Below are 101,847 nucleotides of genomic sequence, written 5' to 3'. Positions count from 1 at the left end.
GGCACTGGACGCAGGCTCGGCTCAGGTGTCCTGTCCCGCCACCGGCACTCATCCTGCAGCCTGACCCTCCTCGCTCCCTCCCTCCACTGCCCCTGGTGCCCTGGCCTGGGTCCCTGGGTGCCCGGGCCTGCCCCCCCCCCCCCGCAAAGTCCTCCCCAGGGCGCCACAGCCAGCAGCAGGCAGCCTGGGCAGCGAGGGGCAGCCGGGGTGGGGGAGGTCGCTGGCTTTCTGGTGTGGGCGCTAACGTGCGCCGTTGGTGAGCGGGGGGGCCGAGGGTGCACCAGCTTTCAGCCAGGCTGCCTCGGGCCCCAGGTGCCGTCCGAGGGCCCGAACTTTCCGAGCCGGCTGACTGGAAACGATCTAATCCAGCAATTTCCTTCTTCCCTGTCACATGTCATTTCGGCTCTGGTGTTCTGATGTGTGTCTCCGCAGCATTCTGCCGCCCACTGGACATGTGTGTGTGTGTGTGTGTGTGTGTGTGTGTGAAGGGGTGAGGACGGAGACGTGGGGGGGAGGGAGAACAGAGGGAGAGAGAGACACGCGCAGATACCACCGGCGCCTCCAGACCAAGACAGCTTCGTGCCCTCCGTGTCTCTGGCCCAAGGCCCAGCCCAGGTGGACCTCGGGCATCTCGGTGCCCACTGTACTCAGGCGGAAGTGGCTAGGCAGTGAGGGGTCCTGGGCACCTGTGGGTAGGACCTGTGGGATTCCAGGAGAAATGGTCACCTCTGAGTTCCAAGATAAACTTGTGTAACCATCCCCCAAAGGTCATCTGTAGAATGAGACCATAAAACCTGGGTAACGTGCCACCTGGGGTCACTGTGAGGACCCAGTGAGCTCCTGCAAGGAACCCCACGCTGGCATCTCCAGCCCCGCTGTCATTAGCCACCAGGGAGCACAGGGCCCCTTGGCCTCCCCAGATGGATCTGTCCAAATTCAATGTCCAAAACCAAACAAATGCGACATCTCCCCCTGAAGTCCATGCCTCATCCTGCCCATATGTGGCATCAACCCACCAGCCTCAATGCCCAGCTTGACCCACCAGGAACCCCTTGGGTATCTGAAAGACACCCCCTCTCCAAACAACATCTGTCACTACATCACGTTAAACACAGAGGACTGCTGAGGAGCCCGTCTTCACTGAAACACCGCCGTCAACGCAGTTAGAGCGATTCGGAGCCTGGTCCTTAGCTTTGTGCCTCTGCCCAAGACTCCACAGGAGGACCTAGTGATGGAGCGGCCGCTGTCCTCTCGAAGTCCAGAGGAGCCTGAACTGTTCCCAGTCACCTGCGGCTGCCACATGAGACGCAGAGACGCCACGGTTCTCTCACGGATCAGGTCCCACGCCTGTGGCTCGTGGCCTCCGTCAGAGTGGAAGGAACCACGAACTGACTGGGGGCTGGAGAAAACGAAGATGCGATTGTTTCCCGTCAAAGCTCGTAGGCCCCTGGACTCCATTCATGGACCCCAGTGGAGAGGCCCTCAGGGAGGAATTTTCCTGGAACACAAACTGGATCCCACCCTTCTGTCCCCATGGCTAGCACAGCCTGGAGCCTGCAGATGGGCACCAAGGGGGAGACAGGCTGGGGTGCGGACAAGCTCCAAGGGTGGGGTGCGGACAAGCTCCAAGGGTGGGGTGCAGACAAGCTCCAAGGGTGGAACCGAGCCCCGGGGCCTGGGAGGGCCCAGGGTCTCAGGACAGAGGCCCCTCCAGCCTCCTTGCAAGTGACCCTGAGGTGTGTGCGGCCCCCAGGGACGCAGACCTTCACAGCCTGAGCCTGGGAAGTCTCGCCTGCAAACCGGAGTCAAGTAAGAAGAGCTCATGCCAGCGCCGGTGCCCCCAGGACCCGGGGTGGACAGGGCGCATCAGCTGGGCCCAGCAGGACAGGCAGCTGTTGGCCTGGGCGCTCGGCTACCTCTGCAGGCCAAGTTCCTGCAGCATTTCGGGTCATGACAACAGGATGTCCTGCTAAGACCCAGAGTCATTGCCGTCAGAAAGGTGATTGCTCACCCTCCTGCAGCTCTTTGGGGTGTGGAGAGAAGGTAGGAGGGAGTGAAGGGAAAGAGGCATACCCGAGGCCCAAGACCTGGAGCAGGGACTGACTCAGCGGGGTGCATGTCGGGGAAACCCTCGGTCTGGCCCAGGGTCTGGGGGAGAACACCAAACGTCAGACACACCGCCCTGGCCCTTCCCGCTCCGTGTCACCAGCCTCCAGGATTTACGGCTATCGTTGCTTGCATTACCATCAATTGCTTTATTTGTCGAGGGTGTTTCTTTACTTTGTCTTTGTTTTTTTGTTTTTTCTTTTGACTCCGTGTGTGTGTGTGTGTGTGTGTGTGTGTGTGTGTGTGTACACAGGTGCACACACATGCATCTGTTTCTGCAAATGAGTTTGGAGGCTGGGAGGGCTTTTAGTGCCCTCTAGTGGCAAGAAGGGCTCTACTACTCTCTGCATGGGTGCAAATGGGTATGTGCATGTGTTCGCTGTGTGTGTGCCATGTGTTGGGGTATACATGTGTGTGCTTGGGTATGCGTGCACGCATGTGTTTGGGGTGGGTGTGCACTGAGTTCCTGTGTGCTCATGTGCACGCATGTATATGTGTTTGGGGTGGGTGTGCACACATGGGTCTGGGTATGTGCATGTTCATGCTGGAGTGTGGTGAGGCACACGTGGGCATGGGTGCTGGGCTCTCAGTCACACGTCACACACATGTACCTGGAGACCCCACCCATGACTTTGCTCCCCCACCCCCGGCCCAGTCGATAGCCTCGTTCCCTCTTGGCTGTGACTGCCATCTGCCCCCCAGTGCACCCCACCCAGTTCAGTTTCCCCAAACAAGCCCCTGGCAGCTTGGCAAGCCCAGCCCCCTCAGCCCCTTCCCCCAGGCCCACTGACCTGCCCTGTGGTCAGAGTAACAGGGAGGGTGACTAGACCTGTTCCCCTGACCCGGAGTCTGTGATCCTTGGTGGCATAAATCTCCCAGGATTAAGCTTCCCTGGCTCTTTAGAGACATGGCCCTGTCACCTCCAGGGCACAGAGGTCCTGCAGCAACTTGCCAGGCCATGGAGCTATCGATTTCCCTTCTGCAAAATACCACGGAGCCAAAGGGCAGGCTCTTCTCGGCTTCCTCCATCCCCCCAGTGACCTGGGCCCTCCAAGGCCTGGCACACCCAGGAGGTCCCCAGACCTTAAACATCATGTCGGTAAATTGTGCATCCTTCACGCTGGCCCAGGGCGGCCTGTGTGGAGGAGAAACCTCCCCAGGGTGATTACCGACGTCCTATGACAGGGTTGGAGCCTGGCTGCGCTCACCACTCTGTGAACGGGAACGGGTATGTCAGTGTTTCCAGCTGGGAAATGGGCATGGACCTGTATCAGACGCTGCCGGGGGAGATCTGAGCGTGCGTGGGAATCTCCACTGGGCACCTCATGTCCACGGCGGCCCGAGGCTTAGAAACCCAGAAACCCACCCAACTGAACCCTCCAACCACCCTGGGGGAAGGCGCTCTCCTCATCCCCGCCGCAGGAAGAGCAAAGGGGCTCAGGGAGGGGCGGAGCCTTTCCGAGGTTAGCACCCCTGCGGCTGGGATTTGCAAACAGGCCCTGCTCCCCGAAAGTGCGGACTCTGCAGCGCCCCGAGAGCACGAGTGACGTGCACGCCGCGGAGGGGGCACCCGTGCTGGGCAGGGTGAGAGGCTAGTTCGTACAGCAGTACGCAGCCGCATGTGTGGGCACCTGGGAGAAGGGAATGGGGCCTCCCAAAGAGCCCCAGGTTCATTAGCCACCCCCCCATCTCCGCACCTGGCCCTAGCACCTGGTGGAGCGTCCAGTTCCCGCTAGGGGGCAGCACAGGACGCTCCGTCCCTGAGCCTGCTCTGGGTGACACCTGAGCCAGGCGGTGTGGCCAGAGAGGGGCCCGGCGCAGAGAGGTAATGTATCTTGTCCAAAACTCCCCGAAGGCTGGCAGGACCTTGAAACTTTGGAGAGCAGATGCCACCCGGGGGTGCCCATCATCCTGTCCTGTAGGATTTGGCTGCGACCCCCTACCGCTCAGAAGGGACCCCACCCTGGGGCTCAGCCCACCTCTACCCCAGCACCCACCCCCACCGCGGGCTAGGACATAAATTAAAATTCAATTTCATTAAGCGGGCGGCAATCAATCCCAGGCCCTGGCTAACAATGCCAGGCGGGGCGCTCCCTCCAAGGCGGTAATTCACGCGCCTCCCCCGCTCCCCTTTGCAAACTGCTGGAGCTGCACTTTCCGCCCAAATTTATGGCCCTGGCAGCGTCTGGGCCTGAGTTACAGCAGCAGGCTTGATCGGGGACTACATTATTCTGCATCTAACCCTCCCACCCTGCCGGCCAGGGGCGGGCCGTGGTTCTCCGGAGCCGGCATTGTTCTCCTGGGCTGCCGCCACCCTCCCCAGGCAGAGGCCTGGGATCCTAGAACTCCGCCCACGTTGGCGCCAACACCCGGCTGGCCACTCGCCATGGAATCTCGTAAAGGAGGGCGTGGTGGAACCCCATTTCACAGGTCAGCAAACCGAGGCGCAGGCCTGCCAGCACCAGAGCTCCCCGCTTAGCCCCTGCACCAGCAAATCATCGGCCCCGGTGCCAGCCAGCTGTGGCCACGGGCGCCCCCAGCGGCATCGCCTGCACCAGCCCCCCGTCCGAACACAGCACACTGAACAGGCCACGGAACCAGGCCGTGGTGGGACCCAGGGAATTCTGGGCTCGTGAAGGAGCAAAGCACCTCCCTGTCCTGACAGGCACAGGTGTCCCAGACGCACTGACACGTGGAAGCAGCCGACAGGAACGCACGCACGATGCGTGGTGGGCGAGTGTGCACAGAAGGGGCTGGGGGAGAGACACCCTGAACACTGCCGGGGCTGCGGAGCTGGACGAAGGAGGGGTGCTCATGCCTCCCCTGTGTGGCGGATGTTGCTTCTGTAATGACAGAGACCAGAGCTCTTCTCAACACCCATATCCCCCCCGGAGCATCTGGAAGCTTCCACACCCCCACCTGGAGGCCAGAGGTTCACAGTGGCCCAAGCGAGGAGGGCCCCGCAGGCAGGCAGTGACCCCTCTGCAAGGACGGGGTGCTTAGCCAGGCTCGCTGACCTCTGACCTCCTCGGCCAGCCTCAGGGGTGGGACACACGGACTGGGGGCTACAGAGGAGGGTCGTGGGGACCGGCCAGAGCTGAGGGCGAGGCCGGGGATGGCTGCGACTTGTGCAAAGTGAGCCCTGAGCAGCCTGTCCCCGCCTCCTTTTGAAAGGCTGCCGTCCTGCCCACGGACTAGGCCTCCCCGCTGCCCACAGCCTCCAGGAAATGGGCTGGTGGTTCCTACCCCATAAGACACTCCCAGGGTCTGGAGCAAAGCATGTCCCCTGTGGGGTCAATAAAAGGCCATTCCCTGTCTGTTCCACATTCTTCTTTTCTGAGAACCAGTGTTTATCAAAGCCGCCTTGGCACCCCTGAGGGCAGTGATGTCCAGACAGGATTCCTGCCTCCAGGGACTCACAGGCTCCGAAGACGACAAGACCAAGTGCTTTGAGAGTGAGACAGAGACCCGGACGAGCCCGGGCCAGCCCAGGCAGCCTGCAGAGCTCAGGGGGAACCGGAGGCCCAGCCCTCCCTCTCCTTCATCGCCCCACCCAGTCCAGGGCCTCAGGGAGGAGGTCAGTCCGTCAGCTCCCTGCCCCCGTCTCCTCTCTGCAGCCCCAGGGAACTGTCTAGCTATGCAGACGTGGCCTGGTCCCTGTCCGCACAGACACCTCCAGGGCACCCCACTGCCCTCGGGACAGAGTCTGCCCCTCAGTCTGGTCTCCACTGTTCTGCGGTCTGATCTCTACTTTGGGCACCAACCTGATCAGCTCACCACCACCCCCACACACACAGCTGCGCACACACACATGTGCACACATAGGTGCACACACATGCACACACAGGTGCACTCCATCACACGCATACGCAAACCCACACTCACCCTCCAGCGGGGGAGGGGGGGACTGTTGCTGGCCCCTCCCTCCCTGTGCTCCTCCCCTCTGGCCAGTTCCCACTGCTTTAGGACTCAGCTGGGGCACCCCGCTCCTGCCGTCCACAGCTGGCTTACACCTCCCTGAGGGCTGGCTGCGCCGTGTGACCAGTGAGCGTACCCCTGTGAACTGACAGAGGGGACATGGGAGCTGTCCACCCAGTACCCAGACACACAGTCCCACAGCCAGTGACCTGGCAGGAAGCCTGTCTCCCTGTGATGAGATCTGAGGGTAGTTGTTACTGCAGCACAAATCCTCCCCCAAAAGTCCCCTGGTCACTGTCTCCTCCTCACAGCCCCTGACCTTCTTCCAGGGCACTCTCAGCAGCAGCATAACCCCCCACTACCTGGCGCCAGAGCTCAGGAAGGGGGGCTGTTGGAGTCTAGGCCCTACTGCAGGGCCAGCACAGAGTGGGGGGCACGCGTTAGATGGAGGGAGGCGAGGAGGGCGGCGAGGAGGGCATCCCCGCGGGTGGCACTGCCTGGCAGAACCGGCCCACGCAGGAGGTGCTGGGGACCAGGAGGGGCTGGCTGGCTGGTGGGGAGCAGCAAGGAAGATGGGGGTCCGTGGCAAACTCTTCCATGAGCACCGCCGAGCAGCCAGCCAGCGTGGCCCATGGCACCTGCCCTGTCACTGGGAAAACCCTGACACCTGGTCCCCAGTCTGGAGTTCAGGCCCCGTGAGCCATGCTGGCAGGGCAGGCTCGGCCACTCGGGGACAGCGGGAAGTCCCAGCCTCCCACACCAGAGCTGGCCCTTCCCAGGTGACCTCCTGGTCCTCGTGTCCATCAGCGGGCTGGGCGGACAACCCTGGTGGGGCTAGGGTGTTCTTTGCTCACTCACTTGGCTTCTTGGTGAGTTGAAATGTACTTTTTCTCATGTTTAATTAATTCCCTGCCGCCCTAATTGCGGTAAAGGCTGATTGATCCCCGCCCTTCATGCGCAGGGGACGGGCTGGTCCCTGGCGGCCGCGTGGACGGCAGCACGATCTCCAGGAGACGCAGGTCCCTCGCCGGCCAGCACTGTCCAGCCCCACCTCTCCTCTCTCATCGTCACGCCCTCTGCCCGTCGGCCACTCCTGTCTCCCTGGCCTAGACTCTGCCCGGCCACCGTCACTCCATGGACAAGCCAGGCCTGGGGAATGACTGAAGAGGGGGATCAGACAGGACCGCGTCCCTTCAGGAGACGCCAGCGTCGGGCGCAACCCGGGGCCAGGTGCCCCCCAATGCCCTATGTCTATGTCCCTAGCACATAACTGCTACTAAGGCCAAAAGAAGGGCAAAGGCAGGCTCCCACACGCATGTGAATGACCAGCTTTACCTGGAATTAGCCGAGACGACATCTAGCATTGGGCTGACAGAGAAAAACACGGCAGTCGCGGCCTGGTCATGGGGCCACGTCCTTCCCGGGAAGCTCCCGGAGCTCGGCGGTGTGGCTGAAGGCAGGAGTGTCTGGACCCCTGGGGCTCGAAGCGTGCACCCCAAGCTAAGACCCTGGCAGAGGGGACAGGGCCGTTCCCTGGGATTGTCAGGAGGCTGACATTGCTCTGCTGGGCCTGCTGGGCCTGCTGGCCGCAAGGGGGTGGCGTGTGGAGCGACTCACGCTGACAAACGGCCAACGCCGGAGGGCAGGGCTGCTGGCTGGGTGGGAGCGATGGCCACAGGCCTCCCAGCCTGGGCCCCAGCCTGTCCCATTCCTGTGTTGTCCGTAGCTGGGGAGGGGGAGCCCATGGTCACACCTGCCTGGTTCTGGAGGAGGAAACCCAGGCTCTGATGAGGACAAATAACAGCCTGGAGCACTCATTTGTGGCTCACGGACTAGATTTGCCACCTGCCTCCACCCCAAATTTAAGAGCCCCTCGGAGGGTTTTCTTGTGTGGCATGAGTGACACCTGGTGGTTACAGGAGGGAATTTCAAGTCATAGTATCTAGGAAGCCAAGGATACCCCCAGCAGGACCCCACCCCTCTCTGGGCAAAGGTGAGACCACCCACGGAGCTTAGCAGCGCTCCCACTTGGCAGGTGAGGTATGGCCACAGGGACCACCCCTCCCACTCAGTGTTTGCTCATTCCTTCCTTAATGCGTTCCCCCGAAAATGGATTAAACTCCACTGCATGCCGGGCGTTAAGGACAGAGATGAGCAGCATGGGCACATGCCAGGTTGCACGGAGCTTACACCGTGATAGGGAGGCGATAAGAAGCATGGAAGTAGTGAAATATGTTCATGGTGTGTTACATGCAATGAGGATTCAGGAATGGAGCCCAAATCTTTCACAGGGCCTTCAGGGAACCTCACATCAGCCTCATCTCCTAACACTCACCTTGGCACGAGCCCTGAACCCCAACTCATGGAGCACCCTGCAAGTCCTGATCTGCGGGTGCCGTCCAGGCCTCAGGGCCTTTGCACATGCTGTTCCCTCTAACTACAGTGCCCTTTCCACCTCATCCCCATGACAACTCCCACTTACCCTTTATAACAAAACTCAAGGGTCACCTCTTCCATGAAGCCTTCCTTGATATTCCAGAGGCAGAATCAGCCCCCCTCCCCGTTACGTATGTACCTTATATGGACTCTTACAGAAAATCAGATAGTGGAGTGGCTGAACACTGGACCTGGAGCTGGGGAGACCTGGCGTCCGACCCTGACTCTGCTACTTCCATTTGGGGACCACGGGCACAGTGTTTAACCTTCCCCGCCTCCGTCTCCTTGCCGGTGGGACACGGACGTGTAATGACACGCACTCCGAGTCGCAAGCCTGGACAGCTCTAAGGTCAGGAGGTGCTTAGCCCGCGGAAACGCTGGGTAAACATCAGCTGCGGAGGTTGCTGTCGCTGTGCCCAGAGGCCAGACAAGCGTTGTTGGTCGTCTGGCTTCGCCAGGAGACTGGGTGCCTTACTGTCTTGTCGTATGGAACAGGCCTTTTCCTGGAGCCCAGAATTGGCGTCTGGACTCCCAGCTGGAGGCAAAGGAGGGTCGGTGTCCCCAGCCTGCAGCAGAAGGGGTAGGACGTCTTCTCAGGGCTGAAGAAGTGGCCACCACTTCCCCACCGCTGCCCCATCCCACCACCTGCCACACAGCTGGAGGCCACCAAGGAGGCCAGTTGGGGGGTGGGGGGTAGAGAATGAAGTAAGAGACATTTGGTTTGGAGTTTCCCCTCTGCCCCCCCCCCCCCGGGAGAGGGAAGAAGGGGAAGGAGGCAGCTGCCACCACACACACACCCCCTTGGCTCTCAGGACAAGGTGAGGCTGCTCTGCAGGAGGGGACAAGACGCGCATGAAATTGGATTTGAGATGGAAGTTTTAGATTCAACCAAACCAGACTTTTTATTGCCCCAGAGTGCCCGAGGAAATGACAGAATCTGCCTGAGCCCCAGGGAAGGGAAGGGACAGGAAGCGGAGACTGGAAAGAGCCAGGCAGTGAGTCACCAGGGAAAACCCGATCCATTTCCTGTGCGCTCCGGAGAGGCCAGAGGTTCACAAACAGCCACGCTTGTCTCCTCGGCCGGCCCAGCAAGCTGCTACCCAGCCCCACGCAGAGCCGGCCCCGCCCCGTGCTCTCCCCTGTAGCCCCCCCCCCGCCAGTGCTCGCAGCAGACTCGGGGGGCCGGGCTCAGAAGCACCCCTCACTTGGTTCCATGTCCCATATTGCCATCTGAAATTCTTAACACCTTTTGAACAAGGGACTGGCATTTTTATTTTGTACTGGCCCCACAAATTATGTGTCTGTTCCGGGTGGCTCCTTGCTTTCCACGGGCACTCTCTGGGGTCCCTGACCCGGGGCCGGTGCCCCACCTTTGTCCTTCCCCTGTAGGCAGGCTCTGAGCCCTCCACCCAGGGTGTCCTTGGGCTCTGAGAGCCTCAGCCTGCACAGGCCACCAGGACAGGGCCCCGGAGAGCAGGGGGTCCACCGTCAGCCCAGGCCTGCACACTGTATGCGGCTGGGGGGGGGGGGCGGAGAGCGTAGGAACCTGCAGGAAGTTAGGCAGAGTTTCCAGAGGATGGGAAGGCAAGGGCACGGCTGGAGACAGACCCACAACAGGAATGAAGTCAGTTCAAGCCGAGCATTTCCCGTGTCCCACACACCGTGCTGAGTTCCTCACGGGCGTTAACCCGCCTGGTCCGCACAGGCGTGCCAGGCTCGGTCACTTCATCTGGACTTTACCGAACAGGAAACTGAGGCATAGAGCGATCAGTGGCAGAGCCCGGCGTGATCAGGACTCCTTGTGAAGCCTGGGGTTTCCCCATGCCTTGTCTCTAACCTTTTCCATGACTCCACAGGTGTCAGGAACACTTCCCAGATGTCAGGGCCTCACTGGGTCACTATACGTCTCGGCCCCTTTGTTACTGGGGCGATGTGATCTGTATCCGTTTGGAGGTTCTCCAGAGAAAGAGAAACGACAGCAGATTATACATCTATAATGTTATATATAATACCTGTTCTATATACGGTTATTGTGTAATAATTACATATGTATCAGGAGACATTATATTTACATATGTCAAGAGATTTATTTTAAGACATTGGCTGCGGGGTCGTGGAGTTGGCCAGTCAGAAGCCCGTGGGCATCCGGCAGCCTGGAGACCGAGGCCAGAGCTGGAGCTGCCGTCTCGAGGCAGAGTTTTTTCTTCTCGGGGAAACCTCAGTTTTTGTGGGTAAGGCCCTTCAACTGATTGGACGAGGCCCACCCACACCATGGAGGGTAATCTCCTTCAAGTCAAACGATTGCAAATATTAACCGCTTCTGCAGAACACCCGCAGTCACAGCAACTAAGTCACTGGGTCCTGGAGCCCTGTCAAACTGACAAAACCACCACCGCAAGCTGTGACCAACCAGCTGGGCTGGGCCGGCAGGTCGCGTCCAGGTCGGGCACCTCGTTGTCAGTGCAGAACCTTCCAGGGCCTTTTCTTCCTCTGCTCAGTGGCCCGCAGTGTTCACGACGGGGGCTGCGGGCTCGGCCTGGGTCCTGGCGTGAGGTGACAAGAGAGGACTCTGCCAAACAACCCTGATGGACTTGAGGCGGGAGCCAGGCACGGCTTGGTCCAGGCGCATTCTGTGAAGCGGAACTAAGTCTGAAGAAACGAGGTCCCTCTGCTTCGCGTGCATGTGTGCGACCCTGCCGACTGGCGTGCTGCTCCGTGAGCATCCCCAAGGCACCCTAGACCCTCGCCTGTGCCCCATGGGGAAGGCTGGGAAAGGCTCCCGGTGTCGCAACCAGGATGAGATGATAACACACCGCCCTGTGATGTGTGAGCCTTGATCAGAGCCTGAGATGGAAGTCACCCACTGCCCAGCCTGCTGACGTGGTTCTCAGAACTGCTGACGTTAGTTAGTTCCCATAAACGTTCTCCTTCTGGAGCTTGAGATGGGAGTTTTGGGGACAAATAAGTAGAACCTAGGTTCAAATATGGAAGTGCCTCAGCACATGATCCGGGGTCCCACGACCAACTCTTCCTTAAAAACATGCTGACGTCGGGTGAAGTGGTTAGCCAGCAAGACAACTGCCATCTCTTTCAAACCATGCCTGGCAGCACCCAGAGACTCCCCTTGTCACTGCTAAGAGAAGTGACAAAGCTTATCCTAAAGAGAGAGCCCTCTGCAGTGCTCTGAAGGTCCCTGGGGACCATGCCTGCCATCCATCCATCCACCCACCCACTCATGCACCCATTTACTCACCCACCCACCCATCACTCATTTAACCTCCTACCCACTCTCTCCATCCATCCATCCATCCACCCACCCACCTAACCATGCACCCATTTATCCACCCACCCACTCTCCCATCCATCCACCCATCCATCCACCCACCCATCTACCCATCCATCCATTTATCCACCCACCCATCCATCCACCCACCCACCCACCCATCTACCCATCCATCCATCCACCCATCTACCCATCTATCCATCCACCCATCTACCCATCTATTCATTCATCTATCCATCCATCCCCCTCCCCACCTATCCAATCACCCATCCATCCATCCTTTTGTCTTTCTTCAGTCCCCCTTTCCCTTCCTTCTCCCTCCCTCCTCCCTTTCACGCATCTCCCCAGCAAACAGTGATTGAGTTCCCACTGTGCACAGGCACAGGGACTCCAGCCCTACTTAGGCAGACACAGCCCAGCCTCATGGATGTAGTTGGGACGGCAGATAGTCAGCACAGAATCACACAAAGAACTTAAATGTGATCAATGCTGGGAAAGAGAAGGAAGAAAAGCTTTCCTGAGAATGTGTCCTTTGGGCCTGGCTCTAAGGTGAGGGCCTGGCAGAGAGCTGGGGGCGGGCAGTGTCTGGGCTGAGGGGACAGCAGGGGCCAGGCCTAGGCAAGCCCAACCTTTCCCGGGATGTGAAATGGGACCCGGGCTGCCCAGCTCTTCCGAGTAGGTGGGGAGGCAGGAGGAGGAAGGAATGGCGACCCCATTCTCAGTTCATGCGGAGGGGCTGCGCCGGGAGAGCCACGCGACATGTCGAAGGGACACAGGTGCCCAGTGAGGGGGAAAGACCGGGATTCACGTTCTGGTTTTGCCACGTCGGTATGATTTTGGATGAGGGACTTCACACTGCTCAGTGCCAGCTTTGTTGTGCATAATATGAAGACAATAGTAGTAATAACAATAGTAACAATGAACACTTATTGAGATCTTACTCTGGACCATTCTTAGGATTTTACACGTTATCTCCCTGGATTTTTAGTGATTTCGAGCTTGTTGTGGTATTAGAGCACCATCATTTCCCTCTTTACAGATGAGGGGAGGAGGCACCAGGACGCGAAGCCACTTGCTCAAGGTCACACAGCGGTGGAGGACGGGACCAGGACGCGCAGGCAGGCAGATGGGCCGCAGAGCCCTGCCCTCGGGGGTCAGACCACGTGGCCTCATGGAGACTGCATGGTCAGGGCAAACCAGAACCCAGGCAGTAAGGAACAACCAGACCCTACTGCGCTGCAGTAACAAACAAGTTCGGCAAGCTGGGCTGCTTACGTGGAGGGTATATTTTTCATTTCTGTGACTTTGGACTTTTCAGAAGAGAGATTTATGTTATAGTATCGAATGTAATTGCAACGTGGTCAACACATGTGGGCTGCATGATATCAATCCTTTAAAATGTGTGGACCCTTGCTTTATGGCCTATTATGTGGTCACAGTTTAAAAAATGTCCCTGGGATTCGAGCAGAATGTGTATTCTCTGATCACGGGGTTCGCCGTTGAGCGGATATTCGGTAGCTCAAACTTGTTCACTGTCGCACGGGAAGAAATGTGTGCAACCCCACAGCCTCACCCCACTCGTGAGGGTGGGTTCTTCAGTTCCTCCTTGAGGCTCGTCAGTTTCTCTGCCTCAAGTACGTATTTGAGGCTCTGTAATGAGCAGCTTGCAAGCTTAGGCTTGTGTACCTCCCAGTGAGTTCAACCTTCCGTTGTACGCAGGGCTCTCTCTCCATCACGAGAGCTGTAGTCTTAAAACCTACTGTCTCCTACGCACAGACATGCCAGACCTCCTTTGGTTGCTATTTGCCTGGTAAGTCTTCCTCCATTCTGTCTTTTACTTTGATCTCTTCTGGGTCAGTAGTATGTCCTTTCTAAGCATGTATCGGAACCTTGTTTTTATTTTATCCAGTTTGGCAGTCTTTAGCTTTTAACCATTTTAGTCTATTTACATTTAACTTGGTGGACCATAGCTTTGGGTTTATTTCCACCTTCTCATTTTGCTCAAGTTGTCTTGTTTTTAGTCTTAGGTTTCTGCTTGCTTGCTTTCTTCCTTTCTTCTTTCTTTCCCTCCCTCCCTTCCTTCCTTCCTTCCTTCCTTCCTTCCTTCCTTCCTTCCTTCCTTCCTTCCTTCCTCCCTTCCTCCCTTCCTTCCTCCCTTCCTCCCTTCCTTCCTCCCTTCCTTCCTTCCTTCCTTCCGCATTCTTTGCACTGATTGGTTTTGCTCTCTTGCTGCCCCTCTGCTTGCGTGGAGTTCACGCACTCTATGTCTCTTCTTTCATGTCTACCCCAAGAATTTTAACATGACTATGTAACTCGACAAAGTTTAACATGAATCAGAATATTTATTCTCCTCTCAAACAATTCAAAGATCTTAGAACACTGGAACTACGGTCGCCCGTCCTGACACACCCCTCCCTGTGTCCCGTATCCTAATTCTGTATTTCTTCACTCCGCAAGTTAAAACTGTGGTCGTTCAATACAGTCAGTGATGAGAGTCACCTGGATGTTCACCAAGTGTCCACTGTCCAGTGTGGATGGCAGGCCTTCCTTGGAGACAGTTGTCCTTTGTCCTGAAGCACGCCGGGTAGATCACTGAGGACCGCAGCCTGGCGTTTTAACAACAGAAATCTATTTTCTCGCACAACCGGAGGCTAGAAGTCGAAGATCAAGATGTTGGCAGGGTCGGTGTCTACTGCGGCCCCTCTCTGACGCTTACAGATGGCCATCCTCTCCATGGCCTCACATGGTCTACCTTCTGTCCGCATCTGTGTTCAAATTTCACTTTCCTATAAGGACACCAGTCATATGGGATCAAAGCCCACCCCGGCAACCTCACGGTAGCTCAATCCCTTCTTTGGAGCCCTGTCTCCAAATGCAGTAACATTCTGAGGTAACGGGGGGTCAGGGCTCCAACCTATGAATTTGGGGAGGGGACACAATTCAGCCCGTAGCACACGGTATCTAAAATAATCTCTCTCACCCTGGCCAGTTTGGCTCAGCGGTTAGAGCGTCGGCCTGTGGTCCGGAGAGACCCGGGTTCGGTTCCCGCTAAGGGCACGTACTTCGGTTGCGGTTTGTCCCCGGCCCTGGTTGGTCGTGCGGGTGGCAGCCACTCGATGTGTCCCTTCACGTCGATGTTTCTCTCTCTCTCTCCTTCTCTTTCTCTCTCTCCCTCCCACTCTATCTGTACAAAAAATGGAGAAATATCCTCGGGTGAGGATAAAAAAATAAATAAATAAAATAATCTCTCTCATCTGTTTGAAATGTCCTCATCTCCATTTTCTTGAAAGAGCTCTCCCAATGTTCTTAAGATGCGTTTTCCCGTCTGGCTTCCACTTTTGTCACTGAGATATCAGCTCTGAGGGTATGTGGTTCCTCTGAGGGTTACGTGAGGTAGCATGTGCAATGTGCTTGGCGTGGGGCCCTGCACTCGGTAACTATTATGTAAAGAGCTATTATTATTTTCTTTCTCTCTGGCTGCTTCTAAGACCTTCTATTTGTCTTTGATGCCCTCAGTCTCGCTGTGGTGTATCTTGGTCTGGATTTCCTTCCATTTCTCCAGCTAACATTCTGTGTCATTTGTTCATTTAAAATTCTCACCCATCATCCCGTCAAATGTCACCTCTTCCTCATTCCGTGTCCCCTTCTAGAGCTCTGGTTACAAATATGTTAGAGATTCTCCTCTATCTTTCCTGTCTCTTATCTCTATCTTTGTACTGGTTTCTGGGTCATTTTTTTTTTTTTCTCCAGACCTGTATTCGCTTCATCTGTGTCTGAATCTGCCACTTATATCTATTAAGTTCCTATTTCAACTGTTGTAGTTTTTATTCTTAGACGTATTCTTTGGTTCTTCTTCATCTCTGCTCAAAGTGTTTTCTGAATCACCTTGACTTCTTTTAACTGCATGGCAAGCTAACTCTGGCCCATTGCTGAATCCCACAATCCTCTCCTTACTTGTTCAACATTCCTATTTTTTTTTTCATCCTTGTGAAGGATGACAAAGGACTAGATAATGTGTTGACTCATGAAGGACACAAATTCATGTCTTCTCAGCAATTGACAAATGCCACACCACAGGCCTTCAAGATCCTCAGGGAGTTTAGATCTCTGAGTTAAAACACTGAATACCATGGCTCTCTCAGTTCTCAGGCAGAAACTAGGGATTTGGTCATCTGACTAGCCTGGTGACTTGAGGGTCTGGCTCCCTATCTGAAGTGTAAATTTCTTGGTTAAAAGGTTGCATTTTATCTGTCTTCAGATTTCTCTCCAGAAGTCCTCAGTGCCTGGCATTTTCATGACTTTGCAAAAAAAAAAATGATCTGTAGAACTGCATGAGATCACATTCACTGATATTTTCTAGAGCACCTACCCCTCTGCAATTAGAGGCAAAATGAAAGAAGGGTTCTAGTCAGCCCTTGCGTGGGACCTCGGGTCAGTCATTTGGGGCTGGCCTTTATTTTATCCACCTGTACATGATTAGAAGGAGGGTTTGGACAGGATGATCCTTAACACCTGTTAAATTAATTCAACAAGGCGATCACGAGACTGAGGTGGCCTATGCAAGAAAACCAGAATCTAAGGGTGGAAGGGCCTCAAGGTTACAAAATCAAGATACTAAGGACAATCCATCACAAACAACCAACTAGTTTCCAAGCTACAGCCAATCAAATCATTTCCTTTTTCTGCTTCCTTGCTTTCTCTCTGAAGTCTCTGCCCTGGCTACTGTCCTGGGGGCAGTGCTCTGTTCAGTTTGGCACTGCCCAACTGGAATCAATTTTTGCTCAGACTCTTTTTTTTTTTTTTTTTGGTACTGCTCCTAGCGGAAACCGAACCCAGGACTCTCCGGTCCACAGGCCAACACTCCAACCGCTGAGCCAAACCGGCCAGGGCTCAGACTCCTAAAATTATTAATATGCCTCAGTTTATCTTTTAACAGACCATGGTCCCCAAATCCGGCCAATCACCTGGAGATTAAGAGATACCCGAGTTTCTCAGGAGCTTCTGACTCCCACTAAGACTCTGTAGTAAGATCAGCCAACTCTTAGCAGGAAGGTACTTGGGTCCAGGCACCATGCTCAGGGTTTACAAGTCCGTGTTCTCAGTTTATAGCTTCACAGCCATGGGAGGTAGTTGCTACCATCGTTTCCATTTTACAGATGAGGAAAATGAAGCTAAAAACGGGTATGGGGGAGGGGAGTCTGGTTAAGAGGTTATTTGACTAGTCATCTAGTAAGGGGTGGAATACAGATTCCGGCTCAGACTCAGCAGCTCCAGACCGGCTCTGAATCACTGCTCCAGAGGGCTTGGGGCCGGGGCGGGTGGGGGGCTCTGGTGATTTCCGATGATTAGCCAGCTTTCACGAAAGCAGCCCAGAGGCCCATGCCGCTCTCAATGGGTGCATTTGTCTGAAATGTATGGCCCATCCCCCTCCGGTGTTTCTGAAAGGAAAATGGTAGAAACAGCGGTCTCTCCACACACACGACGAGCAGCTGGACCTCGCATGGGCATTCCCCAGCTTTCAGGCAACACGGAGCAGGCAGCGAGGATCCAGGTCTCACAGGTTGATCCAGTCTGGGAACCCAGGGCGACTTTCTGTACACCTGGCACTCCTGGTCCCGCCCCGTATCGCGAAACCCCCCAATCGTAGGCTCGTTCTCTTGTGATCGACGTGATCGCAGAGCAATTACAATTGGTCATGGCGGACGGCCGCTCCGCCTCCCCGGTGACCCCGCCTCCCTTTCATTCTGAAAGAAAGAGCCTCGGCACGGACGTCCAAGGAGAAGCGCCCCCACCCCGAAGATCCCGCCTCTTTCGGCCGCGACCCCGTCCCAAAAGCCGGAGGGATGCCCGCCTTTCGGCGTGGCACGGGCCAATCGGAGGGCGCGTTCGCCCGTATGGGCAGCAGCCCGCCCAATCCCCGGGCGCCGGGCCGCGTCGCCTCGCCCCTCCGCCGGGGCCGAGCGGCGGGCGAGAGCGGGCCTCCGGGCGGCGGCGGCGGCGGCGGCGGCGGACGCGGCCTGAGGGAGCGGCCGGCTGCCGCGCGGGGCTCGCCTCGCCCGCGGCGGGGTCCATGGCCTGAGCGGCCATGTCCGGCGTGGTGCGGACCCTCAGCCGCTGCCTGCTGCCGGCCGAGGCCGGCGGGGCCCGCGAGCGCCGGGCGGGCGGCGGCGGGGCCCGCGACGCGGAGCGCGAGGCGCGGCGGCGCAGCCGGGACATCGACGCGGGGCTGGCCCGCGAGCGGCGCGCCGTGCGGCGCCTGGTCAAGATCCTGCTGCTGGGCGCGGGCGAGAGCGGCAAGTCCACCTTCCTCAAGCAGATGCGCATCATCCACGGCCGCGAGTTCGACCAGAAGGCGCTGCTCGAGTTCCGCGACACCATCTTCGACAACATCCTCAAGGTGCGTGCGGCCGCCCACCTGCGCCCGGTGCGCCCAGGTGCGCGCAGGTGCGGCCCCGGCCCGCCCGGGGGGGCGCAGCCGCCGGGCCGCGAGCCGCAGCTCTGGGGGCGCGCCCCGTCCGCCCGCCGGCCGGCGGCCTTCGCGCCTGCCCTCCCCGGGGACTCGGGGCGGTGGGGGCGGGGTGTGCGCGGTGGGAAGGGCGCCCCGGCCCCCGCGCCTTCGCGTCCCCGCCGGGGCGCCGGCCCGGCCCTGCCCTCCGCGAGTCCAGCGGTCCCCGGAGAGGAAGCCGGCCGCGGCCTCTCCTCCCAAACCGCTGCCCGGGAGACGTCAGCTCGTCCGGCGTGGGGGACAGGGGAGCGGGCTGCGCGCGCCCGCCCCGCCCCGCCTTCACCAGGACTCACCTGCCCCCCGACCCCGCGGTCTGGGCGCAAACCCCGGACCCGGAGGGTGACGTAGGGGAGTCTTCGAGTAAATGCGCCGGGAGACGCGGCCTCGGCTGTGAACGTCCCCGCAGCCCCCTGACCAGGCCTGGAAACGTGGTGCTGGGTGTCCTCGGGTCCCCGCCGGGGCCGAGCCCTCTGCGGCGCAGCGTTGCTTTGTTTGCGGGTGTCGGGGTTCGACGTCAGCCCTGGCGGGGCAGTAGCGGTGTCTCGAGGGCTGTGCGATTTCCAGGGTCTCCTTCTGTCTCTTGCTCCGTTTTTATTCTTTACGGTGTATGGGGGGGGGGGGACCCTGTAGAGTCGCCAAAGTCTGGGTGCTCGTTTCTCTCTGAGCCTGTGCTAAAGGACCCCACAGAACCTGGAGAAAACCGATGAGGAGAGGAAAGTGGTTTCCCAAACCTAGCTATGGCCAATTCCCTTCTTCTTTTTTTTTTTTTAAAGTTTCTTATCTGCCCTTTCCCAGGCCTCGTTTGTGGTTCCAGATGACAGGTATGGGGAAAGCTGTCTCGAGGCCGAGGGAGAGGGCAGCGCGTCCTACCAGGGAGCTGCCTGGAGACTGCCTGGTGCAGTGCCCCAGGGCTTTCAATTTAGCGAAGGGCGGTAGATCCCTTCTGGCACGTTTTCCTTCTTGGCCCAAGAGGAAGCCTCCAGCCTGGGAGATGAGGTGGCTCCTCGCTGGGACCTGGATGCTGGGACCCTGGGCTCTCAACTTCCAGGCCTGCGTCGGGAATCTCGCACCAGCATTCCCACGTTATGTGTCTGTGATTAAAACATTTCATCGGGACAGAAATAGCTCTTTTCGGATCAGGACAGGAAGAGAATAACTTGAATGATACCCGCCCACCCCCCACCCCCTTCCTTTTCACCTCTTTCAAAAGCCCATGAGTCAGAGCTCCGGGCCCAGCACTTCAACTTTAAAGGCTAGGTGCCCAGGGTGATTCAGGGGATCGGCTGTGTGTTTAAAATTCCCCTCATTTTCTGGGGTAAAGTGCATTTGATTGTGTTTCTGAGCCAGGTTTTATTTTTGCTGCTTTTCTGAACTCCAAAGCAGGCAGGTATAAGCATAAAGATTTGGCTGACTGTCTCCTAGTTTCTTTAAACTCAAGAGGCAGAGAAAATATTTTGAAACGTGGAATCTTAAATTTGAATCAGTGTTTAAGTGTGTTTTAGAAAACTCCGTCTTAAGCTTTTCCCGATGCATATAAATATTAACTTTTACTGACTTCTTTATCAACAGAAACAAGATTTTCTAACCAGAACCCTTTTCTCCTTCCCAACATTTTTACTAATTATAGTTCCATATTAAACTCACTTTATTTGTTGTGACTGTTTCGGTAACTCATTAGAAATTCAGCTTTCGTTCTGAAACCAGAATTTGCCCTCCCCCCATTTCTGTTTGGACAGCACTTTGGGAAGAGACTTTTTAAGCAAGTTGCTTTGTAGTGTTTTTAATAGTGGACATTTGAATGAGGCTGCTCAGAATGATATTTGTGTCTAAAACAGATTTAGTGTTAACAGGCTGTTTTTAAAGCACTAGCTTTAGAGAAGTTGAAGATAGAGCGTTTAAAATCTGCTCACAGTCAGCTACCTAAATAGCGGGTGGCAGAGCTGGGAAGCAAAGCCGGTCTTTTTACTTTTTTCGTGAACTTTAAAATGTTGAGATAATCATGTAGTCCTATGCAGTTGTAAGAAGTAACACAGAGATCCCGTGTCCCCTCTACCTAGTCACCCTCCATGGTAATATCTTGCAAAACCTAGTGCAGTGTTGCAGCCAGGATGTTGACGTTGGGAAAGCTACAGAACATTCTGTCACCATCAGGATGCCTCGCGTCACCTTTTATAGCCACTCCCCACCCTGGCAGTGCCGGATCTATCCTCCAGTTGTATACTTTTGCTATGTCACTTCAAGAATACTGTGTATTATAAATGAAATCATGCAAAATGTGATCTTTTGGAATTGGCTTCTATCACTCAACAAAACCGCCTGGGGATTCACCCAAGTTGTTTCATGTATCAATAATCAATCGTTTGTGCTTTTTGATTGCTGAGTAGTATCCATGATGTGGATATACCGCAGTGTACCGTTTAACCATTCACCAGTTGGAGGACACCTGGGTTGTTCTCCGTTTCTGCCTCATGAACAAATCTTCTATGAACATTTATGTATGTGTTTTGTGTGTACATAGGTTTTCATGTATCTGGGGTAGAACTGGTCAGTTGTATGGTAGCTGCATGTTTAGTTTTACAAGAAACTGCCAAACTGTTTCCAAGGTGGTTGCACCATTTTACACCCTCACTAGCACTGGGAGAGGTCAGCTTTTCCGCACCCTCGCTGGTACTCGGTGGTGTCGCTCTTTTAGTTCCTCCGCCCTGCTGGGTGCGAGAGCTACCTGGCTGCATTGCGGGTCACAGTCCCTGTGGAGAATGGTGCACACCTTTCCGTGTGCTCGTGTGCCGTGTGCACAGCCTCTGCAGCGAGGTGGCTCTTCACTTCTGACCCCTTTCCCATTGGATGGTTTGCTTTTCATTGTTGAGTTTTGAGAATTCCTTAGAGATTATTGATGCCAGCCCTTGGTCAAATATATGGTTTGCAAATATTTTTCCCAGTCTGTAACATTTCTTTCCATCCACTTGACTTTCACAGAGCCGAGCTTTTAATTTTGATGATTCTTTTCATCAGTTTTCCCCCTTGTGGATGGATCACGCTTTTGATGTCACGTCTAAAAACACTTCGGATAGCTGACGGTCCCAAACACTTTCTCTTGTCTTCTACGGGTTTTATAGATTTACATTTTTATATTTAAGCCCCTGATCTATTTTGAGTTAATTTTTGTATAAGGTAAAGGTTCTTTTTTTAGTCTGTGGATATTAAATTGTTCCAGCAACCTCTGTTGAAAAGACTGTCTTTCTCCCATTGACTTGCTTTTGCACCTTTGTCAAAAATCACTGTGGGTTGGCCCTGGCCTGGTAGCCAGTTGCTTAGAGCATCATCCCCATACATCAAGGTTGCAGGTTCGACCCTGGTCAGGGCACATAATAGAAACAACCAGTGAATGCATAAATAAGTGGAAAATAAATCGATATTTCTCTGTCCCCTCCCGGCTAAAAAACTCAATAAATTAAAAAAAATTTTTTTAATCAGTGTGGGTCTATTTCTAGGTATTCTATTCCACCCCACTAATCTGTCTGTCTCTCCTCTGCCAATATCACACTATATTGATTACCATAGCCATATAGTGCCTTAATATCAGATAAAAACAATTTCAAGATTGTTTTAGTTATCCTCGGGACTGTGCCTTTCCATATAAATTTTAGAATAAGTTTATCTATGTCTATTTTAAAAAAACTTTGCTTGGATTTTGACAGCAATTGCATTAAACCAACAGATGAGTTTGTGGAGAATTGACATCTCTGTTTTGGGGAGTCTTACAATCCATGAACATGATATGTCTTCAGTTAGGTTATTTTTGACCAGCATTTTGTGACTATCAGCATATAGATCATGCTTGTGTTTTGTAACATTTTATACAAAGTATTTCATTTCCTTTGGAGCAGTTGTAAATGATTCTGTGCTTTTATTTTTTGTTTCCAAATGCCCATCATTAGTCTACAGTCTTCAGCAGTGTGATTGTTTTTTGTGTCTCCCATCTTGTGTCCTGTGACCTTGCTGGATATACTTTTTGATTCTAGGGTTTTCCTGTACATTCTTTGGGATTTTCTACATAGATTATCATGTTATCTACAAATAGGGACAGTATTTTTTGTTTTTTATTTATTTATTTTATATCCTCACCCCAGGACATTTTTGCATGTATCTTAGATAGAGTGGGAGGGAGAGAGGGAGGAAGAGAGCGAGAGAAACATTGATGAGAGAGACACATAGAGTGATTGCCACCCACACAACCCCAACCGGGTCCCAGGACAAACTGCAACTGAGGTCTATGCCCTTAGCGGGAACCGAACCCAGGACTCCGGTCCGCGGGCCGACACTCTAACCACTGAGCCAGACTGGCCAGGGCGGGACAGTTTTATTTATTCTTTCCCAGTAGGTATGCCTTTTATTTCTTTTTCTTGCCTTACTGCAACAGCTAGGACTGCTAGTGTTGTGCTGAATTGGAGCGGTGAGAGCAGTCACAGCTTCTGTTTCTTTCCTGATGGTGGTGTGTGTCTTTTTCTTTTTGTCCATCTTCCTAGAGGTTGAGCAGATTTCTTGCCCCGCCCCACCCCTCCCAGGAACCAGCTTTTTATTTCACGGATTTCTCTTTTTTCTTTTTCTGTTTCCAATTGCATTTATTTCTACTCTTTATTATTTTCTTCCTTCTACTTCCTTTGAGTTTATTTTGCTCTGTTTTCCCCTAGTTTCTTGAGGTAGAGATGTGGATTAGTTATTTGAAACCGTTGCTCTTTTTTTTTTTTATCCTCACCCGAGGACATTTTTCCATTTTTTGTTCAGATAGAGTGGGAGGGAGGGGGAGAGAGAGAGAGAGAAACATCGATGTGAAAGGGACACATCGAGTGGCTGCCTTCCACATGACTCAACCAGGGCCGGGGACAAACTGCAACTGAGGTACGTGCTCTTAGCAGGAACCAAACCCAGGACTCTGGTTTGCAGGCTGATACTCTAACCGCTGAACAATACTGGCCAGGGCTCTTTTCTAATGTAAGCATTTTGAATGCTGTAAATTTCGTAAAGCACTGTGTTAGCCATGCCCGTGTTTTGATATGCTGTACTTTCATTTTTATTTAGATTCGTGTGAATATTTACTTCTTTTGAGATGTATTCTTTGACCCATGGATTATTCTGAAGTATGTTGTAGTTTCTAAGAGTTTAGAGATTTCCCTGTTACCTTTATTATTGATTTCTGTGACTCCATTATGGTCAGAGAACTTTGTGTGATTTCAGTTCAAGTTTTGTTTTACGGCCCAGAGTATAGTATATCTTGGTATATATTCTGTGGCCCTGTGTCGGTGAATGTTCCTTGGAAACTTGAAAAAGGGTTTGTTGTTTGGGAAGTACTCTGTGTATGTCTATTAGGTCCTGTTGGTCGACGGTGGTGTGTTTTTCTGTATCCTTGCTGACTTAGTGGTTCTGTCCGTTGCTGGGGCTAAGGTGTTGAAGTCTCCAACTACAGTTGACCCTTTAATAACTCGGAGGTTAGGGGTGCTGACCCTCCACGCACAGTAAACCTTACTGATGAACATAAACTAAAGAGTTAATTAACACATATTTTATGTGTGATGTGTATTATATACTGTATTCTTGAAATAAAGTAAGCTGGGGGAAAGTACACGTTAAGAAAATCATAAGGAAGAAAAAATACGTTACAGTATCTGTTGAACAAAATCTGCATACGTGGATCCACACGATTCAAACCCGGTTGTTCAAGGGTCAGCTGTGTAATCGTGGATTTGTCAATTTTTCTCTTTTAGCTCAATTTGTGCTGTGAGTCATTTCAGGCTCTTATATGTGGAGTATAAACATTTAGGATTATGTCTTCCTGGGTGATTGATCTTTGTGTCATTATGTGATGTCCCTCTGTCTCTGGTGGTTTTCTTTGCTCTGATGTCTGTCTGTTTGAACACAGCGACTTTTCTCTTCGTGAGTGCTGCCATGGGATATGTTTCCCATCCTATTACTTTTAATTTTTTTTTTTTAATCTTCACCCGAGGATATTTTTCCATTTTTGTTCAGATAGAGTGGGAGGGAGAGAGGGGAAGAGAGAGAGAGAAGGAGAGAGAGAAACATCAACATGAGAGGGACACATCGAGTGGTTGCCTCCCACACAACCCCAATCAGGGCTGGGCAAATTACAACTGAGGTACATGCCCTTGACCGGAATTGAACCCGTGACTCATTGATCCGCGGGCCGACGCTCTAACCGCTGAGCCAGACCAGCCAGGGCCCATCCTATACTTTTAACCAGCCTACCCATGTTGTTATGTGAATTGAGTTTCTTATTGACAGCACATTGTTACATCATATTTTCTTTATTTGCTCTGCTCATCTCTGTCAATTAATTTGTATATTTAGACCATTTACATTTAAGGTAAAATAGTTATTACTATGTTAGGGCATAAGTCTCATTTTATTAGTTTTGGTTTTTTGTTTCTTACCTTCCTGTGGATTATTTAAACATGTTCTAGGTTCTGTCTTTGACTGATTGGTGGTTGATTTTGAGTATGTCAGTTAGGGCTCTGCATGTTTCCTGGTGGTCACAGTCTGCACATGTAACTGACCCCAGGTACCAGGACCTGTGTGACAGCTTCATGTGCAGTTTGCAAGCTTGACTGACACTTAGCTCCCTTTACCCTCCACACATTTTACATTAAATATCGTGCTTCCACCCTGGCCAGTTTGGCTCAGCAGTTAGGGTGTCGGCCTGCGGTACAGAGGGACCCGGGTTCGGTTCCCGCTAAGGGCATGTACCTCGGTTGCAGTTTGTCCCCGGCCCTGGTTGGTCATGTGGGTGGCAGCCACTCGATGTGTCCCTTTCACATCGATGTTTCTCTCTCTCTCTCTCTTTCCCTCCCTCCTTCCCTCCCTCCCTCCTTCCCTCCCTCCCTCCTTCCCTCCTGCTCTATCTGAACAAAAAATGGAAAAATGTCCTCGGGTGAGGATAAAAATAAAAAATAAAAAAAATAAAATACAAATAGATAAATATCGTGCTTCTTTTTTTTTTCCCCCTTCATTGATTGTAGAGAGAGGAAGTGAGAGGGAGAGAGAGAAACATCGATGAGAGGGAACATCGACTGGCCACCTCCTGCATGCCCCTCACTGGGGATCAGGCCCACAACCCGGGTATGTGCCCTGACCGGGAATCAGACTGGCGATCTTTTGGTGCATGGGTCGACGCTCAACCACGAGCCACACCAGCCAGACTTAAGTCTTTCTTATACTTGGAGCACCACACATTGTTGGTTTTACTTAGGTTATCAAATACGACTTAAAACCTCACAAAAAGTAGGGTTGTTGTTCTCTGTGCCCCTGTCTGGACCTAGTCGGATAGTGTTCTTTGCTTCCTGAGGCTTAAAATGCTCCGTTCTGTTTGGAAAACTCCCTGAGCCACTCTTTCCGTGCAGTCTGCCTGTGACAGGGCTCCGCCTCCCTGCACCCAAGAGTGTTTGTCTCCCGTGCTTCCTTGAGGGACACCCTGGCCAGCCGTGGCTCTCCCAGCTGGCACCCTTCTCCTGCCGCCTTCTCTGTGCTCAGTCGCTGTGACACATGGAGGGTGTTTTCGGGGGTGGGGAGCTGGGAGGAGAAGAGCTGCCCCATTTGGGTGGAACCGCAGTCTCCGTCCTCCTGGTCCTTGGACCCCAGGATCGGGGCTCTCCCTTGAAGACAGTTGTGCCTGAGTGTGAGGACGTCATTCCTTAACCTCATTACCTCGCACTGCCCCCTGCAGTGGGCTATTTGAATCTGCAAGTTGTACCCGGCCGCTGTGGCTCAGTGGTTGAGTGTTGACCCTGCACCAAGAGGTTGCTGGTTCGATTCCCGGTCAGGACACATGCCCAGGTTGTGGGCCAAATCCCCAGCGGGGGACGTGCAGGAGGCAGCCAGTCGACGTTCTCTCTCATCCATGTTTCTATCTCTCTCTCCCTCTCCCTTCCTCTCTCTAAAATCAATAAAGAAGAATCTGCAAGTTGCTTTGACTTCCCGTGAATACTTCCTATTCCTTCTTTTTATTTTTATAATCTTAAAGATGACAGTCTCTCCCTTCCTGGTGGACCGTCCTGAAGTTCGTGCACGTGGCGTTTCAGAAACCATGTGACAATGCCCCGGCCGAGGCGGGCGCCTGGCGCTGTGCGAGGCTCCAGAGCAGCTTGGCTCACCTCACAGTGCCCCCCTCGCCGCAGTCTCGGGAAGGAGCCGCTGTGACTGCGAGTCTCACAGCCACTTAGAAGTCAGTGAAACGTTAGTCGTTCCGGGTCCTTTGTCACATGGCCTGGGAGTCATAGTGTCGTACACCTGACTGCATGGGTGTCTCGTTTCTCCCCCCTGGGGCCCTTCCCTGTGGAGATCGGTATTGGCGATCTAGTAACCTGGCGAAGGGTTAGAGCATTAAAATTAGTGGTCTCCGCCCTGGCCGGTCTGGCTCAGCAGTTAGAGCGCAGCCCACGGATCAATGAGTCGCGGGTTCAATTCTGGTCAAGGGCATGTGCCTCAGTTGCAGTTTGCCCAGCCCTGGTCGGGGTCATGTGGGAGGCAGCCAGTCCACGTGTCCCTTTCACATTGATTTTTTTCTCTCTCTCTCCCTTTCTCTCCCTCTCCCACTCTATCTGAAGATAAACAGAAAAATATCCTCAGGTAAGGATAAAATAAAATAAAATTTGTGGTCTCCTATTGGCACTGAGACAAAACAGTCCAGTTCAGCAGACTTTTCTGACCATATACCCAAGGCACTCTGCTGGGTGCTGGGTGGGGTCCCCTGGTGAGCGCTGGCCGTCCCTGTGCCTCGGGCACGCTGAGAGCTGAGGAGCCGGGCGCCCTGATGTGTTCAGCGCTGCTGCAGACACACGCGCCGGAGAACAGGCTGGTGAGTCCTGGCCCGGGCATCTGGAACAGCCTGTTGGACAAGTGTGCTGGGAGCTGGCCTTTGAAGTCCATAGGACTGCGCAGGTGGAGAGACACGGTGGACCCTCCCTCTGCGAGCGTGTGTGGTTACGGCCGACTCCAGCCAGTAGGTTGGAGAGGAGAATGAGTGCAGGAGCTGGCCGGGCCTTTCTGGCACAGGAGGGTCATACGTGCTGCCGGGGAGACCTGTGGTCACGCTGCTCGTTGGCTGAAGCCTCGGGCCCTCCCCTAGGAAGTGCACAGGCACACGTAATGTCGGGGCCCCGCACCCCACACAGCCTGCGTGCTCCTTGGACGGCAGTTTAAGAACATCTGTTGTAGACCAAGATTGTGCGGAGTTTTGTAAACTGAAATCTCTTCTTTCTTAGGATGGTTTGCTGTGTCACGTTTACCGTTTGCTAAGGAGAGGAGGTCTGGGAGGAGGCCCCGCTGCCGTTCTGTCTGTTAGGCTCTGACCGGCCGCGGTCCGCTGGCTGGGTTCGGGAGCATCCCGGCCTCAGCGCTGCCGTGGGTTTGCGGGGCAGCGGGAGCGGCACTACGCCCCTGGGATCGGGGAGCAGTTCGGGTCTTGCTGCCGCTTGGTAGGTCGCACCGAAGTGAGCGAGTTCACCGTGACTCTTGGCCACGCGGGGCTGGGCCTGCAGTATGCCCAGAACCAACCGTCGTTTCCCGTCGGCTGGAATATCCAGAGAGCCCGGCCGGTCTGGGGCTCCTCCCGCTCTTGGGGTGATGTGTGGGTCATTGCACCCAGTCTGTTGTAGGGAAGTGGTTTTACCTCCAGCCGTGCCCCTTGAGCTCTGGGTGTGCTCGATGCTCTGCCGACAGCCTGTAGCCCCCTGTTGTTACAGAGTGGAGAGTGGAGACAGCTCTGTCGGCTTCGAGGAGCAGCAGACTTATCTGGAGAGGTAATTACAGGGCACCTTCAAACCCAGGCACCAGCGTGGGTAATGGACCTGTGCTGAACCTGCACCCCCGGAGGGCAGTGCCGGCCCTGAAAGACAGGCGGCTCTGGAGTGTCACGTGCAGCCGGACAAAGCCGCCCTGCCCCTGCGTCTCCTGTCGCGGGCCAGGCGGGGCACCTGCTTCCTGTTCACCCACCGCCCTCGGAGCAGCAGAGCCCATGAGTCGGCGGGGCACCTGCTTCCTGTTCACCCACCGCCCTCGGAGCAGCAGAGCCCATGAGTCGCTGGCAGTGGCTGGCTCACGTCCCGGAGCCCTGCTTCTGCGCGTGAAGGTGCTGGTCTGTGTCCCGTCGGGCAGAGGCCCAGGCCCTCGGGTTAGGGAAGGGAAAGCATCATTTGCCTTCCACAGAGGGTGTCAGCTAGCGAGGCCCACTCAGCACCGGTCCTGCACCATGGAGTCAGTGCCCGTGGGACGGAAAAGGGACAGTTGTGACTCGTGGGAGTGTTGCAGGTGGACAGCAGCTAGAGCCAGCGCTGCCCTGTTCCGATGCCAAGAGGAAGGGGACATTCCGGCTTCCTAAGGAGCAGAGGCCGGGTAGGAGCACCTCTCTGAACGTGGCATCTGTTTCACTGTCCGGCCTAGAAACCCCGGCACCATCCGACAGTCACAACGACTGACCTCCGTGAGGGCTCACTGTGAGCCGGTGCGCCCAGCCTCAGACGGTCACCTGTCTGCTCATGAGTGGACCCTCTAAGCTGAGGGATGTGAGACGAGAGAATCTGCCCTGTGCAGTGTTAGCAGTGTCATGACCTTGCTGGAGTGCCCGGTGATTGGCGTGGTGGCTGCCACCGAGCTCCCGAGTGAGTGCCTGTGCAGGGCCGGCAAACAGGCTCCCAGGCGGCAGCAGGGCCGTGGGACGCCCTGCGCTGGGCTGCTGGGCCCGGGCCTCTGCACTGCACTGAATGAGGGGTGCGGGGTGCTGTGCCCTCTGCACTGCGCTGAATGAGGGGTGTGGGGTGCTGTGCCCTCCTGTCCTGCTTATCTGCCTGTTGGCTTCTGTGGGGATGGGGGACGGGAGAGGGCAGGAGCAAGAAGGTCACTAGTGAAGTCCCTGGAGGTACAGGGAGCCCTGGCCCAGCGAAGGAGGCCATGGACACTGCAGGATGTGACGAGGGTCACCTGGACTATGGCAGCCGCACATGTCCTGGGGCCAGCAGTGTTCAGTGTGACGGACAGTCACAGACACAACACTTTGGGGTGCAGATTGAATTAATTTTCAAGGTAAAATTGTGTTCACCTTTTGTAGGTGAACCTTTGTAGACAAGACACTCTGTTCCAAGGAAAAGACTTAACATTTGCCAAGGCAGGAAGGGAGGAGGTCCTTAAAGTCACCTCGCTGCTGGTTGCCATTGCAGAGGAAAGGCAGCTCTCCAGAGACCCGGTGGTGGCGTTTCTACAGCACCGCGAGCAGGGAAACAGGGGTGGGGGGAGACTTCGATGTGAGAGAGACATACTGATTGGTTACCTCCGACACGACCTGACCAGGGCCAGGGACTGAACTGCAACCCAGGTACATGCCCTTGAATGGAATCTAACCCGAGGCTCTTTGGTATGCAGGCTGACACTAACCACTGAGAAAACTAGCCAGGGCATGAGCAGGATTTTTTAAATTATATTGTTATTAATTTCTTTTAGAGAGAGGAAGAGAGAGGGGGAGAGAGACAAACATCAACCAGCTGCCTCCTGCACACCCCCTACTGGGAATGAGCCCCCAACCCAGGCATGTGCCCTGACCAGGAATCGGACCTGCAGCCTTTCGGTGCACGGGATGACACCCCACCAACTGAGCCACACCGGCCGGGGCGTTCTCCATTGATACTCAGTTTGTATCAGTAATTGTTGGCACACCCGAGATGACCAAAGCGATTTCTAGTTTTGTGAGCATTTAGGAGTTTAAGGAAACAAAGCCCGTACTTTTAGTTTTAGGATGGGGAGAGGAAAGTTCTCCCCAGGTTCTGTTGACTTGGTTGGATTGAGTAGGCTGTAAACACTAGTGAAGTGTGGGTGTTGTGGAGGAAGCAGGAGAGGCTCCCGAGGGACCAGCTGGTAGAACAGAGGGGAAGCTGTCACTTAGCTTCTTATCAGTGCATGCTGGATCCGACTACAAAGTGTTCTAAACAGACATATCAGAACTACCAGACGTGCTGGTTAAAGCAGGTGTCTCATTAAAAGTCATCGTCTTGCCCAGCCAGTGTGGCTCAGTGGTTGAATGTTGACCCTGCACCAAAAGGTCACTGGTTCACTTCCTGGTCAGGGCACAAGCCCAGGTTGTGGGCCCGATCCCCAGTGGGGGGCATGCAGGAGGCGGCCAGTCGATGTTCTCTCTCATCCATGTTTCTATCTCTCTCTCCCTCTCCCTTCCTCTGTCTCTAAAAATGAATAGAGAAAAAAAATAAAATAAAATGCCATTGTGTTGGCAAGCCAGTCAGCAGCACTGTGCGTGCGTGTGCGTGTGCGCGAGCCGGCCGCTGGGAGGAACCGCGCCTTCTCTCTGTACTGCGGCCTTGCGTTGGCAGCGCCTTCTCTGCTCTCTCACGGGCCTCTGGGAACCCTCCTGTTGGGTTGGGTTAGTTTCCAGCAGAAAAGTGCCTTGATTCACAGTTCTTTGAGATCGGTCTGAGGACGCTGTTCGACTGGACCAGGACCCCGGAACCTTCTCCTGTCACCTGGTGGGAATGGGTACACACATGCACATGTGTGTGTGTTTAAAGTAGTCTTACATGTGAAAATAAGGACTCGGAGGAGCAGCCAAGGGAGGAAAAGGAACATCACGGCACAGGGAACCGCGTGACGTTCTGGGCCCTCTTGACCACAAAAGTGGCAGTTCCATACGGTCCAAACTAATCTTTCAGAAACACTGTGACTCAGGGCGACAAGAGAAGATTCCAGGGCCGTGCCATGGCGCCCTGGACCTCTGCCCCACCCCTGACATGACACTGAGGGGAGAAGGTGACTCGCCCAGCCCTGAGCATCCCACCGCCCTTCAGTCTGGAGAGAAGCCGACCGGGGGAGGCAGGGAGGGCGCTCAGACGTGGAGGCCCACGGGGCAGAGCGGGCGCTGTCGCCAGGGCTCGGTGCCGCGCCAGAGCTGCTGAGACAGCGGGGACGTGAGCTTGGGTGGGGGCACTAACGGTTTCAGAAGAAAATCCACTCTGCCCGAGACAAGTTTCAACTCCCTTCCTCTTCAGGATGGGAAGCATCTGCCCGCTGTCGAACCCTGGCTCTGGTCTGGGAAGAGAAATGAGGGAGAAGGGCGTCCAGGGACACAGACCTCGAGTCCTCTGAGAAGGGGCGGTTGGTAGAGAGTGAAGCGTGCAAAGTGGAAAAGAAAGGGCCCGGCCACTCTCAAGCACTATGTCCAAAAAGGGGGCGGGTAACACGCACAGGGCAGGAAAGCCGTGCTTTGCACTGTGAGGACGAGCCCCGTGCGGAGGACGTAAAGCAAGAGCTCGGCATATGGTACAATAAGAAGACGAACAGAAAGGTAATCCTGACGTGGGTGGGAGCCCAGGCTGACCTCCACTGCCCCGTGGTGGTGGAGCGAGGACATGGGGAGAAGACTAGTCTGCTCAGTCTGCGTGCCAGCCGACCCTTGAACCTCCGCACTGCTCTGCCCGCAGCTCCGGGTAGAGACTGGCAGGGCCAGGCTGCCCAGGGACCTCCGCTTCAGCCAGTCACTGGGTCCCCGGTGAACCCGTGTGTTCCCTGCTGTCTAGATGTGGTCTGTTCTCCAGAGAAGCTTCTATTTGAGCAGAAGGAAGTTTATTTCCTGGGCCACCTGCTACGCCGAGGTCCCGAGAGCAGGAGTAGTTTTATTTGGCTTGCTCCTCTGCTGCCTCACCTCGGGCCGGCACGACAGATTTCAGGGAGCACTCTGGCCTGCCCTCCAGCTGCTCCCTTCCCCTGTGTGACTTACAGCTTCGAACCCCCTTTGGCAGGATTCGCTCGTGGGACTTCATCTAATGGGAGGTGGGGACAGTGGACTGGGTTCATCTCCTTAGGCTCATCTCTAAAAACTAGGAGTCTTGCTTACGTGAGCACTCATTATAGTTTATCCTGTCTGTGGCCCTTGGGAACTTAACTCAGTGGAGTCATTGTTACAGGTGGACAGAACCACACTCAGGTGGAGAGCATACTCACACGCTCACACACAGCGCAGTATAGCCCACGCACTGTGGCCTGTCGTAGGAGTACGTGTGACCACACCTAGGGAGAAGCAGAAGAGGAACAAGATGCCCCGCGTTTACGTCCATGGAACGGCTGTGGAAGTGTGACTTTCTGCATGTATTTTCTCCAGTGACTGTTCCTGAGCGGCTGCCTTGGAGATGGCGGTTTCACAGTGTGAGTCCACAGGAGCCCACCTCATGATCAGCGACTGTTCATTCCTGCCCTCGCCAGGAGGCTCCCATCTGGAGCTGTGCACTTAACCTGATTTGCGGTTTAGATCTCGCTGCAGAATGTTGTGATCTCGAGTCTTCAGAATGTGTGAATGCTGCCGAGGGGCCACAGCGTCCTCAGCATATTTCTAGTTGGAACTTGTCTCGTTTCTTAGTTCTTGGTGACTTCGAGGAGAGACCCCCAGCGCCCGCCCTCGCTGCTGCGCCTGGTGCCGACGACGACTGCTAGTTGCACACACGTGTTTTATTATTTATTTTTTTTTTATCCTCACCCGAGGACATTTTTTTTTTTTTCTATTTTTTTTTGTTCAGATAGAGTGTGGGAGGGGGAGAGAGAGAGAGAAACATCGACGTGAAAGGGACACATCGAGTGGTTGCCACCCACACAACCAAACCAGGGCCGGGGACAAACTGCAACCGAGGTACATGCCCTTAGCGGGAACCGAACCCTAGTCTCTCAGGACCGCAGGCCGACGCTCCAACCGCTGAGCCAAACCGGCCAGGGCGCACACACGTGTTTTAAAGGGCATTGCTAAGAATAGAGCATTAGCGCCAAGGAGAGTGTTCGAAGTGGAGGTGTTTTTGAAGCAGATTGAAAGACTTAAATCTTGAATTAAGTTTTCTAGAAAAAACTGTCCAATGTTTTTATAGTTAATTAGCAATACAGTATAATAAATGTGCCTGGATGGTCATTTTCTTTTATATTGTTTTTATCATTTATACTCAAGTGATGGCTTCCTTCATTATGGCTTTTATTGCCATATTGTTTTTTTTATTCTCACCCGAGGACATTTTTCCATTTTTTGTTCAGATAGAGTGGGAGGGAGAGGGAGAGAGAGAAACATCGAAGTGAAAGGGACACATCGAGTGGCTGCCACCCACATGACCAACCAGGGCCGGGGACAAACTGCAACCAAGGTACGTGCCCTTAGCAGGAACCGAACCCGGGTCTCTCTGGACCGCAGGCCGACACTCTAACCGCTGAGCCAAACCGGCCAGGGCTGCCATATTGTTTTGACGTCGATCCTGTCCTTTAACCCATTTTATATAAATGACGTGGTCCAAGAGGAAACCGTTCACCACTAGCCGCAGAACCCAGCACGTGGAGGTGACTTGAGGACGGGGCTCCCTGCTCAGCCTTCTCACTTCAGTCTTCACCAAGGATGCGACTGCTGATGGACTGATTCAGGGGTGCTGTGGACTCTAGTCAGTTACACAAAAGAAAGGAGAAGTCAGGTGGATCACTACAGGTAAGGTGAGAGTGAATCCACATGGAAGTGTTGGAATGCAGGCGCTTTCGGGAGCGGCTGGGTGAGCATTTTGCGGACGAGCACGTGCATGAACGCGCTTCCCCGTGGCAGGGAAACGTCCCTTCGTAACAGCAACACCACGACGAAAACTCCCCGGCGTTGGCGCGGTCTGAGGACAAAAACACGAGTGAGCGTGGGGGCATGGCGGTGACTCTCACCCAGAGGAAGGAGCAGTGACCCGCCGCGGAAGGGCCGTTGTATTTTGCTCCCTTCCCTTTTCCAGCGCGTAGGCGTTGCTCTTGCAGAAAAGAACCTTCGGAGCGTGGCTTCTCTCTCCAAGCAGTGTGGCTGCTTGTCCTTTATTCCACCAGAACTGTCTGCACTGCTGTTAGCGATGTAGCTGTAGTTTGTACTTGTATTTAGAAAATGCTCTTTAAAGTCTGTATCTTGTTGGTCAGTTTTGTGTCCAGCGCACTGGAATGCAGGCGCCTTTGAAGTTGGGGCTTCGCTGCGGTTTCCCTGCGCCCCTCTGCGGAGACTCTTCCCGGCGCTCGCTGAGAGATTGTTCTAATTCTTTGGCCGAACGCTGGGCCCCTTCCAGACCAGTTTTGTTTTTCTCAGCTGCAGAGGTTCCTTGTGAGCTGATTGAAAGACCGAAGAAGGAGTGTCTATCTCCTCAGGTTCTCGTCTCTTCTCTGGTCTCTGGCTGTTCCCTTCCGGCCCGTCCCCAGGCTGTGCAGAGTTCTCGCCTGCTCAGGCGCACTCGCTTTGTCCTCAGGGCACGACTTCCTGAGATAAGCAGCCTTTTTATAGCAGTGGTGCCCTCTTGTCTCTCCTCCTCCGGGGTAACTGTGTATTGTGCAGGGTGGAGGAGGCCCCCTCGGCCTGGGGGCTCTGGCCCCCCAACAAAGCCTGCCACAGATACTCTGTGAGTGGTCACTAGAAGCTCAGATTACTTTCTTCAGGGCCATAGTAGTGGTTGCTAACTAGTGTTCCTGAAAGACTTACTGTTTCTAATCTCCTCGACCACGCTGGCCAGGGTCCAGCAAGTGTGAGGTCAGGGACGCGGGGCCTGCGATGAGGCCTCTCGGGGGGGGTTGTTTGACACCTTTTCGGATCACTGTCCTTCATCTCCACTGGGGCTGGAAGGGACTCCCTGAAGATCTCAGGTTGGGAGGCCCAGCATGCAGGATCGCGTCGGGTGTCCGGCACCGTGGTGCTCAGACAGGTGGAGCGGTGCTGCGTTCTGCCCCTTGTGTCCCAGTGAACTCTGGCCCGGGAAACAGACAGAACACCTCCAAGGAGAACACCCCGAGAGGAGCTTCCAGGAGCGGTTGAGAATGTGCGGCTTTACCGAGCCTGCAGAAACAGTAGGAAGCTGCGTGGCTGCGTCCTGACATGTGTCGGCTGGACTTGTGAACAGGTTTCGATGTCAGTCTTCCCTGTTACGTGCACATCCGTCTTCACGCAGTCCAGCTCGCGCCCCCTGAATGTCAGCCGGGCGGGTGCGCGGGGCCCTGCTCACGCACCTGTCGGCTGAGGCCTGGCACGGACCGGCACGCAGCAGGCATTCGGGTCCTGGGTGGCTGTATGAACACATGCTTCTAGAGGAGAAAGAGTCTGGAAGAACTTGAATACCAAATCTTAATTTTGATGATCTCGTAAACAAGTATGTTCATGGTTTAATCCCACGAAGGTCAGGATTCTACTCAGCAGGAAGATGGTCCTCACAGCCTCGCCCTGTGCTGGTGGACCTGTCCAGGGAAGGAAGACCGCTGGCCTGGTGCTGCGTCCAGCCCTCTTCCAAGGCGAAGGCTCAGAAAACCAGGTACCTGGCGGGGTGCTGGGGCCAGCCGAGCCCGTCGGAGTCAGGCCTGGCTCCTCACAGCCATCCGCACGGCGTGGGAGTGTCAGGTGTGTCGATGCAGCAGTGCTCTGTCCATTCCAGTAACACGGGGGTCTGACCACCTGCCGCCACACCCCCACGCGGGCGTGCTGATCCCCAGGGGACTTTGTGCGGGGCAGTGCAAGGCCTGCTTGCAGAGCGGCCAGGCTCGCTTGACATCACAGAACTTCTGGAGCCTGCAGAAGGCAGAGCATGAGTCGGCAAAGCGCCGACGCGCACCCTCGCTGAGGCGGCACCGCTGCAAAGGGCAAGTGCTTCCGAACTTGTCTGCGTTAAGCTGGGCTGCGGTGTCATCCGTATGAGGTTCTAAGGAAGGGGCGGGGGTCAGTTGACCAGGAGATCACAGCTGACCCCGGGGGAAGAGTGCTCCAGGCAGAGGACTGGTGACGGGAGGCCCAGAGCTGGGGCGGGCCTGGGCAGTGGGAGGGGCACGAGAGGCCAGTGTGGGCAGAGCCGGTGAGGGGTCGGAGATGGGGCGTCACACAAAGCCCTGTGGGCCATGCTAAGGATTCCTCATTGAAACTTTTTTCTTTATTGATTTGAGAGAGAGGAAGGGAGAGGGAGAGAGAGAAACATCGATGAGAGGACATCGACTGGCCGCCTCCTGCATGCCCCCCACCGGGGATCAGGCCCACCACCTGGGCATGCGCCCTGACTGGGCTTCCAGCCCGTGACCTCTTGGTGCAGGGTCAGCGCTCAACCAACGAGCCACACTGGCCAGGCTGGATTCCTCATTTAAAATGGCAACCGGAGGCCATGGGGTTTTCATAGAGAAGGGACAAGCTCCAACTGTTCTAAGTTTCTAAGGGCTCACTCGGTGTCCTCGGCAGGGAACGCAGACGGCCGGGAGGTGGGAGAGCGGCTGCAGTGAGGGGAGGCCGCCTGGGGCCCTGCGCGGACCAGGCGAGTCCCTGGGGTCCGGTTGGTCGAGTCTGTTGTCATGGCGGCCAGCTGTATGATTTTCCTACTGCAGGTGTACTAGTGACAAGAGCAGCGTTGTTTTTGGAGGATAACATCTCACTTATTGGGGTTCAGTGTCTGTGTTCTTACACCGAACCAGATGTCAGTCATCATCTCTCAGACGCATCTTAGCTCACAGGCCAGGCAGTCAAGAGGCGGGAGGGGCTGCCTGTGACCCTCGGTGCCCGCCTGTCCCAGCCCTGCGTGGCGAGGGCCTCCTGAACCAGGCCAGCAGTCCTGCCTGCCCCTGTCCACACCAGGCAGAGCACAGTCCCTGCCCTCGGGTGGCATGGGAGACACCTCACTGTGCTCCTTGATCCTGTGATGGTGTGGCGTGGACCCTCCGTGTGCAGGCTGTCACTGTCTCCTGAGTCACACAGGCTGCTTCCGAAGCTCTGCTCGGAAGAACGTGGGGCCCAAGGTGGCCTCAGACTGCAGGTGAGGGCTAGAGCACCCCCTAGGTCTCCGCTCTCCCCGACCCCACTGCTGTGGGAGGAGGGTGTGTTGTGTGAACAGGTCCCCCGCCGTGTCCCTCCTGGACAAATCTGAAAATGCCTCGCCTGTACACGGGACAGGCTAATAACCCAAAGAGCTACGCTCCCAGGTGGGCCGTTGCTGAGTCCCCTTTGGTAAACTTTTCTTTTTTATTGAGGTGTAATTGGCATGGAGCATTATATTCTTTTCCGACGTACAGCACAGTGGTTCAGTGTGTGTGCTGGGACCTGATGGCCACAGCGCGTGCGTGAACGTCCCAGCTCACCTGCGGGTTTCCTGCGACCAGGCCTGTTCAGGGGCCCTCTCCGCAGGGCTGCTGACTGTGGGCGCCGCCCGCACCGGAGCCCTGCCAGACCCCGGAGGCTGTCTGATAGCAGCACTGACATCGAGCTTCCCTGGTCCTAAATTAACTGCATATTTCCACACAGTAGTCAAGGAGAAGTCCCAGCGACCGGAGGCGGCCTTGGTAGCCTCACCCCGGGCAGCCTGTCTCCCAGCCACTCCTCGCTGCCCAGGCTGCCACCTCGCTGCTCTTTGGTTCGGTTTCAGCAGTGTAGGCCCAGGCCTTTGCTTCCCTTCCTCGGGCAGCGGGTCCTGCCACGTATGCACGCCAGGACTTCCTGTCCGTAGGTCTGCTGAGGGCCCTGCCGAGCCCCTGCCCCACGGTCTGGCGCCTGCAGAGGACAGGCAGGTCTCCTGACTCCCCCAGGAGCCTCACGAGGGCAGGTCTGACGCCCCCCGGATCCTCACGAGGGCAGGTCTCCTGACTCCCCCGGGAGCCTCACGAGGGCAGGTCTCCTGACGCCCCCCGGAGCCTCACGAGGGCAGGTCTCCTGACGCCCCCGGGAGTCTCACGAGGGCAGGTCTCCTGACACCCCCCGGAGCCTCACGAGGGCAGGGCCCTGTCGCTGGCCCCGCTGGGCCCAGGCCCGTGCAGTGCTGGCAGCTGGCGGTCTGCCGGCGAGCTGGATGGGGCGGAGGCGGGGGTGGTGTCCTTCCACCAGCGCGGAGTTGGAGGGCCTGCTGTGGACAGCGCCGTGGACATGCCCCGGCCGGCGTTTGAGAAGGCCGAGCTTGATCAGGGATCGCCCTGCGGGTGTTTGGACCCTGCGCCTCCCAGAGTCCTCCCAGCTCTGAAGCTGGGCCCGGGGTCCTGGACAAGCAGGGAGGCAGGAAGGAGTTGGGGCTGCGGCTGCTGTAGTCGAGCAGGGCTGGCTGAGCAGGTGACGAACAAAGACTGTGTTTGCGGCCCTGGCCGGTCTGGCGCAGTGGTTACAGCATCGGCCCACGGACCAATGACTCGCGGGTTTGATTCCAGTCAAGGGCACGTCCCTGGGTTGAGGTTCGCCCCCGGCCCTGGTCAGGTCGTGCGGGAGGCCACCAGTCGATGTGGCTCTATCACATGGATGTTTCTGTCTTTCTCCCTCCCTCCCACTCTATCTGATGATAAGTAGAAAAATATCCTCAGGTGAGGAAAAAAAAAAGACCTTGCGGAAGTCCCCTCGAAGTCTCGGCCTGTGACTGACTGTGCACTGGGACCAGGTTGACAGAGGTCTTGACTCTGCTGCCTTTGGTCGTCCTCACTTGCGGCTGCTGGGATTCTGGGACAGGGCTGCCCGCCCAGACCGGGAGGCCACTGGAAACAGTGGTCTGTTCTGCGCACTCAGCCAGGCGGGACCCTGACCTCTGTCCCCTCTTGTGCATGCCTCGAATCCAGAACCTTTGGCTCATCCCAGGGCCGTGCTCTCCCTGGCCCCCGTCTCCTCCACACACAGTGGACACTCGCTTCTTCCTCTCGAGGTGCAGCAGACAGTAGGTCTCTTGTCACGAGTGTGCTTCACTTGCATCAACAGTGGTGACCCCTTTAAACCAACCTGTCTGACTGGGGACAGCTGTTCCTCTGTGGGGACGCAGTGGCAGCGGGGCAGGGGAGGCTGGAGACTGTTACCACTGCCCTTTTGAACCCATGGGCTTGTCATCACCTACTTTTTAATAACAAAAAATTTTTAGCCCTGGCCAGTTTTGCTCAGTGGTTAGAGCATTGGCCCATGGACCAGAGAGTCCCGGGTTCAGTTCCCACTAAGGCACGCGCCTCGGTTGCAGTTTGTCCCCGGCCCCAGTTGGGGTTGTGTGGGTGGCATCCAGTCGATGTGTCTTTCTCACATCAATATTTCTCCCCCTCCCCCCCCACTATATCTGAAGATAAATGCAAAAATGTCCTTGGGTGAAAATAAAAAAATTTTTTTAATCATCCTATCCCTGTCTGGTGGCTGAGTTAGCTGGGCGTGGACACCAAAAGTCCTGGTTTGATTCCCAGTCAGGGCACATGCCTGGGTTGTAGGCTCCATCCCAAGTGGGGGGCATGCAGGAGGCAGCCAGTGGATGTTTCTCTTTCTCAGTGATGATTCTCTCTCCCTCTCCCTTCCTCTCTCTCTGAAATCCATTTAAAAAAACATATTTTAAAAAATCATCCTACAGCATTATTTCTTCAAAGCTGATATTTATACTTTTCGAACTGTGTTTCATCTCAGAGCTAGAAAATATAAAACTGTAAGAAGAGGTTATTATTGGGGACAATTACATGGAGTTCTTTTCACTTCATAGATGTATTTCTCCTAAACCCCAGTAAGAGTGTTGTAGCTACATCACCCTTCCTCAAAGGCAGGGGTCTCGAGGTGGGCTCGCTGGCTGGTTTCTGTTCTCCCCACCCCACCGTATTCAGCTGGCCCGAAGTCCATGGTCAGTGTCGGCAGACGCACGGCCGGCAGAGTGCAGCCGTAGAAATCGGGCATGATGGAGTAGGAGCATGAAGCCACCCAGTTTTAACACATCACCAAGGTCTGGAGACTGTGAGTCTTCGTAGCTTTAATGGAAAAAGAAAGTAAGCTGAGAGAAACCGTCTGGGGGCCCTACCGTAATGGGGAGAAGCAGATGTGCGTCCCGGAGGAGGCCTGCCGACTTGCCCGAGAGCCAGAAACAGTGTTCCAGAGGTAGCAGGGGTGCCCTCGGCATGCCATCCTGAACAGTCTGGGACACGCTCTGCTCAGCCGCAGACCCCACTGTCACACGGTGCGGGCCGGCAGTGCTGCGGGGTCCCCGGAGCCCCACTCAGGAGCCGCAGACCCCACTGTCTCACGGCGCAGGCCGGCAGTGCTGCGGGGTCCCCGGAGCCCCACTCAGGAGCCGCAGACCCCACTGTCTCACGGCGCAGGCCGGCAGTGCTGCGGGGTCCCCGGAGCCCCACTCAGGAGCCGCAGACCCCACTGTCTCACGGCGCAGGCCGGCAGTGCTGCGGGGTCCCCGGAGCCCCACTCAGGAGCCGCAGACCCCACTGTCTCACGGCGCAGGCCGGCAGTGCTGCGGGGTCCCCGGGAGCCCCACTCAGGAGCCGCAGACCCCACTGTCTCACGGCGCAGGCCGGCAGTGCTGCGGGGTCCTCGGGAGCCCCACTCAGGAGCCGCAGACCCCACTGTCGCACGGCGCAGGCCGGCAGTGCTGCGGGGTCCCCGGGAGCCCCACTCAGGAGCCGCAGACCCCACTGTCGCACGGCGCAGGCCGGCAGTGCTGCGGGGTCCCCGGTGCCCCACTCAGGAGCCGCAGACCCCACTGTCGCACGGCGCGGGCCGGCAGTGCTGCGGGGTCCCCGGGAGCCCCACTCAGGAGCCGCAGACCCCACTGTCGCATGGCGCGGGCCGGCAGGATGCAGAGCCTCAACTGTGAGGGGAGGCTGATCCCACCACGTGTTGCGGGCCACTGGCACCCAGGAGGAAGCCCTGTCGCTCTGCTGGAGGTCGGGCAGTGCGCTCACAGGGACAGTGTCCATTCCGAGCTCTCTCCCATCTGCTCTTCAAAGACGTCTGCACAGTCCCCAGGCATTTGGTAGAAGTGACTTCAGTGCTCATCCCGTGACGTCTGTCTGAGTGATGAAACCAGGAACCTGGTGAAACCTCTGCTTGTCCTGGGCCCCATGCCACGTGGGGAGCCGCTCTGCCAGGCACATCGGCGTGACCCCAGCGCTGAGTGTGCGTCAGATCAGCCCTGCCAGGTCGGACCCGAGCCTTCTTTCTGGGTCTGAACTTGCTGCCTGACCCCTGGGAGCCCCGTCCCCCAAGCCAGTCCAGGAGCCTGGCTTCCTGTGAGTCTGTTCCTCTTCAAATGCTAATCTTCTGTTGTTGGAAGAGAGGTCCCCTCCTGGGACTGCAGTGAGCCCGCTCCCCGCTTCTCTGCTCCCCCGCTTCTCCGCCTGTCCCGAGAGCTGCGACTGCCTCCCTGGGCCGGCCCGCTGTGCTCGTCTGGCCAGTGCCCGCTGGCACCTGTCGCTTAGGGTCCGACGACTACTATGATTACTGTTATTATTAATAGCGTCCTGTGCTAAGTCCCTCTGAAGGAAGTGATGTGGTGCCCTGAAGAGCTAAGCGAGCCCTTCATGGGCTGTCCTCTCCCTGGGCTGCCCCCTTTAGTGTCAGGACTGCCCACAAGAAAGCCCTGCTCACTGGCGCCTGCGGGCCTGGAGAAGGTGTGATCCTGGAGGCTGCTCCAGGTCCGTGTGTTTAAAGGGTTATTGGGCCCGGCCGGTGTGGCTCAGTGGTTGAGCATCAACGCACGCACCAAGAGGTCGCCAGTTCGATTCCTGGTCAGGGCACATGCCCAGGTTGTGAGCCCGATCCCCAGTGAGGGGCATGCAGGAGGCAGCCCATCGATGTTCTCTCTCAGCAATGTTTCTCTCCCTCTCCCTTCCTCTCTCTCTAAAATCAATAAAGAAAAAATTTTTTTAAAACAAAGAAATAAAGGGTTATTAGTGTCCCGTTCATCGTAAAAGGACACACGTGTGCGACCGTTACTGTTTGAACGTCGTCTGTCGCTTTGACATTTTAATTTACTTGCTGCAGTAAGTTGAACTGTTTCTTTGGTTGAACTTTTCCTGGAAACAGGCTTTTCTTTTATCTGCTGTATAAAAAGGAGAGCATTTCAAAAGGAATTTCCACACCCATTACACAACCAAATTGCTTTAGAAGAAACCATGGACCAGTATGAAGTGATGAACCTCACCAGTGAGTCCTCGTGTTGCCAGATTTCCAGTGAGAAATCACTGAAGTGACTGGGGTGTTTGGCTTGTGTCCTCTGGATCTGATTGTCATGACACTGCCTCTGTGCCTTCAGGTGCCCTCGAGAAAGTCTGAGAGGTAGGCAGAAACAATTGTCCCCTGTGCGATCCCTGAGGGACCTCAGGCCCAGCACCCAAGTACATCCCGTACTGTGCGGGCCTGGGAATACGGGAGATGACAAACCAGACCGGGGACCCTGCCCTCATGGGTCTCCCATTCCAGTGGGGAGAGACAGGAAAACAGGTAGCTGAATTGAGTGTGGGGTGCTTAGCTAGAGCAGGGGCGGGGTCGAGGGGAGGCCTGCGTGGGGGAGGCTTGATCTTGAATAAGTTGGCCAAGGAAAGACCCGATGAGAAGCTGACCTTTGAGGAAAGATGCAGAGGTGTTGAGGGAGTGAGTTGTGTGGATTTCTAGGGCAACAGGGTTTCAGGCCTCAGGAGCCAGCACGGCAGGTCCCGGGCTGAGGCAGGTCAGGAGCCAGCAGGACAGACCCTCAGGCTGAGGCAGGTGGGCCCTGTGACTGAGTGGGACAGGCAGGAGAGATCGGGAGAGCATGAGGTCAGAGGGAGCCGGGCCTGAGCTCTTACCCCACCGAGGGGCGACACCGAGGGCTTCAGCAAAGGAAGCTGGGAGGGCTTGCTCTGCGAAGAGACCCAAGGGCACAAGTGGAGATTTGAGGAGACCAGCTGGGAGCTGCGCAGGAGTCCAGGTGAGAGCTTGTGGTGGCCGGGCCTCCAGCGCATCCCTGCTTCGAGATGTAATTGCTGTGTTTCAGGAAATGTTCTCAAGAGGAGTGGAACTGCTGGGTCCCCCGGTCTGCTGCTCCAGTCAGTGCCGCTGTCAGCTGCGCGCGCACTGGCCGCAGACAGGTGACCCTGCTGCCTCTTCGCTCCTCCGTCTCCCCAGATACCCAAGGGTGCAGAGCATAGATTAAAAACAAGCCAACACTAGCTTGAGTCCAGGCGCTCCCTCGCCGTGTGCCAAAGGTGGGCCGAGCTGGTGGCCGTTAAGTGCCGCGCGGTCTTCTTCCCAGGACAAGCACTCAGTGAGGGACGGTGGCGTGTTGTCAGAGCATCTCTCACATGGCCCTTTGGGATCCTTGGGAGAGAATGAATTTCATGCCTGTCTGCACCCGCGCATCCCACACCTTGATCAGAATGGAAAGGCTTTGCGGAACGGTGGCATTTTTGTGACCGCTGAGCCATTATTGACCGCAGCGTGCCAAGGCCCCACGCTGGGTGAGGTGAGAAGCAGCAGTTGTCAGGTCTGAGGCTCTGACTTGCCCTTCACGGGGGTGCCCCCGCCACCCCACCACCAGGAGCTCCACGCGCCCGACTTTCAGGCGAGGCTGTCTTCTCAAGGAGTGTTATCTGCTGACCCACGTCACTGTCTTTAGGGTCGAAACGTGTGACAGCTCTGAGGGTCCCAGACCTGCCGTTGGCAGTTCAGATGACCTTGACAATGGCCAAGACCATGTTTCAGGAAAACAGTCCAGCGACAGCGTCCCCGAAGGACAGCGACCTCACAACCTGATCGCACTCCGTGCCGGCTCTCCCAGGCCTGGCGCAGTGCTGTCTGCAGTGCGGACCCAGCTGCTCCTGTTACATTCGAGGCGGGTCAGGAGCCGGCCAGGGGCTCGGATCCAGTGCAGGACAGAGTGCCTGTGCCCACTGGCTCCGTGCGCGTGCGTGTTCATCCACGATTCCATAGACGATGTCTGTTCCAACGAGACGGACAGCCCGTGACACACTCGCCCTTGCTGTCTGCAGTGTGTGCCCATGTCCGCGTGGCCTTCTCCCAGGCGCGCCCACTGACTCGCCGCACAGCGGCCCTGACTGGGAAGCACTGTCACCTGTTCATAGTGTTCACGGGGCTGTCCCTCTTGGAATGATATTTAGTATTTATCTATTCTCAAATCTCTTTCATATCTTCTGTGCTGTGTGTGTGTCTTTCTGACATTTACGAAATGTTGAGTCCAAGTGGGTTCCAGGGCTCTCTGAGCTGGCACCCGGGGCAGCGGAAGAAAGGCAGGTCGGTCTACGCAGCTCCCCCCGGCTCCTGGCTCCTCACGCTCAGTGTGGTGGCCACGGTCCAGCTTGGGACATCTGGGGAACTCTAAACCAATGTTGAATCCCCTTTTATCTAACGTTTAGGCAGCCAGCCTTTTCTAGACAGCCGGGAGAAGCAATGCTGTCAGGTTGTTTCTCACACGCTTCCTAAACTCGCAGTTTCCTGACAGTTCCTGAAAGGTTTGCCTCGCAGATCCCAGTGTCCCATTGAACTTACTTTGCCACCACTAACCCAGGTCTCCCTCCCGGCCAGCCTGTACCCTGGGCTCCGCCGGAGCGCTGCCTGGCGGTCTGCTGTACAAATGCCCGCCACTGCCGCGTCCAGGGGGTGCCCTTCCACTGCTCCCAGCTCTCCTCTGCTTTTGTCATCTCCTGTGACAGCCCTGGTCCTGCCTGCCCTCGCCCTTCCCAGAGCCACCGCCCAGTCCGGAGCCAGAACGCTGGCCTCCTGGTGCACCTTTCCAGGTCCTTCGATTGTTTTCTTACAGAGGAAGTTCCGCCACGGTCTGGCTGGAACCCGCTCCTCCCAGCTGGTTGATGTTTCTCCTGCCTCTGACTGGGTTTGCCCCTGGCCCGGCAGCGGGCGCTCTGTTCTCCAGTGAGCAAATGGACAGCTCACAGAGCAGGCCCGCGGTGAGTGCCGTCCCCAGGTCTCCGCTGTCGGCGCCCCCTGGTGCAGCTGCAGGTAGAGACCTTCCTAGAGGAGGCCATGCTGAGGGACCGCCCGCTCCATCACAGCAGGCGTCCCCGGAAGACACACGCGGGGTGGGGGCAGGATACTGGGCCAGCAGTTCTGCCATCACGCTCAGGTGGCCGTTTGTCCACGGGCCACTCTCCTTTCCCGCTTTCATTCAGCCTTTAGATTAGAAGGTGCCTCCCTGCAGGGTCAGGAACAGAGGTGAGCATCTGCCGTTGCCGCCGGACTCCCTGGCTTACAGAGACGCGTCCTGTTTACATTTCTGCACATTTCTTCTATTTGGATGGTGGCCAGAGGCAAACAACTCAGCCTAGTGGGTCTAAAAGCAAAAACAGAGCTTTCCGAGTGTATGCACTGTCGTCTGACAGCTGAATATTCACAACCTAACGTTTCCTCAATGCAACCACTTCATTCGGTAGGAAAAGCTAATTCAGTTACCCAGCGTTTTCTGTCTATCTGAGCTTCAGGAGTCTCTGCGGGAAGAGTTTCGTAAGGAATGGCTAATCTAAGAAGATTGGGTTTGATTAGGGGCTAAACTAACAAAATGTATTTTGAAATGAGATAACAGGATTTGTGATTTTTGGTGTTCATCCAGCAAAACCGAAACCCCTGCCCCCCAAATCTACATCCTCAGCAGACAGGGAATCTATTCTTTGACCAGAGGTTTTAATTGCTGGCTTTATAAGTTGTCTTAAAAAATGTGTTCTTTGAACAGTTAGAAGTGATACATAGTATTGAGATGAAGTCATCAAACTGCTTAAGGCTGTAACTGTGTGTTTGGGTGACTGGATAAAATGTATCATTATGGAAAAAATACTCTAGTAACGCTTACTTCTGAAAGGCTTTTCTCAGAGCCATTAACAAGATTTCCTCAGTTGTCTTCTGCCTTCATTTTTTTTTCTTTTGAGTGTATGCGGATTTTAGGGATTTGGGGTCTTTTGTATTTTAGGAACTTAGTCTTCTCCTGGAAAATGATCAGGGCAAGATGTGTTTCATTGTGTTATGCCTGCTGTCTGAGTGGCTCACTGCGCAGACAGTGGCTCTGTGGTGGTGGTGATAGGTGTGACTGTCCTCTGCACGAGCACAGTAAGTGTGACACCCCCGGGACCTCGGCTCTCTCTGAAGACGGGAAAGAAGTGCACTCCGACTAGTAGCAGACGCCCCAGAGCACCAGATGCCTGGATCTGTTCGGATGTTCAGAGCAATTGCAGCTAGTGGGTTTTGATGAGGATAATTTAAAAGGACTAAAGAGAGCCCTGGCTGGTTTGGCCCAGCGGTTAGAGCATCAGCCTGCAGTCCAGAGAGATCCGGGTTTGGTTCCCTCGAAGGGCATGTACCCCGGCCCTGGTTGGTCGTGCGGGTGGCAGCCAGTCGATGTGTCCCTTTCACATCGATGTTTCTCTCTCTCTCTCTCTTCCTCTCTCTCCCTCCCACTCTATCTGAACAAAAAATGGAAGAATGTCCTCGGGTGAGGATTTAATTAATTAATTAATTAAAAGGACTAAAGAGAGACATCTTTTTTCGTGATGGCTTTTTCTTCCAGATGAGGTGGATAAGGTGTGGGAAATGACCTCTAGCTAGCTGGTATAGTTCCGAGTTCGTCCCGTTGCCGGTTTCCCTGGATTTTAAAGAGGAGGACCTCATGTCTGGTGAGGCCCAGACCGCTCCTGCCAGCCTGGGTGGCAGTGTGCAGTGGGGACACGGGCACCCCCCAGTGGACCATTCCCTAAGCCCCGCCCACATGCACCCCGCTCGTCAGGGAGGCCTGGTCCGTGCAGTGTCAAAGCAGTCTGGTAAATAATGGTATGGTCTTAGTCGTTTTGGTCCCTGCCTTCATCTTCCATATACAAAAATGAAGGCCCCGGAGACAGGCTCCGGTCAACTCGTGAATGAGGCTGTGCTCCTTGTGAACTAACCCTTGTAATGTGTGTCAGACCGCTGTGCTGTGAGGTGAGTGGCAGGGCCGCCTCGCTGGCGGGTGTGTGGGTCACCTGGCCGGGATCCTGAGCCAGCTGCTTAGGCCAGGACGGCGGGAGTTTTCCTCTGAGGCGCCCGAAGGCAACGTGGCCCTTTGCCCAGAACCTCACAGAGCACCGTCGCCCGCTGCTCACACTCCTGTTGTCTTGCGTCACGTGGATGTTGTGAAACCGCTTTCCTGGGTTCTCGAACCTTCTCAATATTGTCCTCCTGGGCAGGTGGGGGTTTGTCTCGATGTCAGAGAAAGTGGGGCGATGGGAAGGACCCCCTAGGCAGGAGTCGGGGGGTGGAGAAGAAGGAGAGCTGAAGATTTCTCTGTCCTGCCTCCCTCTGGGCAGGTCCTAATGCACTATGGCCACTTGTCACAAGTCACCACTCTCCAAAGCGCAGTTAGAGACAGCCTCTGGTTAGGATGTCCCAGCCTCCTCGTTTCCTGCTGATGGTGGGTGGGCACGTCGCCCGTGGCAGACGCGTGTGGACCCCGAGGAGGGGGCGCTGTGGGACACCTAAGCAGGCAGGCTGGCCCGCCAGGTCTGGGAGCGGGGCTCCCTGGTCGCTATTCCCACGCGACCCCTTGGGCTGGCAGCACATGGCACTGCAGCGAGCCCTGAAGACAGATTGCCCCTGTGCCCGTGTGGGAGGTGAAGCTTTTCGGGGTAACTGCCAGCTACGGACCAGGGAGTTGTACGCTGGAAACTGGGCTTGTGTGCTAAGTGGCTTCCAGTCCCTGAAGCTGAGTGTGGTTTCTGTGAGAGGTGCAGCTGCCAGCGATGTCCTCCTGCCCTCCGTGCTGGCAGCCTTCCCAGAGGGGCCCCTGCCCTCCGCCCTCTGCCCTCCCCAGGATGGAGGGTGCAGAGGATGCAGTGTCCCCTCGGAGGAGCCCAGAGACCCCTTAGCTGCTGGACGGCAGGTCCTGAAGCACAAGCCTGAGCATGCAGACCGCTGCCCTGGGCTACGGACCCAGGTCCGTAGTGGGTCACCGGTCTGGGTGCTGCTGTCCCTAGGGCCACCCCAATGGAGGCCGTCCACCCTGACCCTGTCTGCGTTGAGAAACGCTTGCTTTGTTTTTAACCTGAGGAAGTGAGCAGAAGCATGAAGGACCATTTCTCATCATCACGGACATGTTGGCATTAAACCCAGACCACACGGCGGCCGCCTGCCTTGTGCCACATTCCATCCTGTGCCATCCCGAGCACCCCCCGCCGCGTGTCTTCCCACCCCCGGGGCTGGTGCATGCAGCTGTGTCGTGGGTGAGGGCCCTGCCAGGTGTCAGTGCCGATGACAGCGGTGGGGCTGGGAGTGGTGGTTCGCGTTGCTGTCGCCCCTGACAGACCGTCCTCTGCTGCTGGCTTTGCCAAGCTTGGTGCCAGTTCCTCCCCGCTGTGTCCTTCCAGGACCTCTCAGATGAGTGACAGCAGAGGGCACACCTGCCGCGTGGTGTGTGAATTCGTGTCAGATAGCCCTGTTCCTGGGAGTTAGGGCATCCGTGCCTGACCAGACAAACCCAGAGACGTTTTGGTTGCCCGTTGGACAGCCTGTGAGTGTCCTATTGCCCGACGTGGCAGCCCACATGGAGGCTCACTCTGCTGTGCCTCAGTCTTTAGGGCACAACTAAATCTTTCATTCCTGTCATTTCCTAGGGCTCGAAGGTCCTCGTGGATGCGCGGGACAAGCTGGGCATTCCGTGGCAGCATTCCGAGAATGAGAAGCATGGCATGTTCCTCATGGGCTTCGAGAACAAGGCCGGGCTGCCCGTGGAGCCTGCCACCTTCCAGCTGTACGTGCCCGCTCTGAGCGCCCTGTGGGGGGACTCGGGCATCCAGGAGGCCTTCCGCCGCCGGAGCGAGTTCCAGCTGGTGAGTGAGCCCGCTTCCGGGCCACGGTGTTGCGCACGTTCGGTTCTGACCTTCGGGGGATGTCCTCGGGAACCCTGTGGAAGTACAGGCAGTCTGGCAGTTGCTTTGCACCCCAGAATGCTGCAACAGAGGCACATAGCAGGCAGGCTCAGCTATCGCAGTGGCCTGAGGGCGAGCAGAGTGGATTCGCTTGGGCCGAGTCGGTGTTTTTATTCAGGGCTGTGAAGGACCCTGCAAGGGTTAAAGGTCACCGTAACTCAAGGGGCTCAAACGTTTAGATCATGTCCACGTGAGGAAACGAAGGCCTCCCGAGACAGCCTTCCAGCTGCCAGTGTGCGGCCTCCGCCCGAGGGACCCGGATGTTCGTCACCTCGGAAGTCAGGACGCACCTCCGCTGGTCCCTGCGGGCTCCTTCCCCTCACTCTCAGGCCTGCGCGGTCTCTGTCCAGACTCATTCAGGGTGTGCATCCACAGACAGAAAGTAGGGGTGCTGCCCCTGCAGAGGCCACACACCCACAGCACGCTTTCGGGTGCAGTGACAACCCCCAGCGAAGGCCAGCTCACCTGACGGAGGGACCGGGGTGGCCCGGCCCTGACCAGGCCCGGACGGAGGCTGAGGCAGGAGCACATGTGCGCGTGCACTGTGGTCTGGTCCCCTGTGCTTGGGAATGCGGCCGCCGAGTGAGGCCTCGGCCAGCAGGGCAGCCGGTGGGACCTGGTGCAGGCTGGGGACACCTGGACAGCCCTGCCTCCTTGTGCCACCCAGCCTGCGGGGGTGGGGAGGGCAGCGCTCACTGTGGCCTCGCGTGCCGCACCGGGCAGATTGGAATTGCCTGTGAGCAGAGGAGCCACGGAGGCATGTGAAGCCCCAAGATGACAGGTCCGAGTTGCAGCTTTTCTAGAAATCACGGTCAGTGAGTGGTGTGTAGTGCACACTGGAGGACGGTGCTGGCCAGACGGGGCTCTTTAGAAGTCAGGACACTGGGACTTGAACCAGGCAAAGCTCTTGTCATCTAGGTCATTGTCGTCTTCATTGCTGGACCGTGAGCAGGCTGGGAGACTGCCAGGTGTCAGACTGACTGCGTTGTGGGGCGATCAGCTCCACTTGACAGCCTTGTTACTGCCGGCCAGGGTTCGCGTTGCTGCCGTCGGTTAGGGCCGCACTCTGCTCAAGGCCTGGCCAGTTAGCCTGGGAGCTCGGCCTGGTAGAGCCTCACCTGACCCCCATTGCCAGGTCATGAGCCGAGTGCTCCCTTGTGCAGGTGCTGGGAGACGGCACTCAGTGCTGGGAAACGGCACTCAGTGCCGTGCCCTGTGAGCTCCTCGTGTCCTCTCCTGACACTGCGCCACACTTCTTGGATGTTGGTGAATCCTTTTGGACATCCTCTCAGTCTTTATTTCAAGGCGGCGGGGCCTGGTGCTTTTTGTTTTTTCCTTTATTGGTTTTAGAGAGAGGAAGGGAGAGGGAAAGAGAGAAAGAAACATCGATTGGCCGCCTCCTGCATGCCCCCACTGGGGATCGGGCCTATAACCTGGGCATGTACCCTGACCGGGAATTGAACCGATGACCTCTTGATGCATGTGTCTGTGCTCAACCACCGAGCCACACGAGCCGGGCTACCTGGTGCTTTCTTAAGAGGCCTTCCTTCCTGGGCTCTGGCAAACAGCGCTGGAGCATGTTCAGAAGACTGACATTCAGAGCAGTTTCCTGATTGACCCTGCTGTTCGCGATTTTCCCTGCCACATTCTAAGGAATCGAGTCTCTGGCATTACCAGAAACTGCTAGGAAAGGCTGGTCGTGCGGTCTGAATTGCAGACATGGAGGAGGGTTCTCATCACGCTGTGGTGGCTGCCGCCCTAGAGCCCAAGCAGTGAGAAGCTATGGGAACCAGCCTGCGGCATGCTGACCATGGGCAGAACCACTGGGATTAGTGGCCCAGCTCCTGTCCTGAGCCCACGTGTGTGCTGCCCAGTCTCTGCGACGTCTGGGGCTTCGGCAGCGCTGGGTCATCGCGTCGGCTCTCCTAGGCCGACCTGTGCCGTCAGTGGTGCTGGGCACCTCCTCCCCATCTCTCACCAGTGGGCGTGGGCTTTGTCAGGGCTGCAGGAACCGCGTGCACGGTCTCAGGCCTGGGCTGTGTCCTCGGTGCAGCTCTGGCGTGGAGTGCCGTGCGGTGTGGGAGTCACCGCTCTTCAGAAGAGAACACGCATCATGTTCAGGCAGGCCTGACGCCGCAGGTCGGCGTGCCCTGGAGACGCGCCTGTGCTCCTGCTGCCACTGCTCTAGTCGAGTCCCAGCGAGGGCTGGGCTGGGCGGGAGGGCGTGATTTGCAGCGGCGACAGTAACTTTCTGTAACTTCCTTGGGGGCCACGTGAAACAAAGTAACATCTGCAAGGGCATTGTGGGTCTCTCTGGTCCCATCCGTCCGGGTGCGGCTAGGAAGGACAGCGACTCTGTAGGGGTCACTTTCAGCTTCTCCGGGGACAGGTTCATGGTATCTGGTGGATTGAGAAGATCGGAAGTAACGACCTTCCTGGTGACGGACAGCTCCTGTCTACAGGCTGTTCAGGGTAACGCAAGCGTTTTCCACGGTCTCTGAAGGCTGTTGCTAGTCTCCTTGCCCAGCCGAGTTTTACCCAGGCCACTGGCTTTAGCTATAATCTTTTTCCTCTTTTCTCTCTAAACACTTGACTTTCTGAAATACTGCAATCTGAGGGTTTAGACTAGAGAAGACGGGGACCCCAGGAAGCGGGATGAGGGCCTCCAGCCTTGGATGTTGCTGGTGGCGCAGTCAGGAACATCCTGAAGACACTTCACTTGGAAACAGTGGCGGTCTGCTGCTGGTGGCTGAGGCAGTGTGCCTGGGCACCCGCGCTGCGGCTGTAAGGTTTGGTGCATGTGACGCAAGACCCACACCAGCAGGGACTGTTCTTTCCCTCGTGAAGCAAGTTCAGAGACAGCCAGTCCAGGGACGACAAGGTGGGTCTATTTGCAGAACCTTCCCGGGTCCTGCTGCCTGGCTCCTTCCTCAGGCGCGGCACTCAGACTGCATCCCAGACAGGGGTGCGGAGGAGTCCGCCCTCTTCCTTGCAGGGTGGCGTCCTGCCAGCACCATCGACGTCCGTGGTGACGCTCAGCGGCTGGAGCGTGCTCTCGTGGCCACACCCACGGGCAGGCTGCTAAGTGTGCTCAGCTGGCGCCTTGTCTTACAGGAGCAGCCGCTGCCTGAGATGACGGGGTGGGGTGGGGTGGGGTGGGGTGGGTGCTCCTTAGGGGGAGCCCCTGGAAGCGTGCACTGGGTTTTGCAAGTGATTCTGACTCTCCTTTGTTGAGTAAGGAGACACTTAGCAGCACATAATCCATACTTAGGGAGGTATATGGTAATGGTGGCTCTCAGTCACAGGTGTCATTAATTTTATGGAATTCATTTATTCAGCAAATATTTGTGGAGCAGACACCATGTGTCAGATGCTCTTACAAATCCTGGGAAATAGCAGCAAACAAACAAAAACAAGTCTGTGCCTGACAGAGCCGATGGTCTGACAGGAGACAGGCAGTAAACAAGGGAACAGGAGAGGTGTGTGCATGCATGTGCACCCATGTGTGCATGTATGTGTTTGCGCATGTGTGTGCACACATATACACGAGCGTGTGTGTGTGTGAGGGAAATAAAGCAGGGAGCTGGGAGAGGGCCTGTGGACAGAGGGGAGCCTGCTGGGTAGGCGAGGTGGTCACAGGGTTCTGTGGCAATCTTGATTCTCCCCATATTATTTCCCTTTCTCACGTGGTAATTGAGTTGAGACTTCAAGCACAGAGCCAGGCTACATTTTCTACTCTCCCTGGGTAGGTGCAGCCACGGGACTAAGCTCTGAGTCTCGCTCCTCCAGTGACCAGACGTGTTGGCCCAGCCCCTCTCCTCCTTTCTGCAGGCTGACGTGTCGAGAAACTGGGCAGTCGGCGCAAACACACAGTGGAAGCCATGTGCAGAGTGTGGCAGAGGTGCCCCCTGCCCCTAAGCCTCTCTTTGGCTTTAGCCCTATCTAAGGTGGCTTCCCTGAGTGGCATTTGAGAAAGCCCTGATGGCCCTGGCGGTTTGGCTCAGCGGTTAGAGCGTCCGCCTGCGGTCCGGAGAGACCCGGGTTCGGTTCCCGCTAAGGGCATGTACCTCGGTTGCAGTTTGTCCCCGGCCCTGGTTGGTCGTGCGGGTGGCAGCCACTCGATGTGTCCATTTCACATCGATGTTTCCCTCTCTCTCTCTCTTCCTCTCTCTCCCTCCCACTCTGTACAAAAAATGGAAAAATGTCCTCGGGTGAGGATAAAAAAAAAAAGAGAGAGAGAAAGCCCTGATGGAGGTGGGAGAGCAGGCTTTTTAGGTGTCTGGGGGAAGAGGGAAGGAGGAAAGACTATTCCAGCCTGGAGAAGAGCAAGTGCAAAGGCCCTGTGGTGGGAGCAAGCTTTGTGTTCCTGAGTGCAGCATGGTCGGTGAGGCTGGGCCGAGAAGCTGGCTGGGTGAGAGGTGCTGGTTCCCAGAGCAGAAAGGTGTGTGGAGGGCCTGACGACCAGCCCTGGGAAGGGCTTGGGCTTTGGGGCGAGAAGTGGCCTGGTTTGATTTATGTTTCGTTTTTGTTTTTAATGTGTTTTTTTTTAATATTTTTTTTATTTTTTAGGGAGAGAGAACTATTGATGTGAGAGAGACACATTGATGGGCTGCCTCCTGCACACACCCTACTGGAGATGGAGCCTGAAACCTTGACATATGCCTTGACCTGGAATCGAACCAGGACCTCTCAGTCCGTGGGACGATGCTCAGGCCACTGAGCCACACCAGCTGGGTTGATTTATGTTTTAATAGGATCACTTTGGCAGCTAATCAGTAAAGAAACAGAGGCTTCAATGGTAGGCTTGTGCAGTAACCTAGGTGACAGATGGTGGAAGCTCATATCAGCCTGTGGTGGGGCCATGAGAGGTGGCCAAGTCTGCTCAGAGCCAGAGAGATGGCCTATACAGTGATACCTCGGTTCTCAAACATAATTCGTTCCAGGAGGACGGTCGAGAACCGAATTGTTCGAGAACCGAAGCAATGAAACCAATAGGAAAGCGTGACTCCACAAAGCGTGACTCTCTCTCTGCACTCACGATGACGCAAGCAAGGCGCGCTGGGCCGAATGAACGCCATTCGGCTCAACTCGGCTCATCTCGGAAGTTCGAGTTCCAAATATTTGTTCGGATTCCGAGACAAAAGTTTCTCGAATCCCGATTTGGTCGAAAACCGAGGCATTCGAGAACCGAGGTATCACTGTATTTCATACTTTAAAATTAGGACATGGGACACGGATGGAGAGTCCATCTCTCTTTTTTAAATGTGTTTTTATTGATTTCAGAGAGAGAAAGAGAGAGGAACAGAGAAGCATCAATTGGCCGCCTCCTGCAGGCCCGCCACTGGGGATCAGGCCCACAACCTGGGCATGTACCCTGACCAGGAATTGAACCAGTGACCCCTTGGTGCAGAGGTCAATGCTCAGCCACTGAGCCACACCGGCCAGGCTCCATCTCTCTCCCGTGTGAGTGGCTCCCAGCCCTGGAGCGTGCGGCCGGTGGAGCGAAGCCCCGCCATCCCTGTGTGTCTGGCGTCTTACCTCCCGAGGCCCCGTTCTCTCCAGGAGACGGTGCAGACCACACGTCTCAGTCTCTCTGAGCACCCACTCGGGCTCGCCATCAGGAATGCTGAGGGCACAGGTGCCGAGCGAAGGCAGAGCCACAGCAGCTCAGAGACCTGCCCCAGGGAAGCCCCAGCCAATTCCGTGCTGGTGGGCCCGCGGAGCTCTTGAGTCTGCAGTTAGTGTCGAATGAGGGCTTCCCGGGGACACTCTCCGGGAGCCTGCTCACACGGTCTGCGAGGGTCCCCGCTCCGGCTCCGTCTAGAAGTGTTGCCGCCCGAGCAGAAGAGCGTCGCCATCCTTGCCTCGCGTGGGCACCAGCATCATATTCTTCAGAGAGTGGCTGTGGCATCCTTCATCTGGTGTTTGTGGGGAACAGGTTTCTCTTGATTTGTTCCAGGTGCTCACTTTCCTAACACCTTTAAAAACTTTTTATTTTGAAATAATTTTGGATTTGCAGGAAATTGCAAAGGTAGTGCAAGAGGGCCCTTGCTCCTCCTCCCGTCCCCCAGTGGGTACATCACGCATGACTACAGCATCGTGAGCATCACGAGATTGACGCCAGTGCCGTGTGCCTGAGTGGCTGTCTCGTGTCATCACACCTAAGTCATAACCGCCGCTGCTGTCCGGATACAGAAGTTTGCCCCAGAGACCTCCTTCCTGCCGCCCTTTAGAGTCACCCCCGCACCACCCCTCACCCCTGCCAGCCACTGACTGCGTCTCTGTCTCTGATTTTGTCATGTGGGGAAGTACCGTATACATGGAATTGTATAGTATGTGACTTGTTGAGGTTGACATTTGTCATTACACCCTTGCGATCATCTGAATCAGTGCACACAGCAGCAGTATATGTTTTTATTTCCGAGGAGTATTTTGTGGAATGGAGGCGTCGCAGTTTTTATCTGAGTGTATGTGTGTGTATAGTTAGCTGTATCTGCACACATATACGTGTGCGCATATGAAGACTGTATCACCTTTATCTTACAGGACAGGTCAGCAATGTCAGAAGTTGGTGAGTAACATCTGAAAAAACACAGTTATAGCCCTGGCCAGTTTGGTTCAGCGGTTAGAGCTTCGACCCGCCGACCTAAGAGTTGCGGGTTCAATTCCGGCCAAGGGCAGGTATCTCAGTTGTGGTTCGCCCCCGGCCCTGGTCAGGGTCATGCAGAAGGCAGCTGATCGATGTGGCTCTATCACGTTAGTGTCTCTCTCTCTCTCTCTCTCTCTCCCCCCCCCTCTTTCTCTCACCCCCACCCACCTGAAGATAAATGGGAAAATGTCCTCAGGTGAGGATAATAAAAAAGGAGATGCAGTCACAGTTCGGATGCTAGCTCCAAGACCACTCTTGTCGCTCGGGTCTGGGCTGTGCCTGAGTTGCTGCCCTCAAACTGAGTGGACTTGGCCGTGTGCTGGACGGTCCTCGGCCTTCTTCAGACCTGCTGCCGATGCGGGAGGACCTGCGGCGCCCTCTGATCAGCCCCTTTGACCACGAGACTGTGTGCTGGAAGTGACAGAGCTCGGAGGGCCCGGCCACCATTGGGGTGCGGAGACGCAGGCCGGTCTGGGCCCCAGCTCGGGGGTGGCACACTCCGTCTCCCTGGGGCGGCTGTGCCCAAGGACGCAGAAGCAGGAAGCCAAGGCGTTGGCCACTCGGGTCCCGCCGGCGAGAAGCTGCATCCGGCTCCTGGTCTTGGCCTTTCCTGGGCTTCGTGAATCAGGACCAGCACTGTCGGGAAGGTGCCGTGGCAGGTCCCGGGACACACCACTGCGAGCCTCTGCGTCGGGACTGCGAGCGCGAGCGACAGTGGCCCAGGGCGCCCATGTGACGGATTTCATGGTCGAGTCAAGAATGGAGTCCACAGGATAAAGGCCAGAAATGCTGAAGAAAAGAAGGATGGATTTGACTGACTGTTGCTAGCTCTTGTCTGGCAGGAGTCAGCATAAAGAAAGTTAAAAAGGTGAGTGGCAGTTAGGACGAGAACCTGCGTCCTCCAACCAGAGTGGTGGTGACCGGGGCGGGCGAGGCCGTGAGCCGACGTGCCCGCAGCGCGTGGCCTGAAGCATCAAGGTCGCCGACGGGCCACTCATCGCGGCGGAGCCAGCAGAGTGACAGCAGGCCACGTGTCAGCGTGACGTCCTGGGCCGACTGGTCTCGGGAAAGGGACGGTCACGCACGGGCAGGAGGGTAAAGAGGTCCGGTGTCTCAGCTTGTGTAGAACGTAAACTGCTGTGTCCTCTGGCAGTGACTCATTTTCCAAGGAATTGACCCTAAAGCAGCCCTTGTCAGATCTCAGGCTTCTCGCCACAGTGGACTGACTACCCAGAGACTTAGCTGAAAATCACCTCACGTGCTCAATGAAATGCTGAGGTTTCCTTCACAAAAGCACCTAAGGTCTGACAGCATTGAAAAGACTCCCCGGCCGCCCCCTCAGACGGACCAGCAGAGCCCTTGCAGAAGGCTCCCTGGGGCACCTGGCAATCTGGACCACGAACCCCAACCTCAGCTTTGACTGCCCCTTTGGGGCCTCAGAAGGGGGTGCGAGTGGAAGGTGGCCTGAGTTGAGGGATCTGCTGGAGACGCCTCTGTGATGAGCTGGGACCTCTGGGTGAAGAGGAGCCACAAGCGAACCACCTGGGGGCTGGCTCCCAGAAGCGTGTGGCCCCGACTCCTGAGAGCAGTGCAGGAGCCGCGCCGGCTCGAGTCTGAGCGACATCGAGCAGGAGCCGACGGAAACCCCTGCACAACACCTCCGTGCGGAGTGGGGGTGCCGCAGACCTGTTGGAGGGCTGGCGTCCCCGAGGGCTGGGGCACGGGACAGCACAGTGCCTGGAGGCAGAGCAGCGCATGGCGGAGACGTCCGTGGTCTTCAGTGCTGGCCTCACCAGACACGGATGCAAAACAGGATGTGTGTAAGGAAACAGAGTTAAAAAAGAGCTTCAGCCGGCCTGTGTGGCTCAGGGGTTGAGCATCGACCCTGCACCAGGAGGTCACCGGTTCGATTCCAGTCAGGGCACATGCCCAGGCTGTGGGCCCGATCCCCAGTGGGGGGCATTCAGGAGGCAGCCAATCGATGTTTCTCTCTCTCTCTTCCTCTTCCTTCCTCTCTCTCTAAAAGTCAATAAAGAAAAAAAAATTTAAAAAGAAAATAGCTTCAGCAAAATCTGAAACGTGTTAAAAAGGATATACTATATTTTAAAAGAACAAACTAGAACTTCTAGAATTAAAAAATATGCAAACCAAAATTTAAAACTCTGTGGATGCTTTAGGTAGCAGTTGAACAGCAGGAAAGAGTGCTGTGAACTGGAAGCCATGCTGGAGGAGAGCGTTAAGACTGGAGAACGAGAGACTAGCGCAGGAAGTCCGAGGGGTGGAGAGCTGGGCTGACCAGGTGTCCAGCACATTCAAGCAGAAGTCAGAAAGGTGGCGGCTGGATCAGAGGCCATGTGTGAGGCGATAATGGCTGATAAAACTCACCAAACAACATTAACAAAAAGGATCCTGTCACTAGACATAGCACAGCCAAACTGCAGAGAACCGAAGACAGAGACGTCTGGAAAGCGGCCGCAGAGAAAGGTGGAGATGAACTTCCAAGGAGTGCCTTCCGACGGCTTCTTCCGGGAGCTGCCGCAGAGCCAGAGGGGACGCTTGGAGGCGGCTCTGCGAGATGACGGGAAACTCTGTAAAACGGCCACACAGACATGTTCTGGCAGAGCTGGTCATCCACAAGCCCTTGCGGACAGGGTCACAGGCTGCCGTGTGCAGAGGGACGCGCTCTAGATGCGGGCTCGAGACGGTGATGGCTAGCTGGTCACCTCTTTCTTTTGGCGTCAAATCAAAGGGTTCATTGCCATGCCCACGGCCCGGAAGATTCACCCGTTTTCTTCCTGTGTTTACGTTGAGGCACTGTGCGTGTGTTTGGGTGTGGACACGCGGTTGATGACCGTCCGTGCTTCCCCACTGACGGCCTTGGCGCTCGCTCGTTTGGCTCTTTCCGGACTCCCCTGTTTAACTGGTCCGTGCTCACTCCCGCCCTGGAGGGAGTCTTGAGGTCGGGAGGGGTGCGTCCTCCAGCCACACTCGTTTTGATTTTCTTGCTGTGGTTCTGATTTGCACCCCTCCGAGGACCAATGGCCGTTTTTGAAGTAGAGTGGGCGGGGCCTCTCCTTGGTCAGCAGACTGCCTGCAGGCTCACTGTCATGTGTGGGTTTCGTCTGGACCCCGAGCTAAGAGTGGAGACAAGGAGACTATGCAATAACGACGACTGTATCTGAGCCACTGACCCTAAAATATTGCCATCTGGACCTTCCCAGAAAGCTTGCTAACCCTTGTCTAATAAATCACATGTGGGATATTTTGTTGTTGTTAATCCTCACCCCAGGATATTTTTTCCATTGACTTTTAGAGGGAGTGGGAGGGAGGGTGGGAAGGGTAGAGAGAGGCACACACACATCGATTGGTTGCCTCCCACACACCTGCACACACACCGACTGGGGCCGGGGTCGAACCTGCAACCTAGTATGTGCCCTTGACCAGGAATCGGACCTGAGACCCTTCAGTGCACGGGCTGATGCTCTGGCTGCTGAGTCACACCAGCAGAGCAAGATTTACTTATTTTTTAATCTTTAATATTGTGGCGGCATCAGTGCAGAATTAGATAAGTTGGTGGAACCCACATAGTGAACAATGAAATTGGACCCTACACACACCCTCTATTTCAAGTGGATTCGAGACTTAAACATGAAAAGCAAAACTATATGTCTCTCAGGAGGTAATGCAGAAAACCTTCATTATCTTGGTGTAGGGAAGAATTTCTTAAGTCATTAAAAGTGGAAATGCAAAAGGAAGATCAATAATCGACCCCCATCAAAATAAGAACTTCTGTTCACCCAAAGACACCGGCTGTGGGGTGGGGAACAGAGCCACCTGGAGCCACAAGGAACTGTGTCCAGGGAGTTCCAGAACTCCCACAGAGTCACAAGGAACTGTGTCCAGGGAGTTCCAGAACTCCCACAGAGTCACAAGGAGCTGTGTCCAGGGAGCCACAAGGAACTGTGTCCAGAGAGTTCGAGAACTCCGCAGAGTCACAAGGAGCTGTGTCCAGGGAGTCACAAGGAACTGTGTCCAGAGAGTTCCAGAACTCCACAGAGTCACAAGGAGCTGTGTCCAGGGAGCCACAAGGAACTGTGTCCAGAGAGTTCGAGAACTCCGCAGAGTCACAAGGAGCTGTGTCCAGGGAGTCACAAGGAACTGTGTCCAGAGAGTTCCAGAACTCCACAGAGTCACAAGGAGCTGTGTCCAGGGAGCCACAAGGAGCTGTGTCCAGAGAGTTCCAGAACTCCGCAGAGTCACAAGCAGCAGCCTCATAGGAAATGGGCGAAGCCCGAGGGGCAGCGCAGAGGGGAGATGCCGGTCCACGCTCTGCAGAGCTGCAGAGACAGACCACCTGACAGCTCTGGGAGTCAGCGAGGGTGTAGAGGGACAGGGACTCGCGTCCACCCTGGTGCTGGCGGGCATGAAAGCTGGCACACTGATTTAGGAGACCAAGTTGGCATTATTTCCTCCAGTCTGAGAGTTCCCTGTGGCCACACTCACAGGCTCGCAGGTGACGCACAGCCGCGTGTACGCGTGGACGGTTCACGGCAGCCATCCAGCAGTGAGGCCGGACGGGCTGTCTGTGTCCCTGAGTGCTGCCCAGTGCCCGCTGGCGCCGAGCCACGGCACACGCAGGAAAGAAGCAGTGAGACGCCCACGGGGCACTTGCCCTCAGCGTGCAGTGTGGTCACGGGAGAACTCAGCTGTGCTCCTGCGGAGTCCGTGCACGGGATAAACCTACGCGGAAACCGTGGGAAATACCCTCGCCAGTGTCAGGATAGTGGTTGATTCCAGAAGTCAGAGTGGCTGCTGGCCACGGTCCACTCCCTGACCTCGGTGGGCGCTGCTGTCAGTTCGATTGTGCCTTCGTGGCTCGTGCACTTTCCTGAAGGCATGCTGCCGTTTACAGTGAGGAGGGTTTGCAGGGAGGTATAGTGAGAGGAATGGGCAGAGATTATTTGTCAAGAATGTGGATTGTGTTGCTTATAAAAGCAAAAACAAAAAGGAAATTAGCTAACTACTCCCTCCCCAATAGGTACTGGTTGATTCGCGTCCCGACCACGTGGCCGGCTGCGGCCCGGCTGCCGGGGAGCCCGTGGCGGCTGTGCGCTGGCCTGGCCAGACGTCCTGCCGCGTGGAGTGGTTGTAGGACAGCCTGTTTCTTTTTAGAAGAAAAAGTGTATATCTACAAATGCGTAGAAAATTGGCTGGAGTAAATCTGTGCACTGACTCCTCTGTCTTTCATTTTGTGTGTCTGTACCTGCAAAAGCCTGTTTCTGAGACCCTGTTTCACCTGTGATTGTGAATCTTCATTCACAGTGGGCCTGGGCGCCTTCCATGCCCAGGTGAGCGGCGACGCCCCGAGGGCCAGGCCGACACTCTGCCTCTCGGGCAGCTTTGAGAGGTGTGCAGTTCGGTGACCTTTGGTACCGACCCGGTTGTTCAGTCATCTCCATGCCCGTTTCGGATCAGGTCCCTCATCCCAGCGAGGCCCTCGAGGCAGCCCCCACACACTCGCCGTCCCAGGACCTGTCCGGCTCGTCCCCACGGCAGCGTGTGTCCGAGTCTCGGTCACTCAGCACTGGATGGTGTGCCGTTGTGTGGGGGAGCCACGCTTTGAGGCCTCCTCACCAGCCGTGTGGTGGGCATCTGGGTTGGTTCCCATTCTGCACCAGGAAGAAGGAGGCTGCTCTGGCCAGTGCTCACTGGGCAGAGCGTCGTCCTGTACTCCAGAAAGGGTTCGGGTTCAGCTCCCGGTCAGGGCACGTGCCCAGGTTGCGGGTTCGATCTTTCTCTCACATCTCTCTCTCTCTCACACAAATCAATAAAAACGGGTCCTCGTGAGGGTAAGAAGGGCCCCACCCTGCGCATGCCCTGCGGGTCTTTCAGAGAAACGCACCATTCACGGGGCTCTTTGGTGGTGACTTCTACCGTCGGCGGTATTCTGCTCCCCCTTCCTTCTCATCCACCTTCACACGGGAATCAGGCCTCTTCGTGCTGGTGAGCTGGACGATCATGTTAGTGCACGTGGAGTGAGCTGGGCTGTCCAGCAGAGCTCGGGGGCATCTCGGGGCCCAGGGCGCCGCAGGCCAGCCTCCCGAGCTCCCCCAGTGTGGCCTGTTTCCGCCTGAGCTGGGCCCATCACCAGGAACTGCTGCTGTTTTTGTTTGGCGATTTTATTTTTTTATAAATCTGTGCTTCTCAGTGAATGTTCTCTTTTCAAAAGGAATCTCACCTACCAGTTTTGGTGCCGAGTGGCCACACGTTGGCCGTCCCGGGGCTGTAAGGCTTTGTCGGGCCCTGCACGCCCTCTTGTTGGCTTAAAGCAAGTCTCTGGAAATACAAGCAGAATCTTCCGTCTGAGAAGGTGGGAACATGTTGCTTTGAGAAGCAGTTTATTGACACCTTTCAAATGTCCCCTTTGTCCGGAGGCTCCCGCCAACCCGGCCGTAGGTGGCTTACGTTTCCTTTGGCTGGGCTCCTGGACAAACCTGTGTTGTTCTAAGGAGGTTCCCCAAAAGCGGCCCGAGTCGGCTTCGGTGCCTCTTGGGCGCTGCTCCAGCACCTCTCCGCGGTGGCCCTGCCGGAGGGCCGTGCTGAGCTCCCGCCGCTGGCTCCGGCTCTGGACACAACAGAGCTGACGGGTGTCTCACGCCCTGTCCTTCTGCGCCGGGATCCCAGCACCTCGCTGAGGTCTGCTCTCCAAACTGCGCGGCCGGTCGGTCCACAGAAGTGACTCACGAGACGTCCGCCTTGAGCTGTGCGTCGCCCTCCCAGGCTGAGTCAAGATCACGTGCTCAGCCTGCGTGGATCTGCAGGGCAGCTGTTTGAAGGAGCTGAGTACTGGGATCTGCTGGGGTCATTAGCAGCAGTCAGCGGGGGACCGAATCTGGCGGCACAGGGACAGGGGCGCTGCTTCCAGCACCTTCTCCCCGTGCTCATCGGGAACGGAGTGCGCCAGGGCCTGTCAGAGGTGAAAAACGAGTGAGCAGCCACCCAGCAGGACTGCACATTGGCTGGCCCGGGGCCGGGGGTCTTCTCAGGTGAGGCATCGACTCGACAGCTGCTGGGCTGAAGGAAGGAGTCCTGCGGGCCACCGTGCGCTCCGCCGGCGAAGCAAAGGAACCTCTGGGGGCAGGCTGGGAGCCCTGCGCACACGGGGTTCCTCCTGTCCCCCTCAGCCCCCTGGGCATGAGGACCTGAGTGTCGCCTGTGCACTGCCCCGGTGGCAACTGTCCCCCGAGCCCCTACCTGTGAGCGGCACATTTCAGCAGTGCTACGGAGGGGGAGGAGCCCGCGGCCCAGGCCCTCCGTGGAGGACAAGGCCGGTCTCTGGCGGGCAGGGCTGAGGCAGCGGGGCTGTGGCCTGGGCACAGGGCACAAGAGTCCTTCATGAGCAGCGTCTGGGCGTCCCTGCCTCTGGCCTCACCTCCCTTTGCTCCCGCCGACCGCGGCCCACGTGGCCCCAGCAGAGCCTTTTCCATGCTTCCCGCAGCCACGCACGGGTGACTCAGGTTCTCGGAGGGGGGGCGTGCTGAGCCTCCTCTGTCCCTTTGTCCATCGAGGTGGGGAGATGGCGGGTGAGGGGCCAGTGAGGAGCACCCAGCCCTGGGCTCTGCTGTCCTCCTGCAGCAAGGGGCTGGCGTCAGCCTCAGCTCTGCCCGGCCACGGGTCTGTGCTGCCCTGGCAGTCGGATCGAATCAGGAGGGACTGCTGTCCTTGTTCCGATTTCTGGCGTGCGGTCTGGTGGCCGGTCCCTGGGGGGCTCGGCCCTGCACGCAGGGCGTGTGTAGGAGCGCAGCCTTCGGAGCCACGCGGCTTTCTGACCTCAGACGAGTCACCTTCTAAGCTTTGGTCTCTCGCCGAGGAAAGCGGGGTAGCGCGCTGCATCTGGGTCAGGTGTGACAGTGCGTCTCAGGCGCACCACAGCCTGGTGCGGGCATCTGGCTGAGCAAGGGGTCCGTGCCCAGCGGTCTCAGAAAGCAAGGCCCTGGTGGGTGTGTGCCGGCTGCCGCTGTGTGAGGCCTTTGCGCCTCCCGCACGTGGACTGGGCGCACTCCCAGCCGGGTCCCTGCTGCTGGTGTGCGCTCACCTCTGCGCCGCTCTCAGCAGGAGGAGGGAGAGCGGCGTGGTGGACGTGCGGGGTCTGTGCGGCCGGGTAAGGGACACGCTCCGCTGTTCTGTGTTCTGGCGCTTGTGGGCCACAGCGAGCGGCTGTTGGGAGTCGAATGAAGTCAGGGACAGCGAGCGGTTGGCATGGACCTCGGCATGGACCTCCACCTCCCAGACGCACCAGGGCCGTGTTTCCAGGTGCTGCCTGACGATCTTGGTTTCCAGCAAACTCCAGCCCGTGCAGGAAGGACTGCCCGCTGCCCGCTGTGAATCAGGTGGAGCTGGATTGAGTGTGGGGTGGAGAAGCTGGCTGGGCAGCGTGGACACGGGGAGCGGGAGAGGCTTCATCCCGAGGGCAACGTGCACGGCCAGTGGCCTTCTGGGGGACGGTTCACGTGGCAGCTTCAGACCCTTCCTTGGCAGGCAGGGAAGCTTCTCTTCCTTGTCCTGCCCGTGGGCTCCAGGCCCTGTGGCTCTGCCTGAGGGCGGCTGAGCAGGGCCCCGTCCGGGACCCGCGCACAGAGCGGCCTGTCCACAGGGGGCCCGAGGAGGGGGCTTCAGCTGCCGTGACCTGTGCGGGCCCTGTGTCCGGTGAGCTCAGCTCGGGAAGGGCTCCACGGTTGCGGTCCAGGTGTGGGAGGAAGTGGGCTGGGCTGGGTAAGGACTGAGCCGTTTGTGACCCTTTGAATTGTGTTGTTCTGGGTCCACAGCAACAAGCTGTCCCAGAAGAGTCACAGGCAGTGCGATGGAGTGGCAACCTTGGCAGGAGAGCGGAGGGACCCCTGCGCCCCGGCGTTGGCAGCCCCTCCTCATCGCGTCCCCAAGAGTCGTGGTGTGCTGGGGCAGCCCCACCCACAGAGGCCTGGGACGTCCCTGGAGGGAGGATCGGGAATGGTGGCAGCTAAACTTAGCTCTGGATAAGCTGCCTGTAGAAGGAAGTGAACATGGATGTGGGGTGGGGGCTGGGAAGACTTAAAGGGACAGTGGCCATTGTAAAAGAGTATCCTGCTGGTACTTGTGGGTGTGTGCTGGGAGGGACCCTCACAGGCTGTGACGTGGCACCCCCAGGACGCGCCACTGTGTCGCAGGAGGTGTCTCAGGGATAAACACACTGCCCAGAGTGGGAGGTCCTGCTGACTCGGGTGCCGGGCACACTTCGCTCTCAGCCCTTCCTGTGGTGTCGGGAAGGCCACGGGGTGGACTGGTCTGCTCAGTGGCCGCTGACGTGGCTCGTCACTGGTGGCTGGTCATCGTTTGGGTTGACGCGGGCATGTGGACAAAATGGGATAAACACATGAGCCCACAGAAACGGCACGGCGTAGAAGTCGGCTGAGGAATTGGGTGAGAGGGAGCTCTCCCTCACTGGGAGACCCTGGGTAACCCCGATTCCTTCTCTTTGTACTCACCTCTCCCGTTTCCTGGCCCCTCCCCAAGGCAGAGGCCTGGTAATGGGAAAGAAGGTCCACGACGGTCAGCGCCCAGACCTCACGCTTGGGGCTCTCCCCGGCCACGTGCCCGCACACTGCTGTCCCCGGCCACATGCTCACACACTGCTGTCCCCGGCCACGTGCTCACACACTGCTGTCCCCGGCCACATGCCCACACACTGCTGCCCTCAGCCACGTGCCCACACTACACCTGTTCGCAGGGCTTTCTTTCTGGCTTCTAGCTCCTCAGCCTTGAAGCACCAGGTGTTGAAGTGTCCATGTCATTGCTGTGTGTCCGTGGTCCTGTGACAGAGTTGCTGGTTGCCTCCAGTGCAAGCAACCCAGTGGCCACGGGTGGGGGAAGCCAGGGGCCAGGCTGAGAAAAGTGGTGGAAAGACCGTGGTGAATGAGCCCTGCACACCTCCGACACACCGCCTGGGGGCGCCGGCCCGTGCTGTGGGCGATGCCTTCCCGTTCTCTCTCTCTCTCTCTGTTTTTCCTTAAACCTTAAACCAGCCCTCACTGGTTTGGCTCAGCAGTTAGAGTGTCGGCCCGCGGACCAGAAAGACCCGGGTTCGGGTTTCGCTAAGGGCACGTACCTCGGTTGCAGTTTGTTCCTGGCCCCGGTTGGGGTCGTGTGGGTGGCAACCAGTCGATGTGTCTCTCTCACGTCCATGTTTCTCTCTTCCTCCCTCTCTCCGTCTCACTCTATCTGAAGATAAATGCAATAATGTCCTCAGGTGAGGATAAAAAAAAACTAACACCAAAAACAGCTCTGACAGCCTGTGGCTGCAGCAGAGGGTCCGAAAGCGCGCGTAGTCTAAACTCTGCACACCCACAGGTGGCTGAACCTCACGTCCTCTCCCTGGGTGTCACCTGCACCTCCGCCACACCAGCTCCCCGTCTGGACTCTTTGTCCCGTTCCCTCTCTGTGTCACCGCCGCTGTCCCCAGACAGCACTGAGGAGCCAGGTAACGTGCAGCTTGGGCAGCTGCTCGCCCACCTGTGCTCTGCGAGGGGCCGGGGCCTCACTGAGGCAGCAGGGGAGCGGCGCTCAGGTGCCGGCGCACGGTGACATCGTGTGGACGGGCCCCGCTGCATTGGAGTCGCCGGGTGGGTCGCTGGTTCTGTTGCTGGGCTCCCTCCGCCCCGTGTTCTGCTCTGAGTGCACTGCTGTGGGTCCTAGCGCTGAGCTGCCGGGCGTCGGGCAGTGGCTCCCGTGGGCTGCGACAGTGCCGCCCCTCAGGGCTGTGCCACGAGTCTCCCAGAGGCCACAGGGCGTATGGGCCGTCACTCGGATGACTCACGGCTCGGGGCTTGTGTTCTTTGATTCTCTCAGTTTAATTTCTCCTGCAGAGATGCTGCGAGTGGGTGGAGGTTTGTTTTACTTGAGTAGGTTAGTGAAGATGCTGGGCTTTCCCTGAAGCTGGGGCACGCCAGCTCTGACTCACCGTTGTCTGGAGTCAGCCAGGGACTCGTGCCTCTGCCAGGCCTTTCCACGGTTTGTTAGGTTCCCGGGGCTTCTGTTTTCTGTTAGGCAGCGGCATGGGGGCGGGGGGACCATTCCTCGCTGCTGTCCTGCGGGGCGCTCGCCTGCGCGGGCCCTGGACTGCACTCCGAGCTGGCCAAGGGATCGTGCTCCGCCGGCATCGAGAGTCTGTGCTGAAAAACACGCATGCCTTCATTCACGGCCTGCACCGGAACCAGCCACGTGCAGGCATCGGTCTGAGGATCCACAATGAAGGTGAAGTTTTATGGGTTTTTAGGTTCATGGGTTTTTGCCTTTAAAAAATGTGTGTGTTCTGCCCTGGCCGGTTTGGGTTAGCGGTTAGAGCATAGGCATGCGGTCTGAAGAGTCCCGGGTTCGGTTCCCGCTAATGGCATGTATCTCGGTTGCAGTTTGTCCCCAGCCCGGGATGGATTGTGTGGGTGGCAACCACTTGATGTGTCCCTTTCACCTCGATGTTTCTCTCTGTCTCTCTCTCTCTCTCGCTCTCCACCTCCCACTCTATCTGAACAAAATATCGAAAAATGTCCTCGGGTGAGGATAAAAAAAAAAAAAAAATGTATGTGTTCTATTGCTGGGTAACCAGTGAACACAGTGTCTCAAGTTAAACACCCACACAAAGGTCCTGCCCGCAAGGTGCCCTGGACAGGAGTCTGGGGGCTGCAATCCCACCGGAGGCTCCGGCTCCTTTCCAGCCCACCTGTCATTGGTAGAATTCGCCTCTTTGCAGCTGTCACACTGAGATCTCCTGGTTTGTTTGCTAGTTTTCATGGGGACACTCTGCTCCCAGGGGCTGCCCTGGTCCCCGCGCAGCGGCCCCTACTCTCAGCACCTGGCTGCTGGCTTTCTTCGGCCAGCACAACGCCCTCTGGACAGGCCCCTGCCCTCCCCAGGCCGTGGCCCCCAGGGGAAGGAGACTGGAGCGGTGCATGTTGTCGAGCTCATGTCCCGTTCTGCCCGCACAGAAATCCGTGCCCAGCCCAAGGTCGCACAGATTGTCACCTATATTTTTCTCTGCATCTCTGGTTTAGTTTTTACATACAGGTCTGTGGTCCGTTTCGAGCTCATCTTTGTGTGTAATGTGGGTAGGGCCTGTGTTCTGTTTCTCCCGTACAGTCGGCCAGTTTTCCCAGCACCGTTTACTGAGAGACCTTCCTCCCCCGCTGAGTGACTGACGGCGTTGGTCAAATCCGCACCGTCTCTGCGGGTCTTCCTGGCCTGGTTCCTGCTGGGTCGTCCGCGAGCCTTTCCCTCACCCACACCACCTCCTCCCTGTGCCTACATCGTGGCAAGTCTGGAAATCAGGCCTCGTAAAAAGTGGTTTTCTTTTATAAGTTGTTTGTTATTTTGCATCATCTTTTCAAATATGTTTTTTAAATGAGCTTGTCAGTTCCTACCCAAAATATGCCTGCTGGGAATTTGGGACTTTGTTGAATAATATACATCGATTTGGGGAGAACTGACACCTTCACAATATTGGGGCTTTCAGAATTCACCAAATGGCATATGTCACCAATACTCAGGTGTCGCATACAGGGTACCTGTAGGCTCACAGTTTCCAGTGAAGAAGTTTTTCACTTTAAAAAAAAATTCTGTTTTTGCTACTGCAAGAAGGCAGGAAATACAAGAAGGAAATGTAAGGCTTACAGATCAGAGAAGTTCCTCTTGTCAGATGGCAGAAAATACCAAGGAATCCATGAAAAAATGCCATAGAGCTGGCGAGTCAGTTCAGCGAGGTTCCAGGAAACAAGATCAACGTAGAGGAAATCAGTTGTGTTTCTATGTACTAGCAGTGAACACAGAGAAATCTGAAAGGCAAAACCATTTACAATTGCTCCCCTAAAAAGGAAACACTTCGGTATATATTTAGCAGACCATATTTGGCCTTGTGAGATTAAAACCACGAGACACTAGCCCAGCCGTGTGGCTCAGGGTTGAGTGTCGACCCTGCACCAAGAGGTCGCCGGTTCCATTCCCGGTCAGGGCACATGCCCAGGCTGTGGGCCCATCCCCAGTGGGGGGCGTGCAGGAGGCAGCCAGTCGATGTGCTCTCTCATCGATGTCTCTCTCCTTTCCTCTCTCTCTAAAAATAAGTAAAGAAAAATTATTTTTAAGAAAACCAAAAATTACAAGCACTTGCTCAGGAACCGGAGCGGTCTCGGCACCCGCACAGACATACGTGCTCACGGAGCAGGAGCCTCCACGCCATCAAGCTGTCAGCCCCCAGATCCGCAGGCAGGTTCCACACACTTCCTGTTGAAATGCCAGCGAGACCTGTGAATGTAGATACGATCACTCTCAAATTCCTACGGAGAGGCACCAGAGCTGCCAAAACAATTCTGAAAATGCAGAAGAAAGGGAGGACGCCCTCTCCCTCACTTCAGGACGTCCTGCGCAGCTACAGTGGCCAAGACTGCAGCAGCCAGGAGGTAGACACACAGGCAGATGGGACAGACCCACGGACGGCTCCACACACGTGCCCCGGCTGACCTTTGACAGGCTGCAGGGGCAGCTGGCGGAGCACGGCCAGCCTTTCCTCCAGCGGCACTGGAGCCGCCGCCTCCGTAGGCAAAAATGAAAACAAGAACCTTGACCTAAATCTCACACTTTATACAAAAAAATTAAACTGGAGCGTAGATTTAAATGTAAAACTTTGAGAAGATAACATTGTCTAAACTCTTCGGGACCTGGGCCTGGGCGAAGAGTTCTTAGACGTGGCCCAGACAGTTTATTAAACAAAACTTTTTTTTTTTTAAGTCAGTTTTTGATGTCATCAAGATTCAGAACTTGTTCTCAGTAAAAGACCCTCTTAATAGGATGGAAAAGCCAGTTACAGAAAATGCTTACCATCAGTGTCTAATGGAGGACTTACCTGGGATATATTCAGCCACAGTAAAATCATCCACATAGAAAATGGGCAGACTGTGAAGTGATGTCACCTCAGAGGACGTACAGATGGCAGATAAGCACCCGGGAAGATGTTCAGTATCACCAGCCATTTAAGCAAACAAATTAAAGCCATGTTGAGATACTGACTAGAACAGGTCCAGCGGAAACACCGAAGGCTGGTGGCCGTGCAGGGATCTAGATCTCTCATTCATTGCTGGGGGGCTGTAAAATGGTACAGCCACGCTGCAAAATAGTGCGAAGTTTCTTTTAAAAACTGAACATAATACTGCTATACGGACCAGCAGTCACGCTCCTGCCCATTTATCCCAGAGAAAGGAAAACTGTCCACACAAACACGTACATCGGTGTCTCTAGGTCGGTGAGTGCTGAGTGAACACCCACCCACGCCCACGCCGTGGGAGACTCAGCAGTGAAAGGGTCACCCACTGGAGCGCACCGCAGCAGGTCGGGCCTCAGGGCCCGTCTCGGAGGTCACTTGCCGTGTTATTCCATGTACAGTACAATATAGGAAAGGCAAAACTATCCAGGCACAACAGGTCAGTGACTCCAAACTGGAGAGGTGCCGTCAGATTCCTGGTTGCCGGGGGTGACAGGTGGAAGGAGCGGGGGGGGGGATGACCGTAAAGGGGTAGCTAGGAGGAGACCCCAGCAGTGGTGATCACGGCTCCAGCTCCGTTCCAATGGGGTGGGGTCACAGAACCTACAGATGTGGTAAAACCCGTATATCTGCATGCACACGCTGTACCCTTGTGGGTCCTGCTGTCAACACCGCACTGTCACTATGTGAGAGGAGCCATCGAGAGAGATGGGGTGACAAGAGCACTGGACCTCCCTGCACTGTCTGCAACTTCCTGTGCATTTAGACTTATTTCAAAACACAAAATGTATAGCAAAAGAAAAAAAATTTTACTGCTAAAAGGCAAAACTCACAGTATGAAGAGTCTGGTTCTGATGCTTGCGTTGTCCACACTGCTTTCGTCTTTCAGCATGTCTTGTCGTTTTCTGTGGAAAGCTGGTGCCAGCTACATCTCCGTTCCTGATAAGCTGCGATCCTCTGCATTCACCCGTCTCGGGCAGGGCACAGTGTGCCTGTTACACCAGTTCCCCAAGGAATCTAGGAACAGCTGCTCATTTTCAGTTTGTTCAGCCTCTTCCTTGTGGTGAGGACAGGAGCTTTTTACATGCAGGGCCAGACAAGTGTGGTTTCTTCTTTGACCCATGGGTTACTTAGAAGTGTGTCGTCTAATGTCCTGAGCGTGAGTTTCTCCATAGTTGTTGTGTTTGGAATTTGTGGAGCTTCTTGAAGTCTGTAAATGTATGTCTTTTACCAAATTAGGAAAGATTTCTGCTTTTTTTTTTTTTAAGCATTCTTTCTGTCTGGCTCTCCCTATTTGTTGCTGGATCCCAGTGAAGGTGCAGTAGACCTTTTGCAGTTGCCCACAGGTGCCAGAGGCGTTGTCTTCTTCCATTAATCTTTTTCTTCTCTCTTGGGTTTGGGTCATTTCTATTATTCTAATGTCAAAGCTCACTAATTATTTTCTGTGTCATCTCCAGTCTGTTAAGTCCATTCATTATTCTTTTTATTTTATTTTAGATACTGTATGTTTTCATTCTAAAATTTCTGTTTGGCTCTCTTTATATTTTATGTTTATCTGCTAACATTTTTTTATGATTTTATTCATTATAAGCATGTTATAACCTGATTGAACATAATTATAATAGCTGCTTTAAAGTCTTTGTCTAGTAATTCCAGTTTCTGGGTTATTTGAGTTGACGTCTGCTGACTATTTTCCCCTTGAGCATAATTGCCATTTTCCCGGCTCTCCATATACTGATCATTTTGGGCTGTGTTCTGGACATTATGAATGTTGTTTTAGGGACTCTTGATCCTGTTACATTTACTCACTGATGTTGGTATTTTTGCCGTGGCAGACAGTTAGCTTGGTGAGACTCCCTGCCGGCCCTGTGGTGCTGACATTGGTGGGGTCCGGACAGTCTCAGCTCTGGTGAGCTCTGAAGGCCCGAGTGACCGGCCGCAGGAGGTGAGAGAAGGAATCTCAGGCCAGGAGTCCAGTCAGGCAGGTTTGCTGAGGGCTCCAGCGGCGCCTGCCCTCGCCAGCTGTTTCCTGTCCGCGTGGGAGAGGCAGGATGTGCAGACAGCGCACACTGACGGCAGCCGGTGGGCGGGCTGCGCTGCCCCTCCAGGAGCCGAGCGGGAGGGAGGGGGCTGCTCCCTCCTGGAGCTGTGGGCGCCTTTCCGTGCTGGCGCTCACTGTCCAGAGCACAGTCGAGTCAGCCGCTCCCCGGCATCCTGACATCAGGGAGGGAAGTTTCCTTTGCTCTTCCTGCTCTGTGCTCTGTCCCCTTAAACAAGCATCCAGAAGGCCTTCATTTCAAAACGGGAAGGTTGGTTCTTCACTAAAGGAAACTTACTCCTTGGTGTCCTCCGGGCCTGTTCCGGACGAGTGGGAAAGATGAGCCAGGAGCTGGGAGCTCCTGCGCTTCTTGGTCTCCTTTTCCCTTACGCGGCTTCCCTCCTTGGAGTCTGGGGTCCCCGCGGTGCGCGGCTGCACGCCTTACTCTCCTGAGCTGCTGTGCTGAGGCGGGCTGTCCCCTGCCAGCCCGTCCCGTGCCAGCCCTCGCGCAGAGCCTGGACGCGGGAGCAAGAGCCCCAGCACTGTCCTCACGTGGTGTCCGGGAGAGCGCCGCCTTCTGTGGGGTCGCGAACTGGCGCGACCCCTAAGGGGAGCTTCTGCGCCCTCTCACGGACCACTTCCCGCTTGGCTCCACTTAAGTCACATCTGAATGCCCTCCAGACGCGTCTCCACCCCGGGAGTGCCACGCATTTAGTGGCTCCGCACGTCCTGAGACAGGACCTGGGCGACTGGAGGTGGCCTCCAGCTAGGGGACAGTCCGAGTGGCTCAGTCCAGAGGACGTCTAGGGGGTGAAGAAAGACGTAGGTCCTCTGGTCGCACAGATGGGCGGTGAGAAGGCAGAGTGTCCGGACCTTCAGGACTTGTCTCCAAGCACAGCGTCTAGTGCACGGGTCGTCCTGGTCTGGAGCAGAGCCGTTCTCAGGAGGCACCTGGAATGCCCGCCCGTCGCCCGAGCCAAACGAGGCGCTCTGCAAAGCAGCCCGGGTTTGAATCCTGAGGTCAGAGCTAGAGAAACTGCATTTTTAAAAAATGTGTGAATACTTTATTTTCAATCTCTGTACACTCCGTCCTTTGACTTGTTCACGCAGAGCTGACACAGCCTGCACGTGGCACGGTGAGTCTGCCGGGTCGGGCCCTGCAGCTGACACTGAGCCGGGACTGTTTCCTTCCTGACAGGGGGAGTCGGTGAAGTACTTCCTGGACAACTTGGACCGGATCGGCCAGCTGGTGAGTGCAGCCCCCACCCCCACCCCCACCCCGCATCTGCCACTGGGTTAGAAGCCCGTGTGGAGACCAGAGCAGCGAAGGTGACACGCGCCTCACTGTGCTCGGCTGTCGCATCCGCTGACCTTGAGTGGTGATGTCACCCTCCTGCTTGGGTGGGGTGGAGGGGAGTGGGTTCAGGGAGGGTCTCCTCATGCCAGTGGGGGAATTCTCACGCTCGTGTTCACAGACCTTCATTCGCCACTGAATTGGTCTGTGAGGTCGTGTTTCTGTAAGAGTCCCTTCACCAGACCCCCTGAAAGAGACGGGCACGGTAACTCCCATCATGGACAGTCCAAACGGCCAGTATAGCGTTCATGAACCCCCGGTGCCCGTCCTGCTTCCGCGGCCCCCACACTCCCAGGAGCAGATGCGTCCTTATGTCCTTTCAGAGCCTGTCTCTGAAAGGTAAGACTCCAGAGGTCAGAACCACAGTGCCTCTGTCGCTCCTAGAACGGCTGTTCTTGACGCAAGGAGACCCCTCCAGTGGGGTTCCCAGCTGCCCCGCAAGGTTTCTGTGTGCACGTGTGCTCGGTCCAGGTCATGTCCATGTCCATGTCTTTTTTTTTTTTTTTTTATCCTCACCCGAGGATATTTTTCCATTTTTTTGTACAGATAGAGTGGGAGGGAGAGAGAGGAAGGGAGAGAGAGAGAGAAACATCGACGTGAAAGGGACACATCGAGTGGCTGCCACCCGCACGACCCCAACCAGGGCCGGGGACAAACTGCAACCGAAGTACGTGCCCTTAGCGGAAACCGAACCCGGGTCTCTCCGGACCGCGGGCCAACGCTCTAACCACTGAGCAAAACTGGCCAGGGCCATGTCCATGTCTTTTAATCGGGGGGTTTCTCCCATCTTTATTTTTCTTTCACTTGTTGAAGTAACTGGGTTGTCTTTCCTGTTGGGTTCTGCCGTCCATCCTGCAGCGTGGTCGACACTTTCTCTGGGGCATTGTCGGCCCTGTTGGGTTTGGGGAGACTTCCGCCCGAGCGCCCACGTGGGGGGGTCACGGGTCTGGAGTGGGGCAGGCGAGGGCTCTGAGTGGGGCAGGTGCCTGCCCGCCGCTGGGGGCTTGAAGCGCTCTCCGGGAATAACAGTCAGTGTGTTGGAGACGCGCTCCGTTAGATCAGACAGAACTTGAGCGCATTCGCTGCAGAAGTAGGGGGAGGAAAAGGAGGCGATGGGGTAGAAACGGGAAAGGATAGTGTGTTTCTGGAGGAGGAGGCGGTGGGTGGGCCTCTCCACGGGGACTGCGGTGGGGGCCTGGTGGCGCGCCCGGCCGGCCGCCTGCTGCCCAGGGGCCGCGCTGACCCGACGCATCGGCGTGGCTCCGGGTGCTTGGCTGGCCGCCGCCCGTGAGTCCGCCTCTGCCCTCCCGGCCCGCCTCTACCTCGCGTCGCCCCCTGAAGCCCCTCTCGGTGTTTTCCAGAACTACTCGCCCAGCAAGCAGGACATCCTGCTGGCGCGCAAGGCCACCAAGGGCATCGCGGAGCACGACTTCCTCATCAAGAAGATCCCCTTCAAGATGGTGGACGTGGGCGGCCAGCGGTCCCAGCGCCAGAAGTGGTTCCAGTGCTTCGACGGGGTCACCTCCATCCTGTTCCTGGTGTCCTCCAGCGAGTACGACCAGGTGCTCATGGAGGACCGGCGCACCAACCGGCTGCTGGAGTCCATGAACATCTTCGAGACCATCGTCAACAACAAGCTCTTCTTCAACGTGTCCATCATCCTCTTCCTCAACAAGACGGACCTGCTGGCGGAGAAGGTGCGGAGCGTCAGCATCCGGAAGCACTTCCCCGACTTCCAGGGCGACCCGCACCGGCTGGAGCACGTGCAGCGCTACCTGGTGCAGTGCTTCGACCGCCGGCGCCGGAACCGCAGCAAGCCGCTGTTCCACCACTTCACCACCGCCATCGACACGGAGAACATCCGCTTCGTGTTCCACGCGGTCAAGGACACGATCCTGCAGGAGAACCTGAAGGACATCATGCTGCAGTGAGGGCCGTCTCCTGCGCGCCCGCGGCCAGCGCCTGTGCGGGGCGCCCGGCGAGGACCTGGGGGCTTCGATGAGCTACTGAATCCTGGGGTGTACACTACTGAGACTCCAGGCGGCCACTCCGGTGTCTGTCCTGGCGAGTAGCCGGCTTGCTTCTACAGGACACCTCCCTCTGACAGCAGCACAGGAGTGCGTGTGCGTGTGCGTGTGCTGCGCGCTCTCTGATGCAAACGCGGACTAGCTGGCCTTGCACACGGCTTTCCCTCTAACCGGCGGGTCTTCCCCGAGACACTAACCCAAAGCTCTGCGTGGCAGTAGTCTGTAGGAGCCAGCGCCGCTAGCGCAGCCCGCTGCCCCTCCGGAGGGCCTCCGTGCACCTCCCAGAGCCAACCGGTTGCCTTTCAAAGCTCCTGTGCCAATTTCCTGAGCCCGGGGTGCAGGCCAGTCGCTGAAGCCCAGGACCCCAGCCTCGGAGGGTGAGGTGGGACTCCGCAGGGTGTTTGTGCCTTAATGCCCCAGCTGCGCTGTCCTCCTACCTGTCACCTTGCCCAGGGCGTGTGCACAGGGCTGTCCCTCGCCCCTACCACCCAGTGCACAGCAGTGCTTATTACTCCGGCCACCCTGCCCTCCCCCACCCTCTGGCAAAGACACACCAATGGGCCTTGCGGGTGACCGCTCCTCTGCGCGTCACCTTAGCCCTGCGGTTGGCGGCACTGAAGCCATGGAGGGCTCCTGCCCTCGGGCTTCCGGACGCTGCCGGGTGCCCTGTTCAGCACAGCTGCCTGGCGGGCTGCCCACCCCGACCTTCAGGAAGCCTCAGGCCCTGCACAGACCTGCTCCCTGCAGGCGTCACCACCCTAGTGCCTCTGGCAGCGGGCCCCGGTCCTCGGCCTCCTCTCCGACCAGGGCCGTGTCCAGGCTCCAGCCGCCAGAATGTCCACACGACGCGTGCTCACTGTCGGCCGTGGCTCCCCTGGGGGGCCCGTGGGCTGCTCAGTGGCACCCAGTCAGGGTCCCCTACCTGCCAGTGCCACACTGTAAAAGTGCATTGCATTCTACTGCCCTGGTGTGTTCTTCTGCTGCGGAGTCTGTCTCGGTGGTGAGAATTTCCCCAGCATTGAAAAGGAAAGAGAGCTTCCTCTGTAGCTGGCACCAGAATCCACTGTGGTTGAATCACACATCCTAGGGTCCTTGTCCAGAGGCTGCACTGCCCCCTCCTGTGTCCCTTTGCTGTCTCCTGGACAGAGGCTGGCAGGAGGAGAGGGAGAGAGGCCTCTCCCGAGCCGCCCAGTCGGCCCTGCGTGTGCAGTGAGAGGGACGTGCACCCTGGCTCCTGGCGCGGCCGTGTGCAGCTGTCACTGACGTTTCAGCTCTTTTCGTGGGTTAGAAAAAAGTGGCTGTTTTTGTCCTGCTTCCTGGGGCTCATCACAGCTGAGGCTGTGGCCCAGGACCAGTGCTAACGTGTGGTGTGGAGGGGAGGGCACTGGGCCGGTCACTCAGCAGGTGCTCTGAGACCATGCGCCTTGGTGGCGGGCTCCCCGAAGTCCCTGCGCCAGGTGTCAGGAGTGTGAGGATCCGGCTGCTCCTCACCAGCCTGGACTGTGGCTCGGGTGAGGCTGCTGCGTGGCGGCCGTGCCCCTGCCGGCTGGTTGATCTGCTCGTTCACGCTCAGTAAGTGTGAGGGACTGTGACTGCGTGGAGCCGACCGACGCGGGGTGGGATGGCCCGAAGGCCGGGACCCTGACCAGCTCGGCTGCCACCCGGTGGGCTTGTCACTGAGCCCGAGAGGAAGGCGCCAAGGGCGCGGATCTGGATTCCGGGGTGCGCCTGCCGAGGAGGGAACTGTCCGCAAGGCGGAAGGAAACCATCCACAACTTTCCTACACGTAGGCGGTAGTCATTTTTGTCTCTGAAACCTTCAGCTTTTGTAACTTTTTATCTTAATTTCACTGTTACCCCTGGTTGTCGTCTTTTGTATTGAGGTGTTGGAGAAGCAGGAGATAGTTGTGCCTCATCTGTTATTGTGACAGTGTAACAATAAACTTCCTCGAGTAACCCTCTCCTGGTCTGTTTCCGGGATGGGGCGCTGGGGTCGCTGGAGGAGTTGTGACTGTTGGGGTTGCAGACCTCTCACGGGTGTTGAGTTTGAGCCTTTAACTTACAGTGATCTCTAGCATTCTTAGTTTTGTCCATTTTTTTACTTCTTGGATTAAAAAAATGAGTTATTTTTACTGCAAGATCAGAAACTAGTCTTGAGAGGCTTATTCGTTATCGCTGACCTGGGGTCCTAGGTCACACACGCTTGGTGTGTGAGACAGGGCCGCTAGCGGGGGGTCCATGTGCCTTCACAGCTGCCCCCGCGCCCGGATCATCACTGCTCCCCGGGTCTGGTTTGTGATTTGGCCCCCTTCAGTCTCTGGATGTTTATTAAAGTCGATCCTTAGTTTTTCTTGGCTTAATAGAAAATACCACCCTGGCCGGTTTGGCTCAACGGTTAGAGCGTTGGCCTGCGGTCCAGAGAGACCCGGGTTCGGTTCCCGCTGGGGGCACGTACCTCGGTTGCAGTTTGTCCCCGGCCCTGGTTGGTCGTGCGGGTGGCAGCCACTCGATGTATCCCTTTCATGTCGATGTTTCTCTCTCTCTCTCTTCCTCTCTCTCCCTCCCACTCTATCTGTACAAAGAATGGAAAAAATGTCCTCGGGTGAGGATAAAAAAAAAAAAAAGAAAATACCACTCAGCATTCAAAACCAACATGAAGTTCCATCTGCAGACCCACAAATCCAGAGCAGGTGACACTCCCCCTAATTCTCCCTGAAGGTGCACTGTGCTCACCACAGTTTTGTTCCCACGTGCTCCTCACGCCTGGTGCTGCTCTGGACAGAGGCCTCGGAGCGCAGCTTCCAGACCACGGAGGCAAAGACAGCTGGGCGGGCGGCGGCCACCTGCTGCGCCAGGTCCGGGAGCCTGGGCAGCCCTGCCACCTCCAGGGACCAGAGGAAGGCCAGGGGGAAGGCGGGTCTGTCGTCCTGACTCCTGGAGGTACTGTCCCAGCCGCAGAGCAGAGGGCCTCGCACACCTTGTGGCGTGGTGTGGCGTGCTCTGGACTCCTGGGAAGGGGAACGTGCGTGCTTCAGTGACGTCGCCTGCACAGGACTTCACCTGAGCACAAGTGGGACAGCAGAGACCCTCCCAGAAACGCCTCGATGAGCACCCCCCTCTGCGTGATGCTGGGTGGGGCTGCGGGCCCAGCTCTGGGAGCCAACCCCTCCACGTGTAAGAGCTGGACAGGGTTGCAGATGCGGGGCTGAGCCCCCAGGGCCCACCCAGGACGGGCATCGCGTCTGCAGACCCCTGGCCTGGGCCGGGGGATTCTGTGTTCTCGCAGCGAGGAGTCTATCACCAGGTCAGCCCCGGAACACCCCTCCCGGCCAAGAGCGCGGTGGCTTCCTCTGGCCTGTGGGGAGGACACCCCGCCCCACCCGTCCCGGGCCGCTCTCCAGATCCCTCGGTGCTGTTTCCTGGGAGGGGCAGCAGGTGGGCTCAGCGACCTCACTGACGTAACCCCGGACACTGTGGGCCTGCGCCCCTGGTCTCACCACCGGGCCTCCCGTCGGAACGCGAGAATTCGGCGGCTGGCTGTGCAGCGTTCAGGTGGGGTATTAAAATAGGTTTTTTAAAAATATTTTTTCTTTACTGATTTTTAGGGAGAGAGGGAAACATCGAGAGAGAACATCGATTGGCCACCTCCTGCATGCCCCCCATTGGGAATCGAGCCCACAACCTGGGCATGTGCCCTGACCAGGAATCGAACCGGCAACCTCTTGGTGCAGGGTCCACACTCAACCACTGAGTCACACTGGCCGGGCAAAGTAGGTAGTTTTTATTTCCACACTGCTGTCGGCACCTGTCTCTTCAGGTAAAAAGTGCTTCAGAACACAAGCAGGTCACTAAACACAGACATCTGATGCTGGACCCAGAGTGGTCCCAGGGCAGGGTGGGTGCCTGTGGTGTCCCTGACGTGGTCCCGGGCCTGGAGACCCCGGCTCAGACCTGTGCTCCACGGCCGCGGGCTCGGCCTGGCCCACATCTTGCCACCCGGGGTTCACAGACAGCTGAGCTGCTCAGGCGCTCGGCCCAGGCCCAGCCGGAGGAAGCGGGTGCGGCCAGCAGCGATGTGCTGCCCTGCCAGCCGGGCGGGGACCTGGGAACCCCGGGCGAGGGGTGGGAAGTGGGGTCCCGCCCTGAAACAGCCTACAGTGGGCAGCAGGGCCGAGAACAGGGAGCATCGCTCCTCTCTCTGACCTTGACCTGTGGCCGTGCCTCCCTGCCCAGGTCTCTCATCCGTCTTAGAGCATCACGGTGGGTCTCGTTAGGGGCCATGACCGAGCACCTGGCGTACAAGGAGCACGCTGCCTCCTGTGCGCCCCCTACTGGGGACCGAGCCCACAACCCCAGCACGTGCCCTGACCGGAATCGAACCGGGACCTCTCAGTCCACGGGACGATGCTCAGTCCACTGAGCCACACCGGCCGGGCCAGATGGCGTTCTTTACGTGTGCAGAACGTGAACCACAGCGGCCATAGGCCAGGACTTCCTGTTGGGAGCCGGCAGCCCAGCGCACTGAACAGGGGTCTCGGGCCCTGGGAGGGCCCCCCGCCTGGTCCTGGCCTTGTTCCAGGCCTGTCACTCTGGGGCCAGTCTGTTAACACGGGACTCGCTGTGTCTGTGAAGGCCAATGCGTGTCACACAAACGAGCAAGTCAGGGCCACAGGGACAGGGTGGCGTGTCCCTGCCCGGGCTGCCGGCCTGCCTGTCGAGGCTGACGGGAGCCCAGACTAGGGCAGTTAGATGAAGGGGCAGCTGAGGGCTTCTCCTGGCTGGATGTGAGCCGGCCCAGCCGCCCGCCCCTGGTGCTGGTTCCGGGGCTCACCTGCAGCGATGTTGGAAGGGCTTGGGGAGCACACCGTGGGGCTGGGGTGTGCGTCAGCACCCAGAGCCCGCCCCTCTGCACGGCAGGGACCACCCCGCTCAGTCCCGGCTCCTGGGGGTGCCTCCCTCCCCTGTCACCTGCCCTCCTGGCAGGGAGACTTGGGGCTGGGGCTGCCAGAGTGGGCAGGACTTGCCCGCGGTCAGGCCCGCAGTCCGTTCTGGGGCTGTCCGACTCAGCCAGCTGTCTGCACAGGCCTGGCCCCTTCTCCAGAGTCAGCAGGTGGGCAGAGCTCACACTGCCTGGGCCATGGGGGAGGTGATGGGAGGGCGGGGCCCACGTCATTGGGAGAACAGCGACGCCCCTTTCCCTTCATCCCCCCCCCCTCGCATTCCTTCCTCCTTGTGCCCTCAGGACAGACGGAAGGACGGAGCTCTGTGCGCTCCTGTGGCCGAGTCTCACCTCCCCAGCCTGGACCCCCAGGGTCCCCGCACTCCCCAGGTCCTGTGACTCTGCTTGACTAGGGCGAGGGGCCTGTCCCATGTGGCCCCGCGTCCCCGCTGTCAGGCTGAGGCAGGAGCAACCGCCCGGGGACATGGTGTCCCCGCCCAGCTGCCGCCTGGCCCCTGCCCCAACCGCTCCTCCCGATGACCGGCGGCGGCCGGTGCAGACTGCTTGAAGCAGCTCTTCCTTCGGGCCATGTGCAGGGCGAGGGGAGAACGGACCACTTTGCTGCTGACAGGCTGACCGCCCAGGAGGGGGCGCTTGGGCAGCAGGCGATCGAGGCCCCCTGTTGGCAGGGGAGCGAGCCCACGTGTACCGGGACCGGGCCCACACGGCTTCCTGATAAGGCCCCGCTGACCGCCCCACACGGACAAGTGTGGTAAGTGCATAACGAGCAACCCGGGACTGAGGTCAGGGATGCCGCGCCGGCAGAGGGCTGCCGCTGTGCAGGGCAGCGCACCGGGGAGGCAGGGGAGGCGGCCAAGGGTGGGCAGTGCATGCTGTCTGGAGGCCCGGACCTGGGAGGGCCGTGGAGCAGCCCCGGGGACCGAGGGGCCGAGAGCCCGGTGACCCCAGGCCGGCCCAGCTCCACTCGACAGTGTGGGTTGAAGTGCTCGGGCAGCGCCGTCCGGGCGGCCTCGCGTGGAACCGGACTGCGCTTCCGGTCTGTCGAGAGCCCGGCGCACTGAGAGGCGGTGGGGCCTGGTGCGGCTTCGTGACCCTCACGGGGCCCCTCTGGCAGCCGAGGAAGTGGGGTGAGTCCTGGAATCGCCCTGGTCCTCCAGGTGGGGGGTTGGGCCTTTCTTGGAAGCAGCTTTTTAGAAGAACCCAACACCTCGCATTCATCTGCCTCTTTCCCCAAGACGCCGAGTCCAAACGCCGACCTCTGGGCTCTCGCGGATCGAGGTGCAGCCGGACGCGGGGCCCTGCTGCCGTTTCTCCCGTGGTTTGCGTGGGTCCCAGCCACGGTTCTGCGCAGCCAGGCAGGAGGCATGTCCTGGCTTCTCCGTGGTCGAGGGCCTGCTGTTCTGAGATATTTCTCTGAGTTTCCTCGAGTCCGGGTTCCTCTGTGTTCGCCCCTCAGGGGTCGAGACTAATCCGGCTCCACTAGAGGCCCCGAAGGCTGGGTGCAGGGAAGAGGCCCACAGCAGGCCTGTGCTGGCCTCTGGGGCCCACAGGCCGCCACTAGGTCCCCCAGCCTCCTCGGGGAGCCCTGCTCCTCCCCGGCCTCCCAGGATCAAAACACCCCTGGTGGGACTCGCCCTCTCTGTACAAACAGGCAGCGAGGCCTCAGCGGCTCAGGTCTGTTTACGTTGGCGCCTTCGCCCCGGGCGCTGGCCACCCAGCCGGCCTCCGGGCCCTCCAGGGTTCTGGGGGAAGGTGCAGGGCCGCCCGAGCTTGCTCGTCAGACCAGGACCTGGCAGAGCAGGGCCGAGGGCCTGGCCAGGACCAGCCGTGGCTCCCACCTGGATGCCTGCGTCCCGCTCAGACTGACCAGGTGCTTTCCCGAGAAAGACCCAGAGCAGGGGCCCGAGCCAGAGCAGGCAGCCTGCGCGTCCGGCAGCCTCGGGCAGCGCGCCCGCCCGGTCTGGGCCTGCTCCGCCCCAGCAGGGCTCCTGCCTGGCAGGGAGGTTCTGAGACAAGCGCCCGGCTCCGGCCGGGCCGGCTCAGGGCAGGGTTTGCAGGGAGGTGGCCCTCCTCCCACAGGGACGGGGTCCAGCGGCCGCCGCGCCTGTCGGTCTGCAGAGCAGCTCCACGTGGCCCCGTGCGTGGACCTGTTGTGTGGGTGCGTGTCCGGGTCGCCGTGGCCTCTCCTTGGAACCTGGTGGGATCTAAATCCGGGCTCGTAGCTGTAACATCAGCTGCTTGGCTGAGCCTGTGTGTGTTTATTTTTTTCTGTAAGCCCTTTCGGACATTTTCCTCCAGAAAGGTCTGAATCAGCTGTCCCATGGGTCGGTGTTAGCAGGACACCCCTCCTCCCTGCCCGCGCTGGGGCCCGGCCGGCTGCACGGCCCAGCTCTCTGTCCCACAGGGCTTAGGTGGGGTGGGGGCGGGAAAGGGCTCGGATGAGCCTGTCGCTCACATGACGTGACTCTGCGTCTTGGGGAGGGAGGGGACAACTGAGGGGCCAGGAAACGGGAAGTCGGGGCGCCAGAGAGGATGTGTCGCCTTAGATCAGGCCTGGCTGCTTGGCCCCTTAATCAGTACGTGGTCTGGCGTGTGTTTAAGCTCTCGGGCCCGATGCCGGCTGCCTCACACAGGAGCCGCCCTGGGGAAGTCCAGACCTGGCGTCTGTGTAGTTCGCTCCAGCCCCTGGGCCCGGCGCTCTGAGCTGGGTGACGTCTCGGCAGGCTCCGTGCCGCTGGCGAGCTCGGAGACCCACGCGGGAGCTCCTGGGACGGACAGAGATGGAGCTGAGAGACCCGTCGTCGTCTATGCGCTTCCGAGAGTCCGAGAGTCCGTCCCCAGATCTGCTTGTCCGAACGCCCCCAGCCGCTGAGTCTCATCCGCAGCCGGGCGCCAGGCGGCGCTCTGCTCTGGCTGGTCCCCGCCCACTTGAGAAGGCTTTTCTGGGACACTCATCACAGCGGAGAGCCAAAGGCCACGGGCCCAGATAGACGCGCTGAGAACGTGGCCGTCAGCCCCGTGGCACGTGCGTGGCCCCGAGCTCCCCCCGTCCGGTCCCCGAAACGTGATCAGAGCATTTGAGAGTGTGGTGGGCACGTCTAGGGTGGAAGTGAAAGGCATTTCTTCTAGAAAGAGCCCTCGGTCGTAAACAAGTCACCACGGGGCAGCGGCCCCGCCTCCCCGTCCACGGTGCCGGGACCTGTGTGAGGGGAACGGCCCGAGAAACCCCCTCCGCGTGGGAGCCTGCCGAGGGCCCTCGGAAAGGGGGTCCGCTCTGGCTCCGGGGGGACACTCCTCTTCCTCAGAAAGAGGTCGCGGCCACATAAAAATTCTAGGCCAAGTTTGAATTCAAACATCCTGATAACTTGAGCTCGTTCCAGTGATTAACCTTTTGCAGGAGACAGAAGGGAACTGGGAGACAGGTCAGATGAGGTCACAGGGGTCACGGCCAATCCACGCTGTGAGCACCGAGGGGTGGATTTTCCTAATCGTTTTCCCACCTCCCCTGCGCCGGGGGCGGGCGGGGCTCTCTACCTTCCTGAGAGCCCAGGGCCTGCTGGACAGTGGACATGGTGACACCCGCGGACTCCCGCAGCTGGTCAGGAGAACGCGCCACTCCTGTGCCTCTGCATCCTGCCCTGGGAGCCAGCGCCTCGCAACGACACCCAGGCCGCGGGCACGGGACCGAGGCTGGTCTGAGCGCCCGGCCGGTCCCCATGTCATCCTCCCGGCAGGTCTGCCCTGCCCACTTCTACCTGCCCACCCCCTTCCTCCCTCGAGTTACCGCTGGTCCCTGGGCTGCCTCTGTGACCGGAGAGAACTGGGGACTGAAGGGCTGCGGCCCCTGCTTCAGCCCACACACACGCACTCTGGGACAGGCTCCCGGGACAGGGCCCCAAAACAGGCTCCTGGGACGGGGCCCCAAAACAGGCTCCCGGGACAGGCTCCTGGGACAGGGCCCCGGGACAGGGCTCCGGCTCCGGCCAGTGTCTCTGGGAAGCTCCAGGCTGCCTTGCTTGGGGCTGGGGGGCTCCCGCGTCCAGGTTGTTATTTTGTACTATTTTTCTTAGGCCCCCAAAACTGTATGAGCTGCCCCCCTCCAGATGGGACAAACCGCTGTGACCCACTCCTCCCGCCACCAGACCTGGGCTGCGGGACTCGAGCCGGCCGACAGGGCACTGGACAAGGAGAACGGTCAAACCGGTGTGCTCGAAAGGGTCAAATCACGGAAGCAAGTCGCAGAAGTGGGGGGCGGCAGTCCCACCGTCGGGGTGCAGGTTGGAACACGGTGCTGTCATTGCCGAGCGGACGGCGACAGAACTGGATGAGGTCAGTGCAGAGGGTCTCAGGGACACTGGCTGTGGCCGGGTCACCCGCTGCCCTGCAACATTGTCATAGGACACCCCAGAGGCACGTGCTCAGGGTGGGGGGGGCATCCAGAACTGTCACGGCCCCCCCAGGAACCCCCGAAGGACCAGAATGCCATTAACACCCCAGAAAGCGACCCTTCTGTGTGGGGGTGACCTGTAGACAGAAACAAACCCCTGGGCCCCCCCGAGGGGAGACCCCAGTCATGGGCCTCAGGGGCCGAGTGGGCAGTGGCAGGGCCCAAGTCACCCCCGCTGTAGATACTAGAGGGACTCACAGGCCCAGAGACCCCACCACAGTGAAGTCCGGGCTGGGACCGGGGCCGCCCTGCCAGGGTGCGTAGGGGCTGGGAGGCTGGTCAGCAGGGCACAGGGCTCGAGGAGCCGTCTGAAGATGGATGTTCCTCAGTTTCCTAGGGACCCGCCTCCTGGGTCCTGGGTCCTGGGTCCTGGGTCCTGGCCGGCGCCGGGCACGTGTCCCAGGGAAAGCCAGGCGTCAGCCAGGGCACAGCGCGGGCTAACTGTCCTCGGCCTTGCCGCGGCCGGGGGAGGAGCCCGCCCTGGACACCTTGCGCACAGACAGCCTCTTCCTCAGGGCGGACAGCTTGTGCCCCAGCACCTGGCGCAGCCCCGCGCTGTCGCCGCCGCCACCCAGGTCCCGCCTGGGAGCTGGGAGCCGCCCCGTGAACATCTGCCAGGGCACCAGGCTGTCCACGGCTCCGTCCACCCGTGCCACCTCCTCCTCCGTCACCTCCCGCCCCAGGGCCTGGATGCAGGCGGCCAGCCAGCGTCCGTGCTCTGCGACGGCGTCTGCGGGGCTTCTGAGCTGGGGTGGGGCCCCCGAGGCTGCCGGGGAGCCCGGCCCGGCCTCAGGCCCCAGCTCTGCCCAGGAGACGGGGGTCCACGCGCTGGGAGAGGTGGCCTCCGACAGGCTGGTGCCAGGCTCCGAGTCGCTGTCACAGCACAAGCCCGAGTCAGCGCTGCAGGGCGGGGTGTCCTCCGCCACCGAGGGCTCCCCCACCTCCCGGCCCGGCCAGGTCCTCGCCACGGCCTGTGTCCAGGCGTAGAGTCTCTGTGAGGGAGACACACGGGAGGCTTCCTCTGTACAGTCACTTCCCGGCCAGGGAGCCCTTCCCCTAAGGGGACCCCACTGCCCCCAGCCACCCGAGCAAGGGGCAGGTGAGGGACGAGCCCTGGCTGGTGCCTTCCGAGGACTGGAGCCGACTCAGCTCGCCAGACCCCACTGCCCAGCCGATGGCCACAGAGCGAAGCACACGGAGCTCACAGGCAGGTTGTCAAGTTACATTAAAGCAAAAGGGACGCCCGGCTGATGTGGCTCCGTGGTTGAGCATCCGCCCTGCACCAAGAGGTCCCGGTTCGATTCCCGGTCAGGGCACATGCCCAGGTTGTGGTCCTGATCCCCAGTGGGGGGTGTACAGGAGGCCGATCCATGTTCGCTCTCATTGATGTTTCTATCTCCCTCTCCCTTCCTCTCTCTCTAAAATCAATAAAGCGGGGGGGAGCAAAAGGGAATAAATGCTCAACACTCCTCAGTCCCGACTGTGCCGCATTCCGCCGACCACTGCTCTGCCCTGTCCCGCCTGGGGGCCGCCCCTGCTGTGCGGCGGGGCCTCTGCCCCCTCTGCCCCCTCTGCCCCCTCTGCCCTCGGCAGCGGTGGAGCCCGGCCACGGTGACAGCTTCCACACCGTGGAAACCGGCGGCCTCCACAAATCCACGCCCTTTCTTCCGAGGGGCCACAGGCAGCAGAGACCGTTCCTGGCCAGGGTCACCGCTGCGTCACCTACCAGCGTCCTCAGCAGCTGTCCCAGTGACCAGGGCTCCGGGGACCCCGGGACAGCTTCCCTCCTACAGCCAGGCCAGGGCCCCTCAGGGGCACAGCTGTGGCCGCCACCCTCCCCCCTCGGGGCCAGGGCCCCTTCCTCCACCGAGCGCCTCTAAGCACATGGATGACACCCAGGGACAGTCTCTGGGCGGGAGGCAGGCGTCCTGGCTGGGCGGCGGGGATGGAATGGACATGGGTGGCCGGGCCGGGGAAGGACACAGCAGGCATCCAGCCCGTCTGCAGCCCGGGACTGGCCGCCTCCACCTCACGCGCACCCAGAGGACCCTACGCTGCTCCCTGTGACCCTGCTGCCAGCCTGGAGGGACAGCGATGACCGCACCATCCCACCCGAATGACCACTGCAGCCACGCTGAAGACGAGGCTCTGAGAGCCGGGGCTGCCCGGGGTCCCCCCTCCACCAGAGCAGGCCGCTGCCTCCCCACTCCTCGAGGGGTACCACAGAGGCCGGGGACCTGGAGACGCCGGCCCCGAGGTCAGGGGCCTCAAGGTGGGGTCCCCGACCAGAGCGTCACCCAGGGTGCGAGTCTTAGAGCCTCGTGCCCAGTTTGGTAGCTAGACCGTCACCGAAACCTGGACCCACCGAAACCGCGTGCCCTGAGACCCAGGCTGCCCCCCCCCCACCCCGAGGAGAGGCCCTTCCTGGGAACTCGGCCCCGAGATTTCACTTAAAGCTGTTGGCTGAACACTTTTGGTTTTAAAATGAAGCCAAAGTGTCCTGGCTGGTTTGGCTCAGCGGTTAGAGCGTCGGCCTGCGGACCAAAGACTTTCGGGTTTGATTCCGGTCGAGGGCACGTACCTCGGTTGCGGTTGTCCCCTGCCCTGGTCAGGGTCTTGCGGGAGGCAGCCAGTCGATGTCTCTCTCTCTCTCTCCCTCCCTCCCTTCCACTCCCTCTGAAGATATTTGGAAAATTATCCTCAGGTGTGGATTAAAAGATACAATAAAATAAAATGAAGCCAGAGATAGCTGGTTGATAGGCTTTTGCTCGTTATTCAGATGAAAACTTTTTAAACTCAGTATTTTCATTCAGAAATGGACTTAAAGGGGAAAAAAAAACCACCACGTGCCTTTGAACTCTCCGAACTCCGGGGGTTTTTCCGCAAACTTCTGGGGCTAAGGTCTCCCCGCAGTGCCTCGCGCCGCCAGCAGAGGGCAGCACAGCCGCGTGGGCTGGCGCCGCCCCTCCTGCGGGCCTGCCCTTCCCCAGGTGCAGAGGAGTGGGGGGCCCATGCTGTCGCCACAGCGAGGGGGCCTCCGGGGGTAGCACCCAGGTGGGACCAGGGGCACCAGGCCAGGCCCTGCACGGAGCTGCACTCCGTGAATCCGGCTCTTGTTGACAGACAGACAGACGCCCCCACCAGCTCCTGCCCGGCTCCAGGTTAAGGCTCCAGCGTGCTGCCTTGTCGATCAGCGAGACCCCGGGAGCCGGACCCAGCAGACCTTTCCTCGCATGGGGCTAGGCGCCCAGGACCCCACCGTGCCCCGCTCCCTGCCCAGGGCCGCCGCCCAGGGGCGCAGCTCACCTCGTACCTCTCCACCAGCTTGAAGCCCAGGACGTGCTGCAGCTTCCGCAGGCAGATGGGACAGAGGTCCAGGGGCCGCCGCAGGGCCTCGTCCAGGCTGAGGGCCCCCTGCATGACGCAGCGCAGCCAGCGGCAGCTCCCCAGGCCCAGGAGGTGGCAGAGCTCGTGGCAGGTGACCTGAGGGGAGCCCGCCAGTCCTTCCAGCCCGGACCGCCACCCCCGCGCGGCCCAGGACCCTGGGCAGCCCCCCGGGCCCTGAACGCCCCGGAGAGGCCAGACAGCCAGGACATGGTCCGAGCATCGTCTGGCCCCCGCCCCAACTGCCCAGGGTGTTGACTGGTGGCCGTGGTGTGGCAGCCAGGCCCGCATGGCTAAAGGGAGGCAGGCAGCGTGGTCGGCGCTGGGGCCCTGGGGTCAAGCCCCAGCCTTGCCCCTGAACAGCTGTGGCCTGGGGCAGGGCCAAGGCATCTGAAGTGGAGGCTCATCCTTACGAGGACAGGACAGTGTAACTGGCCAGACACGGAGGGGCCCAGCGCTGTCCCTCGTGTCCTTCTGTCTGAACCCAGCCCCAGCCCCAACAGCTTCCCAGGGCTCACCAACACCCCCATCCCCGCCCCGTCCTCTGCACCCGCTCACCTTGCAGCACTGGGCCAGCCCCAGGCTCCCCCGCCCCGTCCTCTGCACCCGCTCACCTTGCAGCACTGGGCCAGCCCCAGGCTCCCCCGCCCCGTCCTCTGCACCCGCTCACCTTGCAGCACTGGGCCAGCCCCAGGGCCCCCCCGCCCTGTCCTCTGCACCCGCTCACCTTGCAGCACTGGGCCAGCCCCAGGGCCCCCCCCGCCCCGTCCTCTGCACCCGCTCACCTTGCAGCACTAGGCCAGCCCCAGGGCCCCCCCCGCCCCGTCCTCTGCACCCGCTCACCTTGCAGCACTGGGCCAGCCCCACGGCACTGAAGCACAGGGTGTGGCCTCCATCCCGCAGGTCAGTCTTGGGGTCCTCTGCTGCCCCCCGGGCCAGGGCCGGATCCGAGGCGCTGGACACCCCCCTCAGGAGCTCCCCTGAGAACCGGGCAAAGCTGCACACGCCGACTTCTGGGGAGAGGCAGAGAGAAGGGGCTCCAGGGACAGTCCTGCCACCGGGTCCCCAGGACAGGGCCAGGGGGCGAGCCCAGCCTGAGGCGCTGGGACGGGCTGGAGCCTGAGGGCATCTGTTTGCACCTGTCTCCCCAGGACAGGCCTGTGGAGGGGTGCTGGCACCCGGGGGCCGACTCACCGTGCCCGGGGAGGAAGGTGCCGAAGGTGAAGCCCCAGGCCTCGCAGGGGTACAGGTCGGACAGCGTCAGGCCCAGCACACACAGCGCGTCGCCCGGCTTGCTGTCCTTCAGGAAGGACAGGATGCCATCTGGGGGCCAGAGGGGGCTTGAGGTGGTGGCCGGGCCGAGGCAGGGAAACCCTGCCCCTCCCAAAGGACACGAGCTCGTGAGTGACGAGCTGCGAGGAGCCACGAGACTGAGGACCCACAGCCGTCCGGCAGCTTCCTGGGAGCAGGGGCCACAGGCCTGGGCCTCGGGGTGACAGCCTGGGTCACCGGGGAAAGTGAGACCTCAGGGCCTCCCCTTCCTGAACCGTCAGGACAGCCGGGCACACGTGGTACATGGTCCCGGATGCCCAGCAACACTCAAGTAACACCTGGAGGCCACGGGCCAAGACTGTTCAGAGGGACGGTGCCACGGGGGCGGGAGGCCCAGAGACACAGCGTCCCAGGTCCCCGGGACCCGGGAATGTGCTCCCCGTGGGCAGAGGTCTCCCAGGCCTGGGGAGGGGGTGAAGCCACACAGCCAGGAGAGGACGGTGGGGCCCAGGGGTGTGCATCGTGGAGCCGGAGCAGAATCACACTGGGCTGGGGGCTTGAGGGCGGCTCAGTCCGAGGTGGACGCAGTGGCCGAGGAGACGGCACCGCGCGGGGCAGGGAGAAGCTGAAGGACTCGGGCTGTGGGCTGAGGGCAGGGGGGCCGAGGTCCTGCCTTTGGCCAGTGCTCTCTGGGCCCCTCCAGACCGTTGGGGTTGGAGAGGGCTGTGACCAGAGACCAGGATGTGACCAAACCTGGAGCCTGGGACATAGGAAGAAACACGCCACTGCCGGGTGGCCCACCCACCCAGGAGGTGCCTGTCAACCCGGGACGGCCCGCTAGGACAGTTAGTCCAGCCCTCCTGCTAAAAGATCACCGGCCACTGAGTGAAGCGCAAGACCAGCTTCTTAAACCGTGTGAGACAGGTACCCGGAGCCGGGACACGGACGCCTCGGGCTCGGCAGGCTGTTCCTTGTCCGGTCCTGGTGACACTGTGACATCAAGACCCACAGAACCTGTACCCTCAAAAGGAAACAGCTCTGGCCGGCGTGGTTCAGTGGTTAGAGCGACAGCCCGTGGACAGAAGGGTCGCAGGTTCAACTCCCGGTCAAGGGCATGTACCTGGGTTGCAGGTTTGACCCCCAGCCCCAGTTGGGATTGTGCAGGAGGCAACCAATCGATGTATCTCTCACATCAATGTTTCTCCCTCCCTTCCACTCTCTCTAACAATCAGTGGGAAAATATCCTCAGGCGAGGATGAAAAAAAAAAAGGAAGACAGTTTCTGTAAGTTATGGTCCATAAGCAGACTTTAAAAAACCTGAGACCTGACAATGCAATGGAAGGAGAGGATTCTTGCTGAAATCTCTGATGGGGAGGTGGGGGGTGACCCTGACAGAGGGCCTCCCCCTGGGCCACATGAGACCCTCCTCCCAGGGGCATCGGGGTGGCCCGGACCACTCCCGGGGGCATCGGGGAGGCCCGGAAAGCCTCATGTCCTCTCTGGACAGACATTCCCTGTGCCCAGGCCACAGCTCTTCTCACAGCAACAATCAGAGGACCGGCTCAAGATCAAAAGTGAGGCGCAGGACGCAGCCAGACAACAGCTGGATTCGCAGAAATGCCAGCAGCCAGGTGCTCGGAATAGGAGCCCTCGGACACAGGTCGCAAAGCAGCGACACTGGGGCGTTTTACCCGGAACTGGACACCCTAAGAAGGGACTCCGCTAACCTGAGAAAGAATCCACTAGAGAACTGAAAAATTAGAGTGGAAAGTAGGACCTTAGTGTATGCGTTTGAGAGAGCTTGTCCCTGGAGGAGAGCACAGGAGGGAGGGGCTGGGGAAGAGGGCGGAGCCTGGGGAGGAGGGAGGAGCTGAGGAGGGCGGAGCCTGGGGAGGAGGGAGGAGCCGGGGAAGAGGGCGGAGCCTGGGGGAGGGGCCGGGGAAGGGGGAGGAGCCTGGGGAGGAGAGAGGAGCTGAGGAGGGAGAAGCCGGGGAAAAGGGAGGAGCCTGGGGAGGAGAGAGGAGCTGAGAAGGGAGGAGCCGGGGAAAAGGGAGGAGCTGGGGAAGAGGGAGGAGCCGGGGAAGAGGGAGGAGCCGGGGGAGGGAGGAGCCAGGGAAGAGGGAGGAGCCTGGGGAGGAGAGAGGAGCTGAGAAGGGAGGAGCCGGGGAAAAGGGAGGAGCCTGGGGAGGGAGGAGCCGGGGAAGAGGGAGGAGCCTGGGGAGGAGAGAGGAGCTGAGGAGGGAGGAGCTGGGGAAGAGGGAGGAGCTGGGGAAGAGGGAGGAGCCTCAGAGGAGGGTAGAAGGTGGAGCCTGCGGAAGAGGGTGGAGTCTGGGGAGGAGGGAGGAGCCCACACAGCTGGAGTCTGGGCAGGAGCAGAGTCTGGGCAGGCGGGGTGGCAAAGGCCAGGCGTGGTTAGTCCACTCCCAGAGCCCAGCCCAACTGGGGCCTCCCTGCACTTGGATCCGAGCCTCCTACACACCTGAGCACCCCGTTCACATGGGCCTCTCGACCCGGCCAGTGGCCAATGGCCAGTGGCCCTGAGGACTGGGGAGGGGGTGTCTTTGAGACACAAAGTGCTTCGTCAGACTAGAGTCTGAGAGATGCCCCCGGAGGGGACCCGCCGCACCTACGCAGGCCTGTGTTCCCGGCGGGCCCGGGGCTGTGTGGCCGAGCCCGCAGACACCTCTGGGTGGGAGGGGAGCGCTCGGCTGGGTCCTCCTCTTCAGAAGGCTGGGGACAGATGTCCCCTAGCAAAGAAGGGGGCTGCCTCTTGCCCTCAGGAGGGGCCTGGGCCCCGGCCGACCCCGCCGAGCCCTCACCTGTGTGGAGCTGCCGCCCGTCAGAGTCCTGGCTGGGGCGCCAGCAGCAGCGGATGGACGCAGCCGCCACGGAGGGCAGGCACCTGACCTGCAGGCCCAGGAAGAAGGCCTCCGTGCAGCTCCGCAGGGAGTCCAGCAGGGCGCCGCCCACCGGGCCCTCCTTCACATCTGGGGAGAGTGCACTGTCAGCCGCCTGCCTGGCCCCGCACCACGGCCCCCCAGGGCCCCCCACCTCGGGCCCCCCCAGGACCCCCGCACCGGTTCTGGGCCTGCGAGGCTGCTGCCTCCTGTTCTCACTGCACATTATTAAAAGGGAGGAAAATGGAAGAGAGGCCGATGCCCGGGGCAAAGGCCAGCATGCCAGGTGGGAGCGGGGAGGGGCTGGGGCCCACCAAGCCAGGCTGGCCAGGTGGGGACAGGTGCGAGCAGATCAGAGACCCTGCTGTTTACTCTTGCAAAGAGCTGGCCTGGCAGGAGCGGGGCGTAGGGAGGGTGCACGGTGAGACCATGCAGGTGGGCGAGGCCGGCCCAGGGCAGCCAGGAGCCTGGGGATGGAGCACAGAGGGGCATGGACGGAGGGTGGGAGGCAGGAGACCTGCGAGGCAGGGACCACCGTGGCCCTGGGCCCCCCCAGACCCGAAGTAGAACCTGCATTTTAACAAGCTGAGCTGTGAGTGGGACATGAGCACCATGGATGGTTGGGAGCTGTTTGGGGCGAACTTGTGGGCGGAGGGGGTGATGGGGAATAGGGGTGCCTGCAGCCCGGTCCCGAGGGGGACGGTGTGGGCAGCGAGGAGCAGAGCCAGCCTTCCCCTGGCTCCCAACAGACACCTGGGGGGGACCCGTGGGACACTGCACCTCTCAGCTCAGCCCCGAGCCTCTCCTCCAAAGCCATGGCCACATCTGTCCCCTGTGCCCTCCACCAGGCTGGGCCACCTGCCCTGGGCACGCAGAGACCCATAGGCCGGGCTTTCTGAACAGTGTCAGCACGGAGACGGGTAGGCGAAGAGCCCTGCCCCCCAACCCCCAGCCCACCAGCACCACACCCCACATTTCAGGTCCTTCCTGCCTGGGGTCCCGGCACAGATACCCCCCTTGGCTCCATTCAGGCTCCTGTCCCCAGAGCGATGGCTCCAGGACACCCCCTGAAGCTCTTGGCCTCTTGCTGTCCCTGCGGGGTGCCCCCAGCCCTCTGGGAAGTGGGTCCACACCCCTGCCCTGGTACCGATGGGCTGCAGGTAGATATGTCTCCGCCCCGGGGCCTGCCTCCTGGTCAGCAGGGCGGCCTGGAAGGTCTCGAAGTCCTCGGGGGCCTCGGGGCGACTGAGGAGCCAGTCGAAGGCCGTGTATATGAGCGGCGTGCAGAACAGCGTCCTCCGGGGGTTGTAGGCCTCAGCCAGGAAGAGCCTCTCAGCTGGGCAGAAGGTGGCCACGTAGAGCTGCCGCAGGGCCGGGTCGGTGGAGACCAGCGCGTCCTTCAGGGCCCGCGGGCCGAGGCTGAACTCCTGGGCCGGCCGGCACTGCAGCATGGTGGGCCTGGCCCGGGGGCCCCGCTGCAGCCCAGGAGCCACCGGGGCACGGCGACGGCCGCGATCTCTAGAACCTTCCCACAGGCGGACTGGAGTGGCTGCCAAGGGCTCCCTGCAGACGCCGGGCCTTGTTCGCAGCAGCGAGGGGCGGCCCGGACACCTCCTGGCCCCTGGGCATCCTGCCAGAGGAACAAGCACAGCTGAGCACGTGGGCCTGTTCTTAGGCAGAAGGGGCCTCGTGAGGGACAATGTCTGTCAGCGGAGCCCCGGCCCCAGGACGCCACACTGCACCCGTAGGGGACACAGGACGCTGTTTGTCTCCGCCCCCCGCAGGCTGGGCCCTTGGCCAGCACCCAGGATGGCAAGGACCTCCCCACAGTGGGGACCCGTGGTTCTCTGGAACCCCGCAAGGCCCCGGGGAGCCCCAGTGCCCAGCCCCTACCTGACTCCTGCCTGAGCCCCCAGCAGGGAGACCACCCCACCTTTGTGCCGAGTCCTCGTGGTCAGAGGGGCCCCTCTGGGCAGGAAACTGGCCGCTCGGCCCCTGTGATCACCAAGTGCGTCCGGCCATCGCCCAGGGCCCCCAGCACCTCGGACCAAGCTTTCCTGGCAGAGGCCTGTGTGCCCGAGGGAGGAGCCACCGTCCCCGAGCCCACGTGGTCAGGCCAGACGGGCCCAGCAAGCGAATGTGGGGACGAAGGCAGCCCCTCAGTGTCCAGACCCAGAAGCTTCCTGGGCCCTCACACCAACCAGAAGAGCTATAAATGGGAGCTGTGTCCAAGCAACAAAGAGACCTTTGGCTGTGAGGACCGACCAGGGGGAGTGGAGCCACTGGGGAGGGACAGATGGGCTGGGGGCGCCGGGACAGTCACCTCCCACTGAGGAGCGAGGGCGGCGCATCCCCGAGTTGACCGGAGACACCCTGAAAGCTACCCGTGAGCAGCCGGCTCTGATCATGGCACCTGCTGTGGGCCCCCCGTTAGGTCTCTGTCCAAAGACACGCCCAGCCGGGGGGTCCTGAGTGGGGGAGCCTCACAGACGGGGGGTGAGGAGGAAGAACAAGCCAGAGGCAGAGAAAACAGATCACACATAACTGCAGAGAGAAGGGCGGGGAGAACCCAGCACGGGGCTGGTTCTTGATTTAGAAAATGAAGCCAGCCCTGGTCCGTGTGGCTCAGTGGTTAGAGAGCCGGCCCGCGGACCAGAGTCTCGGGTTCGACTCCAGTCAAGGGCACGTACCTCGTTGCAGTTCGATCCCTGTCCCTGGTTGGGGTGGTGCAGGAGGCAGATTCGATCCCTGTCCCTGGCTGGGGTGGTGATGTGTCCCTCTCACACTGGTGTTTCTCTCTCCCTCTCTCCCTCCCTCCCACTCTGTCTGAAAATCAATGGGAAGATGTCCTCGGGTGAGGATTAAAAAGAAGAAAAGGAAGAAACTGAAGCCAGATATGCAAAGCACATCTGCGGAACTCGGGCGGGGCCACAGTGAGCTGCAGGACAGGACCCGGCCTTGTTTTCGTGGGAAGAGGGGAGAAACCAGCCCACTCCCTTCAGCTGACCCCAATTAAAAAAAATTTTTTTTAAATCCTCACCCAAGGACATTTTTGCATTTACCTTCAGATAGAGCAGGAGAGAGAGAGAGAGAACCATCAACGTGAAAGGGACACATCGAGTGGCTGCCACCCACACGACCCCAACCAGGGCCAGAGACAAACTGCAACCGAGGTACGTGCCCTTAGCGAGAACCAAACCCGGGTCTCTCTGGTCCGCAGGCCAATGCTCTAACCACTGAGCCAAACCCACCAGGGCCAGCTGACCTCAATTTTAAAACATCCGTCTGGAAGATGACTGTGTGTACCCCCCTCATCTGTGTGCATTTGTGTTCGTGGGTGTGCAGGTGTGTGCAAGTCGGTACATGGACACAAGAAAGCTGGTGTATGTGACCCATCCACTCACTTGGGAAGATCATGCGGTCCCGTTTTCCCAGGGGGTACACGGCGCACCTGAGCCGACGCAGTCTTCCCAGTGAAGCGCCAGCCTACAGGGGCGCCCACCGCGACCCCCAACACGAGGCTGTGCCCTTCCTTCTGCAGATGGGTACTGACCCACCTCAGACCCACTACAAATGCACGTTGACACGCTTTGGACGCAGGGTACCAGAGCCTCTCCCAAATCCTTGACCGTTCTAGTTTGAAAACGCCGGGTCGAACAGCTTCCCAGCCGCACCGTGAGGAACATCTCCGTACACAGGCCTGTGCCAGCCTCTCCCCAGGAGGCCTCCGGAGAGAAGACACGGCACAAAGGTTGTGCCTACGTGTGACCCCGTCGGCCCCTGGAGCTCCGACCAGTCAGCAGCAGGTAAAAATAACTGCAAGCCCTGGACCGAAGGGTCGTGGGTTCGATTTCAGTCAAGGGCCCGTGCCTGGTTGTAGGCTTGATCCCCGGTCAGGGCCGTGCGGGAGGCGACCGATCAATGTGTCTTACATCCATTTCTCTCCCCCTCTCACTTTATCTAAAAATCAGTGAAAAGAGCCCGCCAGTGTGGCTCAGTGGACTGAGCATCAGTGGACCGAGCATCGTCCCATGGACTGAGAGGTCCCAGTCAGGGTGCATGCCCGGGTTGTGGGCTTGATGCCCAGTGGGGGGCGTGCAGGAGGCAGCCGATCGATGTCTCTCTCTCACATCAATGTTTCTATCTCTCCCTTCCTCTTTCTCTAAAAAAAATAAATGAAAACATTAAAAAAAAGAGCCCTGGCCAGTTTGGCTCAGCAGTTAGAGCGTCAGCCTGCGGTCCAGAGGGACCCAAGTTCGGTTCCCACTAAGGGCACGTACCTCGGTTGCAGTTTGTCCCCGGCCCTGGTTGGTCGTGCGGGTGGCAGCCACTCGATGTGTCCCTTTCACATGAGAGAGATGTTCCTCTCTCTCCCTCCCACTCTACCTGAATAAAAAAATGGAAAAATGTCCTTGGGTGAGGATAAAAAAAAAAAAAAAAAGATATCCTCGGGTGAGGATTAACCAACAAACAAAAGTAACTGCCAAGAGCCCTGAACCCCTCCATTCAGCCAGGCAGGGCTGCCATCGCTCTGACGCCTCAGGAGCAGGGACAGTTATCCCCATTTTCAAGAGGGTGAAACTGAGGCCAGTAAGGTTAAACCTCCCTGGACGCTCAGCCCTGAGCCCACAGCTGCCTGAGCACCAGGGACCACGTCATCTCCAGCCGATGTTTGCGTCCGGACGCGGTTCAGGTGACCCTGCTTAATGTGCCGCTCTCACCCCCGACCTTCCGCCCCCCGACACCCACCCCAACACCCGAGCTGGAGCAACAGGCTTTGCTGCCAATGGCCACCTCACAGGTCCACCGTCCCCTAAACCCAGACGTGACTTTTTGACCCAACACCTCACCCAAACCCACAACCCTCTGAAACGTGGCTTCCAGAACCACCCATCTGCTAGCACAGGAGGCGGAGGCTCAGAGGAGCGAGGCCATGAGCCCAGGGTTGAACGCTTGCCAGGACAGACGCAGACGGTTCCCGGATTCCCGCACAGGGCCCCTCTCTCTGGGCCTCATTGCAGGAGCTGCTCCTACCCCCCAGGGTCTCCCGCCAGCATCTGTCCCCCTGCCGCTCACAGACCCGCTCCGGTGCTCAACCGCCAGGAAATACCTCTGTCCCAGGCAAAGCTTCCGGAAATAAAAAATGCCTTTTTCCCAAAAGTTCAAGGGCCCTGCCGTGTCCATCCCAGGTGTGACTGGGACCCAGCCTGTAAACACCAGGCTCATCTCAGCCCCGCAGAGAGGACGAGGCACGTGGTTCAGGAAGGGCCACGGTGGGAAGCTCTCCGGGGGCACTGGTGAGGACAGACCTGCCGGCCAGAAGGACCCAAGACAGCGGAGTCGCCAAGGAGGTGGCCGGGAGCCAAGGCCACGGGGCTTGTGCCTGTGCCACAGGGCCCTTGCACGGCCACGCCCTGAGAGTTTCGCGTGTCCACATCGCTGTGTCTAAACCTACAACCGAGGGGCGTGTGAAGCAGGCACACAAGTGCGGCCTCCGTCTGCGTCACGCGCACAGCGCTGGTGGCAGGGCGAATCCTTCCCAGTACTTTTGGGAGAAGGGTTTTGACCTCACGGCTGCCCTGCAGGGTCCCCGGGACACACTTAAGACCATCAGTTCCTCTCTGAACCCTCCGTGGCGAGCACACGTGTGCTCAGAGCACCCTCAGACGCCGAGCCAGAGAAGCCCCGTGAGCCTGGGAGAAGGGACCACGTCCACTCAGCACCAGCGTGAGCTGGGGGTCAGCGGGACATGAGGCTCCAGACTGGGCACAGGCTGTTTGAGCCCGTCCTTCCCCTCAGGTCCCACTCTCTCGGGTCTGGGACTGTGCCTGTCCACACGGCATTTCCTCTCAAGAAGCCCGTGTGCTCACATTCGTCTTCCTGGGTCACTCAGGGAACACCCCCCGCCCCCCAGATGACCCCATACGGCCGGCTCATCTCTGCCCCAGCCCCTCCGCACACAGACACTGGACGTGGCGGAGGCCGTGTCCCAGCAGCTGGTGCCACAGCGGGAGCCGCAACCAGAGCCAGGGTCTCCGCAGCCCTCTGACCACGGACACTCCAGAAGGGACACCTCCAGGACCATCTCCTGGCTGTCCTTGGCTCTGTCACCACCACCACACTGCGTGTCAGGACAGCAGTGAGGAGCACACCACATCTGCAGTGTCTCATTCGAGCCACAACCTTCCGACGCTGCAGGTGCTGTCCGGTCCCATGTCTCAGACAGGGAAACTGAGGCCTCAGTCCCACAGCAGGGCAGTGGTTGGCCCCTGTTTCAAAGGCAAGCTTCACACCGGAGTCCGGACTCTGACTGTGCTGAAGGGTCCCAGGAGCAGAGAAGGTCTAACGCGAGCCCAGGTGGGACTCTCCTCTCCCAAGGGCAAGCGACACCTTAGGGCGGCCCTGTTAACAACGCTGGGGCCAGGGCCCAGCTCCCGCCAGCCTGCTCTCCCTCGGGGAGCTCACGTCCTCCCCTCCTAGCCTCTGTTTTGCCCAGAGTGGAGAGGGCATGTCCTGGCCACTTCTTCCCCTGGGGAGGGCCTCCCAGCAGGAAGGGCAGGCTGACCAGCCATAGCAGGGCTGGCTGTCCCTGAATCTTGCAGCCTCGGGCACTCATTCCGCCATCTGCCTGGACAGATGCCCCCGCCTTTGGGCGAGAAAGCGCGCTCTGATTCTCGTCATTCCGAGTCCGCTTTGCAAAGCAGACCGGCAGCTGCATGGGCTATTCATTAGCTGTCGGCCGAGCCTTCCAGGTGCGCAAGCAGCACCCCAGGAAGAGCAGAGCGGTTTGGGGGCTTCACACGCATCAGCTTTCCATGTGCTGACCCCCAGCTTCCTGTTGAGGCTGCTCTCCCCTGTCAGCCCCAAATTCCACGGGTGACACTGTTTCTTTCCCAGCGAGAGGCAGTGGAGGACCCGCTCTGTCACCTCCCGAGGCCGCTCCCCACACTCGCCGGCTGGGCAGGAGTCCTGGTTTAGGGGAGAGTCTCCGCTGCCTCAGGCTCCTGGGGACCACCCGCACCCACTCAGCTCCCCCAGGCCAGGCAATGCCTTCCTGCACCTGCCCGGGCCTCCTACAGCCTGTTGGTTCCCTGGGCAGGACAGCAAACAGCACCCAGGTCACCTTTCCTCGGGGAGCCCACCGTGGGGAAGGGTCACGGAGCCCCTACTTTGCTCCCAGCTCCCCTGCCCGGCCTCCCCTCAGCGAGTCGGGCCAGGAAGCCCCAAGCCCAGGGCGCTGCCCCAAACGCTCCGCCAGGGGCCCTGCGCGTCCGCAGCAGCCCTGCGCCCTGCGCGCTGCCGCCGCCTGGGCGTCCTCCAGGCTTGCGGACTTGCGGGCGCCGGCGCTGCGGCACCGCCAGGGTGTCCGCCCGACCCCGCGCCCTGCTTGAGGTGCGGCCCCCGGGCCAGCGGTGCCCTCTGCGTCCCCGCGCGGGTCCGCGCCCCCGTGCTCCCCGCCGCGCGCCCCCACCTCGCAGCCGGATCCTCCCGCCACCTCCGCTCCCGGCCACGCCCCTGGTGGTCCCCGCGGCCCCCCCACTGCGCCTGCACCTGATCGTCTCCGCCGCACCCCTATCGCAGCCCCGAGAGCCCGCAGAGGCGGCGGGGCTGAGGGCAGCGTGGGCACTTGGTGTGGACCGGGAAAATTGAGGAGGTCCCGGCGTGACGTCACACCGAGGGGCAGGGACCGAGGCGGGACGGGTGGAAAGTGTGAGGCCATCAGGCCAGACGAGGGCCGGCCCCGCCGCGGGAGCCACGCCCCCTCCTGCCTGCGGCACCGCCGCGCGCGCTGGGCCGCCGGAGGGCAGCCTGCGGTCAGGGGCCCCTGGTCCCCAGACGTGGCTTTAGACCCTGGACCTCGCTGACCCTCAGAGCGCATCTGGGAAGCACCTGACTCCCAGAAATACCTGGGGCAGAGTGGAGGGGGGCCTGAGATCTTAAAGCTAAGCAGGTGAGAGGTAAGCCAGCCTGCCCAGGTGGGCCCCAGGTGAGGGGTAAGCCAGCCTGCCCAGGTGGCCCCAGGTGAGGGGTAAGCCAGCCTGCCCAGGTGGCCCCAGGTGAGGGGTAAGCCAGCCTGCCCAGGTGGGCCCAGGTGAGGGGTAAGCCAGCCTGCCCAGGTGGCCCCAGGTGAGGGGTAAGCCAGCCTGCCCAGGTGGGCCCAGGTGAGGGGTAAGCCAGCCTGCCCAGGTGGGCCCAGGTGAGGGGTAAGCCAGCCTGCCCAGGTGGGCCCAGGTGAGGGGTAAGCCAGCCTGCCCAGGTGGGCCCAGGTGAGGGGTAAGCAGAGCTAGCACAGGGTTAAAACTCCAATGTCTGGCGCACAGCCTGGTCCTGTCATCATGGCCCCTGGGAACTTCCCAGGGTGAAGCAAGAGGCCTCTGGGGTCAGGACCCCTTGGTCCCCCAAGCCCAGCAGCAAAGGCTGCTGCCCCCAAGGCAGGGCCCACCCCACCCCCAGGTTTACCAGGTCTCTTTCCTGACGTCTGACTCCCAGGACCTGCGGCTGGAGGTGTGCACCTCGTGCTGTGTGGCTGGCCGGCCCAGGACGGAAAAGTAACCGACCGTTTTCCTGGGAGTGGGGGGAGCAGCACACAGGACCCAGGGTCCCCTTGCCACAAAGCTGAGCAGAACCTGGCTTCCTCCGTCCCTGAGACCCAGACAGACTGCTCATTCGCGTAGCTGCGACTCTGAGCCTAGCTCTGTGCTGGACTCCAGGTTAGGACCCAGGAGGGGCAGTGACCAGGTGAGGGGGTGGCACCCCATGCCATCCTCGAGGTCACCTGGGCAGAATGCCAGGAAGAACCTCCTGCCTCCTGACCCCCTCCGCCTCCCAGGAGAAGCTACCCCTCCCTGGTCTCCTGCCCGGACAGCCACTGCCAACTTCCACGAGGCCTCGCTGTCCCTCCCCAGCGGTCCTGTCTAGGGCCAGTGGGCTGGGGGCATTGGCCAGAGGGCGGGAGGGCCTCAGATCTCAAGACGCACACCTTGAGTGAGGGCCACCATTTCTTCTGCGTCCAGGCCATCATGGCTGGTCAGTGGCCTCCTGTCCAGGCCCCACAGCCAGCAGCCAGCTGTGAGTGGGGCCCAGCCCCGGCGCCACCGCCCCAAGCAGGACAGGGCCCCAGTTCAGGGAGGAGCCCAGCCGTGCAGGCAGCATTAGCACCCAGCTCCTACAGAGGCTCTCCACAAGCTGCGCTTTTCCTTTCAAAACCTTGCCGGTAAGGGCTGCGTCTGGGCCCATGTTGCTGCGGCTCTGATTGCCGCTTCCAGGCAGCCCACCCATCCTGCCTGCCCACCTCGTTCTGGGAAATGTCCCACAGGTGGCTGAGGGACTTGTCACCATCGTCCTCAAAACCGCAAGGGATGGGAAATGATACCACAGTAACAGATGTCCGTTGTAGGAGATTTGGAAAATTCTGAAAAATGATAAAACCAAAAAGATCCCATAATGCAACCATAAAGAGGAAACACATCTCCACGTCTTACCAGACACCCTTCGGACGTTTTCCCTCCGCAGATAAGTCTGTTTTCATGGGCTCAGCACTGCGCCGGTCCTGCCTAGCTCGTCGCGCACCCTCTCCCCCGTGGGTCGGGGTCAGCGATCGGCACCCACGCTGGTCGGCGCCCTGCTTCATGGATGCGCTTCATGGAGGAACCGCCGGGTTTGGGACAGTTCCGTGTGGCCAGTCGCTCACTCTTACCTGTCTCCCTCACTGTGACGGTCTCGTTTCCGTAGGTCTGTGTCGCAGGGGGATCGTACCTGGTCGTGTGCCCTTGGGGTCACTCCCTTCGAGTAGATTCGGGCTCACCGTCCTACACTGTGACTCCCGTAGCCGCGGGGA

The 101,847-nt window shown here is 58.4% G+C and overlaps 2 protein-coding genes across 2 annotated transcripts; one reads left to right on the top strand and one right to left on the bottom strand.

The window, feature by feature from the left end:
• Positions 1–17,828: 17,828 nt before the first annotated feature.
• On the top strand, positions 17,829–75,999 carry GNA12 (G protein subunit alpha 12). Its single transcript, XM_036241997.1, has 4 exons — positions 17,829–18,140; positions 48,612–48,827; positions 72,868–72,918; positions 74,385–75,999. The coding sequence occupies exons 1-4, from the start codon at positions 17,829–17,831 to the stop codon at positions 74,952–74,954; spliced, it is 1,149 nt and encodes a 382-aa protein (XP_036097890.1). The 3' UTR covers positions 74,955–75,999.
• A 9,351-nt stretch (positions 76,000–85,350) lies between these two features.
• On the bottom strand, positions 85,351–93,460 carry AMZ1 (archaelysin family metallopeptidase 1). Its single transcript, XM_036241974.1, has 5 exons — positions 93,157–93,460; positions 91,932–92,099; positions 89,035–89,163; positions 87,763–87,939; positions 85,351–85,448 (listed from the first exon to the last, which is right to left on the bottom strand). Exons 1-5 carry the CDS (start codon positions 93,458–93,460, stop codon positions 85,351–85,353), a joined length of 876 nt encoding a protein of 291 aa, XP_036097867.1.
• Positions 93,461–101,847: the final 8,387 nt, after the last annotated feature.

The sequence above is a fragment of the Molossus molossus genome, unplaced genomic scaffold, assembly GCF_014108415.1.
Source record: "Molossus molossus isolate mMolMol1 unplaced genomic scaffold, mMolMol1.p scaffold_m16_p_4, whole genome shotgun sequence".
In the NCBI taxonomy this organism is placed as follows: Eukaryota; Metazoa; Chordata; class Mammalia; order Chiroptera; family Molossidae; genus Molossus; species Molossus molossus.
The sequence above is the reverse complement of the archived record's forward strand: the minus strand, read 5'-3'. Positions and strand labels throughout refer to the sequence as shown.

Bases quoted from the DNA above. Each gene is read 5' to 3' on its own strand.
- GNA12 (XM_036241997.1), top strand. From the start codon at position 17,829: ATGTCCGGCGTGGTGCGGACCCTCAGCCGCTGCCTGCTGCCGGCCGAG. The intron at 18,141-48,611 runs GTGCGTGCGGCC...GTCATTTCCTAG, and splicing joins TCTTCGACAACATCCTCAAG to GGCTCGAAGGTCCTCGTGGA. The intron at 48,828-72,867 runs GTGAGTGAGCCC...CCTTCCTGACAG, and splicing joins GCCGGAGCGAGTTCCAGCTG to GGGGAGTCGGTGAAGTACTT.
- AMZ1 (XM_036241974.1), bottom strand. From the start codon at position 93,460: ATGCTGCAGTGCCGGCCGGCCCAGGAGTTCAGCCTCGGCCCGCGGGCC. The intron at 92,100-93,156 runs GTACCAGGGCAG...CACTCTCCCCAG, and splicing joins TATCTACCTGCAGCCCATCG to ATGTGAAGGAGGGCCCGGTG. The intron at 87,940-89,034 runs GTGAGTCGGCCC...GGCTCCCCTCAG, and splicing joins CACCTTCCTCCCCGGGCACG to GTCACCTGCCACGAGCTCTG.